The 141,397-nt window shown below is 52.1% G+C and overlaps 3 protein-coding genes and 1 long non-coding RNA gene across 11 annotated transcripts; 2 read left to right on the plus strand and 2 right to left on the minus strand.

Annotated features, from left to right (window-relative positions):
• Positions 1-1,805: 1,805 nt before the first annotated feature.
• On the minus strand, positions 1,806-11,593 carry LOC125415885 (uncharacterized). The gene is made up of 3 exons (XR_007236712.3): positions 11,320-11,593; positions 10,461-10,589; positions 1,806-2,821 (listed from the first exon to the last, which is right to left on the minus strand). It is a non-coding gene; the product is annotated as an uncharacterized LOC125415885 (long non-coding RNA).
• Positions 11,594-11,608: 15 nt separating this feature from the next.
• Saxo4 (stabilizer of axonemal microtubules 4) lies at positions 11,609-20,055 on the plus strand. The gene is made up of 14 exons (XM_048458471.3): positions 11,609-11,709; positions 12,143-12,278; positions 12,689-12,806; positions 13,049-13,202; positions 14,574-14,702; positions 15,226-15,289; positions 15,606-15,718; positions 16,121-16,180; positions 16,273-16,359; positions 16,594-16,707; positions 16,783-16,877; positions 19,003-19,167; positions 19,695-19,773; positions 19,968-20,055. The coding sequence occupies exons 2-13, from the start codon at positions 12,170-12,172 to the stop codon at positions 19,762-19,764; spliced, it is 1,278 nt and encodes a 425-aa protein (XP_048314428.1). The 5' UTR covers positions 11,609-11,709; positions 12,143-12,169; the 3' UTR covers positions 19,765-19,773; positions 19,968-20,055.
• Positions 20,056-33,982: 13,927 nt separating this feature from the next.
• Lrrc10b (leucine rich repeat containing 10B) lies at positions 33,983-36,379 on the plus strand. The gene is given in 1 exon segment (XM_048457835.3): positions 33,983-36,379. A coding segment is annotated over 1 exon segment (879 nt). The 5' UTR covers positions 33,983-34,243; the 3' UTR covers positions 35,123-36,379.
• Positions 36,380-39,702: 3,323 nt separating this feature from the next.
• On the minus strand, positions 39,703-98,003 carry Syt7 (synaptotagmin 7). Of its 8 annotated transcripts, XM_085693607.2 has the most exons (13): positions 97,585-98,003; positions 74,821-74,924; positions 70,556-70,635; positions 66,775-66,906; positions 65,657-65,884; positions 62,095-62,463; positions 58,326-58,448; positions 53,133-53,268; positions 49,339-49,609; positions 47,454-47,623; positions 46,915-47,029; positions 46,196-46,395; positions 39,703-42,973 (listed from the first exon to the last, which is right to left on the minus strand). In XM_085693607.2, the coding sequence occupies exons 1-13, from the start codon at positions 97,613-97,615 to the stop codon at positions 42,869-42,871; spliced, it is 2,064 nt and encodes a 687-aa protein (XP_085549733.1). In that variant the 5' UTR covers positions 97,616-98,003; the 3' UTR covers positions 39,703-42,868. The 8 variants fall into 8 exon arrangements, with proteins under 8 accessions (XP_085549733.1, XP_085549734.1, XP_085549735.1 ...); XM_085693608.2 differs by lacking the exon at positions 58,326-58,448; XM_085693609.2 differs by lacking the exon at positions 66,775-66,906 and having other exon boundaries at positions 97,585-98,002.
• Positions 98,004-141,397: the final 43,394 nt, after the last annotated feature.

Genomic DNA, 141,397 nt, shown 5'->3' on the forward strand with positions numbered 1-141,397 from the left:
AGTGGTGTGCGAGTGGGCAGAGTTTCCAGAAATCGCAGGAGACTCCTGCCACATAACAGGCCCCTGTGCAGCATTGCCAGAGGCGCTGGAGCTGGGAACCTGGGTCACATGACCTGTTGCCTGGTCAGTGTCAGGAAAACAGTCAAACAGTTCCTCTTTCCCCTAATTTGGTTAGTCATCACCTCTGGGAGCCTGAGTCTCAGACTGTAAGCTGAACAGTGCTTACGTGCGTGCGGTGTGCTGCATGCGTATCTCACTCCTATCTCTACAGAAGAGCAGGCCCTCTCATCATCCCCACTTGAGCTGAGCAGCAGAGGCGAGGAGATGTCATGCTGCTTGCCCATGTGTCTTCTGGTTTGTATCCCTCCTGAAACAGCAGGGGTCCGTCCCCTTGGGGGCACCACACTGCTGTTTGGGCCTGCATTCTGCCACCTGTCTCGTATGAGGCTACTGTCCAAGACCTCAGTCTCTAGTGAGCGCTCCAGCTCCCGAGTCAGGTCCCACTGAACCTCAAGACCAGCCTCTTGATCTTCTAGTAGCTGGTAGCACACAGGATCCCGTTTCTTAAATATGACTTTCGTCTTTCCAAACAAAACACAAATGCAGCTGGAGAGTGATCCTTGTCACTTTGGGAACCATTGAGGAGCTCTGTGCAGGAAGGGACTTTCCAGTCTGTGCCCTGGGAGGGGTACCCCAGCAAGGAGAGGGGTTGCAGGCAGAGAAAATTGTGCAGGCAAAGGCAAGCATGTGGAGGGTGCAGGGTGTGTTTGGGAAGGGCTGCCAAGTTCCTGGCAGGGCGAGAACGGAGGGCATCGGCGGGAAAGCATTAGGTTGGAGCTTCAAGAAGGGAGAATGACAGATCTTATGTGGCATGCTAAACCTACTGCACTTAAATATAAAGTTAAACAGATTTTCATTATGAGGGAACAGCTGAGATAATTATAAATACAAAAAAGTTGTTTGGTTCAAGGTTTCAGAGGTTCTTTCTGGTCTAGGACTGGACAGACCTACTGCTTTGGCTTCTAATGGGGGAGCCAGCCAGCTATGGCAGGAACTGTGTGGCAGAGGCAGTTCACTTTGTGGCCAGGAAGCAAAAGAAGGAAGAAGCCAAGGTCACCAAATCCCTGAGAACCAAATCCCTTCCAGTGACCTAAGGAACTCTGGTGAGGCTCCACTTCTTAAAGGGCCATAGTACCTCCCAATAGCACCACTGTAGGGTCCTGGGCTTTGACACATTAACACTCGAGAGACATTTAACATATAAAATATAACAATGTAGTACTTAAAAATTATGATGCTTAATCACAGACATATAATTTAGTGATAAAGTTCTGGCCTACAATTTTGTAAGGCCCTGAGTTCTATCCCCAGCATTATAAAATAAAAACAAATTATTTAAAATTATGGAGGTTGGGCCAGGGGTGACATCTCAATGGGTAAAAGTGCTTATTGGGAAAGCTTGATGTCCTGAGCTCAGATCCTCAGAACCTGTAAAGCGGGGTCCAGTGGGGTATATGCAGAATGCCTATGGCAGTGTGGGAGGGCGTGGCAGGAGAATCCCCTAGAAGCGCTCCAGCCAGGATCCTGGAGTATGAAGCACAGATACAAACAATGAGAAAGACCTTACCTCAGACAAGGTTAGTGTGAAGGGCCAACGCCTGAGGCTGACCTTTGAACTCTATATGCATCCTGTGGCCCACAGGCATCCTCACAAATAAACATGTATACATGTAGACTCATCAGTCAGTCGATCAACCCATCAATATTGATGATAACAATGTATAAAAGTCAGGATATACTAAGTTGTATATAGTGTCAGACCCCAGAACCTGGTGGCTCCCAGCAGCACATATCTGCTTCTTGTTTGTGTTACGAGTCACTGAGGGCTGATGGTGGGCTTGCTGAGACGTCTTGATTGCCCTCACTCTGGGCCTCCCACTGGCAGAGCACTCCATGTGCCCATGTGGAGTATTGCAGGTCACAGACCAGCACGTGTTAGTGGCTTCAGGCTGTTTGGTCAGTCTGTCTTCTGCTGCGATCACAGAATGCCACTGACTAGGTCAATTAAAACAGAAATGTATTTAGTTTATAGCTCTGGAGACCGGGAAGTCCAGAGTATGGTGCCATACTGGTCAGAGGGACACGTCAATACCTGTCAGAAGGGTGTCTGCTCAGGGGTCCTTTCTCTTCATGTAAAGTCATTAATGCTGCCATCATGGACCCAACCTGCTAGACATCATCTGACTCTAATCCCGTCTTCATACCAGCAAACACACAAATTTGGGGGTTAGGTTTTCAACATGGATTTTGGGGGACATTCAAATCCCAGCAGGCCGCCATAATAACATCAGGCTGTTCCCACCTGCCAGGCCTGACATTCATTCGCTCTCCATTCTAGGGGGACCCCTGTGCCTCCAGGGTACCTCGGATGGGAGTGACCGAGTAGCTCCTCCCATAGCTCCAGCCATTCCAACGCAAGGCAGGCTGGGAGTGTGGTTACTGCCAGTGTGGCAGGCTGTGTGTTCAGCAGTTGGGCACTGCCTTTTCTGGCTCCTCCACTCCGCTCTGAACCGTCTCTCCATGATTCCAGCGTGCAGTTGAGGAAATGGGCATAGGGAGGGGAGGCCTGAGTTTGGGATATGAGCCCAGATCCCTGGCCTTTGCAGGACTTGCCCTCTAGCCCCTTTCCCAAGTGGCTGCCTTGCTTTGGAGACTCTCCCTTGCTGTGTGAGATGGAGACTGGCTCATGCTCGCTCTTCCTTGCTGCATCTTCTGAGGGAGTCATAAATTTTTAAATCTTCTGCAAGATCAACAAGTTCACCTGAGGAGACAGAGAACAGAACGGGCAGAGCCAGAACAGCCATCAAATCAGGGTAGTAAGAGTTCTTCCAGAAAGGCTGAGTTCTGTTAGGAGTGAGGAGAGAGCCCCTGTCCGTCCTGGGAGTCAGTATCTCTGAGAAGGGAGCTGGGGAGAAATTGCATTGAACATATTAGACTCAGGGTATTTCTGTTCCAAGGGTGATGTCAGTCCATGGAAAGAGTCCCCAGTGTGTGTGTGTGTGTGTGTGTGTGTGTGTATGCACATGCGTGCTCGTGCTAACTCACCCTGCATGCACATCTACTTTTGCATGTGGAAGTCAGAGGACAGCCTTAACTGTTACTGCTTAGACACTGCCCACCATGTTTATTTTTTAAATCATTGTTTGTATGTATTAATGTTTGTGTATGTACATGGGTGTGCATGTGTGTGGAGGCCAGGGGTCAACATCAGGTATCTTCCTCAGTCACTATCCACCTATCTTTTTTAGATGGAGTCTCTCACTGAACCTAGAACTCACAGATTGGCTAGACTGACTGACCTGTGAGCCCCAGTGGCCCATCCTCCTGTCCCTTCTTTCTCAGGACTGGGATTACAGGGTGGGCTACTGTCCCCCCACCTTTTTCATGTCTCTGGAGATCAAGCTCAGGTCCTCATTCTTGCACAACAAGCACTTTGCTGCCTGAGCTGTTTCCACAGTCGGTCTTGTATTTTGAGACAGAGTGTCTCACTGCCTTGAAACTTGCCCAGTAGGCTGGACCAGCTGACTAGTGAGCTCCAAGCAAGTGTCCTCTTATCTCTGCCTTCCAAGTGATAGGATTATAGGCATATGTCACTACACCTGGTTTTATTTTCTAATGTGTGTGAGTGTTTTTCTTGTGTGTGTGTGTGCATGTGCGGCCACATGCACACACATGCACACACACAGAGAGACACGTGCATGCAACAGTTTTCTCTGCCATTCCATCCTGGCAGATGATAAAGGACTCTGAATGGCTTCAGGAAGTCCCCAAAACTCATCAGACTCACTGTGCCTTTCTGTACCAGCTGTAAAAGCTGAGAGTCCCTCTTAGACGAGGCAGGCTGCAAAGAATTCTAAGATGAGCCAAGCTGCAAACAAGACTCTGAATCCAGACCAGCTTCCTGGAAGACGCAGAAGCCAGCTGAGTTGCCTGGAAGAGGTTCAGACCAACTGAGGCATGTGAAAGAACGTTCTCCAACTTTCTGAACTGGTACAGGCTGTTCAGTGTGCCAGGTCTCTGCTTTGTGAGCTGTCACCCATGCTGGGTGGGCTTTGGTGATGCAGTTGTTATTGACTCGTTTCTTCTCCTGGAAGTAATCCCTCACTCACACTCCTGCAAGTGACCCCAATGAAACTCGCTGGTTAACCAGGTTGGACTTTGATGGTAGAGACCTGCCTGATACTTTTGTCTGTCGTGGACTCCCTGTCTGGGGTGAGTAGATGTGTATGTTGTTCTCTCCACAAAAGGTTTGGTCACACAACATCACCATCTATGTTCATGGTGGTTGTGGAGATCAGATGGCATCAGATCTCCTTGAACTGGAGTAGAGATGATTATAAACTCCCATGTGGGTACTGGGAACTGAACCTGGGTCCTCTGCAAGAGCAATGCGTGCTGAGCCATCTCTCCAGTCCTCCCCTTCTTTTAGAAATGTGGGCTCTAGCTGGGTGGTGGCGCACGCCTTTAATGCCAGCACTCAGGAGGCAGAGACAGGTGGATCTCTGTGAATTTGAGGCCAGCCTGGTCTACAGAGCAAGTCCCAGGACAGGCTCCAACGCTACAGAGAGACCCTGTCTCGAAAAATCAAAAAAAAAAAAAATGGGTTCTGGGGATTGAATCAGATTCTCTTGCTTGCCTGGCAGACATGCTACTGACTGGCCTGCCACCCCAGTCTGTCAAAGCAGTTTTAAAGGTTGGTCTTGTCCTGGCACTGCTGCCTCACTAAGGCTCACTGGTTCCAGTGTAGAGAAAGTAGAGATGGCTCCCGTCCACCGGCATCTCTGGACACATGACCTGTCTACCCAGCCACATCACCCGCACTCCCCCGTGGTCCTTGTGCTGGCACCACTCAGACTCCTCTTCGCTCTGGCTGTGTCTCCTCTCTTTTCTCCAGCCCAGGAAGCAGCCACCTCCCACTGCCATGACTAGGACAAGCCTCCTTAGCCAGTCTGACAGATCTCTGATGGAAAGGCATATCCATGAGGCCCCAGAATTAGGGCTCTTTAAAATCTTTATTTATTTTCCTTTTTGAGTTAAGGTTTCGTGTAGCCTAAACTGGCCTTGACTTCACTCTGTAGCAGAGACTGAACTTCTAGGATCCTTCTTCGACCTCCTGAATGCTGTGATTCCATGTGTGGACCACTGCGTGGTGGCATCACCAGTTTTATAGAGTACTAGGGATTGAACCCAGGGCCTCATGCATGCTAGGCAAGCACTCTACCAACTGAGCTACATCCACACCCCCCTGCCTTACTTTTAATGTTCTCCTTTTGTGAATTGTTTGCCCAGGGCATTTGAGGTACTGGGTGTGAGATACCACCAGAGGGATTTTTTTTTTTTTTTTGTATTTAGGCTAAGCAGTGGTGGTGCATGCTTTTAATCCCAGCATTCAGGAGTCAGAGGCAGCTGAATCCCTGAGTTTTAGGCAAGCCTGGACTACAAATCAAGTTTCAAGACAGCCAGGGGTACTCAGAAAAACTCTGTCTCGAAAGACCAAAGACCAACCAGCCTAAGAAACCATGTCATCAAAAGTAAGGTTTTTGAAAAGAGATCAGAGAACCTCTGACACAGCCCATGAGGTGCTATCAAAGTGGTTAGCAGTGTGGCCTTGGAGGCAGGCCAACCTGCTTCAGATAGTGGCTGCTTCCTTCAGTAGCTGTGTGACCCCAGGCAGGCAGGCTCTCTGGGCTTCAGCTTCTTCACCCTTGAAGTGGAATCTGGTCTTTTCCACTGCTTGTGGTAAGGTTCAGGTGTGCTAAAGTGTGGGAAATGATCAGGACGGTCGGTGTCTGGTACCTGCAAATCCCGAGTCGGTCTGCTGTCATTGTCAGCCTGCGCGGCTCTTCCTTGACTGCCCCTAATGGATGGTACCCTTCCATTAAGCTGGAATCTGCTGGCCTCTCTCTTCTTGAGAGCTCCGCACTCTGAGCTCAGCCATCAAGATACACCAGCCGAGGTGAAACCATGCATGCTTGATTGTGTGACATCTTACATGCTCCATTTAGCTCTCTTATGGGGACCTGTAGCCCAGAGCGTAAGTACCTGAACTGATTCAGATCTAAAAAAGAGGTGGATGTTGCCCTTCTGCCCAAGGCAGCCATTACTTTGCAAAACCATTAGGCTGAACCGAGTGGTGTCAGAGCTCACGGCTGCACTCCCAGCGCTCTGCAGAGGATTTTCCAGCAGGAAGGGAACGGACTCTTGACTTAAAGCTGGATTTGGATCCAAGATCCACCTCTTCCTGCTGTTTTCCTCATTTGTAAAATAGGTTACAGCAATCACTGACTCTTAGGGCCGGAGCAGAAATTGATGGGATGGCAGAGGGTGAGGACTGGGAGTGTAACTTGCTTGGTGAAGCGCTTGCCTAGCATACTTAAAGCTGGGTTAAACCTCCAGCATTGTATGTGCTGAGTATAGTAGCCCATGCCTGTGATCCCAGCATTTGGGAGGTGGAGACAGCAGGATCACAGACTCAAGGCCACCAGTGGCTACATAGCAAGTAGACGTGAAGCCCTGTCTCAAAAGTAAAGAGTCAAATATTTCCTAGGTTGGTGCCCCACACAGAGATAGTAGTTAATAAATAGTAACAATTACAGGAAGAGCGAGGGGTGACGTGAGTCCTGAATTTCAACCTCGATTGTTAGCTTCTCTGTAGAGGTAGAAAAACCTAGGCACACAGAGAGGCCCAAGTCACACAATTTGGCTACAAGGACCTTCATCCATGTGGGAAGCCCTTAGGCTTCAGTCCTTCGTGAGATCCAGGCCTGTCCAGTTTGTTCTGAAGAGTGGCTGTGTAGGTGAACCAGGTCCTAGCCATCTTTCCATTCGGCAAGCTCCTCCAAGGAGTTCCCAGTTCTATTAACCTTCTCACCCACAGTTCTGAGTTATAACCACTAGATGCCGCTGCATAACAAAAAAACAAGTTTTGCAACAACCCGGGGATGCCAACCCTAAGCAGCTGCTTTTGTAAGTCCAGCAGCCCAAGATGCCCAAAGGGGCTATCTAGAACTTTCCTCCAACCTCTCTTCCCAGTACAGGATCCAGTCACATAAAATATGTCTCAGAATCTAGGCTGAAGACGGCTTCACATTTGCCGTTACCTTCCTGGTGGAGAATCCTCTTTCCTTCTGCCTGTGCCGATTGCCAGATGCAACGGTTGCCAGGTATTTCACCTCATCAGAGCCCCTGACCTTGTGAGTCAGCTGTGTCCTCTTGGATTGCAGATGCAGAAACAGGCTCGGAGAAGTTACAGAGGAGACAGTTTTGAGCTCAAACTCAGAGTAGAGCTTTCTTTTATTCCATCACATGACTGTGTCTGAGATCCTGTGGAATTCCTGTCTTTAACCAAATGCCTCAACTTTTTGCCTAAAGAACTAAGGCATGGCTCAGCAGGTAAAACACTTGCCTCACAAGCGTGAGGGCCTGAGTTTGGATCCCTGGAAACCATGTATTGTGGAATATAATAATTGTTTATGTAAAGATGTGTTGCTGTTTTACCTTGCCTGCCTGAGGCGCCTGATTGGTCTAATAAAAAAGATAAATAGCCAATAACTAGCAGAAGAGGAATAAGTGGGGCTAGTGGGCAGAGAGAAAAGGGGAGCTGGCCAGCCAGCAGGGGGTCAGCCAGTCAGACACGGAGGAAGCAGGAAAGTAGGATGGACAGTGTGAAAGTGAGGTCAACAAGTCTCAAGACAGCACATTAATAAAAATGGTTAATTTCAGTTTTTTTTTAAATAGGTAGCTAAAAACAAGCCTAAGGTAAGGCTGAGCATTCATAATTAACAATAAGTCCCTGTGACATGATTTGGGGCTGGAAGTCCATATAACACTGTGTGTAGAGGGATGAACTTGTAATTCCAGCCATGGCGGGATGGGAGACAGAGACAGGCAGATTCCTGGAACCTCGGGGAGTAGCTAAGTGACTTATGTGGCTAAGTTCCAGACCAGTGAGAAACTAGGTCTCAAGCAAAATGTGGAAGGAACCGATCATGGTATGTGCTCATTGTCAGCTTGACAGGACCCAGAGTTTACTGGAGATGGGCCACGGGATGTGCTTATAGGAGGACTTATATTTTTGTTTGTTTGTTTTGTTTTTTGATACAAGATCTCTCTGCCGGCCTGGCTGTCCTGGGACTGCAAATGTAAACAAGACTGACTTCAAACCCACAGAGGTCTCCCTGCCTCTGCCCCTGTGGGGAGATCTATTTAAATTATGAACAGCTCCATTCCCTGGCTAGGGAGGGGAACCTGGACTGTAAAATGGAGAAAGCTAGCTGAGTAGAATGCATTCTTTCCACTGTTTTCTTAGAGGGCATAGAAGTTCCTGGATCTGGAGTTACAGATGACTGTGAGTCACCCGAAGTGTGCTGTGTGCAAGAGCAGAAGTGCCTTAACCCCCGCGCCACCCTCCAGACCCTGCTCTCTGCCTTCTGGTTGTGCACGCGGTGAGAACAGCTACTTCAAGCCTCTGTTACTTCAGCTTTTCTGCTTTGCTGGGCTGTACGCTTGAGCTGTGAGCCGAATAAACCCTTCCTCCTTTAAGTTGCCTTTTTCAGAGTGTTTTGTCCAAACAACAGGAAAAGAAACCAAGACAGTGCCTAGAACATACACTGAGTTAAAGGCAAAAGATTTATATGAGCTGAAGAGAAACCACTGAGAGCAACAATCAATAAATGGGACCTCCAGAAACTGAAAAGCTTCTGTAAAGCAAAGGACATGGTCAACAAGACAAAATGGTAGTCTACAGAATGGGAAAAGATCTTCATCAAACCCACATCAGACAGAGGGCTGATCTCCAAAACAGACAAAGAACTCAAGACACTGGACAACAAAAGAACAAATAATCCAATTAAAAATGGGGTACAGACCTAAACAGAGAACTCTCAACAGACGAATCTAAAATGGCTAAAAGACACTTAAGGAAATGCTCAACAACCCTGAGATTCCATTTTACACCTGTAAGAATGGCCAAGACCAAAAACATTGATGACAGCTTATGCTGGAGAGGATGTGGGATAAGCTCCTCCGTTGCTAGTGGGAGTGAAAACTGGTACAGCCACTGGAAATCAGTATGGCAATTTCTCAGAAAATTAGGAAACAGTCTATCTCAGGACCTAGCAATAGCGCTGTTGGGTCTTCCCAAAGGATGCTCAATTATATGCTCAATTATACCACAAGAACATGTGCTCACCTATGTTCATAGAAGCATTGTTTGTCATAACCAGAACCTAGAAACAACCTAGAAGCCTCTCAACTGAAGACTGGATAAAGAAGATGTGGTCCATTTACACAATGGAGTACTACTCAGCAGTAAAAAATAATGACATCTTGAAATTTGCATGTAAATGGATGGACCTAGAAAAAAACATATTGAGTGAAGTAACCCAGACCCAGAAAGACAAATGTAATACGCACTCACTCATAAGTGGCTTCTAGACTTAAAGCAAAGGAAAAACCAACCTACAGTCCACAACCCCAGACAATCTAGACAACAAAGAGGACCCTAAGAGAGACATACAGGGATCTACATAGGAAGGAGGAAAAGACAAGATTAAATTGGGAGTGTGGGTGTAGCTGGAGTTGGTAGAAGGGGAGGGGAAGGAAGAGAGGGGAGCAGAGAAAAATGTTTAGCTTAATAAAAACAATAAAAAAGAAAAAAATTGTGCACAGGGTAGGATGACAATGATCCCCTAAAGATACTAAATCCCTAATTCTGTGAACACCCACCTGTTATCTTCAGGGGCAATAAAAGACACAGAAAAAAAAGAGAGCATACAGTGAGGCTCCTCTCTGATACTCACATGCATGCCATATTTGTACACACACACTCACACACACACACTCGCACACAGGGCGCTTGTCTCCAGGGCTTTCCCTACCTCAGTAGATGGCCTTTAGCATGCACTGGTGCTTGGCTGCGTGCTTCATTTGTGCTGCAACCCATGGGCAGTTGTCATTATTGTCCCCATTTTCCAGAAAGGCTATTAAGGCACATATACCCTGTCCTAAGTTTCAAATGCATTTAGTGGCAGACCAGAGCCCGTGCCACCCCGCTTCGGAATCTGAGCTCAGGCTCTGACCTCTTCTCCAGGAGTGACTGGAGGAGCACTGCTCTCTCGCTCTCTCTCTGCCTTTGCCCTGAGTGTGCCCCACCAATGGCCATCAAATCTTCCCATGTTTTTTGTGTGGAGTGCCCATGGGCATCTCTGTTGGCAAGCTGGGAACCGCTTGATGGAGGCAAGGCTGAATGCATTCACTCCTTCGTCCTTGGAACCCCCAATCTCTGGGATGAATCATGACTTTGGAGGGTGAGGATCCATTGTGCCTCAATTTGTCCTGAAGCCCTCCTCGACCATGGCCACTTCTGAATCCGGGGTTTCTCTGTTGGGGGTATAACGTACTCACGATCCCTGGTGCTGGTGGGCCAATGTAACATTTGTTAATCCTAGGCAGGGCAGCCCCTTTCTCTCTCTGTTCCTTTTCTTCATGGGTCACTTGTCGCAGAGGAGAAGCTCATACACTCGTGACAACTGAAGGCAGGAAATAGACAGGCTGGCTGTTAACCCTTGCTGTGTTAAGCATGAGATTATTTGAAGTTTCTATTTGGGACACGGCATTGGTTGTTGGAAGGTAGCGGTGATGGCAGTTTGCACCCCAGTAGTTGGCAGACAGTGATCAGAGCTCCTTCCCTACCCCTGGAGACCCAACTGTCACAATGTTTACAAGGCCAGAAACCAGCCTGAGGCATGCAGGCTGTTACGGGTGTCCCTGTGGCGTTGTCTGGGGGCGGCATTCAGACCACAGCTTTCAGATAAGTACCAACGTTGCCCCCTTCCTTTCATCAAACGCTGGACCCACACTTTCTACCGGAAGTCACATACTTGATTCAGATGGAGAAGAGAGGACATGAAAAGGCAAGGCACCTTATCAAAGCCAACAGGCCTGGTTAAAGCTGCGGCGTTATCCACTGCTGTGGTTATTGGCCGTATACCAAGAGCCCCGAGCTCATCGGGGAGTCTGGAAATTGTAAGAGGTAATGTGTGTAACAAGCTTAGCACAGATTTGGTTGGAGCAGAACATAGTAAACATTAATTTACCAAGAGGCATAAGAGTGTGATCTGGGTCCACCCACGTGGAATCTTAACTGGGTTAGTTTTTTTTTTTTTTTTTTTTTTTTGATTTTGAGACCTCCGGCTGGCCGAGCTGCTTTGCCTGTCTAAACCTCTTGTTCCCCAGCAAAGAGAGGATAATAATAGCTACCTGGAAGAGCCGGGAGGAGGATGGAGATAAAGGATGTAAAGTGTCGGGTGAGAAGTGGGTACTCTATAAATGGGAACGATTGTCCAGAGTTAGCTTTCATTTTCTGTCAGTTAAGACATGGTCTGTGCAGGCAGCTGGGGCCAGAGCCATGGAGACAGAAAGAAGTCTGTGCCGTGCCTGGCGCTCCTCTCCTGGACAGGTCAGCCCTTCACTGGGCCGTGGTTTGAGAAGGGCTTCAGAGACTTGGGACGCTGTTGCTAGGTGCTGGTTGCTAAGCAACACTCTGTTTCTTCTAGCTTGGCCATCTCCACCTCAGGAGGGCCGGCTTCTCTTGAGCAGCTCCTGCCTCCTGTGGCCTCTGCCGACCTCAGAGCCAACTGCAGAGGGCAGGTGAGGGTGGGGCCTACTGTCTAGGGTCCCAGGAGAGCACAGAGAACTTCCAGAGGGAGGGGACTGGAGAAGGAACTGAGTAAGAGATGGGGGTGGGAGTATGCCTCACAGGAGAGGAATTCCAGGTAGGCAGTCTGGTCATGTACTCCCTAAAACGCACATGGTGGGGGGCAGACCAAAGGACTGAAATTCAGATACCCCAGGTCTGAACCCCAGGTCTGAATCCCAGGTCTGAACCCCGGCTCCTGCCTCTTGTTAAGAGCTTTGGCACCGAAGTTTCTTGGCTCTAAAATGGGGGCGTTTGATAGCTGGTATGAGATAAGCCAGTGTGAGCCGAATACGGACTGATTCTTCCTCTGTCTTGGGGTGCAGCATCCTTCTGGGGTTGGAGCCTGGGATCAGGACTCCTGAGGGCCTTATGGTTTCTTCTCAGGCCCGCGGGGCCCTGCCCCACAGCACCATGATGGGAAAGCTCCCTCTCGGGGTTGTCTCTCCTTATGTGAAAATGAGTTCGGGGGGCTGCTCTGACCCTCTGAAGTTTTATGCTACCAGCTACTGCACAGCCTATGGTGAGGACCCCCCTCTGTGGGAGCTACCTTCGGGACCCCGGGTGGGAAGAGAGGCCAGGAGCAGTGCAGTCTCTAGGCCAATCCTACCAGTGATCTGCTACACAGAGCTGGTCTGTTATTCCCTGAACCCCAAACTCATGCTGTCAAGCTGGCCTTGTCTAGCCGCCCCCTCCCTCATCCCGTCACCACAGTGAGTCTGCCACACGGTTCTTGTGTCCCCACGCCATTGAATTTGTTTCCTGCCCTCATAGTTCTCTAAAGGGTCAGGTCTACTCAGCTCCCATCACCTGGGATGTTGGGTATTCCCCCAGCTTAGTGGGCCCAGGTCCTGGGGGCTGCCAACCTGGCCTAGAAACCACTCCTCCGCTTTTGATGACCTTTGGTCCTGTCTTGGTCTTGCCCCCTGGCAGGTCGGGAAGAGTTCAAGCCCCGAATGGGGAGCCATGTAGGCACGGGCTACAAATCCAACTATCGGCCCGTGGTCTCCTACCAGCCCCATCTGGATACGCTGGACAACCCAGCCATAGGGTACAGTTTCCATTACCCCTTTCCTCCCACCTCTGTCCTGCTGATTTTTAGCTGTCAGAGATGTCATTGCCCCAGGCTCCAAGGCAAGGCCTGGGTGGCTCTGGGCTCGCTGCCCAGTTGAAGTGCTTGGGAGAGGGATGGGAGAGATGGAAGCTTCTGGGAATGAGTCATGCAGCCCTCAGCCCCAGAGCAAAGGCAGATGGCCCCAGAGGTCCTAGCTCTCGCTTCCTCCTACCCCTTAGGGAACAGATTCGTGACACTTCCAAATCTGTGACCAGTCAGAGCTACTGTCCCCTAGAAGTGCCTGATGGCAAACACCCCATGCCCTGGAACCTGTACCAGACCACCTCTGGTTACGGGCGAGAGAAGCTCAATACTGGACCACTTTCCAAGGAGGTCAGTGCGGGGCCTGTGCGGGGAAGAAGTGAACCCCAGGATGTGTGCAGGAAGGCGGGGAGGGTGGGTTCTTTCTAGCAAGCAGGACCAGCACCTCCAACCATTGCACAAAGCTGAGAAGACAAAGTCTAGGGTGAGGGACCACTCCCCAGTGTGATCTTATCTTCATCCATGCTATCCCCCTGCCCCTCCACCACCCTCACCTCTGCTCCACCCTCACAGAGACCAGTGTCCTATCCGTGTGTTCACTCTTTGCCACCTCTCTCACTGCCTCTCCCTCGCTGTCACCACCCCCATCTTCTTTGCTTCTGTCGTCATTCGTGTCACTCAAGTCACCACTGTGGTCATGAGGGCAGGTGTTCGTTCGTCCAACCAATCTGTTCTGAACACATTTTAGGTTTGGAGGGAGTGTGCTTAGGCTATAGTTCCGTGGGTTTGGTGCTTGCCTGACACTCATGAGGCTCTGGGTTCCATTCCCTAGGACTTCAAAAACCAGGCCCATTGCTGGGAATCCCAGCACTGGGGAGATGGAGGCATATCCTTAGCTACATATCAAATTTGAGGCCAGCCTGGACCACACTAGACCGAATCTCAATGCCAATAATGACGATAGTGACGGGAGGTAGGGCTCAGAGATTAAGAGTGTGCGCTGCTCTTCTAGAGGATGCTGAGTTCAGTTCCCAGCGCCCACATCAGGAGACTCCTAACTGCCCAGAACTCCAGTCCCGGGGTATCTGATCCCCTCATCTGGCCTCTGTGGTTTACATGCAGCATACACAAGCTGACACATAACATACTAACAAATCTTGTATGCCGGCACACCAGAAGAGGGCGCCAGATCTCATTACAGATGGTTGTGAGCCACCATGTGGTTGCTGGGAATTGAACTCAGGACCTCTTTAGCCCCACTAAAAAATATTTTTAAATTAAAATAAATTTAAAAAGTCGAAAGGGGTAAGAGCAGAGGAAAATGCATCATGGGAGGAGAGATGAAGTACACGCCCAAGGCTTGGAAAGAGGTTTCTATGGAGACACTGGGTAGGATTCAAGAGACGCAAGCATTCCTCTAGCCAAAGCTATCAAAGGGATGTGTGTTCCAAGCAGTATATCAATGCAAAGGCCACAAGGCAGGAGTCTCTGGCTGAGGGGCCCAACAAGGTGTTGAGTGCTTATAGCAGCCTGAGGACCCAGAGTCCCTATGAGAGTCACTAGGAGCAAGCTGTTGTAAACTCTGATCCAGGAGAGACTCCACTGCCTTCATGATAATAGAACCACACAGACCGCCATGAAGGCGCTCTGTAGAAATGGAGGGTAGAAAGTGATTGACATTCCCACACCCGCCAGGATAATCACTTGTATTCCCTCCTCTAGGTTAAGAAGGTCCATTTCGATACCCAGGATCATGGACCTCAGACCATCACAGGACTGGAGCCCAAGGAGGTTCCCCTGCTCCACCAGCAGCAGGGCAAGGGCTCTGTGGAGTGGGAGAACTCGCACTATGTGAGTGGGTGGGGATGGGAAGGAGTGGGGGGCCACACCAGCTTCCTCCCCCTGCAGAGGCTGGACCTGTGATTACTCTCTCAGGGAGCTCCTGCATGTGGGCTCGGGCCCTGAGGAACATTGCAAAGAGCAAGGCATTTTCAATTTGATAGTTACCAAACTGCATCAAAGTAGCCACCATACCCTGCCCTGTCCCATGCGCCCCAAGCTTATATGTATTTTCTTCCGTCAGCTTTTCCCACTTTGCCATGACCCCCTTGCTTCTGTCTGAGTTCCTCAGGGTCATTTCCAGGAACTCAGCATGGTGTGTGACTTGGAGTTTTCATGGAGGTTTCCGGGACACTGCCATGCCTCCTCCTCAGGCATATCAGACGGATATCATGTCAGAGTGTTGTGCTAGTCTCCTCCTCCCAGGCCCACTGGGAGTTCACACACCCAAAGAGCTACCACCACTGCCATGGAATGTGTGCCCTCCATTCTGGCCCACTGTGTGTGTCCCTATTGCCCCACCTTGTGTGTTCAGGGTCCACGCTTCATGGCTTCCGAGTACAATTCCAAGTATATCAAGGAAACTCCAAACCATCCAGGTAGGCCTTCCCAACTTGGTCTTCCTTCTCTAACTTCTAAGGGGAGACTTCAAGGGGGATTGGAGCTAGTACGGTCCTCAGGAGCCACCAGGGGAGAAAGAAGGACAGACATACGGGTGGTTTGAGGGAGCCATGTCCTGATTTCAGAGCTCTGGCCTGCTGCTGTAGCAGAGTCAGCAGGGCCTGCCCACAGCCACTCCTGGCCTGTCAGTTCCCATTTTCTTCTCTTTTCCTGGCCTGGACCCTGGAGCCTGTGGCTTTGCTGCTGGGGCACTGAGGCAGCCCCACAAAGCATAGACAACCGTGGCTGTTGCAGATCTCTTGCTCAAGAAGACGATTGGTTCCAAAGAAGAGACTGGCTTCACTGAAGAGTCAACCAAGAATCCCATTGTCTTCCAGCCGCCCTCACAGGCATTTCCTCGGGACCCTGTAAGTGTAGTTTCAGAAGTATTGAAATTCCCAATTCTGGGAGGGGGGGGTGTCTGTGGTTACTTTTTAAACTCCTAACACAAAGGCCTACAGTCACATATGGAGTAGAAGACATGAACCATGGTTCAGAATCCCACTTTATAGATGAGAATACTGAGGTCCAAGTAGTTCCAAGGGGTGGCCAAATAGGGCCAAGGTCACTCGGAGCTCAAATGGAACCTTCCCTGCTGGCTCCCATTCAGGACCTTGGGGTTGGTCATTCCACCGAAACTCTACCTGTTCCGCAGTTGTCTGTACAGAACCCTTCTGCATTCTTGACACAGTGGGGGCTGGAGTCAGAGTGTGGGAGCCACTAAGAACAAGGAAGGTTAAGCTGATCTCCCAGTGTGCACCTCTCCCCAGGTCCTCCACCCAGGACAGAGTGTCACCAAGTCAGACTTCCTCCCTTTAAGTCACCCTCAGGTAAGCTCTGTGCTCTTGGGGTCCAGGGCCACCTGTGAGGACAATTGCACCTGGAATTGCAAAGGTACCCACGGATGCTTTGCTCCCTTCAGGGAAGCGAGTTTCTCCCTGTGCTGTCCAGAGGCTCTGATCGAGACACAGGATATAGCCGAGTGAATGAAAGGATCTTGAACCCCAGAGTGAGTGACAGGGGCCCAGCAGGGAAGAATGGGAATGAACGGGCAGAATATCTGGAGAGGTGGATGAAGGGTGTCTCGGATGGAGTGTAAAGCCGGGACCCGGGCGGAGTGGCGTGTTTTGAAACACGGGATGATTTGGCAGAGGTGGAAGCACCTCTGCCCATCCTTCCTCCACCGTATGAACTCAGCCAGCCACCCAGCCTCCCATCTTGTCTGTGGCTCTTCTCCCTACAGATGCCCGCTCCAAGACCACAGTCTGCCAGCATGAGCCACAGGCCCTACCAGACGCCCCAGCGGATGCAACAAACAAACGTTGCCCTGCTTGGCAGGGAGTCTGTGGGGAACAAGGTAACAGTGTCACACCCATCCCTGCCCCTAACTATTCTCCTGAGTTCTGACCATCCCCGTCTCCATCTCATGCAGGAGCCCACAGGGTTCACTCTTAACAACCCCAGCTACGTCCGGAGCTCCTATGAACCGGACAGAGACCAACAGTACCTGACTACCTACAACGAAGGGTGAGGCTCCCTTCCAGGCTGAGAGCTGAGATCCCTTTGACAGACCGCAAATGAAGCAGAGCAAGTCACGAGGCCACGACCTCTGGAAGGAGAACCAAGACCCACACTAAAGTCTCCCACACACAGACCATCAGCTGAGCATCCACGGGGAGAGTGGTCTTTAGGGCGCGTGTGGAAGTTGAATACAAAGGAAGGCAGACAGCGATGGGCTGTTACGAGGCCAGCTGTCCTGTGGCAGAAACTCTGGACAGCAGCGTAAGGCACACAGCTCTCTGCTGTCCCCACCTGAGGAGAGCCAGGACAGTCACACCCCAGGCCCGTTAGTCACTAGTTTAAAAGCTGTCCCCAGGGTGACATTAAGCTTCATGAGGGCTCTTTGCTCAGGATACACGGGTTCTAGCAGCTCAAGGGGAGCTCTCACACAGACAGGCAGAACAAGATACTAGGGTCAGACTGGTGGGCTCGGGAAGAGTAGGCAAATGCAGGGGTCTGCAGCGGCTGAAACATCAGTCACTAAGGCATTGCCTCCATACCATGCCGGGTCAGGTCAGTGCTTCCTCAGCGGGTGAGCTAGGAGCGGGGACTCAGGCCTGCAGGAGCTTCCAGGGGAAGGCAACCCAAAAGCCATGGGTGCAGGGGCTTTCAGAGGCCAGGGTCAGGTAGGGAGAGCATCTAGGAGCAGCAAAAAGGAAGCAGTATCTTTTTAAAAAGATTTATTTATTTAATATTATACGGTGTTATACCCGCATGCATGCGTGCACACCAGAAGAGGGCACCAGACCTCATTGTAGATGGTTGTGAGCCACCACATAGTTGCTGGGAATTGAACTCAGGACCTCTGAAATAACAGGCAGTGCTCTTAACCTCAGAACCATCCTTCCAGTCCTCCTTTGTATTTTTGAGACAGTCTTGCTATGTGGCCCTGACTTTCTCTGTAGACCAGGCTGGCCTAGAGCTTGTAGCAAGAACGCCTTGTGTTTTTGCCTCCCAAGTGCTGGAGTTACATGTTTATTAGCTCACTCCAACAGGAAGTGCTTTTTGGAGGATAGAATCCTAGAGCTGGGAAAGCCAAACTTCCTCCCAGCACCCTTCTTACGCGCAATTGCCCTCCGATACCTGAGTATTCCAGGTTTCTCTGACTTGTCAGGCTTCCCTTTTCCTGCTCCTGCTCTGGGGCACTTCCCGTTTTCAGAGTCCTGACTGAAGACAGATAATGGCCTAGGCCCTGGTGGGCATGATCACATCGGTGATATGGTTATTGGAGAGGAGAAACAGGAAGCTGGGACGGGGGTTGCTTTAAGAAGGTGGCATTGGAGTCTAGATTGCAAAGTTCTCTGGTTGAGGACCAGCCAGCAATAGAGGTCTGAGCTGGAAGAACCTTTGGTGTCTTCTGAGCTAAACTGTCCTTGGGCCTCAGTAACTTCTCTCCTTCCCATAAGGGTGATGGGGGAAAGGGAGCAGTCTGAGTGTTGGGAAACAAAGATCTATCCCTCTTTAGGTGACCGCTCAGCTCTTGAGGCCCCAGTAGGCCCTCCTTAGTCTATAATCTTTCTGCAGGTCCCTACCCTGCCCACACACCTGCCCCCATTACCTATCAGGAATTCTTGTCAGGTGTCAGGCACCCTGTTTCTTGCTGGAGATCCCAAAGCCCTGAGGGGTTGTAATCACTGATTTCCAAATGGACCTATCGGCATCCTGGCATTCATCTTCACAAGCCAAGGGTGGGGCCCAAGTCTTACTCAGTTTGTGTCTCACAACCTGGCCTAAGGTTCAGTTCTCTTGGCTGAAGGAGGGGAGTCAGAGGCCTAGGGGAAACTGGTGGAGCAGGGTTCCTCCCTGGGTTCTGGCAGGGCCACAGGTGGGAAGGCCACAGATCCCGTCCTTTGCTCCCCACACCTGTCTCAACTTAGGAGTGAGACAGAAGAGCTCGGCTCAAGGAAGGGGTCAGGCTTTCTGAGTGAAAGTGTCCTTGGTGGACAAAGGCTCAGGCCTGACAGGCAGAGGAGAGACATGGACAGAGGCGAGGGGACTGAAGAGGTCCGAGGCCCAAGATCGTTGGCAGTGAAGGGTGGGACAGGCCTCAGAAAGAGGTGAGCGGTGGTCAAGGACATATGCACTATCTTAGGTACTTCGAGAACATCCCCAAGGGGCTGGACAGAGAAGGCTGGACTCGAGGTGGCATCCAGCCCCAGAAAGCAGGAGGCTACGCCCTCAGCGAATCTATTACCCGCATGGACACCACCCCTAACCCCACAGAGACCCTGCGGCACCTGCACCCTCATGTGGGAAGGTAGCATGCCCCCACAGCTCTGCCCCTTTCCTCTGTCCCCTTTCCTCACTTGGCAGCCTCCTCCAGGCTGGCTCAGCCCTATCCTCTACCTGTTGTGTCTGTGAAGCCATTTCCTCTGGCTGGTCTTGATTCTAGACTCTCTGACTCCTGGCCTCCTACCTGCCCAGATTCTTTCCCCCAGCTCTGTCTAGTGACTTCTTTCTCTGCATGTCTCCCCTCCTCCATGGTGTTGGGGGGGCTGCAGAAGGTGGATTTAAAGATGAATGGACTGTGGGCCTGTCCCTCCTGTCCCGCCTGTCCCGCCTGTCCCTCCTGTCCCGCCTGTCCCGCCTGCCCCTCCTGTCCCGCCTGCCCTCCTGTCCCACTGCTCAGCTTTTCAAAAGCTGAAAATGTGTCCTCCACATGGACAGTAAAGGCTCCAGGTGGCAGGCAGAGATTGTCTGTGGTTTGGTTGCCTTTGTCTGGGCCTTGCGGGCTCTTGGGATCTCAGGGAAGGAGGCAGAGGTCACAAGCCTTTCTTCCTGCAGAACCTTGACTTCGGTTGACCCCTTCTATCGAGACACGCCTCATAGCAACCGCTACACGGCTGCCAGCTGAGTCTTGAGGGTAAGGGAACAGGATGTCCTCCTGCACCACTCCCTGGGGGAAGGCCTCACTGGCTAGCTCCTTTCCCAAGCCCTGGGTTGAGTTAGACTTTGAGGGATGGGAATCAGGATGCCCTTTGTTTCTGCTGGAGAGAGTTCACAACCACCTGAGGGCCCCCCCTCAGACCTGACCTTATCCCTGTTCCTTCTACCCAGGTTTGTCATGATGGGACAGCTGCCTTCCCCATGCTCCCCAAATCTCCCCAGTTACTTTCCTAAGGAAATAAAGAACACTGAATCAGCACAGTATTGCAGTTATTGTGGGACAGGGTGGTGCTGGGCAAAGGTATTGAACTAGGGTGTGTCTGGGTAGAGGGTTCAGGGCCAGATTTGGAGCCAGGGGACTGGTTGGAGCATCTGAGTCACAGTGGCTCCACAAACAAGATGCATCACTGTTTCCTGCCCTGTTGAGATAAGCCCCTCAGCTCGTGCTGTCTAGGATAGTGACCAGTCAGGTCAGGGTGGAGATGGGCTCCAGGGGAGGGGCAGAGGGCAAGTGGAGTGAGAGACCAGTTACTGAATTCCCTAGGTCTGGTTGCCTCTCTAAAACAGGAGCACAGGGGGCTGGAGAGATGGCTCAGGGGTTAAGAGCATTGCCTGCTCTTCCAAAGGTCCTGAGTTCAATTCCCAGCAACCACATGGTGGCTCACAACCATCTGTAATGAGGTCTGGTGCCTTCTTCTGGCCTGTAGACATACACACAGAAAGAATATTGTATACATAATAAATAAATATTAAAAAAATAAATAAAACAGGAGCACAGATTAAAGCAGGACTTTGGGGTCCCACTGAGGGCCTCAGAAGGGAGAAATATATAGGGGTAAGCCAGGGAAATGCCAGAGAGATGGAAAGAGCTCTGTGATGGGCAACTAGACACAAGCACAGGTCGAGAGCTGTTGACAAAGGCTGGCTCTCCCTCTAGCCAGGCAGCTAGAGGAAGGCGCCATCTTTTATGAGGATGAGAACAAGTTGTCTGTTAGGGGGATGCCCCACTGAGCACAGTTCCCAATGGGCAACGTGTGGGAAGACGGGCACCTGGGCCCTGGAGCTCCTCGCCCGCAAGGCAGAATCTAGCGGGCTCTCAGCACCTGCTGTCACTCAGCCAGGTGTTTGCTCAGTGCACAACTGTGCAACTGTATGCTGTGACTCTATCAGCAGCAACCGCTCGCCTCGGGAGCCTAGGTCCTAAAGAGGTACGGAAGTTCTAGGGGTCCTGGAGGGCAGTCACATGGCAGCAGTCCAGAACTTGGGGGTATTCTTCCAAAGACCAGGCTGGCATGAGGAGGGCATGGCCACTCAGGGCCCATCAGCCATTCACTACCCTTGTATGCTTTTGTGTTTCTCAGTGAGTATTTATGTTGCAGTTTTGCTAGCTCTGGAGCCCAACTGTACCCTGTGCAGTCCTGTGTAGCAAGCCTGGGGGCTGTCCATAGCCTGGCAGGGGCTCCATGTGGGCTGTGGGAGGCTCCAGCTGGTTCCAGGGTTGGAGGAGGGGAGTCAGGGACACATAGTCTCTGGGCTCTAAACCCAGCCAGACTCAGGGACCAGTGACAGGCTCACAGGCTGTGCGTGGGGACTTGCTTGTCCATGGCCTACAACATTAGGGGTGAGTCACTAGCCCAAGAGAGTCCTGGGTCTCAACAATGTCTTGTCATAACTTCATAGTGAGGTGAGGGCATCTACCATTCACCTAGTCCCTCCCTGCCCAAACACACACACACACACACACACACACAGCACAAAAGCACAGAAAGCAGTTAAAAAGGACACAGAACCCTGAAGATATCCATATACATAGGCACATCTATGCCAACAAAATGCAACAGTTACACACGTGGGCACAGTGGCACATATGTGAGGATCACTAGTGAGGTGGAAATAGGAGGATCAGGAATTGAAGACCATCCTCAGATACGTAAGTCAGCCTGGGCTACATGAGATCTTGCTTCAGGAAAACTTTTTTAAAAAGGCAATAACAAATAACATGGACATCTGGACAACAAGAAAGAACACCTGGAAACACAAGAAGAACATGAATACAGTATATGGATGTTCACATGAGCACCTAAGATGCTTATATGTGCAGACACATGCACATTTAGACACAGTGATGACCAAGGACATGGGTATGCAGACATATGAAAATGGACTTATAAGGGGTGGGGGAGATGGCTTAGTTAGTATACTGCTTGTTGCACAAGCATGAAGACTTCAGTTTGGATCCCCAACACCCATGAACAAAAGCCAGCTATGGTGGCATGTGTCTTCGGTCCCAGTGCTGGGAAGGCAGACAGGAGATCCCTGGAGCTTCTGGAGACAGCCTGACTGAATCCAAGAGCATTGGGTTTGGTGAGAGACTCTATCTTAAAAAATAAGTTGGGGCCAGGTGGTGGTAGCACACATCTTTAATCCCAGCACTCAGGAGGCAGAGGCAGGTGAATATGTTTGAGTTTGAGATCAGCCTGGTCTACATAGCTAGTTCCAAGACAGCTAGGACTGTTACAGAAACACTGTCTCGAAAAACCTAAAAACAAAACAAAACAACCCCCTCCACACACATATTAAGGTAGACATTCAAGGTAAAACTCTACCCCTCCCCCAAGCATGAATGTACATGCATGTATGCACACATACACACTTACACATACACACACTTAAAACTCTACCCCTCCCTAAGCATGAATGTACACACATGAATGCACATGCATACACACATATATACACACAAATAATGTGCATATAGCAACTTGCATAGCAAACACATACACACACACTGACACACATGTACACCCACACGCATTCACATACCCACACACATTCACTCCCCCAACCCTACTTTTTGACTCTCTTTCCCCATGAGTGTCACTTTACGGCTCCTGTTTCCTGCTTGTTCTATTATTCCTCTCCCTGGCCCAACAGGGGACCTGGTGTCAGTGTCAGAGACAGTAGAGTCTGATAGCACCCTTTCTCCACTGCTTCTCCTTGTTCTGGGCCTTGCATGCCCAGTTTCCAGGACACATGAGGTAAGCATCCAGTAATGATTCTTGAGTAGGGGCTGTGGATTCTGCCTCTGAGGAAGGGTGAAGAACACTGTGTGACCCTGAGTTTCTGTTTCTACCTACAGCAGGGACTGCAGCCTGTAGACAATCCAAGGGTCCTTGTTCGGGTCCTCTGCTCCAGTCTAGGAACTCTGTGAGGACAAGGTCTAGGTACTGAGAGCAGGAAGGATGTCTAGAAAGGGTCAAGACTGAACCATGGTGGTGGTTGTAGGGTCCCCGCCTGGTAGGCCTGAGCTATCTCAGGTCACGTAGCCATCAGGGATGTGAGTAAGGCCCGCTGGTAAGGAGTGGAGTTGGAACCCTTCAGCGGCAGCTATAGCCTGGTAGGGTGACAACCCCAAGTCAAGCTTGCTCCCTTAGAGACCTTTGTGATGGGCTTAGAGAAAGCTGAGGTCTAAGAGGGCAGCGAGTGATGGGCTGAGCCTGGGCCATGGCTAGGGCCTTAGGAATGGGCACTCTGGAGAAGGCAGACTGCTCAGATCTGAAGACCTTGCTCATGGTCCTCCGTATTCATCTCCTGGGTGGTTAAGACTCAGCAGGGGGCACAAACAGCATCTGTCTTGTTCACAGGTCACATACCAGAGCCCAGCACAGTGCTGTCTAGAATGTTTGGAAGAACTTGGTGAATATAGGTGGATGGGTAGATGGATGGGTCAGTGGGTGAAATTACACTGTCTTCCTATGGAAGAACCGGATGTGGGTTTCTGGGTGTCACCTGCGCTGACAACAGTGGGATGCTTGCTAGCAGGCCTCTACTGTGCCACCTGCCTAGCCACATTGGCTGTGACCCTCAGGACATCTGCTGTGCTCTCTTGGACTGCACTGCCCTTCAGCCTTCTCTTACCTGTCATCCATCCTCTCTGAGTGATCCTAGCCTCCCAGTTAATCCTGTTGGGGTACAGGGACCATATATTCCAACCCTGGCAGGAAGGCTGTCCCTCAGCAGGGCTGGGTCTCAACTCTTCCTAGGGTCACACACTGCCAGACCTTTGTGACAAATGACTACCGTAGATCTTCCATAACGTTTCCTTCCCCACGCCATAGATATCTTAGAAAAGGTTCTAGAGGTGCCATGCTCATGATTAACCTTTATTAAGCTCCCACGGCTTGCCAGGTGCTGAGAATATTCTGTGGGCCTCCCTGCTCTGAAGCTAGAGCACAGAGCGTCTCCCTGTGGGGGCACGTTGAGGACACATGTAGGCAGCGTGGTGACGGCATTGGGGTGGGGGTGCGGTGTAGGGCAAAGAGGGAGTGAAGCTGGGTCAGGCCATACCTCTGACGCACAGGGACATGTGTGAGGCTGTTGCCCGTCACAGCAGCATGGCAGCTGATGTTGACAGGTACCATCTGGCCTGGAGCACGTGATGACACAGAACCAGCAGCTCACGGGCTTGACAGCTGGCCAGCTGGGAAAACAGGGCTCCCAGGAGAGTGGGGGGGGGTGTTGTTCAAAGGCATCTGTCTGTGGGAACTGGAGGCTCTGGGCGGGTTGGGGGCTGAGGATGGCAGGCTTGACACATACAGGCAGATGGAGTACATGAAACTTCTCCGATTTCCTCCCTGACCATCTGGAGAGCCACCCATTCCCCAGGAATTGTTCCCCAAACAATCACACAGGCAGAAGGGAGGAATTGGAACCAGGGGCCGCCCACTCGGGGTTTCTCTTGAAGGGTCAGGGCCTCTGAGTACTTCTGGCTTCCTCCACGTGCTTCTCCAAACAGATCTGCCAAGAAAAGAGTTTGAGGAACACACGTCCTCTCCCGACTCCAGACACCTTTGGAATAATGAGGTCAACCTGAGCCAAAGAGAAGCAGCCATCTGCCCAAAGTCTTGTGACTTAGTGAGCACATACTGTCTCTGGCCCTTCTTATCAGGTCCCTTAATTGGGGACCTGGGAGGGGTAGGAGCCTAGAAGCTTCTCATTTGCAGTCATTGACAGTAAGGGATTCTTTCATTCTTGTGCTAAGTGGAGAGGATGTGAGTATATGTGTTAGAATGTGTAAAGTGTTTGTGTGTGTTTGGGTGAAGTCCTAGGTAAACAGCCAAGTCAGAGAGGCAACCACCCACGTGACCTAAGCTCAGATGAAACTGAGCTGTTTTCAGCGGAGATGCTATGACCACCAGTGTCCAGTGACAGGGTGTGAACCTAGGCACACAGTCTTCGAACAGTTACCTTCTCCCCCTGGACCCTGGACCCTAGGCAGAAGGCTCATCCTGAGAACTCAGGGCAAACTTACTCCTGGGCCCATAGAAACAACATCCTGTGGTACAGGGGCTCCTGGGTTCACAGTAGAAGGTAGGTGTAGGGCGAGGGATGGGTGGGGGTGGCTCATGTGACTCTCAGAGTGATAGCAACCTGGATCTCAAAGTTCCTTGAAAGACACAGAAGCCAATTTGTGTCTTATTTTATATTTTATATTTTATTTTATATTTAAAAAATACTTTATTCATTTATTTCGTGTGGGTGGGGCGAGGTAAGTGCAAATGTGTCACAGCTCTCTAGGTCAGAGGGCAGCTCCAAGGAGTTGATTCTCTCTTTGCATCATTTGAATCCAGCTCAGGGCATCAGGTTTGGTGGCAGGAAAGCTGACCCTCTGGACCACTTGCCCACTTGATGCTCTATTTTATTTTATTCTTTTTGGGGTTCAGAATCCCACTGCATCTCTCAGGATAGTGTCCTGAGACAGTCAGTCTCAGTCCTATAACAATCTTGTTAAACATAATTTGTTATTTTTAAAAATTTTATGTACATTGGTGTTTTTCCTGTATGTATGCCTGAGTGAGAGTATTAGATTCCCTGGAACTGGAGTTACACACAGTTGTGAGCTGCCTTGTAGGTGCTGGGAATTGAACCCAGGTCCTCTGGAAGAACAGCCAGTTGTCTTAACTGCTGAGCCATTTCTCCAGCCCCTATGATGTCCTTTGGCCTATGACATCCTATGACAACTTTGGGCTTCAATTTACTAAATGCTGGGACTGCAGACAGTCATGACACTTGAAATGCAGGACACTATGAATGTACAAACCCTCTCCTCCCGACCACACAGCAAAGAAACATGATTAAATATTTGAGAGGTTTTGAACTCTCACATAATCCTCAAGTGGACATGAGGGCAAGACTTAGAGGCACACTGTCATCTTCTATGTTCCCGAGCGCCCCTGCTGCTCAGGTTATAGCCCATGGTACTCCCCTCCATTAGGCACAATCCTGCTTGGCTGTTCTCTCTGCTTTAAAATCCATGTGATACTTATTGGGGGAGACTCTGGGGATACATAAGTCACATACCTGTGCTCAGCTTTCAAGATACGTTGGGTGTCCTAGAGAGCTGTCTATTGCGGTGATAAAACTCCATGACCAAAATCAACTTGGAGAGAACAGGGTTTACTTCTTCTTACAGCTTGTAGCCCATCACCCAGTGAAGTCGGTGAAGGAACGAACACAAGGCAGGGACCTCAAGGCAGGAATTGAAGCAGGGCCTCCTTGCTGACTTGTTCCTCATGGTTTGCTGAACCTGCTTTCTTATGACATGCAGAACTGTTAGCCCAGAGGTTGTACCACACACAGGAAGCTGGGAGCCTGCATATCTCTATGTAACTGAGGCGTAACTCAGATGATAAAGTACTTACGTATTACACACAAGCCTGGGTTTGATTCCCCAATACGATTTAAAGGTGGTGGTGGCAGCACGTGCCTGTAATCCTAGTACTTGGAAGTCGGCCACAAAAGGATCAGCAGTTCAGGGCTATCTCACATATCGAGTTCAAGTCAAGCCTGAGCTGTAGTGCATGAAACACTGTCTCATGGAAGAGATGGATAGATAGAGAGACAGACAGATAGATTGTGTGTGTTTGTGTGTGTGTGTGTGTGTGTGTATTTGTCTGTTTGTTGGGGGGCTGTGGATCATGGCACATGGAGGTCAGAGCGCAATATTGTGGAGTCAGTTCTCACCACTTTTGTAATTCTGGGATCAACCTCAGGTAGTCAGGCAAACAAGACAAGCACTTTTTTTTTTTTTTTTTAATCCACTGAGTCATATCCTTGGCCTACTTTGGGCTTTCTTGAGACAGGCTTTCATGCATATCCGTTAACCTTCAGCTTGTTATGTCACTGAAGCTGGCCTTACCTGCTAATCCTTCTGCCGTCACTTCTCAACCAATGGAATGGCAGATGAGTGTCATCACATCTGACTGTTTCCCGGGTGTCAGGTGTTGTTTATCATGACCCATCCTCTTCCAACTGCCCAGAGCCACCCCTGCAGCTGGCTTATGACCTCTACTGCTCAGCCCCTTTGAGCCTGCCACCCTGTGCCTTGACACACCTGTATCTGTCTCAGGGCTTCAGAAACGTCAGCTTGACACTGATGGGGGAAGAATCAGAGGATTAGCTAGTTCAAAGGCAGGCTTTCCGACCTATAAAATTCTTTTTCTCATCCAAACCCTGGCTGTTGTAAGACTCTGTAGTCTCAGCTCTGGATTTCAAAGCCTCTTTTGCAACTCTGAGCCGAGGATTTGCCTCTTTGTTCTGGTTCCCTTGGAGAGTAGCAGGCTGGGAAGCCAACTCTGCTTATGAATGGAGGGGAACAGATGGAAGGGAGCGTCTTCTGAGAAACCGCTGGTTCTTAGTTAATGCCTCCCTTGACCAACCACCCTGTCCTGAGCTTCATGTAGATCCCCCAGGGCCGAGTGGTTCTGCTCTTTGTGGACTGGAGGGGGAGGGAGGGGAAGACCACACTTTAGAAAGTGCCAAAAACCAGGTTGGGAGATGGCTCAGCAGGTAAGACCAAGCATGAGGTTCTGAGTTCAAACTAGAATCGAGGGTAGGGGAAAGGGGGTGGAGTTATCCATCCTGAACTATCTATCCCTAGATAGCTCAGTGGTTAAAGCACTTGCCTCACAAGCATGGGGACCAGAGTTTGGCTCCTCAGAATTGGATAAATGCTGGGTGGCTCCCCCTGCATCCTCCTCCCCAATTCCAGCCTCAGAAGGCAGAAGCAGAGAATCTCCAGAAGCAGCTCTGGACTTCTTTGAGGGACCTTTCCTCACTGAATAAAGAGGAAGAGTAAACAAAGATGACTCCCAGCATCAACCGTGGTCCTCTGCATGCATGTGCATCCCATGAACAAATACTACCCACGTGTATGCCTTTATACCACATATCACACACAGGGGGGAGAGGTGGAGAGAGAGAGAGAGAGAGAGAGAGAGAGAGAGAGAGAGAGAGAGAGAGAGAGAGAAAGGGAGAGAGAGTAGGGAGTACTCAGCATCTACATAAAATGGGTATGGACTTATGCCCCTGGAACCCCAGGGCTGGAGTCAGAGGATCTGGGGATTGCTGACCACCAGCCTAGCTCCAAGCACAATGACAGTATTAAAGTAGGACAATCAATTTCTCCTCTGGCCTTTGCACCTAGATGTGTGCACCTGACACACACAACTGCATGGAATGCTATTTTCTTTACTTATGGACAAGCTTTTTTTTTTTTTTTTTTTGACAAGCTTTTTTTTGTGTGCTCACACTTAACTGTTTATATTTGGGTGGTGTGTGTGTGTGTGTGCTTGTTCATGTATTCATGTGTACGTAGATACAAGAACACATGCGTGCATGTGTGGTTTTGGAGGTCAAAGAACAACTTGAGTATTGTCCCTCAGAGGCCATCTACCTTGTTTTCTGCGACAGGGTCTCTCACTTGCTTGGAACTTGCTGATTAGACCTGGCTGACCCATGAGCCCCAGAATCCATCTTCCTCAGTCTCGCCAGTGCTGCGGTTTCAAGCACATGTTGTCACCCACCACACAGCTTTTCACGGGTGTTCTGGGGATAAGATTTAGGTCTCCATGGATTGGGGACAAGTACCTCACCAACGAATGCCTCCTCACCCTACACTCGGCTCAGGCTCGTTCTCCAGGTGCAAGGATCAAGGTTCGGAGAGAATGAGGAGCTCAAGAGAACATGAAATAGAGAGGCAGCCCTACTCTCCTAGGGCTCACAACAAGCTTCAGTCCAACACCCCATGACAGAGTCACCTGATCAGGAAGCCATTTTGTAGCATGGTGCCCCACTAGGACCCACCATGATATCCTGGATTCACCATGTCCACTGCTCCCCTTTGTCATACTCTTGACCTCTGTTGCTGCAGCTCTGTTGTCCCTGGGGGTGGAAGGTGTAGGCCGATGATCATGTACTAGGGTTCCATGGAATGTGATCCGAAAGCCACATCTGGGTTCATGTTTCACTGGGCTGGAGGAGAGGCACGGCAGAGACAGACCTGGCCCTGTGAACTCCATTCCACTATGCATTTCAGGGCTCCGGGATAGCAGTAGGCTAGAGACTGCCTGTAATTTGCTATCAGGAAACCGTGAACCTGGGTCCTCTGGACCCAGGTTCTTTTGAGTCTGCTTTGGGACCATAAGACTCTTAGTTGCAGGATCCCTCAGTCTGTCCCTTGGTTAAGCAAATGCAGAATCCTCATGCTGTGATAGGGAGAGGGGGTGTTTCTGTTTCTTGGCCTCTCTTTGTCCTCTCCAGCTACAGCGACATCTTCAAGTGGGGTACTCTGGATATCTTGTTTTCAGGCAGAGAACAAGCATTTGACATGCTGGGAGGTTTCTCTGATTTCTCCCGGCCAACTGAGTCACTGATCCAAGGTGTGGAAAGCTTTGACTTCATGTTGAGATGGATCTGCCCCTCAGCTTTGACTCTTCCCAGCTGTGTGACCTTACTCAGGCTGCCTACCCTCTCTGAATCTGTTTCCTCATCTGGAGAGTGGGAGGGTGGTGGGGGATACAGTACCTGCCTGGTGGATCGGCAGTGAAGGATAAATTAGACAGCCCGTAGGTGCTCAGTACCTGACAACGCTCATTACCGTGTGGGAGAGAACCAAGATGAGAGGGGGATGCCGTGCAGGCGTCTTCCTGCAGCTGTTGTTCAAATGTATGATTTCTGCTGCAAGTCTCTCAGTGACCTCATACTCAAAATCAGCACCAAAGGCAGATGCTGCCTCTTCGCCTCCCCCCTCTGCCTCACCTGTGGCCACACCCTGGGAACTCCTGGGCTGTGCTGTGAATCCCAGCCCCACTTCCACCACTGACCACCTTCAGGAAGGCACCTCTGTGCACACTTCCACCACTGACCACCTTCAGGAAGGCGCCTCTGTGCACACTTTCCTGCCTTCTCTCACCTTCTCTTGTCCTTGCTCAATGCTCCTCTCTCTTATCGTAGCCTCCCCTGGTCACTGGGGAGTCCACTCACCTCTTTTCTTCCTCCTCCTCCTCCTCCTCCTCAGTCCTTGCTACATTTCCTTCACAACCTGACCACCACTCCTTTTCTGTTAACTCTCCCCACTGGCAGAATACCGCCCTCAGAGGTACAGACTGTGACCTTGGTGTGTATATTCACAGCAATCCCCAGTGCCCAGGCCTAGAAGCTGGTATTGGATGTTTTTTGAATGAATACCTTAAAGACCATGGGGAATTAAGTTCTGGACAGCCCTGTGGCATGAAGAAACCATCACTTTCCTTTTCCCAAGATGAGAGGCTTAGACTTGATCTGTAGGAGACCAAGAACCCATGAGAATTGAACATATCAGTGGGACAGTCCCTTCCGGAGGGCTTTTGGAAGCCAGGGTCTCTAGCTTCTTGCAGATATTAAGAACATCACACACACCCACGAGACAATGAGCCCTCTCCTCGCCCTGATATTTCCTGATTGGTTCTAATAAGCTGGAGTCTTTGCTTTCGAAGAACCTCCAGTAATGTGACTTTCTGTGTCAAGTCTTTGCCAGCAGGCAGTAGCCCTGGCTCAGGGCAGGGCGGAGCACGCAGGAGCAGCCTCGGCAGGGTTAACAGGGGAGAGGTGCCTGCAGGGACACAGAAGGGGAGACAAAAGCCTCCTTCTGTGTGATTTGTCAGTTTTTTGTTCTTTTATTTAAAAGAAAACAGATTTAGAACAAGCGTAAGAAAATGTGAACAAGCATGAATGCTGGAGACTGGGTACAGAGACGTTTATCTCTGAGAGCACTGAGCTGTTTTTGTATTAAAAAATCTTCATACAGATTTGAGGGGTGGGATAGGATTATTACAGCTGGTGGCTGGCAATAGAGAGTCCATTTTAAACTGGGGGTTTGTCCTTCAGGTATTTTTGCAGTGTGTGTGAACAGAGGGTATAACTGGGCCTGGGTTGGGAACCTAGAGCTCTCAGAACCCTGGCTCTTCCTTGCAGGTCTCACTTTCCTCCTCTCCTGGGAAGTGGGGAAAGGCTGAGGGGCCCCATGCTGCGGTGAAGCTAATTCATTAGTGACACCTCAACAGGGACCAGGCTCCCCGCAGTGCCAGCGTGACTCATTGAGATGATTGCTTCACTGCCAATCTGCGTGGGCCCTGAGCACAGCAGCACATTTTACCTTTACCCACTGAGAAGGACCTGGTGGGAGGCAAAGGTACAGGATCTACCCAGAGCAAGAAAAAGACCTAGAGGAAGCAGAGGGCTGGCCTCCGTACTCCAGGAGCAGTGCCTGGCTGGTACAAGAGCAGAGGCACTCACAGGGCTTCTGGGATGCCCACAGAGCCCAGGAGGGCTGCCTGGTGCTGCAGTGCCAGCCTGAGCATGTGGTGAGGGTGGGCTGACTAGGTTCCCTCCTCCACATCGAATGTCCCTTGATAAAGATGCTGAAGAGATGTAGGGGGCTGGGAGGTATTCATGCCTGGCCGGATTTGCCCTGGTTTCCCGGTATGTGAGTACCCACCTCCTCTGAGAAATCCCCTCATGTAAGGAGAAAGGAGAGTACTGGGTTCGGACTTAACACAGTCTAGGAACTTGAAGTTGAACCCTGCATAGCTGGGGCTGAGAATTCTTCCATCTGAATTCTGATGTCTGGGCTTGATTCTTTCTGCAAATGGATCCCTTTTACCTTGCCTGAGGTCCCCACATGATTTTATTAGTTTTCCCAAGGATGGAGGTACATGGCTGCTTCCTAGTAACAGCCTGCCTCTGTCTGTGTCTCCCATTATCTGCTCACCCCAAGAAACGCCTTGCTTGAAGACCACTGTTTTTGCTCTGCCCTTCTGTTCCCTTAGCTCACAAATACCTATTAAGGATCAGAGGAGAAGAACCCAGGAGTGAAAAAAGGATTCGCTGGATGGTTTTATCTCTAGGAAATTTAAGAGCAAGCAAAGTTTGACCCCTGACGATAGATGTCATGATCCAAGTTACCTCTGGGATGTGGAAGAGGTGTGAGGGAACTTTTGGGTAATAGAAATGGGACATAAGGACTGGGGATGTAGCTCAATTAGTAGGGTGCTTTGCCCAGCATGCTCAAGGCTCTGGGTTCAATCCCCAGTACCACACAATCAGAACTTAGTGGTGCACACCTGTAATTCCAGCGTTAGAGAGGTGGGAGGACCAGAAATTTGGAGGCTAGCCCAAGCTATGTGAAACTCACAAAGGAACAAAAGCTTAAACAAAACAAAAAGCCAGTGACAGCATTTGTCAAACTGCACTCAATATCACTGAAGGACACCCCCAGCTCTTCCTTCTTGATATCATTATTTTTAAATTTTCGGATAGATTCTTGCCCAGTCTGGTTAAAATAGTTGGGGTGGCAGTGTGAGTCACCCTGTCCCTCTTTTATTGCCTCCATTCTGAGACAAGGGCTTGCTGTGTATCCTGTTAGCCTTAAATCACTATATTGCTTCGGCTGACTTTGAACTTGCAAAAACTCTCCAGTTTCTGCTCTGAGAAAGTTCTGGGATTGCAGGCCTTAGCCATCACACCTGGGTTCTTGTTGTGTGTTGTTGCTCAGGCTGGTTGACCAGCGAGGGCTGTAGAGGTGAACCAACGTGTCTTTCTTCCACTGTCCTAATGTTGAGATTGTCAAACATTGGATGGTTTGAAGGACACTAAGGTCTGTCCCAACAGCCAGGTCAGAGAAGGCAGGGGGAGGAGGTGTGAGGTCTGTTGACTGAGTCCCTGGGTGCCATCCCTTGTCATTGCACAACCCTCTAGCAGATTTGCCTGATCCCTGGAGACTGCTTTCCTCCTCATCTCTATGGGATTAGTAATTCTTGTTCTCCTAGTTTCGGCATTGTGAGTCAGAAACTCTGTTGAGGAAAAATCCCCTGGAGGGGTGGGGTGGAAGGATATGTTTTCTTTTACTGGGAAATCAGGTGGTTAGGAGTTAGGGCTCTTGAGTCACACTGCCTGGCTTCAAAGGCCAGTTTTTTATTGTTGTTATTTTGTTTTGTTTTTCTGGGTTTTTTTTTTGTTTTTTGTTTTTCGGTTAACCAGCTAAAGTTCAATCTCTTTGAGCTTCACTCAGTGCCTCTATCTTTAAAACATGGGTTTTCGCCCGGCTTTGCGCAAAGAGCCGGGCGCAGGGAGCGTAGGCAGAGTGGAAGGGGAGTAGGCAGGTCAAAAGGCTGTTGGTGAGAGCAGCGGAGACACAGAACCAAGGTGATTACCGTTGGTGACACTCAAAGGTGATCACTTGTTCCAGTCCTCCGCCCACCACAGTCACACGCAGACCTTGGGTATCCTCGGGCGGGCCTGGATAGCAGCTGCGGGTTTGGAGTGTGAGAGCACCAGCAATGGGCGGAACCCGGCGAGGGCGGAGTCAAACATAGTCCCGCAAATCCTCAGATCTAAAAAAGGCCAGAACATAACATTGTTCGTAGTTAGTCCAAGATAGTCTTGAGGTGACCCCCCCCCCACTCGCCCCACTCACTGGACAACTGGTCACATGCCGCTGGATGTGAACCAAAAAGCAAATGACCTCGCCTTCCGGTTCTCCACCAGGGTCCCTCTTCAATTTCTTCAGTCCTAGGTTTCTTCCTCCTGGGCCCACTCGCCTTGAGGCACGCACACTATATCAAGTGGCACGCTGAGGCAGGTGTAGACAGCGTCGGACGTCGGGGCTCAGCGCTAACCGGTAGTGTGCTAGGTTTGCGCTCAGTGACTGCCTTTGGCTCGGGCTAGCTCCCGGCAGGGCTAGCTAGCCAGGGATCCACTTCAGCTTCGGGACCCCATTCCCGCGGCCGCCTTGGCCACGCCCCACCCCGCCCACCCTCTGCCTCATTGGCAGCCGCACGCGCGTCGGGGGTTGCCAAGGCGACGGGTCGCTAAGCTGCGAGTCAGCTCGAACTCGAGCCAGTCGGCCTCCGGCGGAGGCAGCGGGGGAGGCCAGAAGGCGGGCGGCCGAACGCGGTGCCGGGCGGCGGGGCCCAGCCGGGCGCCTCCTCCCGGCACGGCCCCCCTCCCGGCACACAGGCAGGCCGGGGCGGGGGGCCCCCGGGGCCGGAGCGGTCCGGGCCCCGTCGGGGCGGCCGGGGTGGGGCGATGCAGGGTAGTGGCAGCGGCGTCCCGGGCTGGGGCCCGTGACCATGGGTATCGCGGAGTCCACGCCGGACGAGCTGCCGTCGGACGCCGAGGAGCAGCTGCGCAACGGCGAGCAGCAGCTGGAGCTGAGCGGGAGGCGGCTGCGGCGGCTGCCTAGCGCCGTGTGCGCGCTGAGCCGCCTGCAGAAGCTATATGTGAGCGGCACCGGGCTGCGCGAGCTGCCCGAGGAGATCGAGGAACTGCGCGAGTTGCGCATCCTGGCGCTCGACTTCAACAAGCTGGAGCGCCTGCCCGACGGCCTGTGTCGCCTGCCGCGCCTCACGCGTCTCTACCTGGGCGGCAACCGGCTGCTGGCGCTGCCACCCGACTTTGCGCAGCTGCAGAGCCTGCGCTGCCTCTGGATCGAAGGCAACTTCCTGCGGCGCTTCCCGCGGCCGCTGCTGCGCCTGGTGGCGCTGCAATCGCTGCAGATGGGCGATAACCGGTTGCGCGCGCTGCCCGCGGAGCTGCCGCGCATGACGGGCTTGCGTGGCCTCTGGCTCTACGGCAACCGCTTCGAAGAGTTCCCGCCCGCGCTGCTGCGCATGGGCCGGCTGCACATCCTGGACCTCGACCGCAACCGCCTGGGAGGCTTCCCGGACCTGCACCCGTTGCGCGCACTGCGAGTTTTCTCCTACGACCACAACCCGGTCACTGGACCCCCGCGTGTGGCAGATACCGTTTTCTTAGTTGGCGAGGGCGCCGTCGAGCGCATGGCTGAGCGCGACGAGCCCATTCCGCGGCCGCCACCTCGGCGGCCAGTCCGGGCCTTTGAGGATGAGGAGGAAGAAGACCTGCTCATAGGAGGCGCAGGACCCAGGGCCCTGGGGCCCGCCAGGGACAATCTCCGAGCCTTGGAAGCCCCTCCATGATTGGGCAGCTGAGCCTCTCTCTGCCTTGAGTGATGGGCTTGGCCACTCTGGAAGGAGGGGCTCTAGGAAGCCGTGACTGTCTGGATATAGGGTGCCGCTGGGTCTCTTGGGGCAGTGAAGGAGTGGCATTGAGTGAGCTGCCTGGCACAGGTCTTAGGCTATCTTCAGACACTTCTGGGTAGTAAGAAAGACTCCCCGGGCAGACCTCTGGGCAATTTTCAGATCAAGAAGTCTGGGATAGAGTCACTGATGGTCCAACAGATGAGCCGGTTCTCACCTGGAACCAGGTCACCACTATCCACAGAGTCATTCTCACTCTGACACTGGATGCCCAGGGTGCCTATCACTTTCGTCTGGGGGTTGGATCGCCTAGGCCTACTCTAGCTGTTGCTGGAGTCATTACCTCTGTGGCGAATTGTATGGAGGCAAAACTTCCCCTCTGTGTGTGTGTGTGTGTGTGTGTGTGTGTGTGTGTGTGTGTGTGTGTGTGTGTGTGGAAGTGGGGAGGTTCTGGCCAGAGGTAGGGCATAGGGACTGTCCGGGACAGAAGCAGGACACACCTTAGCTTCCCTCAGTTCTCCACCAGGTCCCGATATCTGTACGGAGAACAGAAGACAGGGTCTCCACTCCACCTTTCCTTCTGATCTCTTCTCCCATCATGTGCTGAGAGATTGCTGGGCAAAGAGATCTTCCCTCTCCTACAGCCTGTGCCCTCAGATGTCAGGTTTGAAAAGAAGCCACTGTGCCTCTAGGGCCTCCTGCCCCGAAGACTAGGAGGCTGCTCAGGCCTCTCTACTGCTCTCACTCTCCATTTCCTTACATGGGCACAGCCAGGGTGGCTGGCACGGCATGGGGCACTGGACAGGCACTATGTGCCTCTACTCCGTCACCAGGGACAGCCTCCGAGGGGGTGAGGAGACAGGCTTTGCAATTCCCAGGGTCAGATCCAAGCAATAACAGGATGAAGGGGCCAGAGGACACTCAGGGACACTGTCAGGGGCTGGAGCCCCAGAAGGTAGTGTTTTCTTTAGGAAGAAAAAAAAAACTGATTGCAGACATAAATTATATTTCTTGGAGAAAGAATGTGTGTTTCCCACATGTCTATTTATTTATAAGTCCGGGAGCACCAAGTTCCACTGCTGTGGTTGCACCTCCCCCACCCTTGTGCCCCGACACTCTGTGTCAGAATGACCCTGGGCAACTGTTGTGTCCTTCCTGTCTGGGGAACAAGTGCGGGCTGCAGAAAGAAATGGTGTTGGCTCCCTGAAACTGGTCTCCTGGCATCTTTGGGTGTCGCCTTCCCCGTTCTGGCTCACCCTACCCTAGGTTGTGCCATGGGGGTCATCTGCAGCTTAGTTCTCAGGTTCTGGTTCTGGTTCTCCCACCAGCTGGAATCGCACCAGTACCGGTCCCTCCCACTCGCTCTGTGACTGTGATTGCTCCGTTCTCCTTTGCCTTTCTCAGTCCAAGTTCCCTCAGTTTTGGCCTCTATCACCATGGCAATGAGGGCTGATGTCATACGAGGCCAAACGGTCAGGCTCAGTCCAGTAGCTGGGCTCTGGGTAGGGAGGAGGCTGGACGTGGATCTGGAGTGAGATAAGACTGTGGATAGAAAGGGAAAGAAGGTGGGGAGTTTGGAAGCTGTCTTTGTTGAGATGCTATCAGGGCGCTGGGCCTTCTTGGAGTGTGGTGACTTAGTGGTAAGGATTTGGGAGGTGAGGTTAACAGATGGGTTTGGCAAGCCCCTCAGCCCACCAGGGACTGACCTCTTGACCCAGAACTTGTCTGGTACAGGGGAACCCCTGTGGACCAGGTCTGGCCCCCTTCTAGTTCAGCTGTTGGTTGAGTGATCCTGATTAAGTCTTGGTCTTAGTCCCCTGAGCCTCAGTTTCTCCATCTGTCTGATTCTCCAGCCAAAGACTCTGCTCGTCGTTTATCCACCATCCTTTTGTGTGGAACTGCAGCTCCTGCCCCCCTTCCCTGGCTCACCTGAGGCCAGACGGTCTGGACAGTGCCCTACAGTGGAGTCCCCTGGGCCATCCTGAGGCATTCAGATCCCTCTCCCGCCCCCTTTTTTCCTTTGTCCAGCGTGGCATCCTTATCTATAGCTGTTTACTGACCAAATGGGAGCTACAGAAGCTGTTGGAAGCAGATTCCGTGTCTTCTGGAAAGTTTGGTTAGAGTTCCTGCGGATGTCTGATGGCACTGTTAGGAAATGAGGGCACCTGGGGAAGGAAGGTCTGTTGCCAGTTCCCCGGATACTACTTCCTTTGGTGGTGGAGAAAGCACTGTGTGAGGGGTCCCAACATCATCGCCACCCTTACTTGGCCCCTGGGGAGAAGGAAGAGATGTGTGACATTTGCAGCCTCATCTGTGGTTCCCACAGTCTCAGGGCAGTTAAAGGTGGGACGCATGGGGAGGGGACAGGGAAGCTCTAAGGAGCTGGGTGTGTGTCAGATTGGGACAGAGGCCCAGAGGTTAGAGCAGGAGGAGAGGCCAAGGGAACATGAGAGCAGGGCAGAGGAGGCAGCAGGGCAAGAAACAAGCTGAGGAGTTTGTGACCTGCCCATTGGTCTATTTGTGGACTCCGCTACCCACTGCTCAGTTCATGCTATGAGAGAGCACTCCATCCTTGGCTGGCAGGCGAGTTGGCAAGCGAGATGGATGAGAATTATAGCCTGTCTCCTCCCCTCTGACCCTCAAGTCTCCAGACTGGTTCCCAAGCCTACAGACCAGCCGACCTCTTGACTGGCAGTCAGGGTAGCAGATACTGGAATATTGGCAGAGTCTTTTTCTAGTTTGTTACTGTCCCTGCAAGAGCTTGGTTAAGGGACAAAATGGGATGACTGGGAACTGAAGACCCTCCCCGAAAGCCCTTCCCCTCCTTCCCTGCAGCCATACTGGCTTTCTTTGACATCTTTCCCAAAGCTTCCTCAAGACATCGGGGCACTGTAACTCTGAAGATGGACATTTATTACCACAGCCAGACGTGCCTCACAGAACGTGTATTCAGACAGGGAACCCTGCCCAAGGGCTCACAATCTAAGAGACACCACACTCGCACACATGTGCACATACACACACACACAGAGACACACACAGGACTCAGACACGGGGAGTGGATGACTTCACAAGAAACAGATGGGGGGTGGCTCAGAATGGGGCGTCAAGCATATTCAGATTGTCCTTTGGGCTGTCTTTCTCAGAGAGGGAAAGGAGAGCCCAGAATTCAGAAAGGCCAGTGAGACCTTTGGAAGCAGTGTATCTGGGAGGGACTTGCAGGAGAAAGTGGTCTCAGGCACATGAAGGGATGGATGGGTAGCTCAGAGCAGGCAGAGAGAGCGAGCCGGAGAAGCTGAGAGGCCCTGTGCCAGCGGCTAGGGTCTGACACTTCTGCTTGCTGAACCACCTTTGCTGAAGTTGTTTCCTGGATTTACTTTCCCAAAGAAAAGCTAAACCAAACCCAGGCTGGTTTAGGGTGCCCCTGAAGCTACTTACCTGACCCCAGGACTCCCTTCAACCTCTGTAATAGAAGCCAAAAACCACTGCTTTTCTTCCCTTTTTGTCGCACATCAGGCAAGCGCTGTACCTGAGCCACGCCCCAGCAGCACACACCTTTTAAAAGGGATGTTTGAACCATAGTGTAGGAAGTTGACAGGGCGGAAAGGCAAGGGTGGAAAGCTTCAGAATAGGGGTACTTAGTACAGACGGAGGAGGCAGATGCTGGCCCCAGATGTGGGAGAACAAAGGGTATGTGACCCTTTTCACTCCAGTGTGGGGCAGGACCAATGGAGATATGGGGTTCCCTTAGCGTCTATCTGAAGCAGATATAGTTTTCCTTCTGCAGTACCCTGAGAACTGGCAGGCCAGCTGCCCTGGACCAAGCAGGGAGTGGCTAGGAAATTATTGCTTCTTTGTGAATAGCGGACACCGAGGGCCCAGCAAAGGACATGGCTTGCCAGAACCACAGACAGGAGGGCACTGGAGTTCAATCTCACAGTCCCTCAGGTTGGAACTTGCCAATGGGGCTTTTTAGATTGGAGAGGTTTTTTTCCAACCATCGAAAATCAGCCTCGACAACAGGTCAGAGAAAGGCCACAGGCCCAGTAGGCTGACCGAGATCTCAGCTGATCTTTTCTTTCCCCCACCACGACCTGGAAGGAGACATTGTCCCGAAGTCATAGCAGCTGAGCAGCTGATGGTGAGGTGGTAGTTGGGGTCTCACCTTTGCCTTTTCTGCCTACCTGGGATGGTGTTAAGGGTCCTCTGGGAAGAGAGGGAGTGTGTGCCCAGCTAGGTGAGCTCCAGAAGAGGCCCTGGAGATCTTCAGGAGAGCCGACTACTTCTAAGCATGACTTTAGGCCTCACCTGGGACATGCAAGGCTCCCTGGTGAGCGTGGAGATGACAGTCTAGATCTGAGGTTGGGCTGGAAGCTCAGGCAGGCCCAAGCCACTAATGAAAACTCAAGTCCCAGAGGTGACAAACTGAATGGAGATACCCCCAGGCTCCCCATTCTCCCCACTCCCAGCTGCTGCTTCCCTTGGGGGAAGAGAGAGAGGGCTGGAACCCACAGAGGAAATAGCCAAGGCCCTACTTTTTCACGATTCTTTATTTATCAGAACAGGCCTTGCCACAAAAAGCAGGGCCCATTCCCACAAAAATATGATTTTGCAAAGAGGAAGATTTTGCTGGCTTAGAGGGTGCATATGGTGGAAAATTTTGTATGGTTCTTTTCCCCTTTTTTCTTCATTTCTCTTTGCTGTAATTTTTCTTTTTTGTGATAATGGATTTTTGTTTTATTTTTTATAAAACACTTGCGCTCAAGGACTCAAACACAATACAAACAGCGCCACCAATTCCCACCCCGGGGGCCCCAGCTGAGCTGGGAATCCCCTTGGCTTTTTTAAATTATTTTTATTTTTATTTTTTGTGGCTGTTTTCCTTTGTCCCTTCCCTGGCCTCTGGTGCTGGAGGGCAGGTGGAGGGGTGTGCTGGGGCAGGTGGAATCTGTACAGCAGTTACATGGAGAAGGTGGTCACAAGAAGAGATACCTAAACGACAGAACAGCTAAGTCCAGGGTGCCCACAAGATGTCAGGTGACACTCATAAAGGGGCTTGGGACACAGTGAAGAGACAGATTGGCTCTGGTGGTCCCTCGAGGCTCTGTGGGGTAGGGTGGATGGGCAGGTGGGCCTTGCTTTCAGGTGTCAGGGACAACTTGGCTCTGGGTAGCACCTTCAGAGCCCTCCTGCCTCGATCCCCCAGGTCAGGTGATAGTGGCCTCACAACCTCCCCCATGAGGTAGGTGAAGTATTATTACCATCATTTTACAGATGGAGAAACTGAGGCCCAGGGAGTGTGGGTGACTTGCCCAAGATCCTAGAAGGGTGGTAGCAGAGCTCTGGTGCCCTCCCCACCCTCAAGTTTCTCCCTTCCCCGGCTCCCCAATTACCCTAACTGTCCCATACCCAGACTCCTTCTCGGCCACTGCCTCTTGTGCAAACCCACTTTGCTCTGAACGCACCTTTTGGAACCTTTGCCGGTATCCCCCACTCCAGCTACATGTGGGGGCTGAGGAATTCCGGGTTGGGTCACCAGCATTCCTAGGTAGGTCTCAGGGGAACCAGCTCTGTGGGTGATGCTCTCTGAGCTGATTGGCTAAGAAATGCAAGAGCGTGACTCCCATAAACCCTGCCGTTCTTACTCCCATCGGAAGTTGGTTGGGCCCCTCAGATGGTCCTGTGGGAATGCTCAGGGAACTGAGGCAGATGGAGAAAAGGATAGCAGCAATTTCTCTCTCATTTCCAGACTCCTGAAAGTACCCTCTCCTATTTCCACACAGCCTCTGGGGTCCCTTTCTGGGGTCTACACCCAGCTGGGCAAGGCCATTGGGGCAGATCCCACTTAAAGCAAAAGCTGCAGTATAGAAACATTTAGATTTACAAGCAAAATGGGTAGCTATTTGTTTCACAATAGAATTCTTCAGCCTACAAATGATTCACCTAAAACATAAGAGATTCCTCCAGGTACCAGGGGACAGGGTGTGAAATTCAATTTAAGGACATTTTGCTATGGGTAAAAGGAGACCTCATTGCCAAGAGCAGGAAGCTGAGCGTCAGGGGAACCCCACTAAAGGAAAATGTGCCCAAATATTTATGCTTCCATTGTGCTCTAGGTGTGTAGATCCAGTACAGAGCCTCTTCTGTTCCTGGGGTGTCAGGCTTGCCAGCCAGGGTAGACCTGTGGTCCCCAACTGTTACCACAGATGTGGTGGTCTGGTGCCACCTGGTGGTAGGTTCTGGGAATGTCAGGTTCCAGTCTCTGAACAGGTTTTGAGGCTCTGTCACAGTGGGTCTTCTCTAAAACAGCACAGAGGGATGACAGGACTTAAGAGGGATCATCCTGGAGTCTGCTGTTTCCAAGGGGAAGCCAATTCTCCTCAGCAGAGGATGGGAGGAGAGACGGGAGCTTCTTTGGCAATCTCAGACTCCTGGAATGTTCCCGGCTTCCTCTGTTTGCAAGGTGGGGGCAGGGCAGAAAGACCTGCTCTTGGGGTGGGGGTGGGGGGATAAGGGAGGGTGAGGGAATTTGTCAAGTCAGCCCAGAGAAGGTTAGGGGTAGATCAGACAATGCAAATAAAGGAATTGGCGGTATTGGGGTAAGGAGTGGGGATGAGGGACGGTAGCCAAGCCAGAGAGTGTGGGGCAGATGCCAACTTGGCTGGGATATGAGACCTGGGAAGGTGGGATGCCCCTGGGTAAGGGCTTAGGGATGCCTGATAAGGGTGGGAGTGGTACCCTGGTGGAATGCCATGCACAGGATGAGTAGCTGCTTACAAAGCAAGAGCCCAGACCCAAGGAATGACATTACAGAGGAGTTGCTACTGGGGAATTATGGGGGTGGGGACTACAGAGACAGGCAAAGTGGTCCCGACGGCTCCTACTCAGCTATCCATACCCTTCCTCCTCTACCATCCTTATGGCCTTAACCTCGACCTGACCCAGCCCTACCTCATCCGGTCATCACGGAACTCTGTTAACTCTCCATAGCTAGTCAGCACTGCTGGTCCCAGGGGACAGGGAGTGAGCACCCCCTTTCACACGTGTGCGTATGAGCTTACACGTGCACATGTGTGCACGTGTGTGGGCGCGCACACACACACACACACACACACACACACACACACACACACTTACGCACACGGTAGACACAACACAAATACACAGGGCCATGTCTCCAGGACCCCAGAGCACTGGCTATATACTATCCTCGGTGTCCAGGGCCCAGCTGGCACCTGACGCTGGGGATGGGCCTGAAGACCAGGCCATGGCCAAACGCCTTGGCCTTCCTCTCTTGGGCCCCAAAACGGGGGGGCTGGGGAAGGGGTGGCTTCTCTCCACTCCAGGCACTGCCTTAAAGAAAACGGAGGGCTACGCCCACCTGGCAGGCCTCTGGAGGGAGCTGCCTCTCTGGCTCTCAAGCTTTTCCCCCACTTCTTTAGTATCAGCAAATCAGGAAAGAAAGAGGCAAAGCAGGGAAATGGCTCCCAGAGCTCCCACCCCCAAGCTGGACTCGTGGAGGTGGGGCTGGTACTTCCTAGAAACAGGGCCCAGTAGAGTTCTGGTACCCATCCCTGGCTGAGCCTTCAGGGTTCTCCCCTCACCCATGGCAGGGGTCCAGGCTGGGCATTGTGCATAAAGTGGTGGGGGCATGATGGAAACCCAGGCCTCGGCCCTTGGGGCCTCCTTCGGCCCCACTCAGGCTTTCAGCTGGTGCCACTGGGCCACCGGCTGCCGGGGGCGAGCGATCATGTCTTTCCAGTGTTTGACTTCACCTGGGCCGCTTTTCCACGACAGGTAGATCTGGGGAGGAAGAGAGGATCCATTATGGCAGGCTCTGAGGTTTGGGCCCTGTCCCTCCTTGCCAGCCTGACCTAGTTTCCTGCCTGCGCTCTCCCTCAGGGGCCTGGGCATGCCTGGCCCTTTGACATCAGACTGTAACCTATTTTGTGGTGAAGGTCAGGACACAGGCAGTTGGCTTGGGCGACTTTCCCTGCCCTAGGAGAGGGCACCGCTGTGACTCTCTCTCCCATCTCCTGGCATTTCCTGCTGCCGCCCACCCCAAAGGTTTGTCCTAGGGACTCAACATCCAGAGGCTGATGTGTCTTTACAAACCTGAGCAGACCACGTGATTAGCCCAAGTTTTCAGATGGGGAAACTAAGGTACAGAGTTAAGAGTCTTTAACTTCTTCAGCTAGAGTTTAAATGTTCACAATGGTATAAGGCAGGTCTTAGGGGTTCTAGATGCCCAACCCTGCCCAGGTTCATGTCAGGACTCTATAACATTGCATGGGTACTCCATATTGTCTTTGCTACCTTTCTGTAAACTTAAATTTTTCACCAGTTTTAGTGTCTCATACCTAAAACCCTCACACTGAGGCAGGAGGATTAATATGAGTATGAGGCTAGCCTGGAGGTACATAATGAGTTTGAGGCCAGCCTGGGCTACAAAGTAAGACCCTGTCAAAACAAACAACAAAACCACTAAGACAAAAATGCATGGGGCAGAATATCCTGTCAGCCTCAGGCCCCTCTGTATAGTTTATGGATAGTAGGGCCTGCCTTATAGACATTGGAGACGGCATACATCTGCCCTCATGTGACTGAGTTCTCAGTCAGTCCTGTCTCTGAGGCTCACTCTTCAGAGAGACGACTCCTCTTCACTACCCCCTCACCACCACCACCATGCCACAGACAAGAGCTCCTGGGACCCTGCTTGCATTTGCGACTTCAGCCTAGCATGACACCAGAGCCTGGAGCAAGGGCAGAACCGCAGCATCTAGGAGCTGAGCTGGGGCTGTGACTCAGAACGTCCTTCCTTGGCTTTCCCAATTAGCCAAGGCCAAAGCAAGAACAAAACCATGTATGATTTGGTGTGGCCCACCAAAGGCAGGTCTATTAAAGGAGCTAAATTAAAAGTAATCCCCAAGGAATACCTAATTCTATAAGACTGGGCTATGTTAGGGGCTAGAGGGGCCTCTGAAGACTCAGCAGGGCCTGCACTAAGCACACACTCTAGCTGCGGTACCTGTACCCACAGGACGAGAGTGATACTCCCACTGCCAGCTTTCTTCCTACAAGGCTAGATGCTTTCCTCTTCCCAACATCTGGGTCCTCCCTTCCATCGTCTGTGGAATGTCTCCAGATTGGCCCCCTCCCTTCATAAGCCAGGCCATCCTTCTCCAACCGTGGCCATTGTGGGGTTTGAATGAGACTATCCCCCATAGGCTCATTCTATTTAATGTTTGGTCCCTAGCTGGCAGAACTGTTTGGGGAGGATTAGGAGGTGTGGCCTTGCTGGAGGAAGTGTGTCACTGGCAGTGGGCTCAGAAGTCCATGCTATTCCCATATGCTCTCTCTCTGCCTTATGGGTCAGATGTGAGCTCAGCTACTGCACCAATGCCGTGCCTGCCTGTCTGCTGCCATGTTCCCTGCCATGATGGTCATGGATTCAGCCTCTGAAACTGTAAGCCAGTCCCACTTAAATGCCTCAGTTATTATTTTCTATTTTATTAACCATAAGTTCTCTTGGTCATGGTGCTTTTTCACAGCCATGGAGAGGTAGCCAAGACAGTCATATCCCCAGGGACCTGTGCTTTCCACTCCCTCCTTCCCTCTTCTCTGATCACTGGTTCCATGCACTGTTCCTGGGCAAACTTCGGAGACTTGGCCAGGGCTCAGTCAGTAGAGTGCTTCTCCAGCACACACGAAGCCCCAGACTCAATTCCCTGCACCGCACACAATAGGTACCATGGCACTTGCCTATAATCCCAGTGTTTGGGAGGTAAAAGAAGCAGGGTCAGAAACTCAGGGTCATCCTCAGCAATATAATGAATCTGAGGCCAGCCTGAGCATGGTGGCACAAGGCTTTAATCCCAGCACTAGGGAGGCAGAGACAGGTGAAGTTCAAGAACAGTCTGGTCTACACAGGGAGTTCCCTATCTGCCAGGGATATATAGGGAGACTGTCTCAAAACAAAACAAATGACCAAACAAAGCAGCGGAAAGCAAACTTATGTTACTGAATAGGTGACCACATGTACCATGGGTAGGGACATTTCCAAACTAACTTCTATTACGACTGAAGCTATACGTGTGCTCCAAGTGCCAGGCTGAGCATCTCACTACGCCCTTATCAAATGCTCCCACTACGCTGTGTAGCGAGGACTTCCCTGCTCTCATGTTGAGCAGAGAAAATGAGGCTCGAAGAGGTGACAGCTGCTAAGGGGGAGTTTCAGGGCCACAGGTATAGGTCGGTGGCATTGTATGGCTGGGCTCCATTCCAAAGGCCACAAAACAAGCAAATGAACAGCGACAAAACCAGAACCAGGCAGACTTTTGTGCCCATACTCTCAACACTGAATCATAAACACAGAAACATGCTTTTCAAAGCGGAAAAGTGAAGGGATTATGTTGCAGAAAAATTCAAATCAGCTCTGACTTCTTGCTCAACATGCAATTAGAGATCACCTTTGCTGGGCGGTGGTGGTGCAACCTTTAATCTCAGCACTTGGGAGGCAGAGGCAGGCAGATCTCTGAGTCTGAGGCCAGCCTGGCCTACAGAGTGAGCTCCAGGGCTACACAAAGAAACCCTGTCTTGGGGGAGAAAAAAGAGGTCACCTTCATCCAGAGTCTCCATCTATCTCAGGGAATTCTTACCTGACTTTGGGGAGCTCTGGAGAGTTGGCATTGCTTCATTTTACAGACAAGAACACAAGTTCAGAGATGACAAGTGACTTTACTCCAGGCCACACTGGAGTGCAAATCTACTAGGAGCTGAAGTCAGGTCTTTGGTTTTTGGCTAGGGCTCTGCCACAGCCCCACCCAGCTCGGCCCATGAGCAAGGTTGAACCAGTCTGAGAGCCCACCCAGCAAACCTTTGGGGAAGTCAAGGCACTTTCCCATCCCTTCTTTTCCTGTCCGACTGGCTCTTTCCTGGTATCCAGGCTTCTGCTTATTCTTGGCCCCTGCTGCCTCTTAAGGACAAACCCTTGTGCATGTGGCTATGCATCCCATCCAGTCCTACCTTGCCAATGACATCATTGCGGCTGAGCTTGTCTTTATCCATGACAGTGATAATGATGGTGGTCTCCCTCAGCTTCTCCGTGGGGATGTCGAAGGCGAAAGACTCATTGAAGATGGGGTTCAGATTCCTTTTCTTTGTTACTGTCTTCTTTTTCTCTACCCGCTTGTCTTTATACATCAGCCACACCTTCACGTAGGGGTCTGGGGAGGGCGGTAGAGGAACGGTCAGAGGGGCTGAGTGTGTGTGTTGGGAGGACTCAAGAATCTTCATGTCTTTCTAGGTGCAGAAACTTAAGCGGGAGCTGGCTACATGCTTTCTAAGAGGGTGACAAGGCCAGGCCAGTGCAAGAACAAGAGAGATTAGGGATAATCAGCGGGTGGCAGAACCAAAAATGACCCTGGACACTGCCCTAATGTTCTTATGCTAACACTCCACCAAATCTGCCCAAGGTCACACGCAAGTAGCACTGGAGCTAGAATTGGGGTCTCCCCACCACAATGCTGCCTTTCTTCCTGATTCAGGGAGGCCTGGTTGCCAAGATGACAACTGATCCCGAGTGTGTCCAAAGAGTTCTCATAGCTCTAATCAGAGGAGCTGGGACTGGTCAAGGCCAGGGTTGGCGCCCCCAAACACTTATATCCTCCATATCCAAAGTGACCCTCATGTGCCAGGAAGCCCTCCACATCCCCTGCCCATCCTGTCGTGATGAGGCTCAGTACCTGATGTGCCCCCGATGTCCATGGCTTTGAGGTTGCGAGCTTTGATGATGTTCACGATGATGGAGTTGGCAGAGGGGTTGTAGCAGAGAGACAAGAGCAGCTCCCCTCGGCTCCCCTGTAGGGCAACAGAAGGGGTGAGGCTGGGTCACAGGGAGGGGGATGCTCCCTTTGATCTCCCTGCAGGGATGATAGGTGTGAGAACTAGAAGGAAAGGTGTGGTCAGAGAGCTGTAGTCCTTTCTGCCCTGCCCCGGGTAGTGCCAGTCCCTCTGCCAGTCACTGCTATGCCCTCTTCTCTCCTCTAGCAGGTCTGTGCTTACCCAGGGCTCCCAGTTCCATGAGCAGAGCCCTGGGCTCACTGCACGGCTCAGATAATTTGCCCCAGCTTCTAAACCCCAGCATTCCAGCCACAGGCAGGAACAAGTTCTCTGGGGGCTGCCATCATTTCTCCACCCTGAGTCCTACCGGCATCCTAAGGTTGAGGACCCTCTGCCAGCCCTGACCACATTGCTCCAGTTAGAGGACTGAAGGGGGCCTTACACTCCCATCGCTGCATGGCTTCAGATCCTTCCAGAAGGTCTGCATCTGGGTCAGGTCCACCTTGTTGAGAGGGATGGACACCTCCCCAATGGGGTCATTGCGGCTGAAACGGTCATAGTCCAGGACCTGGAGGTAGAGGACCCTCTGCACCACTTTCTCATAGGGAAAACCTGGGTAGAGGCAGATAAGCAAGGTGAGGAGGGTTATTACAGCAACAAGAAAGGAAATTAGGAGGGAGGGAAAGGAGGAGTGAGGAGAGGGAGGGAGGAAGGAAGGGAGCAATGGGAGGGAGAAGGAAGGCAGGCCTTGTGACTGGGGATGGCCTTGTGTCCTCTGTCAGCAGCCTAGGCCAGGGGGGCCGCAGCTGACTGCAGCACTACTTCCTGAAGTGCCAGAAAGAACTTGGTCTCGTGTGACCCAACAGATGGGGAAACAGGCTCAGATGGTTTACATGACAGTCCCAGGAGCAGCAATAAGACCACGGCCATTAATGTGCTCTTACTTGTATGTCCATTTCTGGTCTGGGCAGTGTCCCCCTTGCTGTTTGGATCAAGTCTGGGCAAGTGGGTGTGCCTGACCTAGGAAGACTGGGGACAGGGAATCTAGAAGGTACCCATGAAAACTGATCAGCTCCAGGGACTCTGCTTTCTTCTTCACTTCTTGCCTAGGCATAAGCCTGTCTCTCTGCTCCTCCTCCTAAACAGATCCCATGTTGGGTACTCAAACTACCAGTAACTCTTCCCAGCAGCCACGAGAATGTCCAAACTGCCCTTCCTGCTCCCAAGCTTCTTCCCATGGTTCATTCTCAACACTGTGGCCAGATTGATTTTTTTTAAAAATAGACATTATCCCACAGCCTGCTCTTTTTAGCATTCCAGTGTACCTAGAAGGTGCCTAGTCCTTTCAAAGTGTGGTCCCAGTGACTTCCCACTGTGAGCTGCTACCCACTCTTTCCTCTGTGCCCAGGCTCCATCCCTACAGACTTTCCCCAGATCTCTTGAAATCCTGGCTCTGCCTGCATCAGGACCTAACCCGAAAGTCCCCATCATACCTGCTATAGCCAACTCCCAACTTTCATACCTAGGTTCTCTTTCCTGGTATCACAGATGGGTGGACAGTCCCATCACTACACACCCTGTGTCCTCAGTCACGAGAGATAAAAAGTGGTTTTGGGAGCAAGGGGCACATTCAGCTCAATGCCTCTGGGAGCCAGAAGGAATGGCTCCAAGATCTTGCTCATCTCCCATGGTGGGAAGGAGTCAAAGGCCAGCAACAAACCATATCTTCAACAAGCCATATCAGCACCTCCTGGATATCAGGGTCTGCTCTTTGAAAAGTTACTAATTTGTTTAATTATAATTATTACTTCTTTTATAGCTGAAGACACCAAAGGTTGGGAGGGATCTTGCTTAATGTCACACAGCTAGTAAGTGAGAAAGCCGAGATGCTAGCTCAGCCTAGAGCAAAGGTTGATGGAGATGAAGATTAGGATGAAGGGGGAAATCCCAGAAGGTTCTGGCACTTCCACCAGATGCATGAAGGCTTTTCACATGGTTGCTCCAGAGCAATAAACTTCTGAATGCAACAAGCTGGGACTCTAGGCTGAACCAGTCTCCTTCTTCAGTCTATGGCTTGTACGTTGACATTTTTCACTTCCTGGGACCAATCTCAGCCAGAAGCAAAATGCATTGGGTTAATTGAGCCTGTGTGTGCATGGAATTAGTGTGTGCATGCATCTTATATACATGTGTGTACACCTGCCTGTGTGTGCTGTACACGTGTACCTGCAGGCATGGGTTGGTTCATGTTTCTTGCCTGCAGCCACATGTATGGGATGGGATTAGTGGGGAGGCAAGAGGCATGCTAGGAGTGGTGCCGGCCTCACCTTCAAAGAGGAAGGTCTCGTTCCAGTGTGGGTTCAGGTTCTTTCGCTTCACCTTGGTCTCCAGTTTGTGCTTCTTGTCGGGTAGCAGGTAGATCTTGACAAAGGGGTCACTGGTGCCACTGAAATCCTTGGCTGGCAGCTCCTGCGCCTTCATGACTTTCACGGTGAGTGTAGACTCCTGGAAGTTGTAGCCGACGCTGAACTGGATGCGGCCCAGGTTTTCTCGGCTGCAGCCCTCATGGGCCTCATCCTCCTCGGAGCCTGGGGAGAGCTGCAGTGGAAAAAGAAGGCAGGTTGGTGGGGAGAGTGTCTCCACCAGGCTCCTGGGCAGCATGACAGGGTCCATGACAGCAGGACAAGCCAACTTCTCCTGGTCACAACGTGGCTGGATGCAGTAGTGGTCATCACAGTCATGGTCAGCGGCGGATGTTCTGGCTCTGAGAGCCCGGACTTAACTACAAAGGGGAGGGGGAAATAAAAGGGCCAGAATGATTCTGCCTCCTGGACCCCATAGCTGTGAGCAGGAGACCCAAATTCCCACCTCCCCTTGAATCCATAAGTCTGCTCAGTTCCAAGAGCCACCCTGAGCAGTCCCGGCCTCCCTCCCCTCCTATTTCAGCCCTATGGACTCATGGGAGACATCCCTGCTCTTACAAAGGAGGCTCTCTGGGGGATATGGATGATGCAGTTTACAAGATAGTGTTCAGGAGGATGATGGGACGCTGAGAGGCTTGCCAGGTTGTCCCCAGGGAGTCTGACTGAACCAGGCTGGGGTCCCTGGGCACCGAGGTTGTACCTCCAGGCTATGCCTGTTCCCAGTCCCCACTTCTCAGCATAGAGGATGGGCAGTAGTAGGTAGTCACAAGGGTGCCATATTTTCATCTTAACAGGGAAAGGGGTGAGGAAAGCAGCTGGGATCTCCCAGTCGGATTCCCGCTCACAGGAATAATGGAAGGCCTTGAAGCTCTACCTGCCTAGTCAGGGCTTGCTCCCTGGTATCTTCAAGTCCACATCTCCTTTGGTGACAGATGGGAGTCAAGAATGGGCCCCAGGGAACTGCAGATGGGACAAAGCGGTAGGCATTTGCCTTCTGCCCACACGCCCTCAGAAAATCCCTGGGCCCCTCGGGCTTCCTGGAGTGACAGCCCCAGCTTCTCAGCACAGAATATCACAGGTGACTTAAGGCAGAGAGAGGCACCTACCATAGTGAAGACACATCACCTTCTTACTGCTGGACCAGGTGGCTGTCACCAGCCTCTTGCTGAGGAGGCTCTGATTCAAAGAGGTCAAGTCACATGTCCAAGTTCACACAGCAGTAAAGACCCTCCTTCTCTGATGTCATGCCCCGCTCTTTCTACCAAGCATGCCCAGGCCCCAAGTCATAGGAAGGCCCTCCCTGCAGCCTCCGAGAGCAAAAGCCTTCCTACACCAAGGAGAAGTATCCAAGTCGCACTGATAAGGGCAAATACTGCACACAGGCCAGTCACCTGCCACAAGCCAACCCTACTGCTGTATGTCACCCACTTGGCATCCTTTGTGCCATCCTATATCTTAAGGCAGGCACTAGTATGTTCAAAGTTTGACTTGGAGCACAGAGATATTAGGCCCCTCACCTCAAGCCCCCTGATTGATTGGCTGGTCAGAACTTGAAACCAGGTTTGTGGCCAGCAATGGTGGGTGCCTGGCTCCTGAACTTAGACCATAGTTTGAATCTGACCTCTGGCTCCACCCAGTGGCTGAGGAGGAATTGCACCGAACTTTTTTTTTTTTAATTATATTTTTAATTTTTAATGTGTGTGTGTGAGACTGGGGTTCACATAACCCAGGCTGGTCTCTATGTCTATGTTGAAAAGATGGCCTTGAGCTTCTGATCCACCTGCCTCTGTCACCTGACTTCTGGGACATGTGCCGCCCCACCATCAAACAGTGCTTCGTGCATGTTAGGCAAGCACTCTACCAACTGAGCTACATGCCTGGCCCACTGCTGATGCTCCTGTTCACCCCCACACTCAGCTGATCTCTCTGCCCACAGGCTCTCTCCTAGGCCCACGCTGGATGTGGCTTTCCATGTAGAGCCCTCTACCCCCGCTTTTCCCTCGGCCCACAGCAGCCCTCCCCTTCCCCTGAACTTCACTTTCCGAACCTGCAGGTTGGAGATCAAGGAACTTAGACTGAGGGCTACCAGGAGGGTGAGCAGGCACAAGTAGGCAGAGTCAGTCCAGAGTACTCGAACACCAACTCCCTCTCATCTTACGGAGGCATCTTAGGCCACCATTTTCCCTTCGCTCTTGGCAGAAGCCTGGACTGTCTAGGTGGGCTTTACTTTTGAAAGGGGCAGGGCTTGTGTACTCACTTGCTTAGCTTTCTTAAGGCTCAGTCCTGAGCCCTAGTGAACAGGTCATTTCCATGGCAACCAAGCTGCCTAATTTTCCCTTCCCCTGCCCCAAACCTCTGTCCCAGAAGTAACCCTTAAAAGACATCTAGCTAGCCTGTGTCAGGTCCCATGTTCCTCAGTGGGGATGGTTCTGTCCATCTCTAGGTATCTGACTCCTGGTCCTCAGCTTCTGCAGCCTGGGGTCTGGAGAAGACCACAGCGTGAGGACATACTCTGTCCTGCTTATCTTTACCGTCATTGTTAACATCAATGACCTCGCCCTGGGAGAGGGCTGGGCAATTGCCCTCCCACCTCCAGGCATCTGTGGAGTATATGGCAGGGAGACCGGCTTGTACTTCCTTCCGCTGCTTGAGTCTGCCAGCCTCTCCCTGAGGGCAGCAAGGGGCCAGCCGGCTGGCTGGGAAAGGGCTGTCTCTTCTGGGAACCTGACTGTCAGGAAACAGCACCAATTAAGGGTCTGTGAGAGCAGGCAGGGTGGTCTGTGGTAATGGGCTGCACAGAGCAGAAGACAACCAGTCTGTACAAAGTTAGAGACAGGAAGTCACAAAGGGCCAGCCCAAGGGAAACGCGACTCGGGCTCCACCTCAGGCCTGGAAACCAGAATCCTTACCCAGGTGACTTGTGTTTCTCTGTGTGCATATTGCTACTTGAAGACATGTCAGACTGGTAGGAAATTGCGGGTCTGGGTGGCTAGGGGTGGCTAGAACCCTGCCTCCACAGGAAGGGATTCAAGGAGCCCTGTTACATCCAGTAGAAAGAGAAGGTGCTGGGTTCCCACCACAACCCTCTCCAAGCCTTGGAGGAACCTCTGGCCCACCAGATCTCAACTGGTTCTTGTCAGCTAACTTGCTATGCCTATCCATGGGCCTCGCTCCGGGGATTAACCCAACGTCTCTCTGGAAAGTACAAGTAGCTGTGACGTATTGTTACCACCAGGGGGTGCCATGAGAAACGCAGCCCCAGCTTTGGAAAACAACCTAGACTGGGGTCATAAGTCTGAGAGCAACAAAGAGCAGCTGAGGTCACTGGTGAGATAACTGGTGGGCTACAAGACAGTGACCCCCGGGAGCACCGCCTTATGTCTCTACTCAAGGGAATACCATTGGAGGGAAAGAACACCTGCCTCAGATCACTGCCGGACAGCCTATCCTCCCAGGATGCAAACGTCCTGTATGAGTGGGTTTCTTAGTCTTTTCCTCAGTTCAGAAAAGGATCAAAGGGAGACAAATGAGGAAACGGAGGCATAGAAAGGCATTTTGATGGACGAGACGGGAAAAGAAACCAGGCCTCATCCGGTCAGCATACAGTGAACAGCCATCGTGCTGGAACTGAGTATCTAAGTCTCCGACTGAATTGCCTACTTCTGCCCCGCTCCCAGCCCATCCCCAACCCTTCTCACCATGAGCATCTCGCTGGTCAGGGAGTTGACGAGGTCCGAGACAGAGGAACGGGGCTCCGTTCTGCGGTCAGACTCATCGTGAGGTGTCTGGCCAGGCACTGGGGCTGTGTTCACAGCCTTCCCTCCTGCAGGCAACCTAAAGGTCGGGGGTGGGGGGAGAGTTCCAATGAGCATGGCCTGCAGGTTGGTTTGGGTTGGACTCCATGGGCCTGGATGGTCACAGGATCTTCTCTGAGAACTCAGCCCTTGTCACCTCCTGTGAGCCAGCAGGAGTGAAACCCCAGTTCACAGAAAACCTGGTTTTCCTGAAGACCTGCGCTCAGGGCTCATCTTCCTGAGCCTCTCTGCCTCAGGCTGAGCTGCCCTGTGGGGGCTGTTTACGGGGAGCCTTCATTCTTCCTGTTACCACCCCCCCCACAAGCCCCCAGCTCTGGCTTACATGGCTATTCTCCGAACTCCCCTGCTTGGCAGAGGCCTGCTCCACCCAGTCTGGAAAGGGGGAGGCGCCAGGTGGCCTGTCCAGGTGTCTCTCCACGTCATTGCCCTCTGCAAACACTCCACAGCCTCTCTCCCAGAGCCCCACCTGTGTTTGCTCAGCCTCGGCAGAGCCAAGGTGTTCTTCACCCTGTAGCCAAGGTGAGGCTGGGACCACTGTCCGCATGGCTCTGTCTGGCAGTGTCTGCTGTAACAGAAGTGATCTTTTGCTGTCTCATGCAGTACTAGTCACGTGCCTGGAATCTGTACATTTGCCACGGGGCCAGTGTGAAGGAGTAATGTGTGTGTGTCCGTATGTGTATAATATGCACACGCACATGCATGTATGTGGAGGCCTTGACTGTCATTCGTCAGCTGCTGTCTCCCTTGTTTTAGATACAAGGTCTCTCATTGGTCTGTGGCTTGCAAAGTCTGGCTAGCCAGGGAGCCCCAGGAACCTGTTTGACTTCACCCCCCAGCACAGGGCTTACAGGCCCACCATGCCCTGATTTTCTTTTGACGTAAGTTCTAGGGGCTCAGTCCACATGCTTGTGCGGCAAGTCACTCACTTACTGAGCTATCGCTCCCGTCCTGAGCACGAAAGTTTAAATCTGATTTAATACAAGCTCTTTTATGGGCTGAAGGTGTAGCTGGATGGTAAAGGGCTTGCTTAGCCAACATTAATCAAGACCCTAGGTTCTATTTCTAACATGACACAAAAGAAACACACAGCGCCCATTCAGCTTGAATAGCTGTTTTGGGGTAGGCATGTGATAACCTCATGCGCCCCTGTCCCCACCATGCTCCCCACTCACACAACACATTTGATAAGACTCTTACCCTGAGTCAGAGAAAGACAGGCCACCACCTAGTCGGCAACCATGTCTACACCCAGTGCCATGCTGGTCCAGGGGGCTGGGATCTCTGGTTTAACAGCCAGATGATGAGCCCAGGCTCCATTCAGCTGGGGCTCGGGAAGGGACCACTAAGACCCTGCCCAGGGACCAGGCTGGAATGTCTCATGAGAAGGAAGAGGTGGGGACAGGCTATGAGGAAGTAATGGCATAGGGCTTGGGGCAGGCTAAAATTAAACAGCGTTGAGAGCACAGAGCCACACAGACTGGATACAAGCCACATCCCCTGGCACAGACCAGCTTGGAGGACACGGGCGGCCACAGCAGGCAGATACAGACATGCTCAGAATATGCCAGGCCCTGGGGGAATACACCAGGATCCAACAGCAGGGCGTGCACACACAGACACACGAACATACACATAAAAACTCACACAAGCCCAACAGATACCCAGAGCAACAGGGAGGAGATGGGCGCCGGGCAGCCAGAGCCTCTGTGGTGACACACAGCTGGAGAGGCACACTTAGAGCCCCCAAAGGGGAGACCCAGTCATGCGAAAGTGTGCGTGTGAATTGGAACAAGAGAAAAGCAGGAAAGGCAGGGACAGCGGGTCCTCAGGTGCACTATCCACCTGCCGTGAGACCCTGGCCTTGCTCTGAAACAGCACCGCCCGCCCGCCCACCTGCCTGCCCTCTCTCTGGACACCCTAGAGGTGTGGACACACCAGTGCACAGAGTGGCAGGCACACACGGGGTCCCCCCCCACAACCACACACACGCACATGGACATGTGCTCACACAGACAGGCACGGGGAGGAAGAGGAGACTGAAATAGCTGGAGAGGTAAAGTCAGGTTAAAAATAGAGCGGGAGAGGAGAGAGCGTGAGATTGACTGCTGAAGGTATGAGAAAGTCGGAGTTATTTTGGCCACACCACAGCGTCAGCATAGCTGCAAAGCAGCCTGGGAAAAGATGGTCAGCACCCCTGAAGCTGTCGGAGGTCACAGGACAGAGAGATAGGCATAGGGAGAGGCATAGGGAGAGGCCGAGGGGCTGGTCACTGGCCCGGGGACACCCCTGTGAGGAGCAGATGGAGGAAGGAGATAGAGAGAAAGACAGAGAAGGAGAGGAGAGGCTAAGAAAGGTTAGTCAGACGTGTGGAGAGGCTGCTGGGTGGACAAGGGAACTAGGAGAGCGTGGCGGCCGACAGAAGAGGCAGAGAGGAGGCGGGGGACACACAGAGGCGGAAGAAACATGGTGGCTTCGGAGAAGGCGAGCAATGGTGGTGGCCTGGTCCACTCTGCCCCCCACTCGGGGTGGGGGTGGGGCCACGGTGGAAACCATTTGGATCCCAAGGAGCAAAGGTGAAATGCTGGAAGGATGGCTGAGCACGCAGTGGGTGGCGTGGGAGCATGAGTGGGACAGACACAGCAAGGGTCTCCAGCCCCACCCCACTCCTTTACTCAAGAGTACCTTGAGGGATATGCTGAGGCCCAGGGCTTGGGGATCCTGGAAGGGAGCCTTCTAGAGCACCAAGAATTGTTGGGTGGGTTGGAGGCAGACTGTTCCTTGCAACCCCTGCAGCCTGTTGGACACCCACATTTTTTGCCTGGGCCCTGGAGTGGCTTCTCCCCACAGAGCTCTGTCTCACAGGACCCTGTTGTTTAACAGACCAAGGCGACTGAGACTCCCTCCAACAGCAGCCATGACGCCTGGTCAAGGGGTTAGCTGGGGTGGAGAGGGCATGCTTTAGAGGATGGGACAGATGGGCTGGCCCGTGGCTGTAAGGTCCCAAGGTCAAATAAGTGGGTCCCTAAGGTGCTGCAGTCTGACGGACACACCTGTGCCAAGCTATGGGGGAGGGGCACCTGATAGGGAGGAATCACTTGCATCTGCAGCCCCTCAAAGCTGCCCACCACTTGGAGACACCCCAAGAGCTGTGAGAAATGAGTTCCGAATATGGGAGGGCGTGAACAGGTGGGGATGGCATGTGTCCACTCGGAAAGTGAGGCCAGGTGGTGGGGAGGGCCCAAGGCAGGCCTCCACCTCCACACCCACCTTTCCTATGCAGGCAGAGGACAAGCTGATGTCATGATCAGAAGGGATGGGTAACTAAAATATGGAGACCTGAGTGGCGAGGAGGTATAAATAGGCTGTTGGGTGAAAATGGAGCCGGTTAATTAACACATGGGTGATGTGAAATCTCGTTTCCAGCCTGCATCTGCTCCCTCACACTTCACACTCCCCCCCCCCCACTGCGAGCCCTCCCTGGCAAAGGGCTTGGGTTCTTAGCAGGCTTTCAGAGGGCTCCAGTCTCCCCCACCCCCGCCCCGACCGCATCCTCTTGTTCCTGACCCCACCTCTCTCCTCGGGGCCCTCTGGCCTGCTTGGTGCCCATCTTTGAGACCCTGTGGCTTCTGTCAGACCCAGGTGGGTAGGGGGTAGCCGGCTCTGCTACTCCCCCAATTCGTGTTTCACATGCATGGGCTCAGGGACTGACACCAGCTGTGCCACCAAGTGAAAGGACAGGTCTCACTCTCCCCTCCTACTCTCTAGGGACATCTGACCAACTAGACATGCAACACAGATTCTGGGTGGGAAGGGAAGAGAGGGCTGGTCTCCAGAAGCCACTGTGAGACAGCCAGTCAGCTGTCACATACAGCCTGTATCCCCTTCCTACGTTACACGCCCCTGGCAGCAGCCTGGGGCAGTCCCTTCCTGTCCCCAACAGCCTCTAATGAGCATCAGGGTTGCCAGTCTAAATCTGATCTCTGTCCAGCTCACAGGGTCTGACAAGTGCCCCAGTCCTTGAGTCCATTTTCTCATTAGAAGCTTCACGTGTCCCTCAGAGGTCACCCTGCTCAATCCTTCATTTGACAGAGGCAGAGGCTGAAGCCTAGGCAGGGTCTCTGACTTATTTGAGGTCGCGGAGTGAGGCTCTGGCTGAACTAATGCTGGTCCACGTTCCCTACCATAGACCGTTGGTCTCATGGGAAGTAGAGCTGGGCACAAGCAGATGTGAATTCAGCCTAAGGCCACATCAAGGGAACAAGTAGGTAAGGACTCCACCTTTAGGAGTGCTAAGAAACCCTGCGACCTGCAACCCTCCCTTTACCTAAGAGGCAGTGCCCCCCCCCCACCACTCCTCCACACAGAGGACAGCAGGAGATGCTTTCCTGAACTCCAGGTGGGGAAGGCTAGGAGGTATAGCCTGTACTGCAGCCACCTGACTATTGGTCTTCACAAGGAGCCTGGCAGAACCAGACCTTGCTGTAAATAGCTGGTCCCACTTTTCATTCCCGGAGGCTGTGCTCAGGGGGTCACCCTTCTGGTTCCTTCTGGTCACCAGGCCTCTTCCATTGTTCCTCACCCCAGACCCTCCCCACCAGGGGCTCCTCTTCCATGGCTGAGTAGCACAACAGGCCCTGCAGGCCAGAGGGAGGTTGAGGTAGAGAGGATGAGGAAGAACAGGCTTATGCCATTCCCCAGCATCCCCCCTCACTCACCAACCGCCAGAGAAACAGGGATTTCTGGATTGGGGAGGGGGGTAGAGATGAAAGATGGAGGGGCGGCATAGGGAGGCAAGCAGGGAGATGGGGCCCAGGAGGCTGGGCTTGCTCCAGGCCAGGATAAGCATGCTGGGGAGCAGGCTTGATCCAGAATGGTCCCAGGATGGTCCCTTCATCGACCCAAGGGACACCACTGAAGTGGTCAGGGGACAGAACACCAGCAGGAGGACTTCTCCTCCCATCTGCTGAAGACACCACCACCTCGTCCAGCAGTCGGGGCCAGGTGAGGCAGGTGGCCTCTCCGTGCCTCCTTCTCTGCCGCTGCTGCCGCCTCCGCAGACCTCGCCCGTGCTCGTACCTCTTGTCCCCCTGAGCGTTCTGGTTCTGCTGGGTTCCTGGGTTTTGCAGGTCAGGGATATTGGCAAAGTCATCCTGTTCCGAAAGCCCTAATACCAGGGATAGCACCACCATCCGGCCTTCCCTGCCCAGGATGGGCAGCCCAGCAGCCGGGGTGAAAGGAGGCGGCCCCATTGTCAGGGGCAAGGGTGAGGGGAGGAGAGAGACAGAAACAAAGAGAGAGAGGAGAAAAAGCGTAAGAAACTGGCCCTGGAGAAAAGAAACCAATCTTCAGAACTGTAAATGGTTGGAGAACTGTGGGGGAGGAGAGGGGAGGGTCCAGCTGGCCTTGGGCCAAGAGCTCTCCGGTAACTGGTAACGTGGGAAATGGGCTAGAGGAGAGGACTTAGGTATCTGGGATAGTCCCCGGGGAACATACAGACTGGAGAGTGGGGCAGAGACCCTGGGACATGGTATCCCCAGCTGAAGTCACTCTGATTGTCTGTTCCCTGGGAGAAGGGGAGAGGCTCTCTCAATATCTTGTACAGGGCACGTGCCCTGGAGGTTCGGGCCACAGGGGAAGCACTAGAGAAAAATCTGACATCCAATGGGCATTGTACACTGTGCTCAGGGATGCCCTTCAAAGATCTCAGGGTCATGGTCACCAAGATGTCCTTGAAGCCAGCTAAGCAGCTTCTTCCAGCCTTCCAGATATACAGCCCATCATTAGGAGAATTCCAATTCTGTCCATTCTGGGATCTTAGGCATAGTGGGACTTCTCTCTTATCCACATCCCCAGAGAGTCAGAGAATGACCGGAGGTCTCCAGAACCTGTTCAATGAAGGCCTTTCCAAGGAGAAGCAGTTCTGAGGGCATCAGGGGAAAAAGGTGAAGAGAAAGTCCAGAAACGTGCCAGTGTCTGGGCATGCTTTGGCAGGGCCGCAGGGAGCCTGTGACTGCAGTCGAGACACCACTCTGAGGGAAGGTAGCCAAAGCAGAGTGCTGGGCAGGTATCAACAGGATGAGAGGGACTCGGAGAGGATGTGTGGGCAGCAGCTCGGTGTCTGAGGTCACACAACTCGAGTGTGGAGACCTCCCCAGGGAACCACTGTGTGGAGCTTTGCTGGTGTCACAGGCACTTCCTGGAAGGAAATGCAAATTCTGGTGGCTGTTCTCCCTGAAAGCCATTGAAGTCTGAGTTGGCAGGGGCTCCGTAGAGCTTGAGAGAACCTCCGTAGAGCCCATCGGAACGAAGAGTTGAAGGATTCTCTGACGGGGCAGGCATGAAAGCATGCCTCAAGAACGGCCAAGGGAAAGACAGGGAGACTGACAGAATGTTCCAGAAGTGGGTGGATCTTAGGTCAGGAATCTATCACTTCAGGCACTGATGGAAAACAAGAGCTTCTGTGATTAATCCCCAGGGAGACTGTCGAAATGGGAACTCAGGCCAGACATAGCGTCTGGGGTAGTCTGGGGTATGAGGGCACAAGAGTTGTGGAAAATGAGAGCCGCCCCCAGGGTCTGAGTGAGGGGAGGAAGCTAAGCCTGCAGGTGCTCTTCTTCTGAGTCTTTATCTTGGTCACAGTCACACCAAGCTGACACTTGTGCTGGCCTCTAACTTTGGGGGCTCAACTCTCCCCTTCCCTCAGGCTAGATCCTGGTTTCTTTTGTTCCTGACTATCGCTATTGTCAGAGTTGGTAAAATTCCATTTGGCTGTTCAGGAGCTAGTTGAGCTGGGGGAAGGCGAACCCAATGAAAACACGTGGTTTTTTTTCCCCAGTTAATGCATTTTTCAGATACTGCTTTTGGTCTTCTATAAAACGGAGCTGTTCCTCTGCATAAATACCCAGATTGTCATTCTCTGCAGCTTCGTAGGCCACGAGGGCAAGGACGAGGAGCGGAGCTGGACTTGGGGGAGACACACTGGTCTGGTTGGAAGGGGCTGAATGTATCAAGTGGAAAAGATGCACCCTGCATGTGAAGGAGGGCAAGTTCCTGCAGGGCCTGGGTGGACGATGGGGCCTCTATGTTTGGGGTGAAGAATCTCAGCAATACAGCAGCTAAACTGCAAGGCAGGGGTCGGCACACCTCAGCCTGTCAAGGGTTATGTATAGTCCACAAGGTGGGAGCAGGTTCTAAAACATTAAGGGCGGGGGGGGGGGGGGGAGAAAGCCTTATGTGGTAGAGACTGAACGTGTCCTGCAAAGTTGAAAGTATCCAGCTTTGACAGACAAAGTATGTATGCAACCCCTTATGGTGAGGGGTAAGTAGAAGATGTGCCGAGCTTAGAGGTGGCCAGCAGGTAAGAGAGTATGAGAGCTGCTGTGAGGGCAGGAACGTGGGCATGTGATGCTGGCATTTAAGTCATGCCCATCAGAATTCTGGTTGATTCGGAAGCTGGTGGGCTGAGAGCTGGTATCTGGGTTTCTCCTGCCGCTGGCCAAGCTTAGCGATTGCAAGAAGAACAGGAAGAGGGTGGGCATACTCCCTGCTAAGGTCTGGTGGGGACCAGCTGACCCTCAGTTCTGTTCAAGCCGTAGCAGAACCAGATCTCTTGATCTCCTACACCGTGGCCACGGTACCCATCCCAGAACAATGCACTGCCAAGACAGGAGGCCTTGCTGTGGACATCTTCTCTGGTGCAGCACTTGATTGCCTTCCCTGAGGGCAGCTGGACAGGTTGCCCAGGTGCAGCCTTGGGAAGAATGGCAGGTGGGGCCATGGTACAGGCCTCTTGCAAGTAGGTGTGGGCACCTAGTTCTTTTGGAGGGCCTTTCCAAGGGTGGGTCTTGTCTGAACTGGAAGCTCTGGCTGGGCTCTCAGAAGGGGATGGAACATGTTTTGAGAAACTTGCTTGCCTTCTGGAAGCCCTGTATCTTTCTGGTGAACTTGGCCTTGGCTTTCTCTTCTTCCTCCCAGACTTAACGGTGCAGCTCTATACCTAAGAGGCCTTCTAGGGAAGACCTGGGTGACAGGAACGATCTCCTCATGGCTGGAACAAGGCTCATAGGCCCACACCTCTCAGTTTGGACAGTGACTACCCCTGCGAGGGTGGGTGGTGGGGCAAGCAAGTGTCAGGGAAGCAGCTAAGGTCAGCTCTGGCTAGCAGGGTGTTTCTTTTCCAAGCTGGGTCCCTGAAATACCATACTTGGCATCTTTGGGGCGTGGCTCAGATTTGTCCTGGGGGGGGGGAGGGGTCATTATGATAGGGCTGCGATCAGGGATGGATGGACAGGGAGGTGATGGGGCGGGGGTGGGGTGGGGAGGATGCATGGGGCAGAAAGGTCAACAGAGTCTAGTTACAGACAGGAGGGGCATTGCAGGGAGGACTGCAGGACTTTGGAGATTCGGTGACAGGGATGGCTTGGGGAGGGGAGGAGGAAAGGGCAGAGTGAGGCATGGCTGGCGCGGTGACAAGAGCAGCTGGGGACTGTTGGGGTGGGAGGGGCAGGTCTCAGGGACCTCCAGAGCGCTTAATTATGTGTTCTCACTAAACTTTAGAGGGGGGCTTCTCCTCTCAAGCCTCAGTAGCAGTTGGAGAGTTCTAGGGTCCTCAGAGTTCTGGGGACCCTACATGAAAGGATACAAATCCTTTCATGGTGGCGCTTCAGATATCAGCCACAAAAGTCAGGGGAGAGGGACCCCTAAACCTGTCAGACACACTGTGGGAATATGTGTTCCCACATGGAGGAACAAGAGTGTCCTGCTCCAGGGACTCGCGAGGAGATTTGGAGGGGAAAAGGCCGGGTTGGGGAGGTGGGGAGCTGGCCCGCTCAAGGGGAGGACTTACAGGAAGGATTTCATGTCCAAGCCTCGGTTTCGAATCTGCCCCACCACGTGGTCCCAGCTGCCTGGGTTGGAACGGCTGCGGCCCCCAGCTGCCCGGTACTTGGAGCCGGCCGAGGTGCCCTGCCGAGCCTGACCCCGGCCATAGGCCCGGGGGTTGGAGCCCGGTGCCGAGGCCGCATGGGCCTGCAACTGGCCCAGGCTCTGGCTGGTAGTAGGCTGGCTGGGCTGCCGGCCCCGCTGGTTCTGGCTCAGCGGCTGCTGCAGGCTCTGCTGCCGCATCAGTGTGCGGGGTCGCTGGCATTTCGGCTCTCCCGCGGAGCTGGGGATAGACTCAAGGGTAGTGGCCGTGGACAGGGTGGAGTCCTCGAAACTTGGGGCGGGTGGAGGAGAGGAGAGAAAGGAGAAGCAGGTGAAGGGATCACAGTGGAAGAGAAAGAAGCCGAGGGCCAGGGCTGGGAGGCCCCAGTGCAGGGCACGCTCGGCAGGACCTCGCCAGGCCTCCATCGGAGTTCTCACTGCTGCAGTCGCTGCCACCACCTCACCCACCCTGAGGTCCCCAGGCTGGCCCCGCCCACCCACCTTTGGACATAGCTCCTGGTTCCCCAGTACCTGTCTGGGCCAACCTCTCTGCCGGTCTGAGTGGGCCACAGGAGCTGTGGCAGCTGCGTGGTGAAGGCAGGTCCCCAGGGCCCTATGACTGTCTGTCATGTTGGAATGGGAGGGGCAGGGATCTGCCGCCACCCCTCTGCCATCTCACTAGGGGGACGCTAGGAACAGCTGCCTGTGTGTTCTAGGTACTACTGTCCTTTGGAGACAGAAAGAAATCCAGGCCAGCACAGAGTTGGCCTAGTAACGGCTGAGGAGGCAGGGCAGCCATCCCTCATGCTTTGTTAGAGGAGAAGCAGGCAGACTCACAGTTGCTCTGTGGCCGGAGCAGAGCAACTGGTCCAGCCTCACCCTAATTCTGACCGACAGTGAGCGATCTTGCTTTTTACAAATAAGAGGATGTCTGTGCAGTGGCCCACCAGCATCTCTAAACAGGCTGGGCGAAGCAGGGCAAGAACAGACAGGAAAACAGAGCCTGGCTGTGAGAGGTAGTGTAGAGCCAGAGAAGCCTGGGTTTAAAGCTCACCTCTGCCACTTACTAACTGGGCAACTCTGAATGAGGTTTTATACCTCTTTGGGCCTTAGTTTCTCTGATGTAGACAAGCGTACAAAAGTGTCCGTCAATGGTCTTCTTCAGAGCTGTGGTCAGGGCTGTAACACTAACTGCTACCATGCCAGGGCTGGGGGGTAGTAGCTTGTGTTTTGCCTTAAGGTTTTGTGTTTCTGCCTGTTTTTGCTTTGGCCAGAGATTTAGCAAGTCTCATGACAGGACTGGAGGCAAGCTCTCAAGTACCGGGGAGTCAAACTAGGCACTGTCCTGAGAAAGTCTCTTCTCCTTGGGTCTGAGGTTCCAGCCTCCTCTTCCTTTCCCAGTTCAGCTGTCTGGAACTGGGGGAGGTGAACTCTGATCTATAAGCTGAATCTGGTCCACTGCCTGCTTTTATAAACAAAGTTCTACTGGAGCTCAGACACTGGCTTTTGCTTCCATTCCACTTGTGGCTGCCTTTCTGCTACAATGGCAAGGCTAAGCAGTGTGAAAGACGTGGCCTTGGCTTGCAAAGTCTAAATATTTCCTAGATGTCACTCGGCCCTTTACTGAGAGAGCTGGTCCACTCCTGCTCTAGGGCCATGGGATAGCCAGATACATCTATGGTAGTAGTCGAAGAAGGGCCCAGGGCCCTTGGGAGCCACGTTCACCACAGCAGCCAAACCTCAGCCATGCTCACCCCCTGAACTTACTCTGGGAACCAAAAGACAATAGTTAGGTGGCCCCTGTGGGCTGGGCAAATAAAGAGAGAGAGGGGGAGGGAGAAAAAGAGGAAGAGAGAAAGAGAAAGAGAGAGAGAGAGAGAGAGAGAGAGAGAGAGAGAGAGAGAGAGGACAGAATGAGAAAAGAAAGCAAAACATGGCTGTAGCTGGGGTTCTAGGCAGGCAGCAGCCTGGCCTGACTTGGGCGTGGAATCAGGGCTCTCCCCAGGGCAGGCCTAGGTCTGTCCAGCCTTGGTAGGCCCACAGCTCAATGGGGACAGGCCAGCTGGGGGAGGGGTGCACACCATCTTCTCTGTCTCCTTGCCGACCTCATTTCAGTTTCCTATCACATCCAAAATTAGTCCAATTTACAACCTTTCAGTCACAGGAAACTAAAGCTGGATCCTCCAGGCCTGAAGCCAGTGAGCGAATGCCAAGGAAGCCCAGTCAACCCTGAGCCTGGCGTGGGCAGCCTGGGGCGGGGGGGAGGATGTAGCTCTCTAGTGGGGTGTGAGGCATCCATCTCTAGGGACATTCCTGAGACCATGTATCAGGAGGGAATGGACTTGTGTCCACTCAAGGCAATGAGCAAATGAGGCCTCAGCCTGGTATCCTCTGTGTTTTGATGTGTGCGGGGGGGGTGGGGGGAGACTTCTGAAGAGAGAGCCAGGAAGGCCTTGAATTGAGCTGGATAGACCAACACTAAGAAGGCATCAAGGCTGTTGGCCTTCTCACGGGAGGCTCTTTCCCTGGCTGGGAATGAGACAGGGTCAACAGCTCAAAGTGGAGCCCACATTCGAATTTGTGTGGTGCTCATGGTTCAGAGGAACTGGGAATTGGAAGGGTTCTACCGTGGGACCCTGGAAGTTCTGAAAGCCAAGAGGAAAATCAAGCGGCCTTGGTGGGAAGACAGATCAGGCTTGTGTCAGCTGCCCACCACTGCTTGGCAAGCAGGAAGCCATTAAAAAAGAGACAGGCTCTTCTGACCCCCCTTTGACATTTGAAAGGAGCTGCTTGCTGGGGCTCAACAATCTTAACCCTCAAGAACTCCTAATAGTGGGACAGCTCACTGACCAAGGCAGGGTCAGCCAGTGTGGATGGCTGCAATGAGATGAATCTGCAGCCTTGTGGCTGCTCATAGATGAAACCCTGTGGCAGATGGCATCATGGTACAAGCAAGGCTGGGACAAGCAGATGAGATCGTTCAAAATGCAACGGCTCAAGGCTGGGTCTAGAGCCATCAGCTGGCCGAAAGAGGAAAGGCCCACTGGCTGATGAGCGGTGTAAACACAGGCAGAGATGGCCTGCTCCCCGGAATGGGATGGTCCCACAGTGGGACAACCAAGGGCCTCCTGCCCACAGAGGGATGACCTGATGGCTGAGATGGGGTGGCCAGTCAAAGAGGATGGGATGGCCCAAGGACCGGAGTGAAGCTGCTCTGGGGACAGAGAATGGAATGACCTGGTCACTGGCAAAGGAAGACATTAATGGGAGGCTGCCAGAGGCCTGAATGCGAGAGCATATGGCTGAGTTGGTTGTGCCTGATGGCGAGGACGATGAAAGCATCTCGTGAAGGGATGGAATGAACCAGGGGGCCGAGGACGGCACCTCTGGGGGCAGCAGCGGGCATGCCAGGGGTCCCGCTGTCCACCCTGGTGGGGGCAGGCCTGAGCTCATGGCTCTGGCAGCCATGGGGTGCCATCACTCACTTGGACAAGTTGAGCTTCCCTGCGGCCAGGTGGCTCTGCACCATCCGCCAGCGGCCTCTCCCCGCCTTGCCACTGCTGCCCGGCTCGCTGGGGGCAGCCCCGCCGCTTCTCAAGGCGTCCTCTCCGGGTGGTGGCACCGGCGCCGGCTTCTCCCCCAGCCGGCCTTCCCGCTCCACCGCCAGCCCCGCCGCCGCAGTGGCCACTTTGGCGCCTGACAGGAGGGTGCCACTGGAGGCGTGTAGGAGGCAGCCAGGCCAGAGGAGCACCGGGGGTGGCGGTGGGGGAGAGAGGGCAGGCCACACATGGGGGTGGGAGGGGGAAGAAGAGGAAAAACATCGACAGATAAAAGGAAGAAAGAGACAGTGAGAGAGGAGGAGAGAAACAGACGGACAAGAGACAGACAGAGAGAAAGAGAGACATCAGCACTGCAAATGGGTTAACAGTGGAGCCTGCAGAGGAGAGAGGGGGACCGGGCGGGCTGGGGTCAGAGAACAACGCACCACGACAATGGAGGGGGCCCCTCCCCACCGCCTAGGGCAGGAGCGGTGGGGGTTGGGGGAGGGCAGCCACCTCCAACTCTATCCCACAGGACAACGAAGGGTTAACGACGGAGGAAGAGCGGGCTGTCCAGGCCAGGAGGCCCCCAGGCAGGGAGAGAGAGAAAGCCGTGTTAGTCAGAGTTCATCACCACCACCACCACCATCACCGCCACCACCGCCACGAACCACCGACCACCGACCACCGACCACCAGCAGCCACGGCCGCAGCACACAGCGGGAGGAAAAAGCGAGCCACAACCGAGAGGGAGGGACCAAAACGGGCAACCCCATCCTGACTGCACAGAGGGTGGGGAGCCAGGGGGCGTGGCTGGGGACCAGGTGTGGCTGCGGAGGGGGCTCTCCTGCATGGGTGGCCCTGGGGGAGGTGACAGCAGAGGGACAGGCAGGCGTGGGGGGCAGGAGGGGTTGCTCGTCTCCATGGCCAGCCTGCCCATGGGGTGAATGGAGGGGTAAGTGAAGGGAGAGGAGCCAGAGAGGAAGTGAGGGGGGCAGGAGAAGGAAGGGTGGGGCGTGCGCGGATACTCAGTACATATGATCAAACCAGGTAAAGTCACTCACTTGAGGGACAGTCGAGGGTCGCCATAAGGGGCGTAGGGTGAAATGTTTAGAATAAACTCCTTGGGAGGATAGGAACTCCATTTCTGCTGCACTGTGCTTTCATTGTTATTCCAAAAGTCTCTGTCTAGGTCGCTGGAGGGGCAGAGAGAGAGGGGAGAAAACAGGGAGATACAAGAAGAGACCAGAACAGCAAGTCCTGCAGGGGCAGAAGGGACCAGAAGGGACTGGGGGGCCCCTGGGGGCACACAGAGGGTAGGGCCTCGAGGGTCTGCTCCTGCAGAGGAAGAAAAGCAGGAGGGCGGCGGATGGGCATCACAGCCTGGGCCAGGCATCCTTGCACTCACACATCCATGGAGGCGCACACATTCATACAAACACACGTGCACTGGAAGTCTGGCCAGGGGAAGCCACACAGGAAGGAGACAAGCTGCAGGCAGGCAGACGGGAGAGCCTCGTGCCTAGGAAGCTGGTGGGAGAGAGAAAGACCATGAGAGAGGATGGGGGTTGGGATGGGGGTGGGGTGGAGACAAGGCCCGGATGGGGCAAGGGGTACTCTGGGAGAAGGGGAAGGTACTAGTTTAATGTTAGAAGGTGTTGGAAGGTAGGGCAAATCCCATTACTGGTAGCTGGCCCTTTCTCTCCCTGTCCTCAGTTTCCCACCGAAGAAGAGGACTGGCTTTTTCTCCCTCTTCCATCTTCTCTCCAGTGGCCTAACATGTCCCCTGCCCTCTCTCTGGTGAGGCTGGAATACGAGGTTTCCATGAAACTGGGTGAGCAGAAGGCTCCACTTGAGACGAACGGGGTGATTGGACTGGTTGGGTGAACCTTCCCGATAAGGGAGACAAGGGAGGTAGCCTGGTCTCTGACCCCAGAGAGGGTATCATCAAGGATCACCAAGATCCTTTGTTCTGTGGCCTTTGTGGAGGGAGTTTGCTCTTCTGTCAGTGAGGCCAATGGGATCTCCCCAGCCTTGGGCCCACAGTATAAACTTGGCCTGGCCGGCTGGGAAGGTTTCTTGTGCTCCTGTTTCTAAGGTGGACCTGCTAGGTTTAGAAGGGCCCCTCACTCTAGTGCACCACCCCTCCTCCTGGTGATTTGTCCTCAGCTGAGAACATAAATGTTGTAGGAATTTCTGTGTAGGGATATAGGGTAGGGGGTAGGTGGCAGAATCCTGATTCCTGCAGGTCATGGCCTGGAGGTTTCAAAAAGTACAGACAGCTTGTTCGTCTCCTGGGCTCCCAAAGTGACAGGGACGGGCACTGAGAGAGCGGTAGCTCCCAGGCCACTGGACTGTTCGAGAAGGGAGCCATGCATGAGTGACAGGACTGTTACTACATTAAGAGTCTAAGGAAAAGTCTGGCCCGTGTCCATGCTTGGGCGAGATGAAACATGGATAGGGTTCAGCATCACAGGGGCATTCTCCCCTAAGAATCAACTGTACTCAGGGGAGCTCTCAGGGAGGTCCCTGAGAGTTAGAACTTGACCTTGGTGCTCCATCTGAGACTCGGAAACAGTTAAGAAAAAGAGATAAGAAGCTGGCCTACCACCATGAGCCCGGAGGAAACGGTGGCCTTGGCTGTACCTGACGATAGTTATTGACTGTCAAAATATACTTTGGAAATGTCTCATAGGGGAGTCCATGCACAAAGTTCAAGTCCAAGCCTTGAGCCAGCTGAGATGGGGGGGGCAGTGGGTAGGGGAGGGAGGCAGTATAGTCTCCAGTAGAAAACTCTCTATGAATGATCTCATGCCGGTTAGAGATACTCATTTGGCTCCACTTCCTAGCATCCTTGCTTGGATGGAGCCTTCCCACGTCAGGTGTTAAAGGAGTACAGCAGGTTGGCCATCTCCCTCCTCATGCCCCTCCAAGTCTCCATCCAATTTAGGTCCTAGAGGGAGAAGATTCACCCAACATCATTGCCAGGCTGTTCCCCGACGCTGAGTTCTGGGGCCACTTGGATTTCTACCATGGTACTGTAAAAAGAAGATCTCTCATAAAAGAAGGCTAGGGAAACTGGTTCCTTTACTACAGAACTTATCAGTCTTAAGTGTGTCAATGGTCACCAGTACCGCCAAAAGGGAGATGGAGCATGCAGTGTTTCCCAAACTTGGTTGGCTGTGAAATCCCGGATGTGTTCATCGTTTCTGAGGCACGGGTGCTCCAAGGAGCAGTTTGGGAACAGCACTGCTGAAGAGTGCAGTGTCCCCAAACCCCTGACAACCTTTGGAGGTGGGCCTAAGCCAGTGGGGAGTCGTGCAGTGAACTGCCCAGGATGGGGAAAACAGGAATACAGGGGCAGGGGGACTGGCAGTACACCAGATGGAAGCAGGCTCAGGCTATGGACGGTGGGCCTACAGGGTGTCAGAGGGGGCACTCTGCCCTCACTAAGCCTTAGAGAGCCCTCTGGACTTTGCCTGTAGCCTACTTCCTGCTTTGCCTGTAGCCTACTTCCTGCTCTGATGCCCTCCTTTCCCCTTGTTGGCTAGAGGAGGATCCTTTCTAGAATGTCTGCCCTGTCATCAGCACCCGTGTCTAGGAAGGTTATGATCACCTGTCTTTACTTGGGGCTTCAAATAGCCCAGACTGGAGGTGGGCCTCTGTTTCCCTTCACGTGATCCTCCTCGACCCCCACTTTCAGAAAGCTCAGAGCCTGTGTTCTGCAACAGCCCCTGAGTCCCACCAGCTCCTCTCTTTGAAGACAAGAGTGTGCAACCAAACTCAACTTCAAAGACTCCCCTTGGTTTCCTTCTGAGCTTTCCACCCACCCAAGCCCTAGTTGGCCCACCCTTCTATTCATCCCCCACCTTAGACAACCCCCCCATAACTTCTATGAAAGCCCCAAACAGGGTCAGAGAAAGATATATATAAAAAAAAGAGGAGGGGCAGGGAGGGAGCCCTCATGAATGAATAGGGGAGCAAGGAGAAGAATGAGAGATGCAGGAGGGCTAGGGTGTGCAGGGGTGCAGGGGAAGGGGCAGTGAAAGTAGGGGGCCTTGAATTGACAGGGGAGAGGTATGGGTAGGGCTGGGGCTCAGCTTCCAGGCAAAGCCCCTTGGCCAGCAGGCTTGATCCCATCCAGATGGGCTGAACAGAACTCCCTATGAAGGCCTGGTCGCCATGGAGAGCAAAGTGGAAAAAGCTCCATTCTCAGAGCCTGAGCCCTAGGTAGGCAAGGAGGTCTGTACTGCCTCCCAGAGACTCTCAGCAGAGAGCTGGCCAAGGTGTTCTTGATCTATGAACTAGTCTCTTAGATCTCAGTGGGGAACCCTAGGCAGGGTACCATCAGTAGGACCTGAAGGGGACAAGATGCATTAGGAGGGCTCAGCACTGAGGCCAGCTGGGATCCTCATGGTTTGTCTGTCATGCTTTCTAGATTGTCCTGGGAGTGGAAACCCAGTGTATGAGGAGGGAGTTCCAAGCCCATAATAGGGCCTTGGGGAGGAGACTGAAGGGCCCAGGGGCCTGCCTGGAGGGTGGGGACAGTGTGTGTGACATTAAGAACTGGATGGAAGAATCAGCATGGCACATATAGGGCTATGGGTGAGAGTCAGTCTTAAGGAGGCTGCAATCTCCAAAATCTCAGGGTCTGGGCATAAGCAGAAAAAGGGGGCCCTGGAGTTATCCAGGGTTCTGAGACTAAGAAGTGGGCATGGTCATGGCCTCAGGGGGTGAGGGAGATATTAAATATGTCTGTGGCCAGGTCTTAGGACTGGGAGAAGGGGTTTCTCCCATTGGGGCTATCTGTGTACCCCCCAAAAAAACTGACAGCCTGGCACCTACTTGATGGCTTTCTTCTCACTGCGCCCACGCCCCGAGTCTGGCGTGCCCACCGTCTCCAAGGAGTTCTTGTAGCGTTTGCCCTGCGAAGACAGTATCAGGGTTACTTCTTGGGGGAAGATCTGGACATTCCCCTCACCCCAGAACAGGGGCTTCAGAGGAAATAAGACAGACTAAAATTTAGATTATTAACAAACTCCAGAGCCAGTGTGAGCGATTGCTGTCCCATGGCTGGGTACCCTGTGGGCTCTAGGACCTGCCTCTGCCCACAAGCTATCCTTTATGCCTGACCCTCAGGTATCAGGCCATCCTGTCTGCCTGTCTCCTGGGCCTCTGGCCCAGCTCCCAGAAACACAGTTCCCTCTGCCGTGGACAGACGGCTCTCAGGCGCCTGGCCACGTCACAGTGTCCACGTCACCACCCCCAGATGGTGGGGGTGGCATCCTGCAGGGCAAGGTTGGCAGTGGCCGATGACGTGAGTGGTGGGGGAGGGTACAGGCCACATGCCTGAGTCTGCCAGGGTTGTCAGTCACTGCCTGAGGTCTTGCTGGGGTCCTCATGCCCTAGGGCTAGGAGGCAGAGACATGACCTCTGTTAAGACTTCATTTTGGGAAGAGAGAGTACATCCTAACCCTGGGGGCTCCAAGGATGCCTGGCCCCTGGACAGCCCCCAGAGTTGCTTAGCCCAATGTGAGCAGAAAAGAAGCAGGGCAGGGATAGGCACTCTGGTTCCACCAGTGCAAGAAAGAATAGCAATGGCTAGGCCTGCTGCTGGGAAGGTGAGCACCATTCACCTTCTCGGTTTGGGTTTCTAAATTTAGCTCATGCAGAGCCCAGCCCCATTAACATTCCTGGCTGCCACCAAGCATCCTCACGAACACCCCATGGACCTCAAGCCTGGGCCAGGCACCAGGTTGGTGCAGGCAACTCGAGAATGCAGGCTGAAAGGAGCCAGGTCTGCCCTGTCAACCCCTTTACCCCTGGGTACTACTAACTGGTCCTGACCTTGCTGAATGGTGACAGAAAAACGCAGACACACAGACACACACATATGCAAGCACGCACGTGCATGCTTTGATAGCCCCTCATGTGCACCAACACCATAGCCATAACAGTCAATTATTCCATCCTTCCAAACACAGGATAAAAGCTGCCACAGCCGTGTTCCCACATGCCCCCACCAGCTGCAGCCCCTTCTTGGCCACAGGAGCCTGGGGAAACTGCAGCAAAGCTCCCATGAATATGTGGTAAGCAGAGCCCTCCATTCATTTTAGCTGCAGCACCTCTATAGCTCAGGGTACCTTGATGTGGCCCTGGCAGGGTCACGGGTGCCCCCATGTCACCCTGGTCAAGTCTTCCACCCTCTCTGATCTCTCTCTCCTCCCTCCTGGAATGGTTTGATGACATCAGGTGGGTCCAGTGGAGAAGGGACTCCTGGTACCAGATAGCATCACTTCCTCTGTTTATTTATGTCATTTCCTATATCCTGGCACAAAGCCACACAAAGGCAAGGCTGTTAACCCTCTAGCACCTAGAGTGACACCTGGCACCTACAAGTAGTTTCCAGTACCAACTGGAAGTGCCATCCTATTTCCCCATCCATACTGGAGCTCGGGGCTCAAGTTGTTTCCCTGAGCTGAAATCTTCAAACTCAAATACAGAGGCGCCAGGTCCTTTAGGCCCACAGAGCCACCCTTCCTCACATTCTTGGTCCTTCTCATCATTCTTAAGTTAGAGGTTCAAACCCCAAATAATTCCCAACATTGACTGAGACCATCAGCGGTTGGGCCGTACTGTGGTCACCAAAGACTATTTTTAGAAGGACCTTAGGTAGGAGCCAGAGTCCTGCTATTCCCCAACATCTGGGCAGCACAGGGCCCTTCTGAGGGAAACTTTGGAACTCCATCTACCTTCTCCTCTTTTTTTCCCCACGTATTTGCAGGAGAGCTTGCCTTGGCTTGCACCCTCTTCCAAGGATGTCCAGCTGCCCCTTCTTCAAGGCTAGGCAGGACTGGGGTTGGTGATCTTGATGGCCCAGGGCATTTGGGAGAGATTCTGATTGTCTTCCATCTGCAACTCCGAGAATGTTTCCTGCTGGCTGCAGTGACTGAGTCTGCAGCAGGAGCCGGGGTGCCATGTGGGACAGGACCAGGGCAGGACTGGGCTGGGGCAGTGAGAATTTCACATAACAACCCAAATGAACAGAAACCCTAGGTGACATCCCAGAGATATTAGGTGGCTTGAGAGGAGCCCCAGGACACTAGCCTACTTGTCAGGGAGGGGACTTGCCAGGATGATCCGGAAAAAGCCAGCTGAAGATTATGGAAGTTATTAATGTTTGGAAATGGGATCTGGGCTGTCAAGGTACCATGTCACTAGGGCTGAAGGCATAGGAAGGCAAGGAGAGCCCAGCTGCTGTCTGTGAGGACAGCATATTAAAACTCCTTCTAAAGACCAAGGAAATAGCCTGGGTGAAAAGGGTCCTGTCACCTGGGATCCATGGTGCCAGGAGCAGGTGGTGGGGTGGTGGTGAGGGATGCTGAGGAAGTAATGGTCTATGAGAGTTAGTTCAGGGAGACAGACTGTGGTCTGGAACCCTGGGAAGATTCCTGGCTGGAGGCTGTAGTGTGGTTGGGCCAGAGAGATTGCTGGTTCAGAACCTTCAAATGCCCAAGCTCCCAACTACAAACAAACCTGACCCATACTCTGTTCCCATCGGAGATGAGGGCTGGTGGGATGAGGCCACTTGTACTCTGGCCTTGGAAAAGGTGTCTTCACACACATATGCAAGCCCACTCAGAGTGGCATGGTGCATATGCAGGGAAGACACGGGCAGACCTCAGATACCAAGGATCTGAGAAAATGGTACACATCCCATTGCTCAGCAGTATGCACACACGCGCGCGCACACACGCACATACACAGACGCAGTCACCAGCTCATACCACCTTCTTCCTCTGCCTTCAAACACAGACGGGCAGGAACAGCCTAACTGGTCCTACAACAAGGCAACAAAGGCACCCACCAGGCTACAGGGTATGCAGAACAGCCACTTCCATGGTCTCAGAAGACACTGGTACTCAACTTCCTCCAGTACCTTGAAAGTTTGAGGCAGATACAGTGGACCAAGGAACAACGGAGGGCAGCTAGCTTACACTCCTGCCCATAGCAGGGGACAGGTCACACTCACGCAGGGAGCTGAACTTGTGGTTCTTCCCCAGTTCAATACCCCAGGGTGTAGAGGCTCACCCAAACACAAATTTGCTTCTTGAAGGAGTCATGTGGGGTTCTCCCCATAGGTTCCTCACCAGACCTCAAACTCTTTCCTAAAGTCCCTGCCCTTCTCTTCCTACATGGGAGTGGGGCATGCAGCCTCTACCCACTCAGGACCCATAACTCAGCTTTCTGCCTGTCCCTATGGTCCCTCTGTATATGCTGCCCCAATTCGGAACCGGGGTGGGGTATGGGCATGAGGGGTGGAGGGGTGCCTGATCCCTGCCTGCATTGGGGACACCTCTGGACCTCTATTGAGATCATTTCCTGTAGCCCTCTCAAGTCCTACTGCGCTACTGGGCCGGGTGGGAGGTGGGACTCAGGTTGAAGGGCCCGAAAAGGGGGTCCTGCGGGAACAGCAGCGCTTGCCTCGCTGCAGAGTGCTGGCTGAACGGGTGGCTCTCAGCTCTCCCTACTGGCGCCCTCGGGTGATGAATGTCCCTCCTGACAGTCTCGTTACTTATTGATAGCCTAATCCCGCTCGTTAATTCCCCAGCCCTCGTTAAAAATGAAAAGAAGCCGTTTGTGCTTGTACAAACCAGGAGAATCAGGATGGATATGCAGGCGGCTGAGGGGTGGGGCGGGGCGGGCGGCGCCTTCTCATTGGTCAGAAGGCTATGTGGATTGGCCCCGCCCACTGGGGGCCGTGGGGCGGGAAAGGGGGGTGCGACGAGCGGGGCCTCAATTCTCAGTCTGCGCGTGTGTGTCTGCAGTTCTTTATGCGTGAGGTGAAGCATGTGAGCGCACCCGCCCGCTCGTGTAGTGCTCTAAGAATTTGTCCCCATGTGTGTGCCTTCGGGTGTAAAAAGATGTATAGGACCAAGACCCAAGCAAAGGAAGTGGGTGAGTATGTGTAAGCTTGTGATGTGAAATACTGTGCACTTGCTCCTGGCTGTGGGCAGACAGGTCCTCTGCTTAGGCACACCATAGAATTCACAAGCTAGAGACTGCAGGGTCAGGCCCAGCCCCAAAGGATCTCCCCATAAGAGCCTCACCAGTTTGCGCTGACACCAGTGGCACAGGCCGCAGAGGACGATAGTGACGCTAAGGCTGACGGTGATGATGGCAGAGACCAGCAGGACATCTCGGGTGGGCGCCCCTGAGGAGGACACGCACAGTCAGAGCATTATGGGCCAGAGCCACTCTCCATCCCAGAGTCCCTAGAACAAGCACCCCTCCCCCTCCTTTCTGGCGGTTTCCACTACCAACTCTGCTTTTTCTGCCTAAACCTGGGAAGTTTTCCCTGCTCAGTGCCTCAGCTTCTTCCTCAGTACACACCGCGTAGACATTCTGTCTTTCTCTAAACATTACCCCTTTCAAAGGGAGAGCACTTGGTGATGCCCCGTAGGTCTATCAATGGTTCTAGAGGAGCCACTGCTTCTGTGTGGCCTTCTGCTTCCACATGCCACACTCAATTCTGAACAAGCAAACGGGCTCAAAGGCCATCTCTCTTCTGAGTACCTTCAGACTCTCTTAAGGGCTTGGCCAAGACTCAACAGAGACATGTGTAATCAAAGGGAATTTCTGGGATCTTCAGCTCACATTAACTCAACTTTGCTTGTGCTGGAAACCCTCTCCTGTCAGCTCCATCCTAAGCCCCTTGGCTTGCTTCCAGTCTTCTCATCCCTGTTGGCTCCAGCCTCCTCAGCATTATTCGCAAGGTTCCAGACGCTCACAAGAGCCACCTGAAGCTTCCATCTTAAGCATTCTGCGGTCTCATATTTTAAGGATGGAGACCCACTGTGGGAGGAAAGCCCCAAGTTTCCACACAGATTCTGTTTCTTAACTCTGTGGTGCTGGAAAAATCGTATGAGCACTCAGTTTTCTCCTCTGGAAATGCAGATTTAACAGCCTCCCTGTCTTCCTCACGGGGGGTTGTAAACATTAGCACAAAACAAATGTACAGAATGCAAAACCTGAACCAAAAATGACCATGTGGGAGAGTGAGAGGAGCAAAGACAACAGGGAGCACTCCTGAGCTCTGAATGTGTGCACTGGGATGTGTCCTAAATCAAGATGTGTGCACTGGGATGTGCCCTAAATCAAGAAGATGCAGTTTATTTACAGAGGAGCCTGCATGGGCTGCTCAGTGCCAGTGATTGTGGTAATTAAGAGTTGACGATATCTGTCTGGTCCTGGTTCCTGTGGTTTTAGCTTCTGCCTCTCCTCTCCTCCGGGTCTCTCCTGCATTGATGCCTCAGAGAGGTGGTCATTCTCAGCTCTCAGGGCCCTTAGACTCCCTCCCACCACCGCGGCACCCTGAGGAGCTTATTTACTATCTATTCTTTCTAAAACGCTACTGTTTGGGCCAAAGCAACTTTCTAGACCTCCCAGGAACCATCACCCTCACACAGCCTTTGCCAGCCCACCACCTGCCAGCCAATTGCTTGTTCCTACTCACAGGAAACCCCTGAGCCAATTTTCCTGTTCATGGTTGCATGTGCAGCAACCATGAGCTCTGATCTGGTCCTGCCCTATGGCTATGGACAAGCCCTCGCTGTCTGGGACACCAGTGTCAAACATGTGGAAGAGTTGACCCTTCTTAATTCAGAGGATGAGTCAGGAGTTCCAGGTATCTCACCTAGAGGGACAACTTCTTTCTCATGACAACAAACGAGACAAGGACTATGCTAGTGTCAATTTGCAGATAGGGTAACTGAGGCTGCAGGGGCTGTGAGACCACGTTCAGTCGCTCAGCAAGTGGATGAGAACTGAGGTCCAAGCCCAGGCAGTCTGTCTCATGGTCCATACTCTTTGCCTTAGATACTGGTTAGTGGTTCTCAAAGTGCACTCTTTGGAACACCTAGGGTTCTCTGGACTCTCTTGGGGGGCTGCAGAGGTAGATTCCGAGTAGAGAAGGCTGAAGCCCCTCTTCAGACAAATCAACATCATTTCCCTTGGCTTTACATCCCGGACTTGTGAAGAAAATGACATTTGAAGAAGGAGATGCTGAGCGAAGTTGAATCCCTCTAGCACGATGGCTCTAGGGTCTCCTGCAGTGTGAATGCCATTATCTTTCAAGGAGCTGACTCCTCCCCCACAAGATCTGTCAGCCCCCTCAGCATCCCTCGTGCAGCCCTTGAAGGCAGGGTGAAACAAATGCTTGCCATTACAAATTGCACTGATGTTGGGAATAAAAGTGACAAGATGTCCTTGGCCAGCGTGCCCTCAAGTACTGTTACCATCAAGGGGCACACGCGTGTTCTCGCCTGCCAGCCAGCAGGAACCATTCCTGAAGGATGGAGTCATCGTCTTCCCGGGCTTCAAGGGACCTTGAAGTCACAGAGTCAGGCCCCATGATGCATGATCCCCTCTGGACAGCCCTGGTGGTGACAGGGAGCTGTTCCAGCAGGAGACTGGCTCTCCTGCAGACACACCATTGAGGAGGCCACTGTAGCTTGTGCCGAGTCCAATCTGTCTCCCTGTGACTCGCAGCCGTGGTCCTCAGCCTGCCCTCGGGCAGCTCTGCCGCATGACAGGCCTCTGAATCCTTGCCGACAGTTCTCATGTCCCCTTCAAGTCTTCTCCAGGCAAAGCCGCCCCGGCTCTTCTATCCCTTCCTCAGATGACACGCATGGTTTCAAGTCCCCTTATCGTCAGCACATTAACATTTGAGGAAAGGAAACGCTGCAGCCCTTGTCAGCCTTGGCCCAGGGCGGAGTTCCACGACCTCTCCTTGGGCAGAGGAGACATCCTGGGTCCCCAGGGGTGAGACACAGACAAGGGCAGACAGATGACATTGGGAGATCTGGGAGGCAGGGCGAACCAGGAGCTAAGCAGAACCAGCCTGCTGGGCCAATTGTAGTGGGTGTCCAGGAAGGGAGGGATGAGTTCAGGCTTACTGCTGCCCCCTCTGCCCAGGCCTGTGCTGGGCATGTCACCACATGGGAGCTCAGCATTAATGATCAAACTGTGTCCCGTCCTGCCCATACCACCCCCAAGCAAACCTCAAAGAAAGGAGAAGCAAAGAGGTGGCCCCTTTCTGAAGGGGGCCCAACTGCAGAAACAGAGAACGCTCTAGCAGGTCAGCTTTATGGGGGCAGAGATCAGCTTCTTAGGTAACACGATCCCATCATGGAAGCCGGAGTCTGGTATATAGTAGGTGCTCAATAAACACTTATTGGAAGAATGAATGAGAAAGACTCCCAGGCCTCTAGGAGTAAGAATAGCCCCGGGAGGCTGCTATTTATTAAGCACCCACTGTGTACCACACTTCCGGACCTGTGAAGACAGAGGCTGCCAATGCTTCACTCTCTCCAGTATCCTTGGTGACACACAAAGATGTGCTCAGTAAATATTGTTTGAATGTTCAACGCCTGCATATGTTATCTCATTCGTCACCCAAACAAGATAGAAGGGAGGAGATGGGAGAGGCGCAAAGGACAGTCTCGGAGCCTTTCTCTTTCACACACACGCACACAGGCACACACACACAGGCACACACACACACACACACACACCCTGTTTATTCTTTTCCCCATACCAAATCTGCCCTACAAACCCTTGAGTTGTCAAGACCCTGATGAGAGCACCTCCTTGAAGCCTCCTGTAATCTGCACAATGAGAACTGAGGTCTTGTGCTTCAGCATCCCCACTGCCCTGTGCCTGTAGCCATCTTTGAGCGGTGTAGTATTTACGTGCTGCTGTTCTAGAACCGGACTTCTGGGCTCAAATTCTGGCTCAGACTCTTCCAAGCCATGTGACTTAATCCCTGCATGCCTTGGTTTCTCTACCTGTAAGCGAGGACTAATAATAGCACGGTTCTCCTTGGACCACTGGGAGGCTAACAGGAATTAGCACATATAATGTGCTTAGCACAGTGCCTGACACAGAGTAAGCAATAAATGCTAGCCATTATCATAGCATTACCGCACTGTGCCCTGGACCAGAGATATCTGGGGCAGGGAGCCGGGCTTGCTGAGACCTGAATGAAACATCGAACTGGTTCACCCTCATTTCTCCCTGGACAAGCAGAGGCCAAGGGTCACATTTTATTGGGTTCTGTGCATACTTATCCACCCCCTGCCCCAGGAAGTGCTCCTCTAGAAGCTTAACTATGGCGGGCATCAGTGAGGGCTTCGTGAACGGAGGGGGAAGAGCTGGCTGTGGGGTAGGGGCAGCAGCTGGAAGCCAGGCTGGGCCTCAGGTGTGAACTGTAGAGACCTGGTGCAGGTTGGTAAGGCTTTGCTTCCCCCGCCTCTCATCTCCTCAGCAAGCCATGATTTATGGATGAACAGAATCAAACAGGACCGCGGGCTGCTGGATGCCCTGGGGAAGCTGCTTGAGAAGCAATGGACTTCTGAAGGCAAGCTCACTGGCTGCCTGGTAGGGGGAGGGTAGGTATATGCACAAGGAACACAGATACATGCACCGCAGCCCTCTCATGTAGTGCAACATGGAGACTCATCCCTAACACAGATAGTCACACACACACACACACACGCGCGCGCGCGCATGCACATGGCCAGGGCCATGGGCAAATGTCCAGTCCACTCTATCACCCATAAGGTCTGGGCTTTCAGACACTTCCTCTGGCTTGGAACTCTCGCTCCTGAGTGTTCATTTGTCCACTCACAGATTGCCTCCACTTTCCTTTCTGGGTGGAGCAGAGTAGGCGTCTTGGGAGCTCATGACCTGGGTTCAAGCACCAGCCCCATCAGTGGCCACCTGTGTAACCCAAGCAAGGCCCAGGGTGGGTCTCAGTGCTCTCCCTTCTGGTTGACGACTCCTGGTGTTGTGCTGTCAGGACTAAATGACAGCCGACATTTATTGGGGACACTTCGTGTGGCAGATACCACACCAGGTAGTCTCTGCATATCATCTCTAGAACCTTGGGTTATTAGGATTCCCCACTGATGGGGGAAGAAGCAGAGGTCCAGCAAGCCAAAGGCCCTTGAGCCTGTGCTTTCAACCATGCTACAGTGGCCTCTCTCTGGGGGGAACGAGGTCACAAGACGTGCTCTATGGCATTGCCCAGCCACACCCACTTCACTCATTCCCACAAGCCCCTGGGCCAGTCATTTCATGCTTAGAAGGCTTTGCATGATGTCTTAGTTAGGTTCCTATTGCTGTGGTAAAGACTATTATCAAAAGTAACTTGGGGAGGGAAAGGTTTATTTTATTTTACACTTTCAGGTACTACTCTATCAGTGAGAGAAGTCAGGGCAAGAACTCAAACAGGGCAGGAAACTGGAGTCAGAAACTGAAGCATAAGCCATGGGGGAATGCCGCTTACAGGCTCACCCCTTCTGGCTTGCTCAGTTTGCCTTCTTAGACACCAAGGACCATCTGCCCAGGAGTGGTACCACCCACAGTGGACTGGGCCCTCACACGTCAATCATTAATCAAGAAAATGCTCTATTGACTTGCCTGCAGGCAATCTGGATGGAAGCATTTTCTCAAGTACAATTACCTCTTCCTAGATATGTCTAGGTTTGTGTCAGGTTGACTGAATGGCTGTTCCTTAGTCTTTTCTCAAGGCACTTGACCAAATGTGGTCTTCGTTGCCTTCCATAAGCCTTTCCATGTACTGAAACTCTGACAGGTCACCATTTGAGATTCATAATTAGCTCTCTATATCCTTCCACACTGGAAAGCCTGGAGGGTTGAGACCCCAGGGCCACAATCTCTGCAGTCAAACATCCATAGAGGGGCTGTGGAGATCATTGTTAAATAAATGCATGAAATCATCCAGTTCCAGGAAAGTCCACTTCCTGAAGGAAGCCCTCCTCAAGGACACAGCAGTGTTTTCGTCCTCCAAGCTTGAACTAACTGACCTTCTGTCCCATTCCCTGTTCTTGGGCATAGATCAGTTCCTTTAACCAAAGCCATGGGGTAAAGTCTTGTATTACTGGCTCATGTAGTCCAGATCTGGTGGGCCACTGGGCCCACCAGAAATCTATACATAGGCTTGTCCCCCCAAAATTCACTCATATTTGTACTCATAGATGGTGACATGGATACTGCCTTGCCTACTACTTCCCATTAGTCTCAACCTGGACAGTCCTCTTTTCTGGAGGCCCCTTCTAGCATCCTCAGCTTGTACGCCATTGATCTCCTTACCAAATACTTTTAGCCATAGTCATTGATAGCACCAAGTCGGGTTCATACCCTTCAGCACTTCTTTGAAAGCAAATCTCTTTTTGGGGGGCATGGGGGGAGGGTGAAACAGTGTCTCACTATGTAGCCCTGGCTGTACTAGAACTCACTATGTCGACCAGGCTGCCCTTGAACTCACAGAGATCGCCTGCTTCTGCCTCCTGAGTGCTGGGACTAAAGGTGTGCGCCACCACACTCAAATGAAAGTAAGTCTCTTAGCCCATTTGACAGTGAAGGAAACTGAGGGTCAGAAGGATTCAGAGCCTGCCCCGGAGCACACAGCAAGAGAGAGGTCTTCAGGACCTGTGTCCCACGGCTCTGCTCTGTTCTGCTCTAGTGGTGCTGTGCCTTGAATCCCTCAGTGGCTAGAGGGAAAAGAGACTGAGTAAACACCAGATAAAGAAATCAGTGAAAGGGCTTGTCCTAGCTAGTTTTTTCCCTTTCTCTTATTTTTTTCCTTTCTTTCCTTTTCTTCCCTTCTTCCTTCTTTATTTCTTTCTCTCTTTCTTTTTGTCAACTTGACACAGCTAAACTCATTTAAGAAGAGGGAATCTCCATGAAGAGCAAGCCAGTAAGCAGTGTCCCTCCATGGCTTCTGCCCCCGGGTTCTTGCCTTGAGTTCCTGCCGTGACTTCTTTCAATGATGAACTGTGATACAGAACTGTCAGATAAAATAACCCTTTTCCCCCTCAAGTTGCTCTTGGTCACGTGGGGGGTTTTTTTTTGTTTTGTTTTGTTTTGTTTTGTTTTGTTTTTTAACCACAGCAATAGAAACCCTAACTAAGACATGGTTCTTTTTCAAGAACTGCCCGGAAGGAGTCAGAGCTGAGTTTCCCCAGCACTTCAGACACTCCTCTGGCATATGTTGCCTAGGGATCATCCTTCAGATGCTAGCCTGATAAAGCACCCTCAATTGATAGAGGCTCAGACTGCTTAAGAGTCCCAGGAGAAGCTGGGGGCCAGGTGCTGGAGCTGGGGTAGCTGGGAGTGGAAAGAACAGAGAGTAGTCTGAGAAGGTGCCAGGGTTCCATTACTGGTACTGATTAGGGCACAACCACTATTATACACACACACACACACACACACACACACACGAGAAAGAAAGAGAGAGAGAGAGAGAGAGAGAGAGAGAGAGAGAAAGGGAGGGAGAGAGAGAGGAGTACTGTTGGGGGTGGTTGGGTCTACGTCTGCCAGCACCTTCCCATCCTGAGCCTTCTTCCTCCCACCTGATTTTGCACTATGCTGAGCTTCCCTCAGCCCTCAGGATGACGTTCAAGGTGCAAAGCAGTGAGAGCTGGAGTCACGGCTTTCCACAGGAAGCCCCCCTCCAAATGCATGCCGAGCATACGGAAATGGGGGGCATTTACAAGTGGACAGAGCCTACCAGCCTGGGGTAGGTAATGTGGGCACGGGAAAGGTGCATTTGTGTGCTTGCATCACCTCCATTCCTTCCCCAGCCCAGGACACACCAGAAAGCCAGGAAGTGGTGAGAAGGAAAGGCAGAAGCATGGAGCCAAGCCCTGGAGCCCGAGCAGGCAGGCAAAGCTCCTCTGCTTGGCATTCAGTAGAATTTTCTGTCCTCTCTTCACTCCGAAACTCCTCCTTCCAGGCCACCCACCTTGGAGCCTGGCAGCTCTCTTCTTGCAAGGGAAAGAGAAAAGGAGATGGGTGAGAGAAGAGAAAAGGAAAAAGGAGGGGAGAGAGCCCAGCCTGCCTTTCAAAGGCAAGCTGGGTCTTGGCCCTCTCCCATGCCCTCTGGACATTGTCTCTGAATGTCCTTCAGAAAGCAGTGGAGGAGCCCGCAATACCTTGGGCCTCACCTGGGGCAAGAACAAGAGGAGGCCCGAGGGGAAGTGTTTTGGAAAGTTACAAGTAGCTGAAAATAGGGGCTTAACACAAGCAAGCTTCCTCAACCTTGACTGTAATAAAAACAGATAGTGTATGAGCGAGCCAGGGAGAGCATGCTGGCAGGGGCCGCAGAGGCCGGCTGCATGCAGACAGTTTAGAATTCAGAGGCGATGCCAAGTGAGTAAACAGCGAATGAAGGATTATCCGGATGGGCCAGAAGCCGGTCCAGCAAGAGCTGGATAGGGACATGTCAGGATCCACAAGCACTCAGACTCCTCATCAGAAGGTGAGGCCTGGCGAGCTCCAGGGTCTTATCCACGCCTCCCCTATTTCTGCTCTCTCTTCCAGCAGACGTCGCAATGGCTAGGGAATCAAGGTTCACATTTGTACTGTTGCGGGACAGTTTGTGAAATGCTGGGCAGCTTACTGAAGGTTTCACATTCATTATCACACTTAATGGAGGTCATGAGGGCATCTTCTGCCCAGTCACCTCCTCCCCCACACCACAATCACCCTCACCTCCCACAATTCCTGGCTTGGAATTGCTTTGAGTGCCGGCCTTCAGCCTCAAAAGGAAGGGAGACAGGTTATCTGTAGACGACAGAGATCTGTTAAGGCCAGAAGCCGTCAGGATCAAGGCCGTTCGGGATGGACAGGTTCAAGTGTCAGCTCCATGCAGGGTATCTAGCCAAGTTATCCAGGAACCTGCTGCTCTCCCTGCCCACCTTGTTCCCAAAGCTGATGAGCTGCCTGGGTAGCCATGAAAATGATCACATCCATCAGAGCAGCAGGGACCCAAGGAAGGAGGAGCTCACACGAAGAGCCTCTCCGGCAGGAGCGTGGAGCGGGGGCAGGATCAGGGATGTGTGATGATTAAGTACAAGCCTTGACCACTAGTTACTCCTATGAATAATGCATTGTTGTGCCTTGGCCTAAATCAGCATCTTATTGTTATTAATAATACACGGCAGCACAGAGGCTGGAGTTGGAACGCTGTGCTGTATCTCATTGGAGGATCTCAGAGCACCACACAGTTCCTCATACTGATGACTCAACTCCACCTCCCCAGGCTACAGGCTTCCTTATGGGCCAGGAAGGGCACCTGTCCTTCTCTGACTTCCTCCCACCTGAGGCTTGGAGTCACAAAGGCCACATGAGTGAGGACTCATCCATCCTGGATTTCAAGTACTCATCCAGGGTTTTGGGTGGGGGAGGGAAGGGCACTTAATCTTTGCCAGCTCAAGGGCTCTTGAAGATGCAAGATTATGTGAAGCAGCTTCCGGAGATGTTTAAGAAGGTAAGAGGTAACTAGAGAGGGCCTCCAGATATGGGAAAGAAGGAAGGAGAGACACTGGTAGGGATCTGAATCCAGCTCTGCCACTCATCAGTTGTGTGACCTTGGGTTACTCACTCCGCTCTCTGTTCTCAGCCTAGTCGCTAGAATTTAGGGTGTCTCTCCTCTGCTGCTGGTTCACTACGTCTCTGTCACAGGGCTAGAACTGAGCGACCGAGTGCTGCAGTGCTGCCCGTGGTACTGAAACAGATGTAGGACCGGCCATCCCTGTCCTTGGTGCTGAACAGTCCTCAGCCCAGAACTGTGATCTTCTCATGGTTCCTCTAGAGAAAGACTCGAGACTAGAACCTCGAAAGTACGGAGAGGCGCAGTAGCTCTACTTTCCTCTGCCGGTCCCTTCCTGACCAAGCCCCAGATGAAGACACCAGAAGACTCCAGAGCTTCTTTTCTTTAGATGGTGAGGCCCCAGGAAGTCACAAGTCTACACCCTCTTCCCTCTAGGCAATCTGCCACACTGCCTCCTGGTGGCAGTCTTGGAACTGCACCCAGAGCAGGAGCACAGAAGGTCCCCAGTGGTGGTGCAGGGTGCGCTGGGAAGGAGCGGCAGAAGGCCTGGCCCCCGCCGCCCCCTCACTACTCCTAGGGCAATCTGGCACTCTGAGCTTGCATCGTTGCCCAACACATGCACGCTCCAACTCGTCCATCCTTGTCCTAGCCTGGTTGGGCGCCTTGCTGCTCGGGTCACAGAGCAGACTGAACACCGATGACCAGAATGCACCAATCAAAACTTGCCGATTCCTTCTCCAGGTGGTGGGTAGTGTTGACTTGACAAACATCAACCTTTCCTCCCATTGCTAGGCCAGAAAACTCCTATAATTTGCTTACCTCAGGGCTGAGCCTCCATTCCCCCTCCCCCAGCCACCTAAAAGAGGACCTTCTCACAGCGCTTCCCTAGAAAAAAAGTTAGCAGATTAGGGAGGAGGCTATACCCATGAGACACTCCTGTTCTACAGGTGGGAGGTTGTTAAAGAAGCAATTGCGCTTGGTGATGCTACAGATCTGTGCTAGCCAGGCTGGCTGAAGAAACTTCCCCTAGTCACCCAAAACAAAAAGCAGGAATAAGGGGCTGGCAACAGGGCTCAGCTGGTATATATGAGTAGGTTCATATATGTACCAGGTCCTAGGTTTGATTCTCAGCACACCATAAGCTGGGAATGATGGTGCATACCTGTAATTCTGTATTCAGGACATGGAGGCAGGCGGGACTCCTGAAACCCTACCTCAGCATGAACAAACAAAAGCAAAGCAGATGAAATCACCGAAGACAATACTGAGAACTCAGAGTGGTGGAGCTAGTGAACAAATTCTCTTTCCATCCTTAAATTTCAGCTCTCTCCCAGCGTTCCAGAGACCTCACCCTCCCTCAGGTCCCTGCAAGACCATTTTCTCCCTCCGTACCCTCACCTCTCAGCTGAGAGTCACATGGATGAGACAGTAGCACCGTGCACTCAGCAATGTGTATAGCCTAAGTGTTGTCATAGCCACTGACTGAGCCTCATGACACTGAGGACTGAGGGCAGGCAGGGATGGCCTGGTTCGACCTCACAGGACTCAACACCAAGGCTCAGAGGAATAAATGGCTTGCCCTAAGTCACATTTTGAATCAGAACTCAGTTGAAGGAGGTGGGCCTGCCAGCACAGCACTTATTTCCCCACTTGCTCAAGGCTGAGTGCTGGGTCCACAGGGCTGGAAAATCCTCAGGGCTAGGAGGCTTTCTGAGGCCCTGACCCAGGCTGCCTCCCCTCTTCCTGCTCCCCAGAGACTACCAGCTGGCTCAGCTTTAAGTTGAAGTCTTGGAGTCTCATTCTAAATGTTTTTTTTTCTTCCAGGCAATTACCTCCTGCTAATTAGGAAGCAGGGCTGCCAGTCCCAGGGCCCTGGACTGACCCCTTTCTCAACCCACAGGGATGAGGGTATGTGGAGGCAATGCGTGCCAGTACTAGTCACAAACACTTCCTGGGTCAGGGCAGGTAGGGCAGTGAAGGATCAAGGAGTTTCAAGGACATGGGGAAGGGAAGTGAAGATGCTCAGAGGTAAGGGGGGAGTGAATGGGAGTGAGCCAGGAGCCCAGGATTTAGAAGCACCCTAGACACACTCATGTAGAGTAATAGAGACCTGGGTAGCAGAAGGGACCAGAATAGCTGGCAAAATATGGAATATGAGGAAGTTGGGAAGGAAAGAATGAAGGAAGGAGTCTAAGGAACTGACACAGAGACAGACAGATCTCCGTTCTTCAGAGAGGAGAAAGAAGACACCCCATAAGATGGCCAAGATTACAAAAGAGGATGGCAGAGAGGGAGACACTAGGAGACTCCAAGAGGGAGAAGGAGACAGGAAGGACAGGGAGGAAGGAGGAATCACTGGAAGAAACCCCAGGGAGGAGTGGAGAATAGGGGAGAATGACTTGGAGCAGCAGCTCCCAGAGCCCCAAGAAGGGTTATTTCTACATTCTTGTCCTTGAGCCTCCCCAATGTCAGTACCCAGCCAACCGGGCCTGCGTGCCTTCTTCCTACACAGCCACAGGTGTGGGCAGGCACAATGATCACCCACCGGCTAGCTCATGCCCCGGATGTTCCCCATTCTGGGGACAGCCAGCTGAATTTCCTCCATGCCAACCTGTAACCCCTTCCAGTGGGCTGAGCCAGGGGAGTCTCCTGGGTCCCAGTAACATGACTGGAGCACGTGGGCATGCGTGCTGCAGACTCCGTGTCTCAGCAGGAGGAATAACACACAAGGAAGTAGTGATTGGCCAAGGTCATACAGCAAGTGGGGAAGCCAGACAGAGGACTCCGGGACTTGGTCCCAGCGGGGGGTCCCATTCTCTGCTGGGCAGCAACAGCAGATGAACGTGGAGCCGGGCTGTCGGCAAATCAGACCTTGATGTGGTGGTGTATCACATGGAAAGAAGCAAGCGTAGATGGGGCTTGAAAGTGAGGCAAAAGGGGGAGGGGGCTGGGTAGGAGGACTCTGCAAAGGCAATGATGGCAGCTAACACTATGGAGTACTTACTAGGCACAGCGTGTCACTTGCTTAACACATGATGTGTGGGATCCCATTTGATCCCCATGACAACCCCATCACCCTATTCTAGTGAAGAAACTGATATTCCTAAGAGCTAACCAGTGAAATGATTCTAACCTAATGGCTAGCCAGCCATTGTCCAGAAGACCCCTCCACTATGGCATTCATTATCTGAGTTCCCAGCTCTGGTAGTTTAGGCCCCAAATGCCAACAGGGCTGCGGTTTTTCTCGCTGCACCAAAGGGAGCAGTATCATGAGGGCCCCACATTCAGTAAGTCCCATTTCTAGGCACTGTAGCCTAGGTTCTACTCTTAACTCAGCCACTCACTGCGTGACTTCAGGAAGGTCATTTCCCTTCTCTGTGGCTTGGTGCTCCCACCTTAATGCCTAAGAGTAGGGGCCAGATAACAATGACGGTTCATGTGCGCATGGTGCCAACCTGCTGATAGACACAGCTCCAGGTGGCTGACACACCAAGCTCCCCAGAGGCAGCACTGCTATCTCTATTTCACACACAGAAACGGAAGCACTTCAAGGTTAAGCTGCCGAAGGTCACAGCGTGAATCGGTACACAGCAGAACCCATCACCTGTGAGCCTACCTGAGCAGATGTGTGTGTGTGTGTGTGTGTGTACGTGTGTGTGCATGTGTGCATATGCTTGTGGAAGCCAGAGGATGACCATGGATGTTGTTCCTCAAGAGCTGTCCACCCTGTTTTTTTTTTAACATCTTTATTATTTATTTTGTTTGCAGAACACGCAGGTGCCATAGCACACATGTGGAGGTCAGAGGACAGCTTGCAGTCCTTCCACTATGTGGGCGCCAGGGTTGAACACATGATTAGGCTTGGTGGCAGGTGCCTTTCCCCATGGAGTTATGGAGCCACCAGATATACCTTTCTTTCTCTCTCTCTCTTTCTTTTTCTTTTTCTTTCTTTCTTTTTTTTTTTTTTTTGAAACAGGACCTCTCCCTGGCCTAGAGCTCACCAAGGTGGCTGGACTGGCTGGCTGGCAAGCTCAGGAATCCTCCTGATTCTTCCTCCCCAGTGCTAAGATTACAAGGGTGTGCCACTGTGTGAGGATTTTGTTTTTAAATGTGTATTTTGGGGATTGAACTCAGGTCCTTGTGCTTTCAAGGCAAGCACTTTACCAACTGAGCCATGTCCCAGCCTAGAAACTCGGCTTTTGATCCAGAGCCCCAACAGTCTGTATGCCACCCTGTACTCTCTCAGTCAATTCCTGCATCTGGCTTATCATTCTTTACCTGTTCATCGGTTCCTAATCAGTATCTACCGGGTATAGCCATGCTGGGTCACTCATGCCCACAGCATTTCAGCACCAAAAAGAGGCCAACTCTGGTATGTGTTTATGTACACACACACACACACACACCCCTCTGGACTCGGGTTGGTTTGTGAAGACCTTGTGCCATGCTACAGTGGAGGAGCACAGTCACGTGGTAGTGACGTGGGCCACCACACCCTCTCTCCTCTGCTTCCCTCTAGTGCCTGGGTGGCTGGGACGTCACATCACACACCAGCCAGCACCCTCATCCCTACTGCCTTCCTCCCTCACGCCTCTCCTCTAACAGAAGCAGGCACCTTCTCCAGGAAGGAAGCAGGCTCAGGCAGAGCCTGGCTCCCACGGCCTGAAGATGCCACCCAACTTGGGGGTGGAGAGGGAGAAAGAAGCATCAGTATGAGGCTCCGGGGGGCTTAGGGTCTATGATTCCTACCAAAGACCAAGTCTTCCTTCAGCCTGGCTTTCATAACTCTGCTTTCACAATCTTAAGGATGCCAGCCCCCCTTAGCCATTTCCAAAAATGAGACAGATGGGGGCTATGGGAACAGAGGGTTTATCCCTCACTCACAAGCAGGGCGATGGTACTGCCAGGGCGCCTCTGGCTGAGTTTTAGCTGCACTCCTCCACCCCATCCCTGGTCCCTACGCTCTCCTCCCCCTGCCCAAACATCTCAGAGTTCTGGGTATTTTTAGGCCTCAGCTGACAGGCTGTGAAATCGCTCCCTTCGCACCTCCCCAACCAGGCGGGGGCTGGAGAGGGAGGAATGAGGTTGGGGAGGGCCACATAGACAATTTATTGGGCTCCTCCCAGGCTGGCAGGTGCCAAGTAGTGAGTGAGGGGCTCCTCCCCTTTTCTCTGGATCTTCTGGCAAGACAATCCCTCCACTTTGCTTGGAGAAGAATGAAAACAGGATAGAAAGGGACCTCTACTCCATTCAGGGACTGGAGAATAAAGGGTTTATAAGGGACAGCCCTAAGCACTAACAAAGGTGCCGGGGACACCCTCTGAGTCTGAATCTGCAGCCAAACAGAGTCTAAGCACTGCCTTCTGAGAAATGGGCTGAGAGACAGACTGGCTGGGATCCTAGTAGGATAAGGGAAGCACTAGGCAGCATAGCCCAGTGGTTACCACCCAGCCTATGGACTAAGAATGAATCAAATTCTTTATCCTGATTTGTGGAGTAATCCAGCCAGGACCCTTTCGCTCTCTGGTCCTCAGTTTCCTCACCTATACAACTAGAAAACAAGGGGATACAGATGCGTGCACGCACACACACACCCACACTCACTCACACACACACACCCACACCACACACACTCATATGCATGCATGGACACATAGATTCAAATGGCAACATGTGTGTGTGTGCTGCCAGCCCCTTAGGGTAAAGCTGTTTGCCCTGGGATGACTGCTCCCAAGGGAAAGAGGAAGATATATCCAGATCCTGCTGGAAATGGGCCCCTGTACCAGGGACCATGGTCACGGAGAGGGGGTGGGAGGGTGGGGGGACTTGCCTAGTTGTCATGGAGACAGTTTAGCTCTGTTGAGACTCAGGAGCCCAGGCCTGACAGCATGAGTGTAAGTTCTGTGGTTCCTGCTATGGCCTCACCCTGGCCCAAAGGGAGAAGTGGGGTGTAGAACTAATCATTAGCGGCCCTGGAACCGCTCACCTTGGCTCCCCACCCTTCTCCAAGGGGCCTTTTCTAATGACCCCAGTGCTAGAGGGCCCTCTCAGAGCCTTTAATCATGCCCATCCACACTGACTGCCATCTGACTGCCCAATCACTGGTTTGCTAAGGTTAGGACCCAGGTCAGCTAGATTCTGAAAACTTAAGGCCTCGGGCTCAGCCCTGTTCAGGTGAGAGAATCAGGCAGGAAGACTGAGATAGAACCAAGCAGCCGTGGTCCCTAGTGAGACTCAAACTCCATTGCCAGCCTGTGGCCAAACTTCCCATCTCCCATACTGCCACACTGTTATAGATCTGTTCAAAAGGCTTCCATGACCTTACAAAAAACAAAACACAACTAGGGATGTGGCTCGGATGGTAGAATTTTTAGCTAGCATGCACAGGGCCCTGGGTTCGATCCCCGGGACTTCATAATCTAAGTGTGGCAGTATAAACCTATAAACCCAGCATTTGGGGGTCTTTGGCTATGGTAGAAGTTCCAGACCAGTCTGGAATATATGAGACCCTGTTGCTCCTCCTGTCAATTGTCCAGTTCTATTACAGAAGTCAGGCCTTTCCTAATCTGGCCCAATTTACCTTCCCAGGCCTCACTCCAGGTCACTGCTCCCTAGGGTCTCACTTCCAGCCAAGTTCAGGCACTGCTCACTCCTGCCTCGACTGGCCAAGACCCCTCAGGCCCCTGCTCCCAGTGACCAAATGCCTGGCCTGTGCCTCCTCCTGGGGCAAGCTCGTCTATGCTCTTCAATATCCAAAGCTCTGCACCCAAAGCTCTTGGTTCCTGCAGCATGACTGGAATCCCGAGTTGACTTCTAATTGCAAGTCCTCACTGGGGTGTGCTGATGATGGACACACTGTGTGCGGACAAGCGCACCTGTCACATAGCAAACAGGTCACACATCTCTGCTATCTTGAGAGTGACAGATCATTGCAGCCTCAGTGAAATCCTCCCCAAACTCTTCCACTAACGAAGTAGCATGCACGTCCTTCCGGGAGCTTCCAGAACCCCCGTCCCACACATCAATCTCTCAGAACGGGGTAATGTTGATGACAGCTGCCCTTCCATATCACGAGTGTTTACTATGTGTGAAGCTCCGGGATGACAACTTTTCTTGCCTCATCTCTCCTCATCCTCCAGTCACTCGGAAAAGAAGAAGCATCATCATGCCCATTTTACAGAGGAGGAAACTGAGGCAGCAGGGGAAGAGTGAGACAGCCACAGTTACTTCTGCAGGAGCTCCCAAGCAGGTGGGTCCAGGGCTCTGGTTTCAGCAGGTCATCCCTGGTGGCACACACGTAAGATGCCTAGCATATACTGAGGGCTCTGCAAATAAGAGGTTAATACTACAGTGCTTGGCTAATATTAGTGTTGGATTAGTAGTGGAGGTGTTGGATGAGCTGGGGAGGAATTCCTTAAGCTACATGCCCTGCAGAACACAACCTACTCCATTCCTGGAGGAAGAAACCAGGAGTTCAGAGGGGCCCTAGGTCTGTTACACACAGGGTAAGGGGTGGGAAGGACAAGGAACCCTAATATCTCACTGGGCCTAGAGACCCCATGGGATGTTTTGATGAGCAACTCCTCTAGGGGGCTCTGGTGTACTCAGATTGGGCAGAGCACGAGAGGGCCTACTCTAGCTGGCCAAGCCAGCCACAGCTCTCTGGCCCTGCTGACACTATCCCGTAGTAATGAGACGGATCCAATTTGTACCCAGAGCCCCACCGGGAGCAGCTGCCGCGGCAGGGTTTGAAGTAATTTAATTGGACACATTAGCCACACAGCTCTCTCCTCTACTCCCCTGTTTGGGGCTTCATGCAGGCACCCCTTTCTCACTTATCCAGCCCTGGCAGGAAGCAGGCGTGCACACCGTCAGCTAGAAGAGACTCACTGGCACCCCTCTTCCCTTTTTACTGGGGTTCCTGGAGGTGCAGTAACCAGAGGCCCCCTTTTGCTGGTGCCAACAGTAGCTGTGCAAGCTACTGAAGCCGAGACTGAGACCCTCCCTTCTGTCTCCTCCGGGGGAAGAACAGGAACACCCCTTTCTCTCCATCAAGCAGCCCCAAAAGCCCTCATCCTTCCCAACTCCAAGGACACAGAAGGAGCAGGGCCAGAAGCATAATGCTGTTCTGACAATATGTTTGGCTCTGTCACTATCAGGGTAACTATTGACACAGGGGACAGTCCTTTTCTTAGGGTCTTGAGCAGGGGTGCAAACACACATGCATAGAATCAGACAGAGTCACCAACACACAGATGGGTTTCGTTTAACTCAGCTAGACACACACACACACACACACACACACACACACAGACACACAGAGCCATACGGCATCAAGGTAATCTTGTATCTGTAGACGGAATACCCATGATCATCCCTTGTCCACACCCATGCATGCTTACAGCTAGGTGAGGCCCTGCTCCCTGAAGATGGAAGCCTCAGAGGTGGCCAGGTTGGCAGGTTGAGGGTGTGGCAGGGGGCAGGCAGGATCCCTAGAGAGCCCACACCCTGCCAGGCTGAGTACAGGGCCAGGGGAGGGGCCCTCCCCAAAGCTTTCCGTCACAGTTCCCCATGCACCTCAATGCACCTTGCTATGAATACACTCATTAGCTGCTGTTTACAGCGGGCAGGGCACTCGGCATTCGGATGAGCACAGCTATTACGGTCAACCAGCTGCCGCCCGCACACGCACACACGTAGGTACACACAGTCACCAAGCTTCTACCACCACCCTGTCTTCCCCTTCCCCCTCACTCAAGCCCCGCGTGCTCTCTCACGTGGATATACCAATTCCCCAAACATCCCAACCCACCGTATAACTCAGTCTCAGGCCCAATCACCTGGGGCGACACACCTTTCCCAAGGGTCCCTTCCAGGTAGAAGCTGCCAAGCCTTTCTGAGTAGCCAATGAGCCAGCCCACCTTCCGACTGATGGGTTGGAATGCAGGCATAGACATTGGGCTCTCTCCAGCCCTTTCCACAGGTCCTATGCTGTCTGCCAACTCTGTTCCAACCCTTGGGAATTCTGCTGGGTGAAACAAAGCCTGGCCCTCCAGAGGCAAATTGGACAGAGCCCAGCAGGGCTACCCCCTGCTGCCTGAAGGTCAGCACCTCCATGTCCATGGAACTGGCACAATTCACTTGGCACCACTGGCTGGGGTTCCCTGGCAAGGTAGAAGGGTACCCAGGCTTAGCCTGGCACAGGCTGGTTCCGGCACATGGCCAGAGCAGTAACTGCCCCGACAGAGAAAGCTGACCTCATTGGCCACGAGGCCACCTGCGGGCACTGACCATGGAATGGGGACTACACACAGAGATGTCTGTGCCCACCTGGGATAGCGCAGTGTCTCTGAGGAGCCCATGAAACCAACTCCTGCTCCTCCACTCAGGACTGAGCCTCCCAGCCAGCACATGGCCCCCTCAGCAGCTACTCCCCTGCTGTTCTGGGCCTCACTCCCCTGGGGGAAGCAGTTATTGAAAACGGTCCATCAGATTCAATAAGAATTCAAAGTCCCTGAGAGAATAGGGGGGGTGGGTGGAGAGTGGGGGTAGCTAGGAGAGGACCACATGCTCCTCCTTTGCCCTTCCCCCATGACATGCTTCAATATCAGGGCTGCAGGGCCCTTGCTCTGTTGCCCTTGGAGCCTGCGGGTCAGCTAGGACCAGGACCAACTGCCCAAAGACCTCTCTTTGCTTACTTGGTGTCCACCTGATCCTCTGCCTCCTAGTTTTCCTCCTGCCCCTCCCCACCACCTCTCACAAGCTGGCCTGTCATTGCCACCATGAGCCAACCTTCTCTGGCACCCCAACCAGCAAGGAGAGGCTTCAGGATTATCTCTTTTCTCAATCTCTGGGTTCGTAAACACCTAGCCCGAGGGTCAAGCTGTCTCTACAAGGTCCCAAACCAGCACAGACCAGAGTCAGTGAGAGGCCTGTCTCCACAGCAACTCTATAGCTTAGAGGGGCTCCTATACCCAAAGGTCATCCCCTCCCAGCCCAATGTTAGACTTACTCATCCTCAGACCCTTTCTCTGCCATACCTGTTGGAGGGAGTAAGTGTTCTGGAGTACTGACCTCGGCCCCAAGCCCCGAACACTGGCATGACAGCAAATGGAGTCTGTGTACATGGGGTCAGCTAGGCGAAGAATGTCATTTGGAGAGCAGTTGTCAGGGAAATTGTGGGGTAGTCTGGCTTTGTTGGGTATTCTATACCCAGCCTTGGCTCTGCCGCTATCCATGGTCCTCATACCACAAAAAACTGAATCTTTTCTTTCAGCCTTATTTCCAGCCTCACACTAATCCCTTCATCAGACTCTGCCCAGGGAGCAGATAGGTAGATTTAGACAATTACTTGCCATGTCAAGGCCCTCTGCCCTATATGATATATATGTATATGTGTACATATATATGTATGTATATGTATCCCTTTGCCCCTAAGGAATGACCTGCCTAATGGAGTGTCTGTAGGGGACAGAGCCAACTAACAGGTGGGACAGATAGAGGCTTCAGGCACTGCTGTCCAGTGGGATTAACAAAGTCCCAGAAGTCTGGTGACGGAGTAGAAAGATCTCAGAACCTGACCTCTCTCTCCCAGCCCTTCTCTCTCTAGTCTTGCTCACTAGCTCACCGCAAGGTCACTTCTCCCTCCCTCCTCCTTCCCATGGCCATCCTGCCTGTCCTGCCTGCCCACTGCAACGCTGACCCCTGCAGGCCTGCTGAGGCCCTGCCCAGCTTGGGGATAGGCAGTCCGAGAGGCAGACTAAGGAGGCAGGCCAGGCCAGCTTTGGGAGGCAGAGGAGGAAGGACAGGAAGGAGAGAGCAGAGGAGGCTGCAGGTAGGGCTGAGGTGGCTGGCAGTCTGGAGCGGGAGCTCATGGGGGACACGGGAAGGAACAGGTCTGCATTCTCCATCCGGCTCCCCTTCTCTTCTGCCACTCCTTTCTTTATAACACAGGAAGAACAGTAGTGCCCGGGGGCCAGGGACCAGGTGGGAAGGGAGGAGCAGCCATCGGGTAAAGTCTTAGTCTTAGGATGAGCCCTCTGGGGACTAGTAGAGTGAGTGAGCCGAGGGAGAGAGAGTACCATAGGAACCCTCAGGAACTGGCCCGGGGCACGAGGAGCAGAAGAGGATAAGGTATCTTTTATTTAGTTATTTATTTAATAAGGCGACAATGGGCCACAGGTGTTCCTGAGAAGATGGATGAGGAGACCAGGCTGTAAGAGGTACTGGCTCCTGTGGGACCAGAGGGGAGATGAGGGACTGGTCTGAGTCACACAGGAATTAATTTGCATATCTCACTCCTACCTGGTGCCAGGCAAAGGGGAATAGTGGGTGGTTAGAAATGGGGGACATAGGGCCCTAACTGTGGGTAACAGAGTCGGGGAGACCTTGAATAAGCTGCTAGGGATGGGAGCCTCACATGGAGCTTTGGGGGTTCTAGGAAGTGGGCAGTGATACTAAGGGTCACAAAAGGCCCCCAGAGATCCCAAAGGAACAGGAACCAATCATACCCTACCCGCTACAACCTATTTTTAGTTCTACCAGCCCAGTGCCCACACAAGAAAGAAGAAAACCTCACCAGCTTCCTTCACAGTCAGAACCAACCTTGCCACAGGCATTGGTGGACCCTGCAGTTTCAAGGGGGCAAGACGGGCAAGCAGGAAGGGAAAGGTTCAGGGACGGCCAGGCTGTCAGCAACAGCTGTGGAATCCAGGCCCTTTGCCCAGAAGATGCCAAGCACATCAAGTTGGCCTCTGTGGAGAGGGCAGAGGTACTTAGAGGAGTGGTAATGTCACGGTGCCAAAGTATTAGAAGGGTACTAGTGGGTGGGTGAACCCACGGCCCCAGGCCAGTGGCCTCACAGCAACGGAGACTATCCCCACTGCACTCCCTTCCATCCTCATTCCTGATCTGAGCTCTGAACTTGGCTGCTCGGAATGAACCAAGCACAAGGATGCCCCTGCCCTTGGTCCAAATGCAGGAAGCTGGCTTTCCCTGAGGAAAAATGTCAGGGTAGGTGACCTGGGTTCAGACAGATGAGGGAACGGCCCCTCAAAGGTAATGTCCCTTCAGTCCACACCTAGAGGACGTTCAGAGAAGGACATGACACTCCAGAGGAGACTGAGTCTCAGACCCAAGTCCTGAGTGAGTACAATGTCTGCCACCCAGTAGGTCAACATCAGTGGACTTGAAGTGCCCTTTGAGAGAAAACAGCAAGTGTGGATTGGGCACAAATGGGCAAAGCCAGTGTCCACCAGCTTGCTGTGCAGAGCATTAGGGCTTGAGTCCCCTTCTGTGGAGGGTTTCAGGGTTGATCTTTCTCACAGCACCTGCTTTCCCCAGGGACCACAGCGGGGAACCCAGAGACTCTTGTAGGAGTGGGTCTTAGGCTGGAGCCACCCCCCTCCCCAGCCTTGGAGAGCAGTCCAGAAGCAGAGACCCCGGAGCCCAGGAGGCTGAACTAGCAGAAGTGGGGGTAGGGGGCTTCTTCTGGGTCTGGGCTTTTTCTGGTATCCCAGGTGGGAGCTGGAACCTGGACAAGAGCTGCAGGGGACCTGCCTACAGGTGGGCACTGCGTGGGGGAAGCGTCAGGAGCCAAGGAGGAAATGGCAGAGCAATTTCCCGAGGAAGGAGGAGAGATTCCTGGCTTGGGCTCTAAGGATGCCAGAAGGATGCTAAGCCAACAGTGGGCTCCCAGGCCACTCCCTTTCAGAAAGGCAAAGGGGTGCGGCCCCTTTCCCTTCCCTCCCTGGTAGGACTGGAGTGAGTTTGGTGTTCTTTGAGTCCCCCTCCCCAAGCCCAGGAGAACATTGCCCGGCCACCCCCATTGTCATCAGCCGCTGAGAATTCTCTTCAGGTACCCCTGCCTCCCTTTCACCGCTCCTGCGGTTCCCCACCCCCCAGAAGCCTCTATCCCCTGCCGCTGCACCAGATTCCCACTTGCCCCCTGGAGCCCTCTCAATTCACAGTTGGCACCGCAGATGACACTCCGTTCCTCTGTGCTCACAATCTTGGCCCAAAGATCCTCCTTGCCCCGAGGTCCCCAAACATTGACGTCCCCAGGGCACCGGTGTTGGGGAGCAGGGGGTACCTCTGAAGGCACTGCCCGGCTACCACGGGGACAGCAGCTTCTCGCTCCGCCACACACGTTGTCCTTGGGCTGCTGGGGGGTGGGGGGGAGGTCCTTGTGGGGACACTGCGAACCCGGCCCCGGGCATCCAACCTAGCAACGTCCCGACTGCGGGGTCTGAGTCTGAGTCTCTGCCGCTAGAACCCACGCCCCCGGGGCTGGGATGACCCTGGTAGGAAGGGGTGCAATTCGTGAGGCTCCAGCCGACAGCAGCCCTAGGCTGGAGCTCCGAGACGGCGACCAGGCGCTGCAGCCATCCTGCCCGCCGGTGCGGGGCGCCCCAGCCCGTGCGGGGCGCCCCAGCCCGCGCGGGGCCGCACTTACCTGGGCTGGCCGCCTCCGGGTCCCGGTACATGGTCCCCTCGTCGCCGGCTCCCTCCGGGCTCCTCAGAGCCGCCTGCGGCCGCGCGCTGCTCTGCCGCCGCTGCAGGGCATGGGGCCGGGCGACCCCCGGGGGCGGGTCCGAGGGCGGGGGCCGCGCGGGCTGCACCGAGCCGCGGAGCCGGGGAGCGGGGGCCGCCCGCCAGCCCTCCCGGCCGCCCGCGGAGCACGCTGCCGCCGCCGCCGAGTCGCGCGGAGCCTCCTCCCTCTGGCCTGCGCGCCGCGTGTGCGCGCCGGAGCGTGTGTGAGTGTGTACGAGGCGGAGTGTATGTGTGTGTATGTATGTCTGTGTGTGTGTGTGCGTGCGTGTGTGAGTGTGTGTATGTGTGTGTGTGCGCCCGGGGCACCGCCGGCGCCGCCCGCCCGCCGCCGAGCGCCACGGCCACTGTCACTGCTGCGCCCACTGCCGGCCGCGCGCTGCACTGCAGCCCTGGACTGGCCGCCGCCGCCCGGAGCCGCCCCGAGGGCACGGCCGCCGCCCTGCACACCCCAAGAGCTCACGAAGCCCCGCCTGGAAGGGCCGCGGAGCACCACGGCTAGGTTCGTCCAGGCTATGGAAGACGTGACCCACTCGGCCCGTGCGCCACGGGTGGCGGTGGACTCGCAAGCCGCAGGGTCGCCCAGATGGCCACCTCCTCCGAGGTGCCCTCTTGACTCCATTCCGAAAGGCGTGGAGATCCGCCCCGGGTTTTCCGCTCGGTGGCCACTCGAGGGCGTTAGCTCTGGACTCGGGAAAGCGGAGGACCAGGGAAGAAGGGTTGGTGGGTATCAAAACCAGGAGTGGAGTGTGTTACCAGCGCTGGGCCTCGGTCTGACAGTCTTGCCTTTCTCAGTGCTGGTGCGCTGCAGGAACAGATAGGACTAGAATCTCCATCTTCCGTGGGGTACTATGTATCGCAACCTTTCCCACCTCTTCCAGCACCGTGAGAAGAGAAATCAGCTGTTCATCCCCTATTCATTCCTTTCTCGACCCTGTTCTCCCGGTCCTCCCCTTTCCCTTGACCCAGTGGACCCCAAATAGAAAGGAAATCCCCTTCTCCTGTCAACCTTGAGGATTTCTTGGAGCGCTCTCTGCTATCTGCTCTTTGTATCTGTTTAACATTTTCCAAATCTGACGAGCTCTGGGACAATTTGATTCTGGGGCAGGAAAGAGACAGACAGAATCGTGCCTCAAGAACTTTAAAGGCCCAGGGCCGAACCATGGGGATCAGGTACCAGACCTCCTTACACACACACATCTTTACACGTCTCTGCTCCCAGTACACAGAAGCATACGAACAGCCTAGCTCATAAAAAGTCGCAGACCCTGTCCACCATGCAGGTGCCCCTACCCTGCCCTGAAAGGGGTGGGTACAAATGGCAGCATCCCTCCTTCCATGCAGTTGACAAGTGAACCAGGCTTTCCAACACTGAAGGTTTCTGCTCTCAGAAAACCACCTAGCTGGCTTCATACTGTGTGTGTGGCTCATGCCCTACCATACCTTCAGCTCCTTTGTGGTACAGACAATCAGCATCCACTGGGACAAATTTTTGTTCCAAGTGTCCCTCAGTGTGTGTGTGTGTGTGTGTGTGTGTGTGTGTGTGTGTGCATACACATGCACACACACACACCATTCCCTGGAACTTACATGGAGATTACCCTCCACACACACACACACACACACACACACACACACACACACACCATTCCCTGAAACTCACATGGAGATTACCCTCCCCACACACACAGACACACACATACAGACACACACACACAACACACATTCACCTCCTCCCACAGCTTTTCCGGTTGAGAAATAGATAAGGAAATTCCCCCAGCAAACCTTCTCCAAGATTGTTCCGGTGGAAAACAGATTTCCTGGGATTGAATATTCTAATTAAAAATGGAAGGGGAAGAAAGGCGTGTGTAGGGTAGGGCCTGTAATTCTGCAGTGCCCAGAAATCTCGGCCCTCCTCCTGAGGTCAAGGGCTGTTTTGTTCCACATCCTGCAGCCATCCTCAGTCGCTTGCAGCCAAGAAGCCAGGAGCTAGTCACAGCCTGGGGGACCCTGAAAACCCTAGGGAGCCAAGCCAGTAGGCTAAGGTCTCCAGCCTTCCCTCATCCTCCTTCCGAATCCATCTGCCTCTCAGGACCTAATAGAGTGAAGAGTGCACGGCCCCTGACCCCTATCCCAGCCATCAGTGGGTACACAGGAAAGGCCCCTCTGGAGAAATCTTCCTACTCCAGATCCCTCCCACCCTCCTAAGAGAGAGGTGGGGGTGGGGGCAGCATAATCCCTTCCATTGTAATTCGACATGATTCCCCACCCCCCCGCTGGGCATCTGGAAGCTCCCAGTTTCTCAAAGCTGGTGAAGAGGACTTCTGGAAGATGCCCCAAGCCACCTCAGGTGACAAATGGTGAAGGTCAAGCCCCTAGAGGAGACCCAGGAGCCAAAGCTCTGAGAGTTCACAACCCAGGGTGTTGCTAGGGGACCTGGAGAAGTCCTTGCTTTAATTCCCAGATTTTCGCCTGCGATTCTGAGCTCCATGAGAAGCTTCTTCCATTTGCTCCCATCTCAGGGCTTACAAATAAAACTTCATTCTCTCTCAGCAGGCATGGATAGCCACTGCTTCAACACAGTGGAGATGGACAGTCCCCAGACACGCTAGATAAAAACCTCAAGAGATGGCTTTGTGCAAACAAGGCTCCAGGGCATTGTGGGTTTTGGTTTATTTCTTTTTTATTTTTATTTTTTGAGTACTGGGCACTGAGTCCAGGGCCTTGTTCTCACGAGGGAAGTAATCTACTATTAAGCTAAATCTTGAACCCCCTAAGACTTTGAAAACCCCTTTTCTGTGGGTCTCAGGGGAAGCAGCTGCATTGGAAAGAGGATGAAATGCACATGCATGTGGCTCTGCCGTTCATAGCTGTAGTTAGCCTGCACGGACACATGTCTCGGGGTCTTGGTTTCTTCATTCTGCACGAGGATCGCAATACTTGTTTCTTTGTTTACTGTAACATTAAATGTGATACCATTAACGATACTTGAAGCATCTGATTTATTCTTGATATTGATTCCTATTTTTTTTTTATTCTTAAGAGAGATGCTGTACACGCTCCATTCTCATGTTTTGCTTGTTGAAGAAATCATTTCAGAAGCAGTCTAACCTCAAACCATTTTGCTGCATTTGAAGGCTCCTCTCTCCTGCTGGAGTAGCCCGAGAGCCCAGTCAGCTGGGAGTTGCTGCCTTCTGAGCACTCCCAGGGACTAGGCAGAGGCAGGAAATGGAGTTTACTGGAGAGCTCAGGTCCTTGGACAAAGAACCCAGGAGACTGTGAATTACCCCCACCCTGCCATCAGGCCCTGCCTCCTCTTAGAAGAGGTCCTGGGCCTCTGGAGGGGCCTTTAGGAGAGGCCCTTTCCTTCCATGACGCTGCTGGGTGGGCCCCTGTGTCCTGGGTTCCATGACGTGGCAAGAAACATTCACAGCGCCTAGTTCCCCAAGGATTGGCTTTGCTGCATGCCTTAGACCCCTCAGGCCTGTTTCCCATCTGGCACAGTCATTGAAATCAGGTGTCCTGGGTCAGCTGCAGGCTGAGAGTAGGAGCAGGGAGGGACATTTCGTCCCTCTGGAGCAGATGCCAGGCCTCCACTCTCCCAAACAGGGCCCCCGAGGCCACCTGGCTGTGTTGCTAGGCCACGGCATGGAGGCAGGGCTCCTGGGTCCACCAGATTCTTCCCTGGCATGATATCCGTACTGCTGTTTCCCTACAGCTCCTGTCCCCTCACCCCCACCCACCAGACTACAGGATGAATTATTAATAAAAATGCTGATGAAGCTGTTTGTGTGTGCATGTGACAGAACAAACATACCTCTCCCCTTGTCACCATCCATGTGGCAACAGATTCAGACGGGGCATTGGCCTGATCCAGCAGTGACAGACTGAGACCAGCTAGCAAAGCTACATCAGAGCCTATACAATGTGCTAGGCCAGCCAAAATCACTTGTCCCATAGTCCTATCCCCGCCCCCAGCCAGCCCCTTCCTCCTATGCAGAGACCCAAAGTCTGGAGTGTATAAAAGTGTAGGATTAACAGATTAGCCAGGTGTGGTGCTGAATGCCTGTCATCCTAGCACTTGGAAGATTGAGGCAGGAGGATCAGGAGTTCAAGTTTAGCCTGAGCTATAAAAGATACTGTCTCAAAAGAACAATAAACGAATGCCATCACCCTGAAGGGACAGGACAGTAAGGCCATGGCAGCTATCACCACGCTTGTCTCACATAAAGAGGTGCAATCAGTACTTCTGGATTTCCTACCCATGTCCAGCCCTGTGCCTCTCCTACCATGAAACAAAATTTCTGTCCTGTGCGCTGCTCTGCCTCTGTTTCTCTAGTTGCTAGCCATTGATCACTTACTGGGTATCTTTGGGCCTTGATTTCCCCATCAGGGCTAAAAATAGTACTGCAGAGATGTCAAAAATACACTGGCAAGATGTCTTTCCTGGCTCGCCAGTGGTGACCCCAAAGCATCAAGAACCTGACCCCGGCTGATCTCTCCATAGCTGCAGGCACTCAAGAATCCCCCAGGCTTTTGCCAGCCCAGAAGCTTTCTCTTACCAGAAGTCCCTCCTCCATATCACCTGGCCTCCCATGTGTTTCTCCCCATCTTGATTCTCTCTCTCTTTTTACATTTTTTAAAACATTTATTTTTATCTATTTGTGTGTGTGTGTGTGAGTGTGTGTGTGTGTGTGTGTGTGTGTGTGTGTGTGTGTGTGTATGCACATGCCAAGGCTTGTGGGAGTCAGTTCTCTCCTTCCACTGCGCGAGTTCCCAGGACCAAGTTCAGCTCACAGGGTTTGGTGGTAGGTCCCTTTCCTTGCTATCTTGTGCTCCTGTCTCTCTTTTCTCCGTCTTCCTCCTGATAGCCATCCTTTCTCCACTCAGCTTTTGTAGCATCTGCCCCCAGAGCTGAAAACAGGTGGCCTTCTTCTAGTCACCTCCTCCGGGGACAGCTACAGCCTTAGAGGGAAGCTTGGTCTCAGCCTCTTTGTTGATTCTTGGACTGCTCCAGGCCTCTAAGACTGACTGAGGCCCCTTGGAAACTCCTCTGTTCGCCGATGCCAAACTCAGGGAGCTGGGGTAAGACCCTCAATTCTTCCAAGACTCTGTTTATCATTCTGTGCCGTAGGGATGGTGTTTGGCCATCTTGATAATGTCTCATCTCCCTAGGAAAAAATGCAGAGAGAGATACAACATTTTGCTTATCAGTAAGTGTGTGGTCTAAAGTTTCCAGAAAAAGCTCCCTTGTCCTGAAGCTCTACAAGGTGGCTTCCAACAGCCTTGGCCCACTTCTTTGCACCCCTTGCCCTTCCTATGATGACTCTGGGTTATGAGAGAGGTGGGCTAGGGAATCTATTCCTAAAGTGTTAGCCTTTGCGGCCTCTCCCTTCAGCACTGCTGTGGCTGGAGCCAGCCTGTCTGCAGCTCAGACTGATGTTTTAATCCTTCTTGGAACCCATTGAACCGGCTTCACCTGCCTTTCAAGGTATTTAAAGGTTCTTTGACCAAATGCTTTTTGATCCTCCATTGATGGGAAGCAAGCAGAGGCTCTTTCGCCAGCTGCCCCAATCCCCCTACATGATTAGTCTCTAAGAGCTCTTTTTGATATTGCAGAAACCGTCTGTGGTTTGTTCAAAGCCCTAGCTCCTGCCACTACCTCCTCCAGAGAACCAAGCTGGTCAGCTCCAGCCTCTACCGCCCATACCCAGTGATGGCCTAGTTAACAGGGGCCTCCCAGTATCAAACTCCTACCTAAACTGCTTTGGGACCCCAGCCCCAGCCAGGCTGATGGAGAATAAAGTCCGGCTCCTCCCAGGGAGCACCCTGGAGTCTGGATAGGATGGATAGGGGTGAGGAATTAGTGGCCCCTAGACTTCAGAGGACCATGCCTCTGCTTCTACACCCTGAGGATAGACAAGCCGGAGGGCCCATGGGTTCTCTAGACCCCTTTTCAGGGTCTGGTTAATGAGATATCTTAGCTTGATGATGAGAGGGGGAAACGGAGGCTCTGAGTCCCAGATTCCGGGTTCCCTGTGTGAGAGGACAGAAAATAGAACATATCATCTAGCGTCTTCACCTTTCCGCCCTCCCCAGCCTCCTTCAAGGCTGCGGCATTTAGTGTATCCCAGGTTGGCCTTGAACAGGCTGTGTAGTCAAGGATGACTGCAGACTTCTGACCCTTCTGCCTCTATCATTCAAAGTCTCGGGTAACAAGCACCTGTAAGCCAGGTTTGCGTAGTGCTGGAATGGAATCAGCTAGGCAAGCACTTTATCAGCTGAACTACATACACTCCCAGTCCCATCCCAAGATCTCCGTGCTCCAGCAGTGGACAGGTGCCGCTCCACTGGGCCTAGATCCAAAGCTGGGGAGGGCCAGGGGTTTGGGAGAGAGACCAGGTACCTTTGCTCCTAATAGTGGAGAATCTGTAATGGCCCAGGTTGGGGCCCTGGACAGACACTTCTCAACTGGAGCCCAGAGAGGAGCGTCCTTCCTCACAACTTGGACCGACCCGGTGCTGGAGTGCGAGCAGAGTCAGGGTCCAGACAGCCTGCGCAGAGGGGGCGTGGCGGTGCCCTCTGTGCTGACCAATTGCCGTGGACTAGAGGTTAGGTCCGTGCCCTCTCTGGAGGAGGAGGAGACCCATCAACACTCTGGAAAAAACTGAAACCTCTGTCCAAGGTCCACCCCAGCTCTAACTGTAGTTGAAGACCGCAGTGGGTGTGGGGGTCCTTCAGATCACAGATTATCCATAAGGAGACACCCGGTGTCCTGCAACAACCCTCCCCAGGCTTGGGGCTTAAGTCGAGACCAGAACCCCAGGAGGAGTTGAGTGCAGATCACCAAGGCCCCCTCCTTCTCACCAAGACCTCCAGAGAGGCTGCTGGGCACCTTAGCTGTGCCAGACCCAGCGCCAGAACCCAGTCCCGGCACTGTAATAATCATAATAGCAGCAGCCAGCATTTATTGAGCTCTGAGGGCTTGGTTGGCCCGAGTGCCAAATGCATAACACGCATTATCCCACTTAATAGTCACAGCAACCAACATAGAAATTGTCTTGTGGTAATCCCCTTAGGAAGGCGAGGAGCTTGAGCCTCGGTGGTCATGTTTCCCCCTCCCCCTTACTGCTCTGCAACGTTGCAGCCAGAAGGAGGGGTAAGGGAACCAGACACCTGAGTGAATTGTGCTGCCTGTGGCTCTGTGAAGCATTGGAGGTGAAACTGGGTAGGTCCCAGGGCAGCCCCTCAGCCTCCTGTGGTCCTGCTTACAGAGGTGAGGGGGAGCAGAAGCCCCCCGGCAGTGTGGGAGGAGGGAAAAAAGGGTTCTCTCTCCTACATCTTGTCTGCTCTGATTTCCCCCAGGTCCCCTGTCTTCCTGCTCCTCTCCCTCCCAACTGTGGGTGGCCCCCAAGGCTCTGTCCTCAGCCTTTTTCTTCCGTGCTCCTCGTCTTGTGATCTCATTCACTCCCACAGCCTCAGCTCCTGCTTCAGCCCAGCTCCCAGCCCTGTCTCTGGAGCCCTGACCTCCCTTCGGAGCCTGGCATCTGCATTCCTAATGAAGCTTCTCCACCCAGGTGGAGTGAACTCATTCCCTTCCCCAGGGAAGCAGCCCCCATTAGATCACACAGCCGCCCACCCCAGAAGGCCTCATTAACTCTCCCAAGCCCCAGATCGGTTTCCCAGAGCCTCCTGGAGCTCTTCCCCTCATCCAGTCAGTCTCTTTGCTCTGCAGCACTTCTCACACCCTGACTCTGACTTTGCAGCCACCTCCCCAGGACACACTCACAACCTCTCATCCTGTGCCCCAGCCATGGCTCCTGAGCAGTCCCTTGCCTCCCTCTGTCCCTCCCTCCCAGTGCCCTTCTTCAGGTGACTTTCTGACCAAGGTCTGGTCAGGCCTTGCTCCCCAACTCCTGGGGCTCTCCAATAGCTCCCTACTGTCAGTGGCATTAGTTATGAGTAGTTTTGCCCAAGAGTGTCTTCTCTGGTATGGCTTCTGTCTCCTGCCCCTTCGCTGACTCAGTGTCCCATCTTCAGCTAAACACTCTTTCTGAGTTTCCACCTGTGAGTCCCTACCCTCTGAGGTTCATCTGACAATCTATTTCTTCCAGGCAGTTGTCTCTGATTGTCTTAGGAGAGCCTGAATTCTCTTCTGAAGCCCAAATATACTTCCTTGATGGAATCACTTAATAGTATTTGACATATTTTCATATTCTTTTGTTTGCTTTTCTTTTCAAAACAGGGTTTCTCTGGCTGTCCTGGAACTTACTCTGTAGACCAAGTTGAGACTCACAGAGATCTGCCCCACCTCTCCTTCTGAAGTGCTAGGATTAAAGGTGTGAGCCACCACTTACATGGCTTATTTAACATCTTTCTAAACCCACAATGCACTGGAGATCTTTCTTTTATTTATTAGACAGGGTCTCACCATGCCACCCAGGCTGACCTTTAAAATCCCCTCTCCCTGTCCCTTTACCCCTGACCTCTGAGCCTGGGATTACAGACAGACACTACCACACCTGGCAGTGGAAACTCTTTAAACGCAAGAATTACTTGTTACTATCCGTCTCCATCTTCTTTCCTTCACATTTTTATTGTTCCATCCAACAAATGGGTGGAGTAGCTATTTTATGCTAAGCATTGGATATGAAGAAGTCTGACTCTGGGCTACCTCTGCCAGGCAAGCAAGTGACAGAGGGGTGTTTGAGTACACTCAGTATGATAGCCCTGCCTAATGTATGACTTTCCATCCACGAGCCACCGGAGTGTCAGATTTTAGGGAATGACATGCAGCTGACGCAAGACCAAGCCTTACAATGAACAGTACAGCATGCACAATTGCAGGTATGAGTTAAGTCCTCTTGGATGAAAGAGAACGATACAATGACCATAGCCCTGGGGAAATACAGAAACTTCCCAAATGCACACGCTGTGTTGCATCAAACATGAGTCTCATAAATCTTTGCTAAATTAAGTGGATTTGAGGCAGGAAGGGAACATAAATGGGACTAGAGAGGAAAAGAAAGGCTATAAGGGCAGAGAATTTTCCTAACAGCTTCACAAAGTAGCCCTACCATCCTCTGCAGAGGACAGATGAGATCATGAAGGTGTACGTCTCTGAACTCTAAAGAAGAAGAGAGTTAAATAAATGGATTGGTGATATTATTAGTCTGTCCTCATTAGACCAGGTAGGTCTTTCTATCTATGAAACCTCAGCTTCTCCCCACCTGAGAAAACCACCCAGATCCGGTGGCAGCTCCCTGCTCTCATTGGGCCTCAGTTTCTCTACCACCGTATAAAGATCTGAGAAGGTGTGGTCCCGAGGATCTCTTATTTTCTAGTGACGTAGTCCCAGGGTCAGCATCTGCCTAGGATGCACCTTTGTTCTCTCCTGATTGCCACTCCCTGGGCTGAGCTGAGTCGTCCACAGTCTCATCAAGGTCACTCCCTGACATATTTGTCTTTCTGGTCAAACAAGGCCGTGGGGGACTTTTCATCAGTGAGTTCCCTTATAAATCCTGGAGCATGGACTTAAAGATTCTTTTCTTTCATTTTTGTGTATCTCTGTTCACATGTGTATACCTACACATATGTGCAGATATATGTACACATGTGTGTATGCATGTGAAGTCCTTCTCAATTGTTCTCCATCTTATTTTTAATAAGGGTCTTATTTTTAATAAGACAGGGTCTCTCATTAAACCTAGGGCTTGCCCAATGGACTAGACTCTCTGGCCAGCAAACCCTAAGGGTCATTTTTTCTTTGCCTTCCCAGACCTGAGATTACAACTGTGCACAACTGTGTCAAGCTATTTACATAGGTGCTGGGGATCTACACTTGGGTCCTCTCGCTTACATAGTAATAGTAAGCCACTTCACTAACTGAACCACCTCACTAGCCCCTTAGAGCCTGTTTTCTAGAAAAGCCCTTTGTGTAGACTCTTCTTTTTTACTCCATGCCCATGATCTGGTCCTCTGAGGCCTTCCTACCCCAATCCACACAGGTCTCAGGTACCAGATCACTTGGTGAGAAAATGGGGACTGCAGCAGGAGAGGGGGGACTCCAGAGGATCACCGTGTCCCCTCTGAGCATCTCTTGACCCTGGATAGCAGACATCAACCGTCCCTCTTGCCCTCTTGTTTTTTAACTGCACATTTACTGGTGCTGTATTTGTTACTCTTCTGCCACTATGATCAGACACTGGACAGAAACAAGTCATGAGAAGAAAGATTTGTGTTGGCTCATGGTTTTAGGGGATTCCAGTCTATCAGTGTCATGGTAGAACAGCTCCATCTGCAGCAGTGGGAGTGTGAGAAACTGTTCAGATGGCCTTGGATCAGGAAGCAGATTATGACCTTTAAGATCCCAGCCTTAGGGGGCTGGAGAGATGGCTCAGAGGTTAAGAGCATTGCCTGCTCTTCCGAAGGTCCTGAGTTCAATTCCCAGCAACCATATGGTGGTTCACAACCATCTGTAATGGGATCTGGTGCCCTCTTCTGGCCTGCAGGCATACACAGACAGAATATTGTATACATAATAAATAAATAAATAAAATTTAAAAAAAAAAAAAGATCCCAGCCTTAGTGACCTATTTCTTCCAGTTAGGTTCCACAAACTAAAATTACCACATGGGGAACAAGCACTTTAATATGAGACTGTGGGGAGGCACTTCAGATTCAAAATTTAAGAAGTAATAAGTCCCCCCCACAGTATCCCTCAATCCACAACCTCCCCTTGCCTTCAACCTCTGCCCTCCTCCCCTGCCCTCATCTCCTCTCCATATCCCACTGTCTTCATCCCCCCATCCACTGCCCTCCTCCCTTCCCCCACTACATGCTCCCATCCCTTTCCCTCACCCCTGCCCTTCCAAGAGGCTCGCTCCATAGTCCCCACTCAGTCTCCAATCTGGCTTCCCCTTCTGCATGCTCACCTATGGCAGAAAAGAATCAGCTAAGAGACCTTCTATGAATTCTCTTTGCTTTTGAGCAAAAGCTCAGATTCGCTTCTTCACCTAACCAGACCTTTGCAAGGTTGTCAAAGGGGCCTGAAGGATATCGCTCAACTGGTAGAGTGCTTGCTTAGCATGTAGAAAGTCCTGCATTTAATTCCCAAGCCACATCAACCAGATGTTTTGGGGGAGGATCAGGTATTCAAGGTCATCTCCAACTACAAAAAGAGCTCGAGGTCAGCCTGGGCTATGGGAGAGATTATTTTAAAAACAGTCCTGCCAAAGGGTTATGGGGGGCACACTTGAGACAGTGGGTACAAAGGTAGGAACATGTGATGGCGCCTGGGAGGGAAGAGCCAGAAACCTGATACGACAGGAGCCTGGGGTGGGCATCAGGGCATATCAGGCACATCTGCCATGTTCTGAGCTCTCATACTGAGGCTGCAGCAGGGTCTGAAATAAAGATCGCTGCCCTTGGAAAGCTGATACCCTAGCCTGGCAAGGTATCATCAGCACTAAGCGTTGGAATACAGAATAAGCTAGAAGACAGGAGCACTGCGGGCATAAGAGATGGCTGTGGCAATATGTACCAGGTGGATGGGGCAAGTTGCCTTGAGAAAGATGAATAGATGTGAGGGGGGTGAGATGTGTGTGGCCCAGTACGTAATGGTGGATAGGAGGATAGGCAGTAACCAAGCAAAGACCCTAAGGTGAGAGAGCAAGCCGGGGCTAGAGTGACAGGAAGGAGACTTGGGGGTTGGAGCTGGAGAGGAAGGGGGATGAGGTGAGCAAGGACTTGGGGAGGCAGAGGGCCACTGAGTGCTTTGTGAGGACCAAGGACAGATGGGAGCTGGCTTCCTTGGTGGGGGAGCCTCTGTGGCTGTGTGGAGGAGCTGGGCAAGCAAAGGGAGGCAAGGTGGATGCTGTTGCGATAATCCAGTTGAGGAATGATGGTGGTTGGATGCCATGGGGGAGGCGGATTATGGATCTATTTTGAAGGCAGAACCCAAAGGACTTCCTGATGATCGGGTGCGAGCTGTGAGGAAAAGAAGGAGGTGAGGCAGCCAGCAGGTTTGGCCTGAGTAACGGCAGGGTAGGCTTGCCAGTGGCTGACTTGGGAAGTTCTCATGCCAGCTACCCTCCTTCCAATCCTTTCTCATATCGCCCACCAAGGAAACTTTTTAGACTTTTCCCCCAGTTGCTCCTTCCTATGGAATCTTAATTTCAAAGTTACCATAAGTTAATATGCTTTGAGAAACCACAAACCACTGCACTATGTAAGATGATTTTTGTCCTATGTGAGTGTGTGCGTGCGTGTGTGTGTGTGTGTGTGTGTGTGTGTGTGTGTGTGTGTGTGTTTTACCTGGAGGATGTATGTGATGCATAGAGTCGAAAAGGGAGAACTGAGCTCGGCTTTGCCCATGTTGGGTCAGGGCTCCTTTGTACAGGGAGAGGTTCAAGGTTGGAGATGAGGATTTGGAGTTGTAAGTATAGAGACACTGTTTAAAGGCAGGAGAGTGCATGAGCTCACCATGGGAGTAAATGAAGAGAGACCAAGATCAAAGGCTGAGCTTAGTGTACACAGTATTGTCTGGGGGAAGAGAGAACTCTGCATAGAAGCTGTAAGGAGCAGCCAGAGGTGTAGAGAAAGAAGGGAAGGGAATGGAAGGGAAACTGATGACTCCGGAGAGCATAATGGAAATCACGCTTTTTGGAGGCAGGGGGCCTATACTGTCAAAGGCTTCCAGAAAGCCAGTTGTAGGAAGCCTGCAAACTCTGATCATTGGTGCAGCCACATGGTGGGGGTCGGTGGGGGGGCTTCAGGCACCTTCGTGAGACTGTCTCTGATAGCGGAAACTCTAGCAGGAGGTTTTTCCGAGAGACAGTAAGGAAATGAGCAGTAGTTGGGAGTAGGAAACAGGGTCAACCTCTGAATGCGGGCTAGAAGGGGAGGGGAGGCCGTGCATGGTGAGAACATGGACAAAGGGAGTGGCGATTGCAGCTCTGAGCCTTCCAGGCCCTCTCACCAGACCAGACTGCTCACCTCCAGGTCTCAAGCTCCCCGACTCTGCTGAACTTTAGCTGTCTTGGGCAGCAGGGAAAGCAGAGATTAAATCAGGCGTCATTCTTCAGGAGATGTCCACTTTGGTGAGAACCTGGAACTTGCTGATTAGGCTAAGTTGGCTGGTGATCAAACCCAAGGGATCCACCTACCTTCACCTCCCCAACACTGAGACTACAAATTCCCTCTGCCACATCAGACATTTTGGTATGGTGGCTGAGGATTGAACTTGGGTCCTTGCACTTGGATGGGAAGTACTTTAATGACTGAGCCTGTTAGTTCTCCAGGACCCAATTTTAAATTTTAAAATGTTCATTCCTGTGACTCCAACAGAAAAGGGTCCTTCTCTTTTAAGTCCTAGTGACGAATAAGGGTTTGTAGTCAAGCAGTCAGTGTTGTAAGAAATCTAACTCCCTGTGCCTTCTGGTCTGTGAAGAGAAGCAGAAGAAGGAGCCAGCACCATGCTGTTGGTGTTTTGTACCTGTGAAGGATGAAGGTGCAGTGGATGAGAGCAAGGGGGAGCAAGGGATGAGTTTGTCCTTCACCCCTCCACGTTAAAGTAGAATGAAGAGGGTCATGCCATATCTGTGTGCCCACTGAGGTAGGACTTTGACTCCCTGAACCCCGGGACTCAACTCCATCATGTGAGTTGAAAAATGCTCACTTGATAGCCAGGTGGTGGCAAATGCTTTAAATACCAGCACTCGGGAGGCAGAGAGATGTGGATCTCTGGGTTTGAGGCCAGCTTGGTCTACAGAGTGAGTTCCAAAACAGTCAGGACTACATAGAGAGACCGTGTCTTTAAAAAAAAAGAAAGGAAGGAAGGAAGAAAGGAAGGAAGAAAGGACGGCATTTAGTTATGTGTGGACCCTGGGGACAGACCTATCAGTAAGTTCAGAATAGTCAAAGGCCAGGGCCACACTGGTCACTTTCAACTTCCAACAGGGCTCACAGGGCCAAGGAGGTGAAGTCTCTTTCCCCAGGCCCCACCCTTGGACTTCCTTCCTGCCTGACCCTTCCTGTTTGCCTCCCTGCATTCCACCTCCCTACCTCTGGACATGGGTTCAGGATAGGTGTGGCTTTCTCTCTTAAGAGCCCAGAGTTTCTCCTGTGAGGGCATGCCCAGTGTGCAAGTGTGTGTGGATATGTGGATGTACATATGTATATACATGTGTTTATGAATATGTGTGTAATGTTTGTATGTGTGTAAGCATGTGATGTTTGTATATGTATGTATGCGTGAGTGTTTCTCTGTGTTTTTGAGTGTGAGTGTAGGGGATATGAGGACTGAAGGAGCTGGTGTGGCCTTGCTCTCTACTCATAAAAAGACTTCAGGAAGAACAGCCGTGAGAGGGGTCTTTGGGTCCTGCCTAGACACCTGCTGAGCACATGTGCAGAGCAGAGCCTTTTGCTCCCAGCAGTTCACTCTCTACCTTCTGAAACCTGGAGGCAGCAATAAAACCTCACCACAGGGAGCAAGTGCTAATGGGCCAGGATGGGTTCCACAGCTTGGGAGGACAGCCACAATGTTCCTTCCCCATGTAAAGGCCTAGGAGAGGGCTGGGCAGGAGTCACTAAGTGCCCGGTGGTGGGAAAGCTGGAGAGAAGTGGGTACAGACAAAGTGTTCTGCAAAGCCCTTGCCCTGCTTCTCACCTCTTAATGACCAGCCAGAGAATCCCAAGAAGCTTTGGTCTCGGGTCTCAGCACTCATGTTCTGCAATCAGGCAGCCTAATGGAGAGCTGGTTCTCAGGTGCCCCTGGCCCCTCTCCCTGCCTCCACTACAAGAAGTAGGTCTAGGAGGATCAGTCGACAAGCTGCGGTCTTTGGGCATCATCCAGCCATGCCCACTCTGCTTGCACCACAAGGCAAACCAAACAGAAAAGCATGGGGCCGGCATACAGAAACTCAGCCATCATTCCTAGGAAGCCTGCTACCTCTTTGTCCTCCTTCAGACGACTAAGACTAAAGAAATCATTTAGAGCCCTCACTCACGGTGACAACAATAACCACTCTTTTTACTGAGAACCTACCCTGTGCCAGGCGATCTTCTAGATGCCAGGAAGAGTGCTGAAAGAGAAGCTTCCTTAGAGCCCGCATTGCTGAATTCAGTCCCTGTCACTGCCACCCCCAGTTTACAGATGGGGAAATCGAATAAGAATGACCCCCATAGGCTCATATATTTGAATGTTCAGTCACCAGAGTGTGGCACTATTCAAAAGGATCACAAGGTTTAGGAGGTGTGCCTTTGTTGGAGAGAATGTGTCACTGAGGGTGGGCTTTGAGGTTTCAGAAACCCACAGCAGGCCTAGTTTGTCAGCTTCTCTCTCTCTCTCTCTCTCTCTCTCTCTCTCTCTCTCTCTCTCCCTACCAATCAGTATGTAGAGCTCTCAGCTACTGCTCTAGCACCCCACCAGGCTCCCCAAGATGATGATGATGATGGAATAACCCTCTGAAACTGTAAGCAAGGCCCCAGTTAAACGCTTTCTTTGTGAGAGTCTCCTTAGTCATGGTGTCTCTTCCAGCAATAGAGCAGTGACTGAGACAGGAAGGGAAAAAGACTGGCATTGCTTACCCAGTCCTGGTATCTCCTTTACCTTCTGTTTCCCCAAGGCTTTGCATCCTTAGGCCCCTCTCATTGTTGAGGGGGAAACCAGAGATGTGGAAAAGATGGAGTGGACCATAGACAGGTCGGAGTGGGTGGTGGTGAGGGCTCTTGGAAGAACATGCTGAGCTGGAAAAGCATTTCTCACCGAGAACATGCCTGCCGGGTAGTGGGGAGACCTTTCCTTCCTTTGCTTTTTAAAAATCCCTAAATGACATGACTGAGAGAAAGGCTCCCAGGAAGGAAGATGAGCCAGGAGTGCACAGCTAACTTCCAGGACCTCCTCTACACCACTTGGTTACACACCCAAGCCCAACCCAGGCTGGGACAGAAATGCTAGCCTGATCTCCTGCCATTCAGGTCAGTTACAATTTTAAGTTTTGTGTGTGTGTGTGTGTGTGTGTGTGTGAGAGAGAGAGAGAGAGAGAGAGAGAGAGAGAGAGAGAGAGAGAGGCTCTGCTTCATGGATTAGGCAAACCAAAACTCAGAGCAGAGAAGTGACTGACTGATCCTGGGGTATGTGCCAAGTCACAAGCCTCCTGGAGTTTCCTGGACGCCTCAGGTCCAGGTCTCGTTGGTATTCACCCAACGAGAGGGGACCAACTCTTTATTCACAAGATGGAATCAGAGAGAAACAAAGAGGGCCTGGAGAGATGACTCAGAGCTACACAGATGCTGCTCTTGCAGAGATTCCAAGTTTGGTTCCCAGCACCTACATCCAACAGCTCACAACTGTTTGTAACTCTAGCTCCAGGAAAATCTAGCATCTATTGGACTCTGCAGGGTCTACACACACACACACACACACACACACACACACACACACACACACAATAAAATTACTTTTTTAAGAAACAGGGGGCTCTACAAACTACAGTGAGTTCCCAGAAAGCACCGTGCCCACACTTCACCACATATGCTTCCTTCCCAGACCTTTATCTCAAATAGCCTCCCCTGTCTGGCTAATTTCCATCCATCCTCCATGTCAGTTGAGGCTCTGTCTCTGCAGGAAGCCTCCCCTGGTTTCTCTGGAATTCCTGATACACTTTCCTACCAGAGTATTAATCATCTGGAATGGCATGCATAGACATCTCTATTGTTTTACTTTAAATTATTTATGTTAATTATTTTTTCCAGTACTGAGGGTGGGCATAACCCAGGGCCTCAGTCATGCTAGAGAAGCCAACTACCACTAAGCTTCATCCCCAGACTCTTATTTGTTCATTTATTTTAAGATTTTATTTATTTTTATTATGAGTATTTTGCCTGCATGTGGGTATGTGCACCATGTTCATGCCCAGTACTCATGGAAGCCAGAAGAGGGCACCAGATCCCCTGGAGCTGGAGCTACAGACCATTGTGTGCCATACTGTAAATGCTGAAAACTAGACCCAGGTCCTCTTCGAGACAACCAGGTGCACCTAAACACTGAGCATCCTAGGCCTGTTTAAAATTTTTATTGAGAGGCAAGATCTTGCTAAGTTTCCCAGGCTTTTCTTTTCTTTTTTTTAAAAAAATCATTTATTGGGCTGGAGAGATGGCTCAGAGGTTAAGAGCATTGCCTGCTCTTCCAAAGGTCCTGAGTTCAATTCCCAGCAACCATATGGTGGCTCACAACCATCTGTAATGGGGTCTGGTGCCCTCTTCTGGCCTTCAGGCATACACACAGACAGAATACTGTATACATAATAAATAAATATTTTTTAAAAAATGATTTTTAAAAGATCATTTATTTATTTGCTTTTGTTTTATGTGCATTGGTGTTCTGACTACATATATGCTATGTGAAGGCATTGGTCCCCTGAAATTGGAACCACAGAGAGCCGTGAACTTCCCTGTGGGTGCTGGGAATTAAACCCAGGTCCTCTGGAGGAGAAGTCAGCGCTCCCAACCACTGAGCTGTCTCTTCAGCCCCCCAGGCTTTTCTTGCAGTAACTTTTCTTCCTTTCTTCCCATTCTTTCTCCACCTTCTCTCCTTTCCTACTTCCTCCTATTCTTCCTTCTTCCTCTCCCTTTTCCCCTTCTTCTTTCCTCTCTTCCTCCTTCCCTCTCTGCCACCCTCTCTCTTAGAGACAGGGTCTTATGTCTCATAGGTTAGCCTTGAACTAGCTATGTAGTAGAGTATGACCATTCACTTCTTGAGATTACAGGTTTGAGCCACACCCAGTTTATGTGCTACTGAGGACTGAACCGATTGGTGCATATTAAACAAGCATTATACCAATTAAGCTGTATCCCAGCCTTCGCTTTGAACATTCAGTTCTCCCATCTAAACCTCCTAAATTCTGGGATTACAGCCAGGCAACATCACACCCTGTAAAATCTACAGAGGTTAACTATATACTGTGCCAGGTGTCCAAGGCCAAACAGTACCTAGCCCAGCACTGACTCACACAGTGGCCCAGCATATGTGTAGCATGAGTTTAGACAGGTGTAGTAGAAACTTAGAGAAGGGAGGAGGGACACTGGGTCTTGATACCAGACTTCCCAGGGAAGAGGCCAGGGACCTTGAATGAAAAATCACTGGGGGCAATGCTTAGGGCAGAGGACTGGTGTAAAGATCTGAGAGTATCTGCTTTGCTTGGGGCCCAAGACTGTATCTGAGTGGCCCAGAGGTCCAGGAAACTAAGGCATGCCATGGAGAGCCATTTCCAGGGTGTCCTGAGAGGGTAAGCAAGATGTTCAAGGTGATGCATCTAGGCTAATGCTCTGGACCAGGGATCTGTATCTGTACCATCATTGTCCATCTTTCCCTACCTAGCAGCCTCCTGTCTCTGGGTAAATAAGCTGCCATGGGCTCCAGGGATGCAGCATCAGAGGGAGGTGACAATAAAGGCTTATCAAACCGCTATGTAGGAGGCAGCCACAGATTGCAGCGGCTAAGTAATCTGTGTCTACTGTTGACTTAGCAAGAGCTCAGGCCTCTGAAATGTCAGTGCCACAGTCTGCCTACACCTGTCAGGGCTGTTGCTGGGGAAACTGAGTCACTAGAGGAGCAAAAAGTTCTGTGTGGCAAAAGATTTCAAGGGTGAAGAGTGAGGTTGAAAGATGCTTGAATGTTTGGACACCGGGCCATCAGACCCCAGCTGGCCATTTCCAGAGCGACTGGAAGTTTCACTTTGCGTCATGAACAGGAGTTTAGAATCACAACTGCTCTCGTCCAGGTAGGGATTGTGCTGGGTAGTTTTACATCAACTTGACACAAAACCTAAAGTCATCTGAGAGGAGGGAATCTCAATTAAGAAAATGCCTCCATAAGATCATAGGCATAGGGAGGAAGTCTGCCTTTGTCCAGTGCCTCCCCACCCAGGGTGGTACTAGTGAAGCTACTCGTGGGCCACTTTGAAGAGGGCAGGACTCAGGTCCTTTCTGATTGCTAGAGTGGTCACGCTCATCTTTAGTCCACACGGGTGACTTTGGGACCTTCTTCCATCACAGCTCCTTAGGGGACCTCAAGCAAATCTTCAGTCTGTGCTGTGCCTCAGTTTCTTCCACCTGTCAAGTGAGTGGGAAGGTCTCCAAGGTCCTACTCTTTCGTGGTGAGAGAGTCATCTTCCCTGCGACCCCCAACCACCAGCAACTTCTCTGTTCTCCATGGCATAGGTTCTTGATTTCTTTTGGTTTTATTTACATCTGAGATTGCTTGTGCCCCCAATAATTTACAAAAGCACAGCACGTACTATAGAACACGTATGCAGGTCAGAGGACAACTTGCAGGAATCGGTTTCTACTCTGTGTATTCTGGGGACCAAACTCAGGTCATCAGGCCTGGTGGTAAGCACCCTTTACTCACTGAGACATCTGTATGGCCTCTAGGGTCTCAGCTTCTTTGATTAAAGTCTCCCGGGATGCCTGTTGCACCATAGGAGCTCAGACATGCTACTGGCTCTGCAGCTAATGGTGACCCTCCTCCTCCCACCCCACGTCCTCCTTCCAGGCCCCTCCTTCCAGGAAGCCTGGATGGTGCACCACCCCCCTACCCTCGGGTTCAGCTGGGCCCTGCAAAGCTGGCTGTATCTTGGGCTCCTGTGCACGTGTTGGGATACAGATCTGGAAGCCTCCCCCTGCTTCTCTTCCACCTTCTCTTTTCCATCGGGGGTGCGTGGGCACAGTGTCTTCTTTTAGATTCCCCTCGGCACGGCTAGGATGAGTGCCAGGGCCTTGGTGGTACAGCCGGTGCTCCAGGGGGTTGTTTACAGCCTGCAGTGAATCACCCACAACAGCCTAGAGAAGGCTGGACTGGTCTAGGCTCAGGAATGGAAACAAGGAGACCATGGTATTTTTATTCTTTAGACACAGCCTCATGTAACGCAGGCTGGCATCCAACCCACCGTGTAGCTAAGGATGACCTTGAACTCTGGATCTTCCTGCCGACAGCACCAGAGTGCTGGGATTTCAAGTGTTCAGTACCAAACCTAGTTTATGTACTGCTGGGGATTGAACTCAGGGCTCCATGTTTGCTAAGCAAGTACTCTAATAATTAAATTTTAATTTAATTTCCAGTTTGGGACCATGTTTTGTGGGGCTGCAGATGAAGCTCATTTTATAGAGTGCTTACTTAGCATGCCTAAGTCCTGGGTTCTAGTCCCAGTCCTGCATAAACAGTTGTAATTCCAGCACTCTGGAGTTAGAGGCAGAAGATCAAAAGTTTAAGGTCATCCTTGGCAAAATTGTGAGTTTGAGGCCAGCCTTGGATACATGAGACCTTTGAAGGGGGAGGGATGGAGAGATGCCTTACTTGGGTTAGAATACTTGTCACACAGCATATAGATGAGAGTTTGGATCCCCATAATGCTAGATAGGCATTGATGGCCTGTCTGCAATATCAAGGTTCAACAGACAGAAACAGGGTCTCCCTGGAGCAAGCACACTAGGCAGACTAGCCATATCAGCAAGCTCTGGGTTCAACTAAGAGCCCTGCACCAGAGAAAGGTGGAAAGAGCAATTGAAGACTCTGAACATCAGCCTCCAGCCTCCTCAACACAATACATATATACACACCTTTACTCACACACACATACACCAAACACACATACATACACACACACATACACATCTACTCATACACACATACACCATACACACATACATATACACACACATCCAGTCATACACACATACACCAAATACACATACATATACACACACCCATTCATACACATATACACCATATGCACATATGTATGCACACAATGCACTCACACATACATGCACCATATACACACACACACACTCATACACACATACGCCACACACTCACATTCACACATACCTACACTCACTCACACGCACACATATACACACCACATACACAAAAACACCCCCACACACATATGCACACTCACTCACACCCCCCCATACACACACACACACACACACACACACATACCTCCCCACCCACACTTGCACATGACATATATTTATAAAAGCCTCTTGAGATGCTGAAACATTTCAAGGTCTTCCAGCCTTCCTCAATCCTAAAGGAACAGGGATTGGGATTTGAGAAGCCGAGCTGGGTCAGGATGAAGAGGATCTACTCTGTTTAAGCCCACTGATTCATTCATCTCCCAAACCTAGCCAGGGCCTCACTCTGGGTTGGGGAGGGGTCTTGGGCTGGAAACCCCAGGCATTTACGTGTGCGTGTGTTTCTCTCTCAGGAATGAATTATTCTAGACCTTGGCCTCTAGGAACTTATAAGGGATGTGTGAGCCATTGGAAGCAGTCATGGGGTGATTTGGGATGCCACTTATTTGGTGGCTCAGGTTTCACTGAGGCAAAAGCAACACCATATGCCCAATTGCAGGGATTGTATATCAATCACAGAGAGTGGCTGGATGCTGGCCTGACCATCTGTGTGTACCTTGCTTCACACTCTCCTTGGGTCTCTGTTTCCTCATTTGTAACACTGACATGGCGCTTTAGAGGGTTGGGGCTGGCCTCAAATTTTTCATGTATTTCCCCAGTAGTGAAGGGGTATCCTGCTGGGACAAGAGGTGGGACAAGAGATGTGAATTGCCCACAGGGCAGGGACCTGGGTCTTGGGGGCTGGGCAGGCAGGGCAAACAGGGCTGTCTGTTTAAGCAAGGAGGGGAGCTTGCAATAGGACACTGCCAGCCAATAAGACCATCTCTCCAGGCCCAGTGTTTGCTGTTGGAACAAGAGCCGGGTGTGTCAACAGTAGCGAATGAGGTGGCCCTTCACTGCATACATAGCCTGTCCCTGGAGCCAGCTAACAGAGACCTATGGAGCCCACTGTCCCCATAAAGTGGAGTACTCAGAGAGCTCCTGCCTGAGCTGTACTCTAGCTCCCTTCCCAAGCCTCAGCCTGTGGCAAGGAGCAGGGGTGCTAATGCCCCCCTCAGGAAAGGAAAGAGTCCCTGGTGCCAGCGACCAAGACCTGCAGCTTTTCTCCTTGGGGAGGTTGCACACAGGTTCAGTCTTTTTCTTCTTTTAATTGCATTTTATTAATTTATTCACCGAGTAGCGGAGGAAGACACCATAGTGTACATGTGGGATCAGAAGACAAGTAGCAGGAGCTGGTTTTCACCCCCTGCTGTCTGGGTCCTGCAGATCAAACCTGGGTCATCTAACTTGACAGCTAGTGCCCGATGAGTCATCTTGCCAGCCCATAGGCTCCGTCTTGACGCCGATGCCAATTAAAAGGATAACCCTGGGCCAGTCCCTTCCCTCTCTCAGATGAGGTCTCAGTGTCACTTTCGCTTCCTGAAATGAGCGTATGGGAGATAACATATCAGCCATTTGCCCACGGGACACTGCCTCTTCTACAGGATGCAACTCGCTGGCTGACTCTTTTGTGTAACTAGTCGATGGTCAAGATGCCAGGGAGTAGGGTCATGCGCGTAGAGCTGGCTGTCCAGCTTTGATGAGCTTCTCCTTCTGACAGGAAGTGGCTCCAGACTGTGCACAGGGGCCACCTGTTGCTCCATGGTTCTGCAGAGGGTCTGGAATCACAGAAAGCTTAAGTCACATCCTGATGCTGCCATTGGCTAACCACGTGGTCTTACACATCGTATGCCAGCTTTGAGCTGGGGATGATGATGATGATGATGATGATGATGATGATGATGATGATGATGTCTACCTGCTGGATTGTGGCGACACCACTTAGCCCTAGCATTGTGCCTTCTCTGGATGCTTGGAAGATGTTCAGAAAGCCTTTCCGTTATTATTGTAGCCATGATTCCTGACAACTCCCCTCAGCCATGGAAGAAAAATCTCTGACCCTAGCATGGGTAAGAGAAAGCGAATCAAGTGCCCCCAGATTGATGGGCAGCCTGGGGCTGTGTGGGATGAGGGCTCTGGAAAGCAGTGATTATGTCCCTCCCTCTTCCATTGCATCCCATCCACACCTCATTAAACTTGTAGTTCAGATGTCCTTAGAAGAACGCCCTCGGGTTGGAGAAATGGCTTAGTTTGTGAAGTGCTTGCCTTGCAAGTGTGGCAACTAGAGCTCTATCCTCAGATCCCGCATAAAAAGCCAGGTCCAGCAGTCTGAGTTTGTAATCCCGGTTATGGGAAGAAGGGAGGAGGTGGATACCTGGAACTCCTTGGTCGGCTAGCCTAGCCTACATACAGAATGCAATTCTGGGCCAATGAGAGACCTTATCTCAAACAAACAAACCAAAAAGGCACATGAGGAGCAACATTATCCTCTGATCTCCACATGAATGTACATACATACATCTGCACACACATGTGCACTCTCCCACATGTACACACGCATGAGCACACTCAAGCCTCAGATCCTGGCTAGCTATGGTTGGTCAGAGAGGAATGAGGGTGCTAGCTAGGCAGGCTTCCTTCCATGCAGGTGGAGAAACTGAGGTTCAAGCGTTAGGAGAACCAATAATTCTGACATCCCTTAGGACCCATTAAGAGCTCTCAGACTGGATCCTCACCTCTTTATAGACAGCAGAGTGAGGGATGGAAGCTCCATACTCTAGGCCATGTGAGCCTGAGCCCCTCCCTGCAGGTCCCCAGCGACTCCAGCACCCGCTCTGAGGAGCCTAGGTCTGGGCAAGCAGATGGTGCCAGAGCCTGCCAGGTACTAGCTGCCCTGAAGCCCAGCTGTTGCACAGATGTGGGGCAGGGGAGGGTGTGTGGAACCAGGTTCAGAAGGCAGGGACCCTTGGCAACTCCTGCCTGAGTCACGCATCAGCTCTGGGAGTGGTAATGAGGGGATTAGGGTTATTACTGCCCAGTGACTGGGAATGTGCTCACTCACCCAAGCAATCGCCTGCGGCAGCTTATCCCACTTAGCTGTCAAACCGCCTCACCCCTGCCCTCCTGTCCACCCTCAGTCTCTGGCCTCCACATGCCTCATTAGAGCTGCCTGGGTGTGTCTCCTCCTAGACACATCATTTCTCCCACAGCTTTGCCTGAGTCCAGGTCTTGGGGGCCTTGGGTACAGTGATACACATTTAGCGTGTGGCAGGGACACCATCACTGCGGGCAGACTCTGAACAATTAATGGGACTCTGAAGTCGACAGAGCCAGGAGCACCTCTCTCTCTAGAGAGGACTGTCCCTTCTCCCGAACTGGGCTTCATGTCTTTGCTTCAGCTCCAATCAGCAAAAATCGACCCACATATTCGAGCGGCCTAGAACTGGGATTCGAGACAGAGGACCAGGGTAGCAGTCAAAATAACAAATGACAGATGGCCGAACCTTAGTGTTTGCTCTATCCCAACTGCCCTGGTCTGTGTTGGGCTCGTTTTAATTTACTGTCCTCAAAACAGCTCTGTGGACTGGTGTATTACCATCCCCATTCTACAGGTGAAATAACTGGCCCCAAAGGTTAAGTAAGTGGCCACAGGTCACACAGCTGGTGAGCGGAGCAGCTGGGCTTTCATCCAAACTTCCTGGCCCCGGAAAGCCTCTCTTTCAACCTCAACCTTCCAGGGCTTCATGACACCTGCCCCAGGGCATCTCTGCTTGAGTCAGCTCCTGCTACCATCCTTATATTTATGTTCCTGGGCGCCAGCGGCCATCCCATGCATCTTCTAGACTCTCCTTCTGAGATCTAAGCAGTTTCTCCACTGTGCACAGGTTTAGGCTCTTTCCAGGGTATATACCTGGCTTCAAGGTCATTGCCCTGTGTGCCTGATCTGCCTCAGATACATGAGCACTCGTGAGGCAGATGGGGAGGAATATGAGGGGGACAGTGGAGAGAAAAGGACCTGGGGTCAGTTCGGTGGCTTAGAGACATGTGAAGTGGCCACCTCTCTGAGCCTCAGTTTCTGAAAGTGGGATGTCCTCCCAGCTTCCCTTGAGGACTCACGATGCTAAGCTCCAAAATTCCGTACCTAATGGATCCATAAGAAACCAGTGTGACCAATATCAGGTCTCTCTCCTCTGCCTGAGAAGCTGAGCCAGGGCCTTTTTGCCTAGTGGATCCCAAACATTCTGGCCCCAGTGTCTCTGTGCCAGAGTCCTAAACTCATAGGAAAATCAGAAAAAGAGACCTCTGCTCACCAGGTAGCGCCTTGTGACCTGTTATGGGGAACAGCCCTCACCCTATCTCCTGGAGCCCAGCACCCGCCCTCCCCTGTGCTGGAAAGGTAGGTGGCACCCTGCTGCCTGCATGCTGTCGTCACCACCTCCACCTCCGAGAGTGAGATTCCAGGGAGACGGTCTCCTGGCAGCGGAGCTCCTGCTGCCCTGCATGGGTGTGTTTGATGCTGCCACACCCGCTGAGAGCTGACTAGACCGTAAGAGTGGGTTTCAGAATTCCAGTCTGTCTGGGGCCCAGCGCCCCATGGGAAGTGGAGGCCGATGAGATGGCCACCCTAGCTGCTGTGGCTCCTGCTTTTAGGTGAGAGGAGGCACAGGTGCATGGCAGGTGCTGGATGCTAGAGACAGCATCATCCCTCAGTGGGGTTTGTGAACACTGGCCGCCCAGCAGGGTCAGAGTACCTGGGGGAATCGTGCCTTTGAAAATGGCTGTTGAGAAAATATTTGTTCAGCCTTTGCTCAAGTGAGTGAACGTGGCAGACTCTACCCAAGACTGCCCTCTGTCCGCTCGTGCATGGGCACACCAGCTCCTTCTTGGCCAGTCTCAGGGTGGGTCCCTGATGCCCTTTGCACCTCTAGAAAATTCCATGGAGCCGAAATTTTGTCTCAGTCAGGGGGCCCGAAAAATGAAACCAACAAAATAATTAGAAGTTGTGTGTATGTGGTTTAAATTTGAGGCAGGTTGTAGCTCAAACTGGCCTTGAATTCCTGATGCCCCTGCTTCTTCCTCTCAAGTTCTACGATCCCAGGTATGCCCCACCTTGCCCAGCTTAATTTATGTTTATATTTTGAATGGGCATCGCACACACACAAGGTTCAAAATGCAAGTTTAAAAAGAAAAAGAAAACATAGAAACAAACTGGAGATGCTGATATATGAGATTAGCACTCCAGAGGCTGAGGCAGGAGGATTGCCATGAGTTCTAGGCCAGCAAGAGATCCTATCTCAGACAAACAAGCTAACAAAAAACCCCAAACTAAGCCGGGTGGTGGTAGCGAACCCTTTTCATTCAGGAGGCAGAGGAAGTGAATCTCAGTGGGTTTGAGGCCAGCATGGTCTACAGAACGAGTTCCAGGAGAGGCTCCAAAGCTACACAGAAAAACCCTGTCTCAAAAAACCAAAAAGAAAAACAAACAAACCCTCTCCAAAACAGCAGTTACAAAATCCCAAAACAGGCCCAAGAGGTAGTTCAGTGGGTAAAGGCTCTTGTCACTGAACGTGAAGACCTGAGTTTGATTCCTGGGACCCATAGTGTAGAAGGAAAGAACTGACTACCCTAAGTTGTCCTCTGACCTCTACGTGTGTGCTGTGGTATGGGAGAGTCCACACACACACACACACACACACACACACACACACACACACACCAGGCAGCAAACAGTCCTGCCAGCACCCCCCCCCCCCCGGTGTCCCCTCTGGAGAGAGAGAGGAATTCTTATTTCCTGGAATATATTATGTATGAACCATAAGCTTTGTTGGTGTCCACACCCGTCGTCTTTTACCATGTGTGCACATCCTTCTCCTACCTGCCTTTCTTCCCTGACAGATGCATCTTGGTTACTGCTAGGCGTTTTTTTGGAAACAGTACCCTCATCCCTTGTTTATGGCTATGCAGGACTTCCTTATATGGAGGGACCACGAGTTATTTAACAGATCTTACTGATGCACATTTAGCTTGTTTCCAGCCTTTGGCAATTACTTTAAATGTTGCGATAAATAATCCCCCACATGTGGCGCTTCAGTGGGGGCTTGCGAACCTTGCAAGTGGAGGCCCTCCAGTGAGGTGCGGGGATCCGAGGTCCTGATTGGGTGGAAAGGGTCACAGTGCCTTCCACAGTCGTGTCCCCAAGCTATACCAGCCCAGCCTTGTCTGCTTGCCCTGCTCCCCTGTGGCTTTGCCAGCAGGCATGTTATCAAACTGTGAGCTTTGCCAATCTGATATTTGAACAAGGCTGTGTCAGTGTAGTAAGAAACTTTAAGACAGCAATTATATAGTCGGCTGTCTGGTGAGCTGAAAGACATTGTGCCAAGCACGTGGCGCACGTGACATGGTGCTCATTTCTCCTGAAGGACCACTGGACACAGATAGCAGTTACCTGTCCAATATAGGAAGAAATGAAAGCTAAGAGAAGTTAGGTGTTCTCTGAACGTTCCACGGTCTCAAAGAGCAGAGTAGGATTTCAACCTAGAACATCTGATATAAGCAGCCCTGCTGTTCCAAGGGCCTTCTGGTGATAGGCTTCTGAAAGTCCCAGGCTAAGGGCACTGTGCCCACCCAGTTTCTCACCAGGGAGTGATGGACAGAGATTCAGTCCCCCACAGCCTTGTCTGATATGGAGCCCTCCCTAACATTAGGCCCCTGAATCTCAGCTCTGTCTTCAGGACAGAGAAGAGACGGCAGAATCAGTGGGAAGTGGGCAGGTCAACAGCACCTCCCTTGGCAATTCCAGGGTCATTTCCAAGCCCTGACTTTCTCAGCCTCTCCCTGAGGTCTTCCTTTCCTGGAACCATCCCCAGTGCCCTCCCAAGGAGTCTATCCATATTTAGCCCAGGACCCAGGGTGTGGCCTCTCTGCTTTCTGATTCCATGCCTTCTAGACATACCTCCTCTTCATCTAGAGCTGACCTCATTCCCAGGGAAACCGAGGAGGTGGCCAGGAGGTGACTCCATGGAGTCATCATCTCCATGACCCCAAATGGCTTTACAGAAACTCTGAACTCTGCTCTTGGACAGCGTGGGTGGGGCAGGAGGCTCTGTCAACAGAGAGAGAAACTTGTTAAGTGAATGTCAATAGGATTAAAAGGTTTGAATGGTCCAGGAGACACCAGTGACATCACCTGACAGTAGGAAAAGACTCCCTGGGGCATGTGGGGGTGGTGGTGAGGGCAAATAGTAGCACAGATGTGGGGAAGGAGGGAGGGAGGGGGGAGGACGGAGGGAGGGAGGGAGGGAGGGAGGGAGATGATGTATGAGATGAACAAAGGAGGAAGGCGAGCCACTCAGACAGAAGGTCCAAGGAGAGAAAAAAGAAAGCACAGAGGACTGGCAAGATGGTTCACTGGACAAAGGAACTTTCTGCCAAGTCTGATCACCTGAGTTCAGTTCCCCGGGCCCCACACTGGTAAAAGGAGAGAACTAAACCATGCAAGTTGTCCTCTGGCATATGTCGTTCGAAGTTAAAAAAGAAAGCACGGAAGCCCAAGAAATGAGAAAGAGCATTTGGGGAAAAAATGAGAGGGAGAAAGAGACAACGCCCAGGATAGCAGAGAGAAAACACAGAGAAAGGGAGAGACAGCGGTGCAGAGGCTGAATGGGTCCTGTAGACAGAGTGAGGGAATGAAGATTGAGTGACCAACCCAGGACGCTGTGGATGGCATTCCCGGACTCTGCGTGGCAGGTTTGTCACTCAGGCAAGAGTAAGATGGACTGAACACTCACATGGTGTCAAGCTTGGATGTAGGTATCAGGGACAAGTAGGTATCAGGGACAAGTAGGGAACTGGCCAAGAGCGGAGGAGATGGCCTCTCCCCTGGGTTCTATACACACAGGGAAATTGGCACAGATTGGCTCAGAAGAATCCCCGACCCTAGAGACCCGTGATGAGGCCACATGGCAAAAGCTGGGAGTGAACGTCACCCTGGGTCCTTGTCATAGTGCTTATACTATGGAACGCACCACTGCACAGTCAAGGGTGTGTGTGCGCACACGAGTGAGTCCTCGGCCCTCTGACACACACGAGGAGGGGTAGCCTGCCTGGCGTCTGATGTGAGTAATGGTGGACTGTCTTTCACCTGGAGCTTCCTAGGCTGATGGCAAAGGCTGGGGGAGGAAGAGTACTGGGCAAAGACTGGGGTCCGATCCCTATAGGTAGGTGACAGGGGCCAGTCTGAGTCCAGCTCTGCCAGTGTTTGGGGTACCATCTTTTCAAGGGATTCTCCTCTCTAAACTGTCTCCTGATGGAGAATGGCAGGGTTCTGGGGGATTAGCAGAAAATTCTCGCACGTTGAAGGACTCCATCAGTCTGACTGGCCTTGCCCCAAGTTCGTGGAAAGACCAGTAAGATTCCCTTGGCTGCCCTTGACCTTGGGTGGGAAGCTGGGAGAAGCAAAATGGATGCAAAAGAGATGCGGCCCTATTTTCTACTCCCTCTGTCAGTGGAGCCCTGAGAGGAAGCAGAGCAGACAACTGGAATCCCCAAGGCTAGATCCCACCCTAGTACAACCAGAACCACCCTCCTGAAGTGCTCGGGGCACAGGGGGAATTCCTAGAACTGCCTAGCTCCTGGTAGGGCCCAGGATTTCTGCTGTGCCTGCCAGGCCCAGGCTGCTGGTTGGCATACAGACAGGCAAGCCAGCAGGCAAGCAGGCTGGCCAGCGGGCACTGTAGGAGGGTAAATTCCACATTTGCATTTGGATGTTCCTGGCCCCAAGGGCCGCTGACCTTTACGGCTGTTACTTATGCCTCTCCTCCAGGCCTACTGGGTTCAGCCCCAGCCTCTGAGGTAGGTGTCCAGGGGCCTGGGAAATGTCCTGCAGACCCCCCGCTTGCCCTCCTCTCTTATCCTATTGCACCCCGACACAATACCAGCTACTGCACCCTCCTCAATTCCCTCACAACCCCAGCATCCCCTCTGTCCCCCCACAGCGAGTCATTGTCTGATGCACAGACAGCTTGGGCCCTTGGATTAGTAATGTCAAGGAGACGTCAGTCGCCCCCGGCTGCCATGACGTCTCCCGGGGGGAATCCCCGTCTACGCTGAGTGGCAGCAGTGCTGAACACTGAGCACTGTCAGCTTTGCCGGGCTCAGCAGTCAGGCCTGCACTTCCGAGAGGGAAAATGCTTTCCAGCCCACCTGGTCCCCAAGGACTCTTGTCACGGGTGGCTTGGCTAGCCAGCTGACTGAGCAAATTCCATAAGATTTTTATAAATTAAAATCCGTCTCCCAGATGGCTCAGTGCAGAAGACTTCCTGTGTTCGAATCCCCAGAACCCACCCAAAAATCTGGGTGTGGTAGAGGGCGCTATGGGGAGGCAGACACCCAAGGGTATAGGGCAGAATACTGGATGGAGCAGGACATCTGATGTCTTTCTCTGGCATATATACATGTATGCACACCTATACACACAGGTTTTTTTCTTTAAAAACTTCTATATTTTGTGTACATGGGTATTTTACCTGCATGTATATTTATGTACTACATATGTGCCTGGTACCCTCAAATGCCAGAAGAGGGTGTTGGATCTCCTGGAATTGGAGTTAGACAGTTGTGAGCTGCCGTACAGGTGCTGGGAATCAAACCCAGGTCTTCTGCAAGAGCAGCAAGTACTCTAAACTGCTGAACCATGTCTACGGCCCCCCACTTACAAAATCTAAAAACAAAGTCCATCTCTCTGTCCTCTGGGGCAGGTTTTCTACTCAGCTCTAGGAACACAAGACCAGGACATGGTTCCTTCTTATCAGTGCTAAGGACTGAGCTGAGGCTTTGGGGAATGCCCGGAAAGGACTCAAGCACTGAGCTACAGCCCCTGCGCCATTCATTCTTCTTCAAAATAGACACTTTATTATCTGTTTATATATTTACTTTGTGCGGTGGGGAAACGTGGTATGGTATACATGTGGAGGTCAAAGGACACCTTGCAGGAGCCACTTCCCTTCTTTCTCCTTCTGGGTTCTGGGGGTGGGACCCTGGTTGTCAGGCTTAGCAGCAGGTGATTTTACCGTCTGAGCCATTTCACTGATCCTGCTGTTTCTTCTTCTTCTTCTTCTTCCCACCTCTCTGGCCAGAGATGTATGTGCGTGTTCGCATGTGTGCATGTGTGTCTGTGTGTATGCACACGAGTGTTCATGTGCATGCATGCATGTGTGTCTGTGTGTGTATGTGCATGCATGTGTGTTCGTGTGTCTGTGTATGTGTGTTTGCGGGGTGGGGGGGGCTTGATGATTATCAAGGGTTGAATTACCTGTAAAGGATATGCTGACGTGCCTTCCCCTAGTATCTCAGAGTAGAATCACATTTGGAAATTGGCATTGATCATGCAGGCCTGCTGAGGTAGGGTGGCCCTGATTCCAATATGCCTGGCATCCTTAGGAGGAAAATTAGTAAAGATAGTAACAAAAGAAGAGGTTGTCACATGGCAGCAGACACAGGCTGAAACCTCAAGGCTCCGAGTCAGGGAACAGCAAGGAGAATCAGAAAAGGGCAGGGAGGGATTGTCTCCCAGAACAAGGCAGGGGGGAGGCCCTACGAGGACTTTATTGAAGATTTCAGAGCTGGGAGATAATCCATTATTGTTGAAGGTGCCCAGGTTGTCATTAGTTACGGCAGCCTAAGACAGGAATGCAACCAGACACAAGGGCCTCAGTCTGCTGTCGCTCTAAGAGCACGAGGGAGTGATGGCAACGATCCAGGAGGTTGGCAGGTGAGAACACAGCAACGGGCTTGGGGTGGAGAGAGCGACCAGCCTTGTGCATGTTTGCTCCTGCCTGGCTGTCACAGGTCTGCTGTTTCTTCCTGTGCTGCCCAGACCAGCTTGGAAATCCTGTGCTCCAGGTCCTCCTGATGCAGAGGTGGACCACAGCACTGGCTTGAGATAGGTCCACGGTAACATTCACCTAATCCTACCAGTCTGATGCCAAGACTGTGATGCCATTTTATAGATGGGAAGTTGACGGGGCACACTGGTCTAAGGTAGGGGAAGACTCAAACCCAAGATTTGAATTCCACACCCCACACACTTAACTATTACTCTGTACCCTGGTTAGGAAGCAAACAAGGGGCTAACAACTATGGGTGGGACCTACTTGGAGAAAGAACCAAGGGCTCTTTCCTACACAAGCTGGTCATGTATCACCTTCCTCTTACTCAGATCTTCCATGGCTCCCTGTCTTCCAAGTCCAAGCTTCCTCATCTGGCACACAAGGGGCCCACCCAACACACACACACACACACACATCATACACACACACACATCATACACACACACACATCATACACACACACACATCATACACACACACATCACACACATATCATACACACACATATCATACACACACATCATACACACACATATCATACACACACATCATACACACACATCATACACACACATCATACACACATCATACACATCATACACACACACATCATACACATCATACACACACATCATACACACACACACACACACACACACACACACACACACCTGCTCCTCACTCTGTTGCAGCTGCAGAGAAACCAGCTGGTGGCTAGGAAGGCAGAAAGGCTGAGCTGAGCTAGGATACCTGCTTTGTCACTTATGAATGTAACTTCTGACCCTGGCACTTCATCTGTGAGGTAGGAATGGGACCAGGGCACTATAGTTGAGGGCCTGCCCACAGGCCTCCACCTGGACTTCTTTCTGTCCAGGCTGGCCCTGACCTTCTGGAGAGCCTCCCTGCAACTGCTCACCCATGCCTCTAACTGGATGCTTTTCCCAGAATCCTCTGCTGTCCTTCAAGATCCACCTTGAGGCATCCTCGGCTCTGGCTAGCCCCACCAGACCCCCTCAGAGACGTCTAGCTTGGAGACTCATCTACCAGAGATGTTATATTCATTACCGCATCCGTTCCTCCTGGGACATAGCTTTCTTTCCTCAGTTTACCTATCTCCATGGTATAGTATGTCTGGTATAAATTCTCTAGCCTAATCCCCTTGTTTTTTTGTCATTTGTCCATCTGCCCTCTAGTTGGTCTCCATGGCTCCAACTGGCTGACCTGCCACCTCCTGTCAACCATGGCCTCAGCAGGGGGTGGGGGAAGAGGCAGTCCCCTCTCTCCACCTGACAAGCAGATTGCAGAGCTGTCTTTCCCGGAAGACAGTGGGTGACAAGGATAATTAGCTGCCTGCCACCCTGATGAGCTGACTGTGCCCTGGGGGTTGATGATAACTGTGACCAGTGTCTCCCTCCCTATTGTGTGTAGTTCTGGGTCCAGGGATCCTTGCACTAGCTCCATAGTGCACTAAAGGAGGCTGGCCAACCATGACATCATCTCATGCGGGGGCGGGGGGGCTTAGAAGGCCTGAATTCCAGTCCCACTCCTGTTCTGCTACGCCCATGTTTGTACCCTGGTACCAAGTGTACAGGTGGGTCTGGGTAGGGCACAGTGGCCTGGAGGACATGATGCCTGGAAGTGCCCCTCCATTGGGTGTAAACTCTCCACTCCCCATAGCCTGCCCATTACCTCCCACACCACATGCTAATCACACTACAGTTTGTACAGGATTGTCATGGCCCTGGGTGGATTGGGCTAGACTCAGTTCATTCTCTCCCTCTGTCACCCACTTACTCTTTACTCCATGGCTCATCCATGATTGGAAGTTGAGCAGGTGGAATTCCAGAAGAAACACACCTTGAAAAGGGGCACAATGGGATCAGTACATTCCTTTTGGCCTGAACCTCCATTTTTCTTGCCAGGTATTGTAGACATGCTGCTTGGAGGTAAAGCAGCCATTGGGCCACTACTGCAAGCTAGAAAGTCAACATTGAAAGCTAGAGGCATCTTGAAACCGGCACACTAGCCCTGGGCCTTTACCACTAGAGCCCTTGTTAAGTGAGAAGAACACAGCTTTCAGGTTTACTTAAGACCAAATGTGTCACCATGGAGGTTCCCATTGTGCCAACACCTATGGATGAGATCTCAGGGTGCCATAAATTCCCATCCATCTGCCCCTACAATGGCCCTCTGGGTGGATGTCTGCTCATTCTGGGGACTTGAGGAGAGTGTGGAGAGGAAATCAAGGCCAATTTCCCCTGCACCTTTAGAATGTAGCTCTCATTTGCTCAACCAGCCATGTCAACATGGCCAGTGGGACGCCCTGGGGTAGAAAAGTCACAAGGCCAGTAGTCCCTGTTCCTGTGGGCATACACTACTCAGAGAGGAGCCCAATCCCAACATGGAGGATCAAGGGACAGCCAGAGTGAAATTGATGGAGAAGGAAGGCAAAGAGCAGAGAGGAGGCTGGGATGTAACTCAGTAGGTAGAGTGCTTGCCTAGCATGCATGAAGCCCCAGGTTTGGTCCTCAGCACCACCTAAGCCGGACCTGATGTCCATTCCTATATCCTAGCACTCAGAAGGTGGAGGTGGGAAGATCAGAAGTTCAAGGTCATCCTCAGCACCATAAAAATCAGGGTCAGACTGGGATACATGAGACCTTATTAAAAAATATTTTAAGCCAAAAGGGTGTCTCAGAGAGAGGAACTGGGGTACGAGGAGACTTACTAGCTCAACGTGAGGGACAGGTGAGAGAGAAGTTAGTGGGAAGTGAGAAGCCAGCCCTAGGCCTGATGAACTGTATTAGGTTTTATACACAAGGGCATGGAGGGGTAGGCAATGTTCCACCAGAGAGAAGCAGGCTGGGGTTAGAATTCCAGCATCCCTCGGCTTCTCCTGTCTCAAGATTCTGCGTCTCGGAGGCTACAGCTAAAATCCAAACAACTATGCAAACTGAATGTTGGCCACATGGAGATGTTCATGGGACAATGACTATGGAAGGTCTGTGGTGTCCTTCAGTAGCACAGGGAGACAGAAAGTAGAGGGAAGACATCTGCCATGTTCAAAGCCAATTCCACACAGCTCTTGACATGGTCTCTAACTACCAACACTGTTCCGGACACAGGGCCTCCTCCTGTCTGGGCTTTGGACACAGAGTGTGGTCTGAGAGGTAGCTATCATTGTTCATGGACTATGGCACCGCCTACCTGAAGAGGGACTCTGTTTCTGAGGATGGGGGAGGGAAGTGTCTTGAGCAGCAGACATGTGTATTAGAAGGTGTAGTTTGGTTCCATGTATTTCCCAAAGTCCAGGGCACCAGAGATCTGTGTGCGAAAGGCTTGGTACTCAACTTGGCATTATTACATGGTGGGGTAGGGCACAATGGCAGGTTTTAGGCACACATTGGGGCTGTGCCCTGGAAGCAGAGAGTGGAAACCCAGCCTGCTCTTATCTCTCTTTCCTTCTGGCCACAATAAAGTGAACAGTTCACTCCACCCTTTATTGCCTCATCACAGGGCCAAAGGCAACCCTGACTGACACCTCCAAAACCGTGAGCTAATGTGAGCCTTTTCTCCAGGTAATTGGCTCTGGGGTTTTGTTATAGTAACAGAAAGCTAACATGTTGAGGGGAAAAGCAAATTACTGGACTTGTCTGACCCTCTGTAGAAGGCAAGAACCCTGTGTATTCTTGCAGACTTAAGTCATTTCTTGGAGGGATCACTTCCTGCTTCTCTTGGTGCACTGGCTCTCAGTTCTAGAGATTCTTGTGAATTAACGCAATATCCACAATGGTGCCCACTGCAACTGAGGGAACTTTTGCGACGCTTAAACAATTCTTACTACTCTTATATTTGTATATATAAATTTAGACATAATGTACATGAAATATGACACTGTTTCCTGGGTGCTGATACTATAATTGCTAATCATTAAAAAATGGTTAACAGGATTTTATTAAAATTTCTAAAAATTTTTAATTCATATTTGATTTCAAATGAGGATTTCAACTATCACATTAATTATAATTTCTATTTTGTCTCTTTGTTTCAATGAATAATTCTGAATGTGAGAAAAAGTATCTTTGGGGGACAATACTTTAAATTTTCATTTGCTGGAGAGATGTCTCAGTGGTTAAAAACGCTTACTACTTTTGCAGAGGACCTGGGTTTGGGTCTCAGCACCCATATGGTGGCTCACAACAGCCTGGAACTCTAGCTCTTGGGAGTCTGACTCCCTCTTCTAGAATCCTAGGTACCTGCACACACGTGGCACACAGAAACTCCTGCAAGTCCGCAGACATTCACTAAATAAATCTTTACAAATTCCATTCACTATAATTTATCTTTGATTATTTTTGTAGCTATTAGAAATCGAACCCAGAACCTTCAGAACACAAGGAAAGCGCCCAGCACTGAGCCCCTCCTCCAGCCCCTCAGTTTATATTTTGGCAAAGCTCTATTTCTTTCGATCACTACCATCACTGAAATTAGTCATTTTTGGTGAAATGAAGACATGGACATTTTATAAAATAAAATAAAAATCTATGAATTATGTATCACGCTATCGCTTGTCTAAACACAGCCGGCCCTGTCAGTGGGCTACCCAAACAACAGTTTCCAAGCATTTAAAAACCAAGGCCTTACACACACTCCTGTTTTGCCACTATGAAGGTGTACATGTCGAGGTAGGAAAAGAGAACATATTTTATTTAACAGCTTGTTTGGTTGGGGAATATTTAGGCATATGGTATGTGGGTCTTCATCTGCAGCCCAAAGCTTTTGGAGGCTGGTCTGGATTTTTTTTTAAAAAAAAAAACTTTATTGATACATAATTTACACTCTATCAAGCCCATCCATCTAGAGACTGGAGAGATGGCTCAGCAATTTAGAGAGCGTATAGATCTTTCAGAGGACCCAAGTTCGGATCACATCACAGTACCCACATTGGGCAGCTCACAAATGCCTGTGACTCCAGCTTCAGGGGATCTGGCTATTCATTCTGCTCTGCTTTGGCACCTGCACACACACACACACACATGCACACATGCACACACGCACACACGCACATACACATGCAAACAAAAGTTAAGATTTTTTTTTAAGTGCTCACCCTTCTAAAGTGGACACTTTATAGTTTTAAATGTATTTCCAGCCTTGCTTTAATCACCATTAATCCCGACTCAATTTCATTGCCCTCTGTGTGCAGTTGCTTCTCGTCTCCTAGAAACCTCAAGTGTGCTTCTTACTTGTATAAATTTGACTGGGTGGTACAGATGGATCGTATGTCATGTGGCCATTTGTCTTTTCTTTTCCTTGGCCTGATGTCTTCGAAGTTCTTCCAGTTTGTAGTGTGTATCAGTGCTTCGCTCCTTTTCGTTGCTGAATAATATTCCGCTATGTGGTCGCATCCATCCATCATGTAACAGGCATTTAAATTGTTTCCCTTTGATTTTATGCCCAAGAACACTCCCATGCAACTCTCTGGGAGACATTTGTTTCCAGCTCTGTGGGGCATGTACCTGGGAGTGAAATTGTTGAGGCATATGGTAACTCTATAGTTTATTGTTTAAGAAATTTCCAAGTGGGTTTTCCAAAGCAACCACGTCTTGCATTCCCACCAGCGGTGCACAGAAGTTCTAATCTCTTCCCACTCTTGCCAGCACTTGCTATTGTCTGCCTTGCTTTATACTCCAGCCATCCTAGCGGGTGTGAAGTGGCTTCTCATTGTGGCTTTGATTTGCATTTCCCTGGTGAGTTTTGCAAAGTCGCTTTGCATGTGTTTATTGGCCATTTGCAAATCTTTGGAGAAATGTGAATTCAAATCCTTTGCCCATTTCTTAATTGGGTGATTCAGGTCTGCCTTTAGTGCTGCCAGGAATAGGCAGTCAGCAAGACCCCCAACACAGATATCTCCAGCTTGCTTTGCCAGCAGCCTGGGCCCTTACCTGCTAGCCTTTACAGAATCCCTTGATGTGAGTCCTTGTCTAGCATGTGTAAAGCCCCGGGTTTGATCCCTACCACCTCATGAACCAGAAATAGTGATATAACCCATGACCCCTGAACTTGGGAGGTGGAAGGCGGGAGGGTCATGAATTCAAGGCCATCTTCAGTTATATATGGAATTCGAAGCCAACCTGGGATACCTGAGACCCTGCCTCAAAAACCACAGGGATTTGGGGAGATTAGTTTAGTCAGCAGGTGCTTGCCATATAAACATTAGAAACTGAGTTCAAATATCACCACCTACATGAAAGCTGTGGTGTGTGCTTGTGATCCTAGAGCTGTGGAGGCAGACAGGAGGACTACTGGGGTCTGCTGATCAAGCAATCTGGCCAATCAGTGAGCTCCATCAGTAAGAGACCCTATACCCCCAAATAAAGTGAGGAACTGGAGAGACATCTTAATACTTGCTGTGTGCTGTCTCTGTTTCTCTCTGTCTCTGTCTCTCTGTCTCTCTGTCTCTGTCTCTCTCTCTCTCACACACACACACAAAGAAATAAAAATAAACTTAAAAAAAATAAATCTTAAAGGAAACATGGGCAGCAACTGAGGAAGATACACAGTGCCAACCTCTAGCACGTGCTCCCCACACACAATAAATTAATCAATTTAATTAGGCTACACCCCCACACACACAAAGGCAGATACTGTGTTCCAGGGTCTTGCTATCTCCTCTCTTCCTGCAATGCTTTCTCCAGCATCCCTCTTACAGAGTGATATATGACTGTGTTGGGCCAGACTCAAAGAGATGAATGCTAAGGTCTGACCAGTTTGTGTGGTCACAACTGTCTTCCCAGGCCTCGCCTGTGCACACCTATGCAACTCAGTTTCCCCACCATCAACAGCTGGTCCGCTTCCCTGGTGGAGAGCTCTTGGGGTCACAGCACTAGGTCAGGGGTTGTGAACAGTACTAATTGGAGGAAGCCCTTAGGGTGTTTTGTGAAAAGTTGTCCTTCTGTAACCTCTCCTGCAGGGCCCCCCGGGCCCCAGGACAGTATATATAGCCCAGGCAACCCCTGCACCTCAGAGTGCAGAACCCTCAGGTCTGGACACCCCGCCCCCAAACCCAGCTGTCCTTCTGTTTCTTCCTTCCCTTCCGGACCACCCCAGCCTCCTCCCTCTTTCCCTGAGTGGCGAGTGGCGTGTGACTGCTCAAGGGATGTGAAGAGGCACCGGGAAAGTGACACAGCACCCCTAATTACTATCTTCCTTCTGCATCCCAGCACCTAAATTTAGCCAACAGAGCCTGGGCCCAGGGAACGAAACTCCTCCCTCCCCAGTCCCCTGTCCTTAGGGAAGGGAGAGCCAGACCCCCTCCTGGAGGGGGGCAGGACTTCTCACTAGCTTGGGCATGGGTCAGGATACAGTGGGGGCACTGAACTGCAGGAGGGACACTCCCCCATGTAAATGACAGGGGACAAGTGGGGCCACAAATCACCAGGGAACAGACTGGCATTACAACCCTGACAGGAAGCCTGGGTGGTTAGGGACACAGGTGTCAGGGATTCAGTATCCTGAATCAGAGTCACACTCTCAGCTTCGGTACTGCCACTTGATAGCTGTGTAGCCTCTGGCAAATCAGCCAAGCCCTCTGGACACGTTTCTTCATGGGAACACAGTGCACCATCTAAGTAAAGTGGTTGTGAGGTTTCAATAATATATCACAGATAAAGCATGGAGCACCAAGCAAACACAGACAGGGTCAGTCTTGATGCCCATCCAAGTTCCGTGCCAGGTTAGCCCTCCAGTGGCTCCTAGGTATCTAGACTCCTCCTCCATGTTCATCCATGAAGCACCACTCCTTCTTTCATCTCCCCCCCCCCCCCCCCGCGTCTTCTTCAAGGATCTAATGCAGCCCTAGCTGGTCTCACTCACTATGCAACTTGAACTTCTGATCCTCCTGCCTCTACCTCCTATGTGCTAGATTTACAGGCGTGTACTTCTACGCCCAGTTTAGATGGTGCTGGGGATCGAACCCAAGATTGTTCAAGCACTCCACGAACTGAGTCACACCTCCAGTCCTGTAGTGACTCTTGACACCTCTGCTTTACACAAGGACATACAGGCAGAGGCAGGAGAATTGCCAGACTCTTGGTCACCAGCCAGCTGGCAGCAAATCTGCCTCTGTTGGCAGGTGCAGGATCTTCCTGTAGTGCCTAGGGGGCGCTGCTCTTCTTCCAGGCCTGTTCAGTGCTACCCTTTCCAGGAAGCCCTCCAGCAGCCTCCACACCCTGACTGCAGGCTTCCCTGCTGCAGAAGCCTATGGTCAGTCACACATGCTCCCCAGCTGCACAAATTCTAGGAAGAGACACCTTACTTTTTGCTTCTGTGAGTCACTGGGGTTCAAAATCACCAGATCTTTGTAAAAAGAAAAAAAGAAGAGGGGACAGTTGGAGGGAGCTGGGAAGAGAGTTGGAGTGAATGTGTGCCTGACTAGCTGTACATCCCAGGTTTCCCACAGTGGTTTTAATCTAGGCACGGTGGGGTCTGGTAGGGATTCTGTGATCAGACGGGCCCAACCTGGGTCTCAGGTCCCCATATGCAGGATTGGGTAGTAGAACCAGCCTCATGGGGCAGGAGGCAGATGGAGAGAGAAAGGCCAATAGGATCAGCTCTCCTATCCTGAGCTTCTTCTCTCAGTGCCTGGATAAAGCCACACTCAAGTGTGGCAGGAGCTGGGACACAATCATCCCCGTGTAGGATCTGCTGGGTGCCAGCCTTCAGGGACATCCATGGGCAAGGCCTGGGAAGCTCCTGCCCATCACTGCTCTGGTCCCAGAGGGATCCTTTGCCATCAACTCCAGGCTGTCACCAGCCTCATGAAGTCAAATTTAAACTTACAGGCAAGCACTTGTCTCAGTCTGTCTCATAACCATAGTTAAGCAGATCTCAGATTCAGCCTGGACAGAGAGTCTGTGTTCCAAACCCCTGGCTGCCTCTGACCCTTAGCAGGATGCAGAAATCACCTTTGAGCTAGAGTCGCCAAGTCCCTTTCGGGAGTGGGAGGTGATATATCAGGAGAGGGCTCTTTACGAGGTAGGAAGTGAGAAGCCACACCCCCTCCTGGTCGTGTCCTTCTTGAAGAGGCCTGTGAGCTTCACTAGTGACGTGAAGTCACTCCTCTGCGGTGGCGTGTTCATGATGCTGATGACATCCGGGCAGCTCATGGGTTGTGGGCAGGTTTCAGGCACCACACACTGTCCTAAAACTTGACATGGGTTGAGTCACCACTTGCTCACAATGCCTCAGGAGACGTGCCTGTGAATGGGAGGCACGGCCAGGTCAAAGCACTGGGAGCTCTCAGAATCGGTGGGAAAGCGGGGCGCCTGTCCAGGCAGACTGAATCCATTTGTTTGTTCACCCTGCACCCCTTCACTTCTAACCACGCTCCCTCCGCCTCACCTCTGTGACCTGTGCCCCCAGGCCTGGGGTGTGCTGCCTGTTGGAAGGTGGACATTGGGAAGGGAGGTGTGAGCCTGGGGCTTGCACAGTCCCTGTAGCCCCCTGAGAATGCTCTTACCTGCTCCCCATCCCTCCTTGAAGGTCCTGTGACCTCAACAAAAATAAACGTAAGAGTCAGAGAGACAGCCCAAGCTGCAGGGAAATGTTTTCTAACTGCCTCATGCAGTACCCACCATCCAGCGAGCCCGATGCATAGAGAGATGCACTGGCCTTGAACAGCACATCCCTGGGAGACACAGTGAAAAGTTGTTCCTTTAAATGACAGAATCTAAATTTCCATCCTAGCCAAGGGCAAGAGACATGTTCACAGTCCCTCACAGAAATCTGGGTACTGTAAGGGGTGTCCAGGGGTCTTCATTACGTGGTGGTCATAGGGTGGCCATTCAACCCACCCACTCAGGGAGGGACCAAAGTAACCAACAAGGGTGTGGGGAGCTGGCTCAGGGAGCGAATGCACTTGTTGTCCAGGACTGATGACCCTGAGTTTCATCCTTGGGATCTATGGAAGACCTTGGATGTGGGGGCTCAAAGTTGTAACCCTAGCAGAGATAGATGGCAGAGACAGGAGCATCAGTTGGCAGCTCATGGCCAGCTAGCCTGGAATACAGTTCCAGGAACCCTGGTGATCCCAGGGGGTTAACTTCTGCGTAGGAAGACAAGGCTGTCTGGAGGGAGGATTGCCCTGGTACAGAGTTCTCTCTACACCAACCATGACACATGGTCAGGTGTCCCACTGATACTTCCCAAGGGAAGATTTCGGAAAGGACCAACACCTGCTAAATCCTCGTGTGGGATCACATAGCATGCCTGTGGTGCTGATTAGGTGCAAAGTGGCCTAGGAACAGAATCCCCATATATTAGGTCTCTTGAGAGGGTCATGAATGACCTGTGTGTACTCAGGATATATTCATCTAAAGGACATAGAGAAACCCCAAAGCAGCAGGAGGGCAAATACTGTGTGACTTTTTTTTCTCCCAAGTAAACAAAATTTGGAGGTTTCTGCTTCAGGACTGGCAAGGTAGGCCCACAAGTGGTACCGACATCATCACTTATTTCTTGGTTAAGTCATCTTACGTGTGTGTGGCTTCTACCTCATGGTCACAAATGGCTGCTCCAGCTCCAATAAGCCCGTGCATATTTCAACCAGCAAGGAAGGGACAAAAGGAACTTTTTACCCCCGCAGAAGAACCATACATATATTAAGAGGAAATCTGGGATATGCAGTCTTCGTTTCAGGTGACTTTGTGCCCAGCTAGGCATCAGGAGTTCCGTGGGAAACATGCTTGGAGACAGCTGGTAACCTCTGGAATCCCATAATCTGCTTCTGTTCCACAGGAAGACTGGCTGCGTGTTTCTTGGCAGTGTGCCCCCAGCGGCCTTGAATCACTCACTCTTTGTTCCTACGCCTTTCTTGTTCTTGGACGTTAGTCCAGTTCTCCAGACTGCTGTAAGAGCAAGACTGCGTGCAGCACTGAGCCTACCTCTGGCTTCCAAAGCCCCTGGCCTTTGGGACCTGTCATCTGCCTCCGCTCTGCACACCTCTGCCCCACTCTCTGGGCCGGGGCCTGCCAAGACTCTCCTCTTACCCTTCTGCAGGACTCCAGGCTGACCTTGAAGGCCCACTGCAGGAGAATGCTTCGCGTGTGGCGTGTGTCTTCCTCAGTCTCTAGGGAGAATTGACTCCCTTTCTCTGGCCTCCCCTGGGCTTCCGGAGCCTTCCGTCATCTCTCTATTTATAGTTAGAGTCAGGTGGCTCTGGCCTCCACGTTGCTGGGCCCGGCTAGGAGAGTGGGTTCTGTCACCTGCCTGGGAATGCTGGGATTTTCCAAGGCAGTCCTGTGTCCCCCTCACCATGTCAATCCCCTGGAGAGAGGCACTCGCGCTAGGGAGACCCTTTCCGTGCCCACCCTGCTAGCTGCTTGGCCCTTGCTTTGTCATATGGGTCCCTCTGTCATCTCTAAGAGATTGCTGGAGCACCCTGTACAGGACTTCATCCTTCTGTCATTACCCTGGCTTGTAGGCCTGGGGACCAGCACCTCCTGGCCCTGCAGGTCAGAACCCCACTCTATGACCTCAAGTGAATTACCAGTCTTTTCTGAGCTTCTGCCATTTATAGATGACTCTACTCTGATCTAACACATTGGGATTCCCAAGACACCCCAGGGCAGGAATCATAGCCCCCGCCCCCAGGTTCTTGTGGATTTCATATCCTCTTTCCCTGACCCTCGGAAGTAGAAGGAAAAGACTGCTGTGCCTCTGGACCTAGTCCCAAGGGCTGGCAGTGCCCAACCCACCTAGCTTAGAGACCTCAGAAAGCCACTCTGACTGGGGATCCTAAAGGCATTGGTACCAGCAAAGAGAATCGATATGGGGCGCCTCCTAGTGGACACCAAGAAAACATTTTCCTAGCCATCTTGTGGTCCAGGTTAGGGTGACTCTGAGCCTATCGCTTACTTCCAACTTGGACAAATCTCATCTCATTCAGCAAACCTCAGTTTATGCAATCCCCCAAACTGAGATGATATCCACACACACAGGATCACCCCAAGGCTTCCATCGGGAGACTCT

Source organism: Myodes glareolus, chromosome 7, assembly GCF_982192425.1.
Source record: "Myodes glareolus chromosome 7, mMyoGla1.1, whole genome shotgun sequence".
Lineage (NCBI taxonomy): Eukaryota > Metazoa > Chordata > Mammalia > Rodentia > Cricetidae > Myodes > Myodes glareolus.

What these genes read in the sequence shown, in the direction of transcription:
- Saxo4 (XM_048458471.3), top strand. Translation starts at nt 12,170, where the DNA reads ATGATGGGAAAGCTCCCTCTCGGGGTTGTCTCTCCTTATGTGAAAATG. An exon ending in AGTGGGAGAACTCGCACTAT is followed by an intron (nt 14,703 to 15,225) that starts GTGAGTGGGTGG and finishes TTGTGTGTTCAG; the next exon opens with GGTCCACGCTTCATGGCTTC. An exon ending in TCCCTTTAAGTCACCCTCAG is followed by an intron (nt 16,181 to 16,272) that starts GTAAGCTCTGTG and finishes TGCTCCCTTCAG; the next exon opens with GGAAGCGAGTTTCTCCCTGT.
- Syt7 (XM_085693607.2), bottom strand. Translation starts at nt 97,615, where the DNA reads ATGTACCGGGACCCGGAGGCGGCCAGCCCAG. An exon ending in AGTGAGAAGAAAGCCATCAA is followed by an intron (nt 66,907 to 70,555) that starts GTAGGTGCCAGG and finishes CTGCCCCTCCAG; the next exon opens with CGACCTAGACAGAGACTTTT. An exon ending in GGGAAGCTCAACTTGTCCAA is followed by an intron (nt 62,464 to 65,656) that starts GTGAGTGATGGC and finishes ACCCGCCCCAAG; the next exon opens with TTTCGAGGACTCCACCCTGT.